Below are 144,179 nucleotides of genomic sequence, written 5' to 3'. Positions count from 1 at the left end.
CCTTGCAGGACAAGTGGATAGGACCCTTCAAGATTGTGGGAAAACCTGGAGAGGTGAACTATCTGGTGGACTTAGGCAATCCTAAGGAGGCTGCCAGAGTCTTTCACATCAACCGTCTAAAAGCTTATGTCTCAAGGCCAGGACTGGGAACTTTGCTTATAGCTTCAGCTCAAGAGGAGGAGGAGCGTGAACCTCTGCCTGACCTTCTCAGAGGCAAACCTTTAGATGAGCAGATAGAAGGAGTCCATCTCTCTTCTAACCTGACTTTTAAACAATAGGAGGAGTGCACAGTTTTGTTAAATCAATTTGCCCCTTGTTTTCACTTTCACCAGGCTTAACCCCTTGGGGCAAGCAAGACATAAACACTGGTGATTGTTTACCTGTCAAAAGCAGGGGCTACAGGATGTCAGAAAATGTAAGAACTCACATCAAAGGAGAGGACAACAAGATGATTGATCTCGGGGTAATAGAACCCTCTACTAGTCCATGGTCTAGCCCAGTTGTGTTAGTGCCAAAGGCCGGATCCAAGGAATTGAGATTCTGTGTGGACTATAGAGCTCTAAATGCAGTCACTAAGACTGAGGCCCACCCTTTGCCAAGGAAAGATGAGCTGGTGGATAGACTTGGTCCAGCCAAGTTCCTCAGCACATTTGATCTCACATCAGGCTATTGGCAAATAGCCCTGACAGACCATGCCAAGGAGAAAACTGCATTCTCCACCCCAGTTGGCTTATACCAGTGTAAGGTTATGCCTTTTGGCTTAAAAAATGCACCTGCTACATTCCAATGGATGGTTAACCAGGTTCTGAATGGGATGGAGGACTTCTGCATGGCATACTTGGATGACATTGCAGTGTTCAGCCCTACTTGGAAAGAACATGTTGACCACCTAGGCTATGTTTTGCAGGCTCTTGAGCAGGCCCAGCTGACCATAAAGGCAAGCAAATGTCTACCTTGGACATGAGGTAGGGGGTAGTGAAATAAAGCCTTTGCTCAGCAAGATAGAAGCTGTGCAAAATTGGATAACACCTACTACTCAAACCCAGATGAGAGCCTTCTTAGGTCTCACTGAGTATTACAGGAATTACATTGATAACTATGGGACCATAGCTTCTCCTCTGAATGTGATCTCATCTCCTAAGTTCCCTAAAAAGGTAAAATGGAATGAAGAGTGCCATCAGGCCTAAAAAGAGCCCTTTGTCAAGCTCCAGTTCTAAGAGCTCCTGACTACCACCAACCCTTCCTTGTGCAAACAGATGCTTCCAATACAGGCATAGGTGCAGTCCTTAGTCAACTGGATGAGAAAGGTAGGGAGCACCCCATTTGCTTCATGAGTAGGAAACTGATGGAACCTGAGACAAGGTGGGCAACTATTGAGAGAGAATGTTTTGCCATTGTGTGGTCTCTGAAGAAGTTTAGGTCATACTTGTATGGTTCTACTTTCACCATTCAGACTGACCACCCACCCTTGAGATGGTTGAGGCAAATGAAAGGGGAAAATCCAAAACTATTGAGATGGTCAATCTGCCTCCAAGGGTTTGATTTTACTTTTGAGCACAGACCAAAATGCTGATGGTCTCTCTAGGATGTTTTTAACTGACTAGAGGTAAGAGACTAATCCAGGAGTGGATTAGATCCTCCTGTCCCTTACTCTGGGGGGGCGAGTGTTAGGGATAATTCTCTTAAAAGGCTAATGTCCCTTACCTATAGAGTCCTCCAGCAGCTTTGCTGGATTTGAGGGGTTTATTTTTTTCTCCTGCTAAGAGTGAGACCTTTCTTTCTCATTCTTAGACAGATTGCTAGTGTGTGTTTTAGGCTATTTTAGGTGTTTATGGGCTATGGGGTTTTCTCACCCTCATGGGAATCATCTTTTTAACATGTGTGGTACACAGCACCCTCCGTGCCGTACCACAGGGGTGTCATAGTAACTGTCAGAAAACGCTTCAGGTCTCGTGGTACCCCCCCAGTTACTCTGTCCTCCCGTAGACAGAAGCGTCTTTTACGATCGAAGGACGGACAGGGGGCGGAGTCGGGTTCTCCACGTATTGCTCGGTGCAGTCGTGTTCGTCGGAAACTGCGTTTCCGACGCTTTGCGTGGAAGATGCCTTGGAGGTTACGTCAGTGGGTGCGTAGTCTTCCACCTGATAGCGCACGTACTGGGTCATGTGATCGTCTTGTTGCCGGTAGTCTGGGTACTTAACTATCCGGCGCCAGTTACTCGCTGCTTCTGATCGTTTCTTGACAGTGGCTTTTCTCTTGCTTGGATTTTGGTGTTTGTTTTTTGACCCTGGATTACGTCTTTTGGATACGCTTTCGGATTGCCCTTACTTGTCTCGGATTATTTGACCTCGGATTGTTCTATGGATATTCTTGCCTAGTGATTTTGATTAAGTAGACTTTGGACCTGGGGGTTGGGAGACCTCCTGCCTTTTCCCCTATTGTTCCTTCCTTTCCCCTTTCCTCTGTTTTCCTGTCCTCCCTTCCTGGGTAGTCTTAGGCGTCATAGGCGTCCTCGTGCCGGCGGGAATAGGCTTGGTGCTGGACTAGAGACTTCCTGAGCACCCCATAGGCGTCCTCGTGCCGGCGGGAATAGGCTGGGTGATGGATTAAAGACTGCCTCTAAACCTTCGTGCCGTCTGGACCAGTGGAGGATAAACTTCACACGTATGCAGCGGAAGACTGGAAGGGGATACATCGGAAACGACAACCTCTAGAGAACCAGGGTAAGATACCTTACCTTCCTTACCATTCTCTGTTTCTCGCTATCTGGTATTGATTGCATATTTTCTTTCTTATGGTCTCCAGAATCCAACAGTCTAGAGGATAGTCTTGTGTGAAACGCTTCTGGGTCAAGCCCGTCTCATGCAAGTTGTTGGAAGGTAATTTACCTGTTGGGGGTTGAGCATTTTTGTCCTTATCAGAGAGAGGGTATATGTGGTTGTTAATCAGTTGTCGTCTTCTGCAGTTGTTGGAAGGTTACTGGATGTCTCTTCTGTCGTGAAGCCTGAGGTCCGCACAACTCTCCCGATACCAACGACTCTACATCATCATCTTCCGATCAATTAGTCTCTCAGTCTGTCCTTTTGTACCCCTGAGAGGCACATTGATAGGAAGAAATATTTTCTTCACAACGGGTCAACAAGGAGCCGTGCTTAAGGAAATCTGACAGAATCAGAAGCCCTTATCATGGATGTCGCTAATGACCCGTTGGCCGTTATGGTGCAATTAGTGGCCGACCTACGTGCCGATATGTCGGCAGCTCAGGCTGATACCCATCGGCGCATTGATGAAATGCAGGCTGGTATCAGGGAAGTTGTTACAGGATCACCGTCGTTGGCCTCCGCTTCTGCTCCAGGTCAGGCAGGGTCTTCAGCCAGACCAGATTCTACGCATGTTTATATGGCCGCTCAGTTCCCGCTTGCTCCCCCGCAAAGGTTTACTGGAGATCCTAAATCTTTTCGGACCTTTATTAACCAATGTAGGTTACATTTTTTGTGTCGGCCTACCTCGTTTCCCGATGCAACTACAAAAGCGGCCTTTGTGTTATCGAATCTGGGCGGTATGGCCGCTGTTTGGGCGAACCCTTTGTTGGAGCAGGGCAGTCCATTATTGTTTGATTGTGATGCATTGATTAGTGCTATGACAAGGGTATTTGATACTCGTTATAAAACTCAGGCCACTGATCTGGAATTGTTAAATCTCCGTCAGGGGGATGCTTCTTTATTGTCTTACTTGGCTAAATTTAACCAGTTGGTTGCTGAAACCGGTTGGCCGGAAGATAAGAAGGCAGCCTTATTCTATAAAGGTTTGTCTGACTCATTGAAGGATACCGTAGCCACGGTTCCGGTGGTTCCTACGTCCTTTCCCGATTTCTTGGACTTAGTGCTCCAGATTGATGCCCGACGGGCTGAAAGAAAAGGGGAGAGGAGAGTAAACCCTGTTAATCCTGCCGTTTCCTCAGTTCCTGCTTCTGGTGTAGATGAGCCTATGCAGATCGGGGCAGTTAGGGGCCCGTTATCTGCTGAGGAAAGAGAAAATCGCAGACGGAACAATTTGTGCTTTTATTGCGGTTCCGCGAATCATCTACTTAGTTCTTGTCCAAAAAGACCCCACAAGTCGGGAAACGCCAAAGCTCGGCAGTAGAAGGAACCCCTACTCCGAGCTCTCCCATGCAGGGTTCCTTGTTGTCTATGCCCTTTTATGTAGACATTACTCTCAGTTATGATCAGGTCGCGCCCTGGAGTGCTGAAGCGGTCCTAGACTCAGGGGCTACAGGTAACTACATTGATGCCCAATATGTTCAGAAGTGGGGTATTCCCCTCTTGCCAAAGGATGTTCCAGAGGTGGTGAATGCCGTTGATGGTTCTACCCTTCTGTCTGGGCTTGTTACAGAGCATACTATACCTTTGCAGTTAACTATTGGGATTGAGCATACAGAAACCATCACGTTTGACGTCATTATGGCACCCCAATACAAACTTATTCTGGGTTTACCGTGGCTTAAGCTCCACAATCCGCTCATTAACTGGGGGACCGGGGCTATTACCTTCAACTCTCAGCAATGTCTTCAGTCATGCAATCCAGTGGGGTCTATGTCTGCAGCTCCTAGTCGGGCTTTGTTGGATTCTGTGGTCACTATAGGAGCGGTTGCTAGCATCGTATTGCCTGTCGAGTACATAAGTTATACGGACGTTTTTGATAAAGGGAAAGCTGAAAATCTGCCACCACATCGGCCATACGATTGTCCAATCAATCTCATACCAAATGCCAAGGTACCATCAGGACGCATTTATTCCCTTACCCAAAAAGAAGACGTCGTTCTTAAAGAATATCTGGATAAAGCCTTAGAGTTGGGTTTTATTCGACCATCCCATTCTCCATTTGCTTCTCCGTTATTCTTTGTACCCAAGAAGGAGGGTGAATTAAGACCCTGTATTGACTACCGAGAGCTAAATGCAGGTACTATCAGAAATCAGTACCCGATTCCCTTAATCTCGGTCTTACTAGATCAGTTAGGGTCTTCAGAATTCTTTACTAAATTGGACCTTAGGGGAGCCTACAATTTAGTCAGGATTCGTCGTGGGGATGAATGGAAAACCGCCTTCAAGACCAGATATGGTTTGTTCGAGTATTTGGTAATGCCGTTCGGGCTATGTAATGCTCCGGCTACTTTTCAGAATTTCATCAATGATGTTCTCCGAGACATGATCGACAGGTTCGTTATCGTTTACCTGGATGACATACTCGTCTACTCCCCATCTATGGAATACCATGTGCGCCATGTTTCGGAAGTTTTACAACGCTTGCGTGATCATCATCTCTTTGTCAAGTTGGAAAAGTGTGTGTTCCATACAACTCATGTCGAGTTCTTGGGATACGACATCACTAATAAGGGAGTGCAGATGAGTAGCAGTAAGGTGAAAGCCGTTTTGAACTGGCCGATACCTACTACCAGGAAGGAGTTGCAGTCGTTTTTGGGGTTTTCCAACTTCTATCGGCGGTTCATTAGACAGTTCTCCACTATTTCTGCACCTCTCACCGAATTGACCAGCAGCAAGAAACCATATTTGTGGAATGATAGCGCTCAAACTGCGTTTGATTTCTTAAAGGCTGCGTTCACTACTGCCCCTGTCTTGTTGCATCCTAATGCCGAATATCCTTTCTTTGTCGAAGCAGATGCCTCTGATGTTGCGGTAGGAGCTATTTTGTCTCAGTCTTGTGCTGATACTGGGGAGTTACATCCAGTCGCTTATCATTCACGTAAGTTAACGCCCTATGAGCAGAATTATACTGTTACTGAACGAGAATTGTTGGCTGTTAGGGACGCATTTACGGTCTGGCGACATCATCTACTTGGTACTAAAGTATCAGTCCAGGTATATACTGATCACAGAAACTTGTTGGCCTTACAGTCCTTGACTTGCACTACTGCGAGACATGCCCGCTGGCATGAGTTCTTTTCTATGTACAACTTTACGTTGACTTATCGGCCGGGTGTTCTACATTCCAAAGCTGACGCTCTGTCCAGAAGTTTTGGGGATTGTGTTTCACGTCCACAGGAGGGGTCGTTGTTGTTACCAACACAAGTGGTTTGTAGTTGTGTTTTACAGCCTCCTTTGAAGTCGACGCTCAAAACCTGGGTTGATAAAGGTCCTGCGGAATTGGCAGAATACAACATGGATGTTGTGCATGGTTTACCGTATGTCCAAGGTCGTGTTTTTATGCCTGATCAGGAGACCCGGTGTGCAGCTATTGCCTTGTGTCATGATGCTGCTATTGCCGCTCATCCGGGTTCGCAGAAAACTCTCGAACTACTCCAACGTTGGTGCTGGTGGCCTTCTATGCGAAGGGATGTCTCGCAATATATATCGACTTGCGCCATTTGTGCCCAATGTAAATCCCATTCTGGGAAACCTATGGGGTTGCTTCAGCCATTGCCAGTACCGGCGAGACCATGGGCTATGATTACGATGGATTTTGTAGTGGAGTTACCTTTGGTCGATGGTTTTGATACCGTATGGGTGGTGGTGGACAGTTTTTCGAAAATGGCTTTATTTATCCCTTGCCAAGGTCTGCCTTCCGCTTCCAAGCTGGCTGAATTGTTCTTACGACACGTCTTTCGGGTCTTTGGGTTGCCGGAAATCGTGGTTTCTGACAGGGGGTCCCAGTTTACGTCACGGTTTTGGAGGCATCTCATGTTCGCATTGGGTGTTGATGAACGTTGCTCCACAGCGTTCCATCCGCAGACGGATGGTCAAACTGAGCGGGTTAACGCGACGATGGAGCAGTACCTCAGGTGTCTTATCCTTCAATATCAAGAATCCTGGTTAGCCGTTCTTCCATTAGCGGAATTTGCATATAATAATTCCAGCCATTCGTCTACGGGAACATCTCCGTTTTTTGCCCTATATGGGCAACATCCACGTACTCTCCCTCTTGATTGGAAACTTCCTGAAGATTGCCCGGCAGTGCAATCTTGCATTAAAGATCTGTCTTTAGTCCATGCCAGGGTTTCAGAACATCTAGTACAAGCCCAAGAGCAGGCCAAAAAATATGCTGATCGGAATCGCCGTCCTTCACCCATTTACGTTCCAGGTTCGCGGGTATGGCTTTCCACCAAGAATTTACGTATTCCAGGGCGTCGGTGTCTAATACCACGTTTTGTCGGTCCTTATATTGTCAAGGATGTCTTGAGTCCATTGGTTGTCAGGTTAGATTTACCGTCTTCTTGGAAGATACATCCTGTTTTTCATGTATCCATGATTAAACCTTGTGTCGATTGTACCAGGATAGTTGCTCCTCCGTCCCCAGTCTTGGTTCAAGGGGTGGAAGAATATGAAGTCAATGCTATTCTTGATTCTAAAGTTTCTCGTGGTACCAGATATTTTCTGGTGGACTGGAAAGGATACGGTCCGGAAGATCGGACATGGGAACCAGAGAGAAATGTGCATGCTCCGTTGTTGGTCTCCCGGTTTCTGGCCGCTCGGGGGCATGGGGGTCCTTTGGGGGAGGATACTGTCAGAAAACGCTTCAGGTCTCGTGGTACCCCCCCAGTTACTCTGTCCTCCCGTAGACAGAAGCGTCTTTTACGATCGAAGGACGGACAGGGGGCGGAGTCGGGTTCTCCACATATTGCTCGGTGCAGTCGTGTTCGTCGGAAACTGCGTTTCCGACGCTTTGCGTGGAAGATGCCTTGGAGGTTACGTCAGTGGGTGCGTAGTCTTCCACCTGATAGCGCACGTACTGGGTCATGTGATCGTCTTGTTGCCGGTAGTCTGGGTACTTAACTATCCGGCGCCAGTTACTCGCTGCTTCTGATCGTTTCTTGACAGTGGCTTTTCTCTTGCTTGGATTTTGGTGTTTGTTTTTTGACCCTGGATTACGTCTTTTGGATACGCTTTCGGATTGCCCTTACTTGTCTCGGATTATTTGACCTCGGATTGTTCTATGGATATTCTTGCCTAGTGATTTTGATTAAGTAGACTTTGGACCTGGGGGTTGGGAGACCTCCTGCCTTTTCCCCTATTGTTCCTTCCTTTCCCCTTTCCTCTGTTTTCCTGTCCTCCCTTCCTGGGTAGTCTTAGGCGTCATAGGCGTCCTCGTGCCGGCGGGAATAGGCTTGGTGCTGGACTAGAGACTTCCTGAGCACCCCATAGGCGTCCTCGTGCCGGCGGGAATAGGCTGGGTGATGGATTAAAGACTGCCTCTAAACCTTCGTGCCGTCTGGACCAGTGGAGGATAAACTTCACACGTATGCAGCGGAAGACTGGAAGGGGATACATCGGAAACGACAACCTCTAGAGAACCAGGGTAAGATACCTTACCTTCCTTACCATTCTCTGTTTCTCGCTATCTGGTATTGATTGCATATTTTCTTTCTTATGGTCTCCAGAATCCAACAGTCTAGAGGATAGTCTTGTGTGAAACGCTTCTGGGTCAAGCCCGTCTCATGCAAGTTGTTGGAAGGTAATTTACCTGTTGGGGGTTGAGCATTTTTGTCCTTATCAGAGAGAGGGTATATGTGGTTGTTAATCAGTTGTCGTCTTCTGCAGTTGTTGGAAGGTTACTGGATGTCTCTTCTGTCGTGAAGCCTGAGGTCCGCACAACTCTCCCGATACCAACGACTCTACATCATCATCTTCCGATCAATTAGTCTCTCAGTCTGTCCTTTTGTACCCCTGAGAGGCACATTGATAGGAAGAAATATTTTCTTCACAACGGGTCAACAAGGAGCCGTGCTTAAGGAAATCTGACAGTAACCCCCAGACATAGACTCCATACTCTGGGACTGACTACTGTCTCCCAGGGCATGTAAAGTTACCATTTACTTTACTAGTCAATAGTTATGAACAAAACCTGTACAACCCATCTTACTATGGAGGTACTGGGAAGGGTTAATAGTTTTTCCCTAGTGTTCATTTTCGAGGGGGTACCGTACAGTTCCTCTCTCAAACGTTTCTGGCTGGTGGCAGTGGTTACTACCATAAATATTCGACCACAAATATTTCCCTATGGGATTTTCCCGTTGTTCAATGCTACCACTTTTACTGACAGCCTCTAACATACCACTGATTTATTTTTATATTAACTTTACTCTGTAGATTTTTATTGCCAGAACTTAAATAATATTTCTTTCTCGTGTCTTTCTCTGTAACCCTAACCGAGGTTGCGGATCCTTTGTCCGTCCTTTTGGCAGGCTTCTGTACAGAAGCCCCCTCTCGGCACCACTGAGTCTGGGGTAGATAGGATGTGTGGGAGGGGGAATAGGTACCCTGGACTGGGTTGCCTACGCAACCCAAGTCGTACTCTGCCCTGTTAGGCTGGGGGGTTATCCCACCAGGAGAGCCACCCCACTGTGTGAGTGACAACTAGGCTGTATGAATGGGGGTCTTGCTGCATAAAAGCAGGGTCCTGAGGAGTGGAGGACAAGACGTCGCCACTGAAACTAAGAAAGCAAAGAGGAGAGAAGCTGAAGACATCTGCAACGACTGAACCACCGGTGAAGCCCTGCTGCAGATCCTCACCACTTTTCTCCAACGACTTGAGAAGATCTTCTGCTGTAAGAGTCTTCTTCCCTTGAGCTGGTGGGGACAACCAGTTCGCCAATTGCCTTCCAGGACCTACCTTGGTCGAATCACCAGTGCCCTGCACTCAGAGACAGGATAGCCAGGCACCCGTCCACCAGGACCGCGATTTAAAGGAGCGTACCTTTTATTCATTTTGGCAGTACTGCGGCTGGTTTCATCCCTGGGCAGTGCAGTAACTGGAACCTTCCTCCATGACGAGAGTCTCTCTTCCTCTGCTGGATCTCCCAAACTGCCAGGAACAACCGCCACCGCAGGAGCCTCTTCTACTTTTAAGGTACATTGTTCCACCAGGCCTCCCGTTTCGATGGGTATCGCTAAAGGTGTTTTAAATCCTTTACTTACCTACTGGGTTGGCAGCCCCTACCATCTAACATTGTCTTTCACCTTCTGCAACCGCCTTTTCGAATCGTTAAACAAAGACTTGACTGCAGGTACTAGAACATTTTACACCTGGGCACTTTGCCTCGTACCATTGACACTGGCACAGTCCTATTGACTCTGGCTAAATCTGTTACAACTGCCTTCTCCAGATTGCTTCTCACCTAGAAATGTGTCAGTGCACCTAACTCTTATAACCACCTTTTTCTTCCCTCTTTTTAAACTTGTGAAGTGCCATTTTGCTCGGTTCTCACCTCAGTATTGCATATGCTAAAGTACAGCCTTGCCTAACTTGTTCATAATTTACTTGGGAAGTGTTGCTGGTGTGTTAAAGAGTCTAACCTTGTATAACTTGTCCTTTCCCTCCGTTTTGAGAAATTGTTAGAGTGCCATTTCTGCTCAGTTTTCACTCTTGCTCAAACTTGTCTAGAATTTAAATAGGGAGTTGTGTATACTTTTCCAGACTGTTTTAACTTACTTTAAGAATAGTGATTTGTGTGTGAACATCAGAGTGTGTAAAATAAATATATATTCTTTTTGATACAAAGCTTTGGTCAGTGTTTCCTTGTTCCATAGTATTGTAGTCCTATTGTGTAAACCCGGAATACTGCTCATCTCCCTCTTGAGATAAGTCTGACTGCTTAGCCACAGCTACCAACTAATTCTTTGTGGTACAGACTGATATCAAAGGGGATTTATTGCACATACCTGTAGTCTTAATCTTCTGTAGTGCTCCCTAAGGGAACTGCACAGGATTCTGCCTAACACATATGTTAACTCGACTGAGGGATGCCTGCAAATTAAAGTTGGTCTGACCCAGACGGAGGGGGGCTAAAAGTGAAAGAACGATCTGAGCCTGGCTGAGGGGGAGCCCGAGCGAAGAGTAAATCGTCCCACTTGAATATATGGAAAGGAACTTTTCTTTGTTGTTCTGGTACATCAGGCCCTCGGAAGCAAGATACTTTGAATGAAAGAGACGTGGGCACAGAAGGCCCTGATGTTGGTAAAAGGAACTGTGACTTTGTGCCGAAGAGGCCCAAGAGTGTGCTGTGCTTCAGTGTCCCGCCTTTTCCTGTGCTAAAAACATAGGGAAGGGAGGCCAATGGTCTAAACATCCTGACTTATCATTTTGTGAACACTTCTTTCTTTTTGTGAACATTATCCCACACTATTTTGTAGCATAGCGGCAAGGATTGGCAATAGTCTTTTTTTTAGTATAGGCCTTTTTTATTTGACGAGACTCCACTAGGACTGTATTATTACTATTTGATGGTCATAGCTTGCTCCCATCTTAGATTTAGGGTTAGATAGGCATTTTTCACACCTCTGATAAAGTTCAATGAACACCCTTGAACTGTGATCACTTGTCTGTCTTGCTTTGATACCATGCCTTCCTTATACCAGCAACAGGGGAAGAGCTCAATACAATGCAGCAACCATGGCGGCCATGCTGTAAGGCCTCGACGGGGCTCAGTAATGGCTGGGGCTCCACACTTCTGTGGGAAGGGGTTCAGGAAAAAGAAGGCCCCCAACAAATCACGGCTCCTTAAGAGGGCCTTGGAAGGGGCCCGGCATTCACCTGCCGTCTCCCGGACCTTCTGTGATTTGATGAGCAGCCCAGCCACTGACCACATTTCCCCGGCAACAGGGGAAGTGCTCATTACAATGCAGCAACCACGGCAGCCATGCTGGACATTCTATTACTGGCCTCTCTATGAACAATTTTATACTTAAATGCCATAGCTTCCTTCCAATGAAAATAAAAGTTATTCAGTTAAACTACACCACCCCTGATTTTGCAGGACATGTTTTCAAATTCAGGCCTCCAAATAGAAGCTATAATTCAGGGTTCCAAAAACAAAAAAAACAAAGTTAGGCATGAAAAAGGTACACTCTAGAGATGTGAACACTTACCTAAAGCTCTTGCTCCTTGACCTGGGTTCTTGGGGGGGGCTGGGGATCCTTTCCGGAACACCACAGTGACCTGTCTCATGGAGCAGACATTGGCACACGACCACCCCACGTCATCCCCTATAGACCCCAACAGCAAGGCAGTAGACATTCTTACATAATATAATTAATTTAGAACAATATTTAAATAGACACACATTTTACCAGATCAAGTTCAAAATGGATGACAATGATCACAATAGGGAACAAGCGTGAGTGCGGAAAGGTTTGGCACAGAAGAAAATGTGCATAACCCTAAAACTACAACTCAGCGACCCAAATATGCTCTCACTAGACCTCAGGAGACTAAAAATATGACCACCATAACTGGAGCACTCATTAATGCTAGATCTCTAGTGGCACATGCCACTGAAATAGCAGACCTACCACCCCTAGATGACCTTGATATCCTAGCTGTAACTGAATCATGGCTGCATGACGCCGCAGGCCCAGCCCTACGCTAGAAATACCTGACAAATACCAAATACTCAGAGCGGACAGAACCAACACCAGAGGAGGAGGCCTAGCCATCATAGCCAAAGCTAACCTCGCCATAAGACTCCTGCCTCCACCTCCACTTAAATCCTGCAAAATGCTTATTGCCAAAATGCCGATCTCTAACTGCCGCACCTTAACCATCTACCTGCTATACAGACCTCCAGGGCCCATCGGTACCTTTGAGGAGGACATATCCAGCCTTCTTGCCAACAATACTAAAGACTCCTCGCAAATATTAATACTGGGTGACTTTAACCTTGGATTTAATGATCCAGAGGACAAACACGCTCAGGCACGAGCGTCCATCCTCTCAGAACCAGGACTGACCCAAAAAAGTCTATGTACCGACCCATGTCAAAGGTAGGACCTTAGACTGGATTGCCAACCTAAACTGCAAAACCTCCATTACTAAAATAACCCCGCAATCATGGACTGACCACCACCTGATTGAGTTTTCTATAGCAATAAACAATTAAATAACCAAAAACAAACTCATGGCACCACCCCTCCCAACTAGGAGCAAAATAAATATCACATCAAATAAGCTACTACCACATATCCTGCCATCCCTCAACTCCTTACCAAGCGACTCCGATCCCAACCTCCTTGTCGAGATATTCAATTATACCATGTCTAAGGCTTAAGACATTATTGCACCAGTCAAACTGCGTAAAAGTAAACAGCGCGCACAACTTAATGCCTGGTTCACTCCCCACCTCAAAGATCTCAGACTTCAAAAAAGAAAACTTGAATCCCTAGGGCGCCATACCCCCTCAGACGAAAACAAGCTGCATCTTACTCTCTGTGCAAATAATTACAAAAAGGAAGTCATTCTCACGAAAAAACACTGTCCCTAGCAATCTAAAAGCATCATGGATCTTACCCCTGCTAAAAAAACAGACCCCTGATCCCTCCATCCCAAAAAATTACAGGCCCATTACCACGGTTCCTTTCCTACTCAAAATCATCAAAAGAGTAGCGTACTTGCAAATTCAGAACTACCTCTAAGTCAACCACCTCCTAGGCTCTTGCCAATTCTTTGGTGGTAGCATTTTTTGGAATTTTTGTACGGTCAGATCTTTTTGTTTCGGTCCGATTGTACAATACCGGGAAACGGCCTTGCTGCTCCTCCTTGACTTGTCTGCAGCCTTGGAGGTGTGTTCTGTGCAAACACCGCGCCTTGGCAGGCCACGTCTCGAGGGACGCAAAATAGCATGGGTCCAGTCTTTCCTAAACAACAGGACAATGAGAGTTTTCTCCCCATCAGCATCGGCTGACCCTATCCAGATTACATGTGGCGTTCCACAAGGTTCTTGTGTATCGCCAACTATGTACAATATATTTACCAAGCCTCTTTTTGATAAATTGGACAGACTGGGTGTCACATACACAAATTACGTGGACGACAGCCAGATCTTTATCCCCTTTTCGGGCAATTGTGACAAGGATACGGCATTGGTAAATAAAATATACCTCCTCATTCAGGCATGGATGGTCTCCCATGGCCTCTGCCTGAATGACGATAAAACAGAGATCCTGATCCTTGGATCTGCAGCTAACCTAAAAAAAACTGAACTCAAACTACTCTGTCTCTAACATAGATGGAAACACAATCAAGGTAGTCAAAGAAGAGAAAACCTTAGGCTTTTACCTTGACTCCACCTTAACCCTAAGCAAACAGGTAAACTCCTTGGCATCGTCCACTGCCTACATGTGCAAGCTCATCAGGGCCTGCAGGACATTCTTATCTAAAGCGAGTTGCATTGTCCTCGCTAATGCCTTAATACTGTCAAAATTGGATTACTGCAGCGCCCTTTACCTAGGGGCGAACAAATACATCCTAGATAAAATCCAAATTTTACAGAATAATGCCCCGACGGCCCTGAATATACCCAACAGAGACCATGTCTCAACAATCAGAAGAGAAAACGACTGGCTAAAAACAAATGATAGGATCCTACTTAAAACAGTCTTGCTGACATTCAAATGCCTCAACAACTCAGTACCCCCATACCTAACAGAAAGAATCGTCTGAAGAACATCCATCCGCCCTTCCAGAGTGGCTAACTCCTTCTGGCTGGAGATTCCTAGATACAAGTTAAAAACATCAGGAGGAATTAGCTTCCCTGTGAAAGCTGCCCAGACCCGGAACGCACTACCCCTACCCTTAGAGCGGACCAATCCTACCTAGGCTTTAGGCGTAATACTCTGTTTTGGTTGCGAGCTAACGACTTGTGATCCCCTGGGCCGAACTCCAATGTAGATAATTTGTATCTGTTATATGTTACTCACTGTACCTGTTGCTCTATTTCTCTGTATAATATTGTTTCTTCCATCATTATGTAACCTAAGCTTTAAGTATCCTTGTATTGTGTTGCGCCCAGTTACCTACGGGTTTGGTGCACACTACAAATCAATAAACAAACAAGGTAACTTGTTTTAGATGAAAGTAATGTGGTGGATTAGTGGGCAGTGCTAGCGCAAGTAGGGCAGGGTCACATTTGGTTGGTCAAGTGTAATTGTATATATACATTAGCAGCTTCCTACCTCCTATGTGCCAATCAGACTAAATTTGAATATTTGAGTTTATAACGCGCTATAAACAGAACAAACTGCATTTAAGCGCAGGTGGTTAATTAGTGAAGGAGCATTCAAATCCATTAAGCTCAACCGGGCTCTATCAAGTGGTAAAAGCCCTAATAAAATACCAGTTAATTAAACAAGTGTGTTTTTAGTGCCTTCCAAAAGTTGGAAAGCACTGAAATGCTATGAATGTCCAATGGCAGTGAGATCCATAGTCTGGCACTGGAATAACGAAAGATGCCTGTTGCCCCTAAAGATACATCTAGAGGATGGAATCCCTAAGAGACATTTTTCAAAGGAATGTAAAAGGCGAATGGGCTCATAGCGAGTCAATCTCTCGGAGAGGCATTGAGGGACAAGATTGTATACACATTTGAAAACCAAAGAATCTTAAATTTTATCTTCTGTTTTATTAGCAGTGTGGATAATCTGAGGGCGTCCTATATTCTTTTCCCAGGATATCCTTCTCCCAGGTGGCCAGGGAAAGGCTGTCACTACCAGATTCATACCCTGGTGGTGGAGGGAGGGAGGACTGTTAGGCAGAATTGCATGCCGTACCCTCTGGGACCACCACATACAATTAGGAATACAGGTGTAAGCAAAACCAACCTTTTGTATAAGTCTGTACTACACAGTTTTGTGGTAGCGAGCTGAGCAGCCAGGTTCATCTCAAGAGGCAATGCGAGTAGTACAAGAGGTTACACAGAGGTCTTATAATCACAGTGGTTCAAGTAGACTGTTACTCTCAGGGTTTCTTGGTAAACACTTATTAACCTATTACACAATCATTTAGAAAACATTTACTAGAAGGAGGAAATGTAATGTTATACACAAAGACACTTCAATAGGAAACCAATACGTTTCTGAACAAATTAGGCTCCCCTGAAATAGAAGCAAAATGGCACTTCAGTTACTTTCAATAAGAGTAAAAAGGCACAAGTTAGCAGAATATATCACACATTTCTTTGGCAGTACACTTTCTTAGGCAGTGCAAATAGTTTTAGTTCACTAGAGGACTCGATTCAGTTCAATAGGCCTAGGCCAAAGTCAATGGGCTAGTGTCTTGGATAGGAAAGAGCAGTTTTGAAGTAAATGGTAAAGTCTTTGCCAAAGTTCTCAGAAGTAGTTTGTACAAACTAGAATCATTTGTTGGGTCACAAGCTGATTAGGCCTGCAAATTGGGAAAGTTCCACAAACTTCCTTTTTTTTTTTATTTATCGTGATATAACCACATTTGGGTTTTTTTACACATTCCAATTCAATAAAAAGAAAAGAATATATATGTACATACAATATTACATTACAAACTGTATCAAATTAAATATTCTTTCATATATCATTTAAAACCAAGTTCGTCACAGTCTTATAAATTTGACATAATTAGGATGAGAATCATCACATAAGTATCTAAAACATTCTCTATACAACAGTTTTACTCCTTAATTCAACAATTAATTAGCAATGTTCTGACAATATAAAACCTGTAAGATACAAAACCCTTAAAATGTTTAAAGTTAGTTTAGTTTCATGGCCCGCAATCATTCTTTCCCAAAATGCATCAGAGGGGAGATGATCTAATGACCCAACTAAATTCCCTAAATATTCCACCCTGATTTCCCAAGTACCTTTACAGAATCTTAAAAGATGCTCTAAGGTTTGCTTACTCAGGTCTAAGCATTCCGTGCATAAACTCCGGGTCCCTTCAGTGATTCCCCATTTAGTTAATACCGAACCGGTTTTAATCAAATTCAGCTGTACCCTCAAAAAGTTTTGCCTTCCTTTTAAATCTGGAAACTTCATCAGATACCTTGGCACGATGCTTCCCATACTTGAAAAACCCCTTCTGGTATGGAGGATGCTCTCACCATATCCCCTGTAGAAATCCAATCTCTCTCAGAGAGGGATTTCTTAACTTTCAACGGGTTTGAACTCAGCGTTAATTTATCTAATTCACAATAAATCAGCAAGTTTTCTGTTGTCTTTCTGAGTTCTCTCAGAGTCATTGAGGAATCAAGATTCATATTCTCTAAGAGATTTTCAAATAATGTATTGGTCATCGGCTCAATAATAGATCTATACAGGGAGAGTAATTTCCAATCGACTGCATACTTTAAGAATCTTAATCCTAACTCATATCTAAGAGTCGCCGTATGCAGCCCTTTAGGCAAGCCTAGTACCTGCTTCCAGATATAACCTTCTATTTTTTTCCAGTTTATTGACCACAAAAAAGGTTTTGCCTCGATTCCGTACAATAGTACAGGAATCGCTTTTGCAACATAGAAGTTTATCACTGGCATGATGGAAAATTTCCCATAAAGGCTAGCAATCTTTTTCATTTGGGCTACTAATTGCGTCCCTTTGGCCAAGATTTTCCCATACTGTGTCTCAACTGTAGGGGTCGCATGCACAATAACATCCAGGTATATTACTTCTTTTGTCACCAGTATCGTGTTACTGCCAATTGACCACCGATATTTAATTTCTTTGAGACCTTTTCGCTCAAAGATTACAACCTTTGATTTTTCAGGATTTACCACCAGGTCGTTTAATTTCATGTACGAATTGAGGGCACTCAATAGTGTTTGCAGGCCGACAGGAGTCCTATCTAAAAGGACTATGTCGTCTGCATACATAAGCCATCTTACAGCCAACGTCCCCACCTTTGGACTTATTAGTGATGAGGATTCTAAAGCGGCTCCAAAATCTCCCAGGTAAAAATTAAAGAGAAATGGGGCCACCATACAACTTTGTCTTACCCCCCTATTTATACTTATATATTCTGACAAATATCCAGCAGTATCTAGTCTTACCCTGGCTGTGTTCCCTTCGTGTAATTTTACTAGTATGTTAATTAGGGTTTTCGTTGCCCCTTTCTGTTCCAATTTACTCCAAAGTTTGTCTCGATTTACCATATCGAAAGCACTTGACAGATCGACAAATGCTCCATAAAGTCTTCCTTTATTATTTTTATCTTTTGGGTTTGTTAATGAGGCAAGTATTATCCCATTCAGAGAGGTTGAATGACCTCTTCTGAATCCAGTCTGCTGTTTGGGGATTATATTGTTTTTTCCCGCCCATACTTCAAGTTCTCTTAATATCAAACTAGTGAATATCTTACTCTCCACATCGAGCAATGTAATTGGTCTATAACTATTAGGGTTTTTACGATCCCCCCTTTTAAAAATTGGGATTATAATCACGGTCTTCCAAGAGGATGGAATCATTCTATTTACAATCACTCTCCTATACAGAGTGTACAGAATTTCAGTCCACAATGACCCATTTCCTTTAAAGACTTGGTAAGTTAGACCATTTGGGCCCGCAGATCTTGACGCCGAGGATTTTATGATCAAATTCAAGATATCCTCTTTGTCAAATTTTAAACCCCAATTTCCATTGTCTCCTTTGTATTTTTGTCTTCCCGCTGGCTCCTGGTATTTTACGCCAAAGTAAGTTAACCAGCTTACTTCTGATACATTGTTCGTTTGGACAATTGCTTGATGTATTAGGGGAGCATTTACTAATGACCAAAAGTTTCGTGAGGAATTATTTTGCAGTGCACGCAACATCTCTTCCCCGTCCTTCTGCCACAGCTCTTCTCTATGATTTCTGGACCAACTCTTAAAATTATTCTTAATTTTTTTTGATTCTATCTCAAGTTCTAATGGGCTTTTAGCCCATTTCTTAACGAGTCTTAACTGTCTTTGTATCTCACGTTTTTTTGCCCAAACTGCTTCGTCAAAAGAATGTTTATGCACTCGCTGTTGGCCCCTCTGGAGACTCAATGGAGGATCAATTGACCACAGGAATTCATGGAACCGTGTTGGACCACAATGCTGGTGCAGGATATTTAAGTCACCCCGCATAAGTAGATTCAAAAAATGGGCTCTGGTTATGGACCTATTCTACCCAGGAGGGTTACTTTAAGACAAAAATTACAATTGAATAGGTACAAAGAAGAGTGCTCTAATGAAAACACACTGTTTCACCCCTTATTACCCTCTGCATTAAAGGAGAAAAAGAAAGAAACTCACTTTTTTTGTTGTTTGGAGAAAATAATAGTTTGTTTATCTATGCAGTTGTAAAAATCAACCTAGAGTGAACAGTTCTCCAAACAACATAACATCACACGGTTTAATGAAACCAACCGTACAGGCTTATAGGATATATTTACAAACACATGGGGTCACATAGTTTGACACAACAGTCGTGTAAGTAATACAAACTCAATCAAAATACATAGTTTGTTATGGTGATTCATATACTTCAGTATAAAACAACACAATTAGACAAAGTAAGCAACAACAGACAAAAAAAGGGGTTCGGGAATTGACAATTGGTAGTGGACAGTGACAATGCACTGTTGTTCGGGGTGCGTCTACACCAAGGTGTTTCGGCCGTTTAGGTGGACCAATTATGTCCCAGCATATGTACGGCCTTCATCAGGACGTAGTGCTGCACGGGGTGGAATAGGTGCTGCAGGGGAAAGGGAAAAACTCGTCAGGGGAGTGTGTTCGAGCGTGTATCATTTAAACAAAGGAATAAATCCAATACTGTGAGGCCACAGCTTACCTGTGGATAATTATTTCCACTGGCACGAATTTCTAGTATTACGCCAGGCGTGGGAAGGATCTTAGTGTAATCCTATTAAAAAGCAAAAAAGGGCACTCAATAGTAATCTGGTGTCTTACAGATACTTAAATAACAAATGAGTTATAGGTCAACCAATCTTACCTCACTTGTGAGGATCTTGGAGTGGGATGGACTCTGATTTAAATATGCGGTCCTCGCGCGGGAACCTGAACACATAAATGAATAAGGGGCATATTAGTGGGGGTTCCACTCAGGGAACAAAATGCCTGACCTAATGGTGGTGTGTCTACAAAGATCTTACCTTTGTGCATGAATCACGAATAGCGGGCCAGTGGAGAGCGCTGTAGGGATGTGCTGACTCACTCCGGGGCTCGAAAGGGGCCTGGCGGCATAGCGTTAGTAACGCTGTTGCTAGGAGCCTTTTCTATTTATACGGCGGCCATTTTGGATCGAGTGCGTCCAAAAATGACAGATAACTCAACCATTAGGGCTCGGACTGGAAAAATACACTATTATCAGTCTTGGCCATGGTATGGCCAATCTAAAAACGTAATTTAGAATGTAAATTTGAAAAATGATATCTACGTCGGCCATGTTGGATCGAGTGCGTCCGAAAAAGACAGATAACTCCACCATTAGAGTTCGGACTGGAAAAATACACTAATATCAGTCTTGGCCATGGTGTGGCCAATCTAAAAACGTAATTTAGAATGTAAATTTGAAAAATGATATCTATGTCGGCCATGTTGGATCGAGTGCGTCCGAAAAAGACAGATAACTCCACCATTAATGCTCGGATTGAAAAAATAAACATTTATCAGTCTTAGCCATGGTGTGGCCTGTCTAAAAAAGTAATTTAGAAGTGTAAACTTGAAAAATGGTTTCCATGGTAACCTCAGAAGCCTTGTTGAAGAACAGGGCGTATTAGTGAAACTAAAGGGAAATTAAAATAAAATAAAACACTGAAAGCGCTCCTTGTGCTTGAAATGACTGGCAGGGTAGTGACATGACGTGATGTTGACATGCTTGTAGTAATGGAAAACAAATCCACATAGTAACATAGCACAATTTGTACACATGTTCGACAAAGGACAATTTGTACACATGGTTCGAGTGGCCCAGTCAATTCAGTGTTATGCATGCCATTCGACATTGTTGGAAATCTTTACAGCTGATAGACACTGATAGGCATCTTAATTCATTCATAGCCCTTTGGTAGAGATTTCATATTACATTTCTTGACCGCAGGTCATAGGCATTTTACAGGTGCATATACATGATGACGCTGCCAATGTTTGGGATCTACAGAAAAGATTTCCATTCTACCGCAATATTCAAACCTGCGTGCACAGTGTTTAGTTTGTGGACCCAACGCTGTTCTAATTGCGTCAGTGTTTTATTTAAGTCTCCCCCCCGCTTTGCAGGTGTTACTTTTTGTAGAATGAACCATCGTAGATCTGTATCTTTGTGGTTTTTGTTGGTAAAATGTTCTACTAGTGGCTTGTCGGCAACTTTGTTCCTGATACAGGACCGATGTTCCGATATTCGCATCTTGATGGCCCGTATGGTTTTGCCTACGTATATCAGGTTGCAAGGGCATTGTATCACGTAGATCACTCCCTTCGTGTTGCAGTTAGTGAAATCATTCATGGTCCATTTTACTCCGTGATGTTCAAAAGTTTTTTTCTGTAGAGTTAAAGGGCATGCTACACAGTGGCCACACTTGTGGTGGCCCACTAAGGGAGGCATATCCCATAATGTGGCTTGTATTGCTCGTGGTGGTTCTATGAACGTGTGAACCAATGCGTCTCTAAAGTTTCTGTTCTTTTTGAATGCAAAACATGGGACCTTGTCCAGTGTCCCCGGATGTTTGATCAAATGCCAATTCTTTTTTATGGTTTTCTGAATCAATGGACTTAGTGGTCCAAAGGTTGTGACACATACCATCCTGTTCAACTCTATCTTGGGTTTATTTTCCAGACAGATATCTCTTGGTGTGTTTTTGGCTCTTTTTCGGGCCTGACTGATGGCCTTTCGTGGGTAACCCCTGTTGATTGGTCTTTTTCCTAAATCCTCTGCATGCAGTTGAAATTTTTCCATGTCTGTGCAAAAATGTATTCTGTGAAGAGAACCCTTTCCTAGGAAACATCTCCTACATATCTACAAAACAGGCGACCGGCTCAAGACAAATATAAGTCGCACTGCAGCGTTCTGTGCTCTCTGAATGTCAGGGGTGGACAGGGTAAAGGGCAAAGGAAACGGACAAAACAACCAAAACTAGTAAAAGGCAAAGGAACTGCAGGAGCTTTGAGTCATGTATTTGTCAAAGACACTACAAAGGTCTTTAAACCTTCATTGAGGGGCATACTGCCTTACAGGAGACTGCTTTGTCCTCTCTGCTTTGTCCTCTCTGTAGGCTCAAGGCACGCCGAATCTACACAGCCCAGCATGCTTTGGGTGTTCAGCGGCCAATCAGGAAGCAGACTGGGTGGGGCACGCTACATGCATGTGCGAGGCACGGGGCTTGTGCTTGAGAATCCAAGGGGAAAGGACGCACGCACGAGCAGCTCCAGCGAAAAAACATATGCGAGGGGCCCAGCCCCACCAGACCAGCAACCCGGCCCCTCGCTCCCTTCAGATAAGTGCTGCAGCTACGCAGAGGGATGCTGGGGAAGCACAGGGGCCAGGTTTGCCCGTTCATAGCCCCTGCGCCTGCATGCAAAGCTAAGTAGCCATGCTTTGGTGCAGTATCAGTTGTTCATTGCTTGGTTTATACTTCTGCATTACAGCTGAAAATCTTCTAAGATGCTCGTAGACACGTGTGTTTTCGGTCTTGTGCAAACAAAGCCCCAAGGGCACCAAACACGAGACAGCAGAAACACATGCAGCAAGCCACGTGCGGCGACGCTTGTGCAGATACAGTTTGGCAGCGATTGAGCCAGCATTGGTCGAGAGACAACGGCCCGCACAGCAAAACCCTAAACTGGGGGAAAATAGAGCCACGTGTGTCAGCGAACAATAGTAGCAACCCCAAAAGAGTGCCTGTGTGTATGAGTGTGGCATGAAGGGAAAATGATCACGAACTCTATGAGCACACAGTAACTCTGTATTCTCTTTTGTAGTTTGGACCTTGCTCATAACAAAAAGGACGTGGCACAAGACTGACAGCCCCCGACTGGAGACGCAAGGACCACACAGCAGGACTGGGTCTTTCGAAAAGAGCTAAGTGTGCATGCATATTATGAGTCACGCCAGTGGAGTGTTAACTGGCGCTAAATGCATTTTACCCAGCTTTCAGTTGTTATAGCGTTTGTGAACCAATCATGTTTTGTTACAATTCCGTGAACAGTGTAGCACTGCATAAGGTGTATTAGTACCACCATGGTTAACAGGTGTCAAACGAGTGCGCAAGAATTAAACCCTCTCCTAAAATTCCCCAGTCCTATCCATTACCTCTACCTATTCCCTCGTTCCAGTTACCCTAACTTCCCCATACCCATCCAACCAACGACATCCTAACCCTCCTTCCCTGCTCTGGTCAGGGATGCCTGCGTAAACTCTGACTTGCAGGCACCAAGACCACTGCGGTGATGGATGGTTAAATCCGCTCCTGCACCAGGGACCTGTGTGACCATTACACTGAAGCTGACTCAGTTGTCACTCTGGAATACCTGCAAGCAGGCTATTACTGTTATCCAATCTGGAGTTGATCAGAGCTACCAACACCTGCGCGTGATCTGTCTGGGGGATAAAACAAAGAACCAGATGTAGTGGCCTAAGAGAGTAGAATACTGATTGCACCTTGGCTCCCACTTGACATTTGCTGCAAAGATTGGACTGCCAAACCCAACCAGATTCTTAACTTGTGACACGAAAGCCAAGGATACAAGGAGGTGGTGGAAATTTGGCTTGATCCACCAAAAGGTGTTTAGGACCGAATAGTACCACTTCTGTTTTGGTAGGGTTCAATTGAAGCCAGTTAAGCGACATGCACTAGGCCACTTCTTCAAGATGAAGTGCTACTTTATACAGTAATTCAACAGATTTGTTAACATATATCTGAGTATCATCTATATAGAACTACAGGGAACAGTGCTGATTGCAGGGAACAATGGCTGAATCTTCCAGTACTAGTCTCTGTTTTCAGTTCTGGTGTGTTCCTATCTCTTACCCTCCAGGAGTAAGGCGGTCCTTGTAGGCAGGATGACACACTCTTGCCCGGGTTCTTAGTACAATAAACAGTTCCAAAACATGGATCGAGGCCCGCCTGGCCTTCCACGTTAAAGTCCCTTGTTCAGACCTCCAAATAATGTTTCAACACAAAGTTCATGTAGGTCTCCCTCTGTTGGGCTCAGACCTCTTCACACACAAAGTTCAACAAAACTTGCCAAGGGGCTCCCTTCCCCAAGCTTATTACACTTCGGGTCTCCCTCTGCCGGGATCAGACCACTTTGGGGTGTTGAATATGCGTGGCTTTCTTTGCAGACCTCCGCAGGACCAGTCTGACTTATAGTTCAAGATTTAACTTCCACTCTCCCCTTCTCTAGAAGATAATTCTCCTTACTTTGCTTCTGCACTTCATTCGCTTTATCGTTACAAACAATGCTCATTTCACTAAGACTTTATAGTGGGCTACCTCCTTTCGTCGGACCACTTGTACTCGGTATCGCCGATTACACAGCTGTCTGTTTACTTCAAAATTCATTCACAGGTCTGCCTCTCTCCGAGTCTCATACACACACGTGCAGCCTTCACTTGCGATATTATGTTGCCACTTCAAACATTCTATAACACACACCGGTCTCGTAAGTGACTTGCCAACTCACCGGCTGTGTGCTTGTCTTTCTTGGATCTATTTTATCCAATTCACGAGTCAAGGTTAGTCCAACAGGCCTGACCTTGCCTCCCCAACTCGGCCGTTCACCCGGGAGGGTCGCTCGCTGCCTTGAACACAATGCAGTCTTCCCTTGAGGGATCTGACCTTCTCCACTTGTCTTTCGTGGCCTGTCGGTGGTAACAACCTAAAGTAGGGTACTATTGACGTTTTTGACCATCTGCTCTCGTCCCATGGTCCGTTGCTATGCTCCAGTAGGTTTGCCTTTGCCCCCCAAATCCTGCTCGTACTCGTGTTCCACCTTGCTCAGAGTGTGTCTTTTGGGTTTGCCTTTTATCCGTGTGAGGAGAGCTAATTGGTATCAGAGGAATGCACTTGAAGTCAAGTGCCTGACTTTGCCTGACCTGATTAACAGGACATGTCCAGTACGATGTATGAGGGCTAGCCTTGTTCCTCTCAGTCACCTTCTTCCTCAGGCAATTGTTTGTGTAAAAGGGGAGGGGAGTTGGAACCTCAGAGAATACAAAAAATTGGATGGGCTAGATGAACCAAAAAGGGGGGAATACCGTGTCTCACCATCGGCTGCGTCACCCCAACTCCCCAAAAACGCCTCATCCTGGTGATTCTCCCACAATGGTCCACGCCCAGGGACTGGACCCAAAAGCGATGGCCATGTCCTGGCCACCTGGATGACAAGTCCCCAAGGACTAGCGGGTGAGACACCCTTTGGTTTCTCACAGTTCACAGCATTCACTCTTTATAAATACCTGACACATCCAAAGTTATAATCTGCCCGTCTCAGAGACAAGCTCCAAGCTCTTTTTTTCCTCCATTCTTTCTGCGATATCCTTTCTAACACAAATTAGGTTAGTGCAGGTCCCCACTTAACCATGGCTCCCAGCATTATTATATAAGTATGATATTAATAATATTGATTTAGATGCCTATTGTATGGAACACAAACTTATCTGAATTTGTTAAATAATATAGAATGTGCTGCAGTTACAATTACTCCTATTGTGTAGTGTTAGAGTTGTGTAAACGCATGGCAAAATTAGAGAAATAAACATATTAAGACATTTTCAAACATTGACAATCACATTCATTCTAACATCACGGGTCGGGAGGATAGCTCAGGGGTAGCCTGTTGGTCTTGGAAGCAAGATAATGTAGAGTAACACAGGTTTGAAACCCGTTCCGTTCTTAGAGACTGGTCTCTGGAGTTAAGCACATAATAAAATATGAATTAATAAAACTGGAAGCGAGATGGTCACCCCACTAATTAAAGGAAATGATATGGCTCTGTTCCAGTAAGCAGCTTACACCAAAGCAAACCCAGAAAAAGCTAGAAATAACACACAAATTGAGGTAGTACTGTGAATTTAATTTTTATGTTAAAACATAGTAACACATTGGCTGAAGTTCAATATTCATGTAATCAGCATTTCATTCAGTTTATCAAAAAAGTGGGTAAGGTTTAAGTTAGACAAGTCAGCGTAAGCAGGAGCAATTCTAGTTAGTAAACATTTTTGTGCACTATTCCTTCGTAGTCAAATAGAACTACGATATTTACACTTGCAACACTTCACTTTAGCCAGGAAGGCACCATTTAATTCTCTAATATGCACAAGTTATACTGCCTCATAGCATTAGAGTCACAACATGTCACTTGTTTAACTACATTTCCATATCATTTCATGGAACACTTTTTACATCTTCTCCATGCCCTTCACAGCAAACCCATTTCTTATAAATAGTGGTTGAAAAGTTGGCATGCACCCTGCCCTGTTTCATTTACCTCTCTATGCCAATCCTAGGCGAGGGAACACACCTTAAGTGCGCCAGTAAGGATTGGCAATAGTGTTGGACAATTGCAGGGATCCAGAGGAGACTGTAGAGTTGTTGGATGTTCTGCAAAAGAGGAAACATTGAAGGCTTCAGCCCTGAGGGTGTTCCAGAGGAGGCCGGCGTTCCTGGGAAAGGCGGACTTCTGGAGCATGTTGCAGGTTTATGATTCCATTTTCCACATTTGTTTCCCTTGATGAACATTATCTTTTCCCGATGTTTTGAGCCAACCTCAGTCTAATTAGCCATGTGAGAATACAACTTTCTACGACTGTATTAAGGAGGATTTGAATTTAGAAAATGCACTCTCTATCTCTCGAAGTTGAAAGACAAATTCGGGGTGTAAACACGCGATGTCCGTGATTTATTCAAAAATATTTTACCTAATGGAGAAGTGATCGAATTTATTTCACAGAAAAACGAAATTAACTTTTTACTTTTTCAACTTTTTTGTTTTAGAATGCGAGACCCCCCCTACCCCCTCCCTACATTAACTCATAACCTTACCCCACACCCCACCTATTATGCACTACACATATAGCACTTTACCTACCATTTCCTCTGAAATGAATTCGGTCACTTCTCCTTGGGTAAAATCGCATTCAAACAAAGAACAGAAACGGTAAAAACATAATCCTCATTCCCAAGGGAGGAATTTGTATACATATAAAACAAGCAGTGATAGCTGAAGAGCACCTGCCAGCGGCATGGCTGATATCACTGAGCTGGCATAACGAAGGAAGTGGGTGGGTGAAAGCCATGGGGGTGGGTGGAGGGAAGCGCTACTTTTTTGTTTGGAGTATTTGCGTGTTCCTGTGGAGTAACATCCATCCGTACACCACTTATCTGGAGGGCTGGTAATAAGAGCTGCCTTCTTAAAAAATAAAAAAAAAGATTCTATGGCACTTGCTCACTCATGAAGACATAGAGAATCTGGTAGAATTAAGGAATGGCAAACAAGTATAGAGGGGTCTTCAGAAAGCCTAGGAAGGTCACATGGTCCGTTGTGGAATTCAACATCAGACAGGGGCCCTTCCAGATATGTGGAGCTAAACCCAAAAAGGTTACACCACCTGGCTACACTTTGAAACAGGACATCTTCACCTTGAAGGAGGGCTACATTTAAAGGTACAGAATGAACAAGGCTGAAGTATGAACTGCAGAAAGGGGAGGAGGGGGCACACAATGAGCTAGAGAAAGTACCCTGGACCCAATCTGCACTGGTAATGAACGCATGAAAGAAGGCAGGTTAGCACTTTCTGTACCACCTGAAGTTTAGTTGCATAAGACAGACAAGTAAAGAAAATGTCATTGTCATCGTGAAGTACTGAACAAATTAGGGATATAATAACTGACGGCAGAAAATGAAGGCAGTGAAAAGGTGGGCTATTTGAAACAACTTTAGGTGGGAACTTCCACCAACCACAGGGTTTCAGGAACAAGTGAGTGCTCACAGTTAATTGTGACACCCAAATGGTTGGCGTGACCACTGAGTTTAGAAGGAGGATAGAAAGAAGCACGGCAAGTACCCAGTGCAACCATAAGAAGCAACAGATCCGTTTTGTCAGATTTCAGGTTTAGCAGGTGGAGCACATTCACATGTTCATGTTTAGCAGGCAGCTCTGAAAGCTAAGTGATGCCTTTGCAGAGCTCCCAAATAAGCACAAGCGGATAGGAGTGCTGTGACAGTAGAATCTGAAGGAACGGATTAGCCAGATCAGGCGTGCAACACAAAAGGATAAGATGAAGGATAGGAGATGAGGCCCTGGGTCATGCCACATCCTGTCACCAGGGACGTTGCTATCAAATGAGGTGTCATAGCTATGTATGTTTTATTACACTAAAAGGATTGTAAAAAGGAGTAGGCTGAGTGACTGATGCCGGCATTCCTTTGGCTAATTAGGATCCATGTCAATGGTGCCAAAGGCTACAGAGGATACTATTCTTGCATCCATTGCTCTGATATGCTCTCCTGCACCATATTATTCATTTAGTGCTCAGCAGCCTCCTGGTACTGAAGTGGTTTGATGGTTTCCCAGAACACCCAAAGAGGGCTTATAGTTATTTATTCCACCACTGTGTCTTGATAATGTCCCAAAAGTCCAAAAGGCAAAGTGTTCTATAGAATGGGGACCTTAGAACAGAGGGTTCAGTCATCCTTTAGAATATTCCAAAAGAGATTGATTTCAAACCGCAGTGGTTCCACCAATAGGTGTCAGCTAGCATTTGTGTGCCAAAAAACCCTGGGAAACACTGTGAAGATCTTGTCTTCAGAGACTTGGTCAATATCCATGCCAGACTCATTCTCATTGAAAAAGCACTCCCTCCTTTCTAAAGCGTCATTATCGGTACAGTCTTCTCCACCTGCATGTCCTCTCTCACAGAATATAAGAACATCCTGCATTCAGAAGTGTTCGCCATATTCACTACTTTGAAATGGTTCCTCACATTTACTTTGAGGAAGTAGCTTGCCTAAAGCGCGCAAAGAATCAAGAGATTAACTCCTTGAAAAAGAGAGTTGTGTCAGTACAGGAATTCCTGTATAGGAATGCTGTTAAGATATATAGACATAAAGCACATCTAGCTGGTAATCAGGCAGTGATTAAGCGTGTCTGTAAGTGCGACACATAAAGCATATGGCTCATGTTTAATGAGATATAGTCGACATCGGTAGATAGTATTTCCTCCTCTATTTCCGCAGAGAGGTGGTGGGAATTTATATCGCTAGCGTACCATCTTCCACAAACATTTACCCACGTTAGATTTAAGTTGATTAAGTTAAAGTCTTTCTCACATATTTCTTGGACTATTGAGCAGATTGCGTGGGCAATTGGGAAGTTGAACCACTCAAAGGCATCTGGTCCAGATGGGATACCTGCTTGCATATTAAAGATTGATCCATTATTTTGGGCTGGTATTCTTAAATTGAAATTAGAAAACAACTTGTATACCAGTCATATCCCAAAGTCCTGGCAAACGTCATTGATTGTTCCAATTTTATAAAAGGGAATCCATCAGAGCCAGCAAACTATCGCCCTATAGCTCTGTTAGATGCCTCCTATAAAGTCTTCGCAATCCTCATACTTAAGGTGATTGAAAACTTCATACAGGAAAATAGCCGTTATGTATACACCAAACTGGCTTCAGGAAATGGATGGGCACGGCCTTGAATGCCACAGTGCTTGCACATGTGTTGGCAAGAGTGGAGAAATGTCTGATGGTCCAGTATTTATGGCCGCGCTGGACATTAGCTCTGCCTTTGATTGTATCATTCGGAACTTGCTACGGGCTAAAATGGCTAAACTGGGGTTCTTGGAATTTGTGATCCTATTTATTGCCTTACTTCATCACAACACATGTTACAGAGTGAGCATCAATCAACAAGGGGCGCTTACTGTGGAGACTACCACATATACAGGAGTAAAACAAGGGTGTAACCTCGCTGACACCCTCTTCAATTTATACTTTACTGATATAGACGATATCTGGCAGCAAATAATGACTTTTCCGGTAAAAAATTGACATATGAGGGTTAATTGGCTTGCTTACTCCAACAACATTCTGTTTTTTGACAGAACGCTGTTCGGCCTTTCCGAACACACTACAAGCCTTTGCCAACTATGCCTCAGCTAATAATCTACGAGCTAATGTTGCAAAATCAAAGATCTTGGTTTTTGCAGGTAGAAAGAAAATTGCCCGATATACTTGGAATTTAAACAGGGCCGCTATTGAGCGAGTACCTGTAATTAAATATCTGGGATATCAGGTTGCTGATCATTTGTCCATTGGCAATTGGCAAACTACTATCAAGATTAAGGCGTGTCCTTTGATTTCACAATTAAAATTATTTGCAAGAAATTCTGCACATTTTATCTTGACCCAGCCTTGATCTTTGTCTTTATGATATTACTGCGTGTTTGAATTCAGTACAAGGATCGATCTGGAAGCATGTATTGGGGTTGGCTTAATCAATTCCCAATGCCTGTATTCGGATTGAACTGGGATTACCTAGCCTAGCGGCACGATTCCAGCGGAGGCAACTCCTATGTAAAAATGGTAAATCCTCCTCAAAATTCCCTATATCAGGAGTTTGCTTCTAGGATCAGCAAGTTCAACCCTCGGTCGGTGGTTATATTTCAAAAAAGAATGAAGGAGATCCTGTCTAACATAGGTATTACCAAAGAATATCTCTGTCTACGTCCAGCATATTAAAAAAAGAAACAGTAAGAATATGATTGGTGTTTATCCATGGATGATATTGGTACTCACCGGTTATATAGGGAATTTGTGAGTTATACTCATAAAAGACTCCCCAGACTGAGATACATTCTCTGCTTTCCGTGTGACAAAATCTGTGATCTATATATGCGGTTTAGAATGAACCAGCTTCACATGCTTGAACGTATTCGGCACTGGACTAAAAGTGCGTCAGTCACTTGTAGTTTCTGCTTAAGTGAACATCAGCTGGAAACCTTAACACATTTGGTAATATATTGCCCATTCTTTGAAGAAACAAGGATAGCATATTTGGGAGCTACCACTGTTAGATTTACGTCTTTAGCAAGAGAGTCCTTATGGTTAAAGTGCATGATGAATCGAAACAATTATTTTATGTTTAAACGTTGTGGCCTTATTGCAATAGTTGAATTACAGTTGTGGAAGCTATTGGCTCCAGATATAGTTCAGGTTGATTATGGCGCTGAAGAGAATGGCTAATTAAATGGGTCCTGATAAGGACATAGATATCTATGTAGCCTTGCTTAGTTGGAGGTAGATCACTGAAAAGTACTGGCAAACTAGGAATGTTATTTTTGGGATTCCACTTATAATGAGTATAGGTATCTTTTTTTTGTTTCTAGAAATTGCTGACTGTATCAAAATTATTATGTAAATTGTTGATATTATTGAAATGCTCTTGTTGGGAAGGGACGAGAGATTGTTCATTTCATGCATGTTTTATCTGAAATGTTTTTATGTGTTTTTCGTAATAGAAAAAAAATCATGATCTCTGTATATATGATAGAGGCTTATGTTTTATGAAAACAAACTTTTGTTTTACAATTTCATTTATGGATATTTATGATATGAATTAATGTTGATGGAATGTAATTGCTATGATTGTGTAAACAGTTTTTTTTTAAACAAAAATACACAATATTAATCTTAAAAAAATGGTTCCTCAGTTGTAGGTTTTATCTGGCGCCTTATAAGGTTAATGTGATCACTGAGCAAGACGTGAAGTGAGTGGGCACCACTGGTAGTAAATCCACGTGTCTCTAGTATTCACAATTAGTGCACGAAAAAAACTTTCCAAACAATATGTGTCAAAACCCTTGAAAAGGAGCTTGGCTGTGACAGGTTTGGAGACACCCAAACTCAAAATACATGTGGAGCAAGAGACCAAGTAGAATACCTAGTCACACAGCCGCTCTCTACGTTACCCAACCTGGGTTGTGGTTTTTCAAAATTACTAACAGTTCAGCTTTAGAGTAAAAAAATATATGCTTCAAATTCCAAAAAGATAAACGAGAAGTTCTGTTGTTTTTCAAAATAGTTTTTATCAAAAAAATGATCTAAAAAAATGAGAGGTCACTAATATTTTCTTAGTGAGGAAGAGTTTGCCACAATTAATTAATCAATCAGACCGAATTTGCCAATGTATTTCGGAAATAAATTTCCTTCATCAGGGCCAGTCTAAAGATAATACATACATATTCATGAACAAAGAAAACAGTTCAAAACGGTGCATCATTGCATATTGGTGTCATACATCTTCGTGGTAAAGTTAAAAACATACCATTCAGTTGAGGTTGCAGTAGTAGATGAGTAAGAAAGAGCAGAAAAAAGAAAAAATGGAAAAGGCCAATGAGTCACTATTGTATATAGGTCACTATCATTTGAATGAAAAAGCAAAAGAGCCAGTTACCTGTGACAGGTAGGTAGAATGTTGAGTGTGACGAACTATAGTGTAGCGGCCATGTGGTGACCGAATCGAACTGCCTGACAGGAATCAGCACAGTAAAGTAGCTTGCAATGTGATTGCTGGATACAGAAGAAACCCGTTGTTGAAAGCGGTTCTCATCCGTAGTCATGATTATTTAAAAGGTGAGGGAAGCCTTACCGTACTGAGGGCGGGAGCGGAGCAGTTCTCCCGTAGCTGACATGAAGCAGACTGCCGTTGTCGCATCGAAGCGTTGCCGAGGCAACGCTTTCTAAATACGACACGTGACCACATCGCGGCCCGAAGGGCGCGCAGGCGATAACAGATATTGCAATCGAGCCAATGGGCTTGAAATAAATGAATCTAGACATTTATCAGACCTCACAGTTTCTCACCTGTATGCATTCTCTGGTGTTAAATACTTCTGAGCTAACCCTTCCCCACATTCAGTGCACTGATGAGGTTTATCACCTGTATGTGTTCTGTGCTCTCCCTTCTGAATTAACTGTTTCCCACATTCTGTGCACTAATGAGGTTGGTCAATATTTATGCCAGACTCATTCTCATTGAAGAAGCACTCCCTCCTTTCTAAAGCATCATCATATGTAGAGGTTCCTCCAGCTGCATGTCCTCTCTCACGGCAGATGAAAGCATCCTGTGTACTGAAGTATTTGCCATTTTCACTACCCTGAAATGGTGCCTGGCTTGTATTTTTTGTCTGATGCCTAACAAGGTTAATGTTATCACTGAAGCTTGTTCCACAATCATTGCACTGGTAAGGTTTCTCACCTGTATGCATCCTCTGGTGTCGAATAAGAACTCCCTTCTGAATGAACCGTTTCCCACATTCAGTGCACTGATGAGGTTTCTCACCTGTATGTGTTCTCTGGTGGCGTATAAGAACGCCTGTCCTAGCAAACCCTTTTCCACATTCAGTGCAAAAAACCTCTCAAACATCAGTTACTCAATTGCAAATAGTGGCCCTACCATCAAATCAAACAATCAACTTGACTGGATTATTACAAATAACGTAGACCTTACAGTAACAAGCACACAGCCCTGTATTTGAAGCGACCACTATAAAATTGAAGCCACACTATCGTTAGCATTCAAAATAACTCACTTTGACAATTTTCCCAAAATAATTCAAAGCAGAAACCTAAAGAGAATCACACCAGACATCCTTTTACAGGGGATCGCACACAGCATGGATAAAACCAGAGATGACGATCCCTGTGACCTTATCATAAATACCTATAGCAATCACTTTCAAGAGCTTCTGGATGAGAAGGCTTCACTCAAAAACAAACAAGCTCGCCTCAACCCTAACCATCAAAGTTGGTACACTACAGAACTAGGCACCCTTAAAACAGCCAAAAGGAAACTTGAAAGACTAGTGGCTTAAAATCCCTACAGAATCCAACAAAGAAAATTGGAAGAAATCTGACGCTTTGTACAGAACCAAACTAATAGAAATAAAGAAAAACTACTGCAACAAGCAAATCACCGGCGCATCAAACTCCACTGGAAAACTGTTCCAAATCTTAAGACCCAGTGAGAAGCTGCACACTCTCACCCTGCATTTACAGCCAACCATGGTGGACTGTGAAAAAGTTCAAACTGCTTTCTCACAAAAGATTCTAAAAGCTAGAGACACCATTTTAAATTGTAAAGTTATAGACTTTCCACCTACCCACAACATGGTTGACCCAGAAATCAAAGTACCCAAATTTCAGTTTACACCAATTTCACTAGAAAACATGCTAAATACCCTCTGCTCTAAAAACTGTACTTCATGCGCTGAAAACATACTACCTCCCACATTCATACTAGATAACGCAGGAATCTTTGCACCATGCATATGTCGCATGACAAACTCTTCATTTAGAGACCAGAAAGTACCTACTGGTATAAAAACAGTTACAGTCACACCATTGGTGAAAAAGCCTGGTCTAGACCAGCAGAATCCGGCTAATCTAAGGCCTATCACGAATTGCAATTTCTTGTTGAAGATTCTCGAGAAATTAGCTACACACCAACCCCAAGAGTGCGTTGACAAGCATGACTTACTACACTCCCAGCAATCAGGTTTTAGAAGTGCACACAGCACCGACTCGGTGCTACTCGATCTTCAAACTAAAATGCTGAGTATCCTTGACAAAGGAAAGGCAGGCCTGCTCATCCTCTTAGATCTCTCTGCAGCGTTCGACTTATTAGATCATGGGAAGCTCCGAGAGGCCCTAAAACAAGCAGGAAACTGCTCAGAGGAAGCCATCGAATGGATATCCTCCTTTTTGGAGGACAGAAATTCCAAAATCACATGGGGCGGATATTCCACTAGCTCTAATCCTGTGAATTGTGGCGTCCCTCAGGGAGCTAGTTTCTCCCCCCTCCTTTTTGACTTATACATTCGCTGTCTCTGCACCCTCCTCTCTCAGTTGGGGATTTACTTCACTACCTTCGCAGATGACACACAATTGATTTTAGAACTATGTGGAGACCATATTGCAGACAAAAACAGACTTTCAACCATCTACAACACCATAGAGAGTTGGATGAAAGCTCACTGGATGTGTTTAAATGGTTCCAAAACAGAATTTATGACATTTGGATCCACAAAAGCCTTATTAAATCTAGGCCCAGCCTATTCCACATTCAACATAAAAGACTCCAACATCACACTCACAAACAAGGTTAAAACACTAGGCATATACCTGCAATCCTCATTGGGAGCAGAGGTACAGGTCTCGTACCTAAAAATAAACTGCCAGTACTATCAGAGATTACTATGCCGCATTAGGCCATTCCTTAACGCCAAAAATAGCGCCACCATCGCTAGAGCCACCATCCTGTCACGACTCGATTATGGTAATGCATTCATGGTAGGGTCTAGCAACAGTTGCATTAAACAATGCCAAATAATCCAAAATAATGCAAATAGATCCATCACTGGGAAACCCAAGCGCGACGACATTACTCAAGACAGAATTGGCCTTCATTGGCTCGCCATAGAGGAGCGCATCAAATTCAAATCTTTGACGTTGGTCCACCGGTGTCTATACGGCGCGGCCCCAACATACCTTAAAAAGGAATTCAAATGGTATGAACCAAGCCAAAGTTTAAGATCAGCTAAACAAGGGCTACTCAAATCCGCCCATGTCAGAGTAAAAGCCACTGGCCTAGGGAGGGCTTTTTACACCAAAGCAATTGCTCTCTGGAATGACCTTCCAGGCAATCTTAGGCTGGAAAGTAATTTCCTTTCCCTTAGAAAGCAGCTGAAAACATTACTCTTTCGGTAATCTGTCACATACTCAGCTCCGGACTCATACTGAGTCCATCTTTTCTCTGTTTTATTTAGTCCAGTGATTCCTCAATTTTTGTGTTTTTGTCACGCCCTGATGCTTGCGAGCTGCGGCGCATTATACATATATAAATAAAATATATAAATAAATAAATTGATGAGGTTTTTCACCTGTATGTGTTCTCTGGTCGGACATAAGAGCTCCCTTCTGAGCAAACCCTTTCCCACATTCAGTGCACTGATGAGGTTTCTCTCTTGTATGTGTTCTCTGGTGTATATCAAGATCTCCCTTCTGAATGAACCGTTTCCCACATTCAGTGCACTCATGAGGTTTCTAACCTGTATGTGCTATCTGGTGGTTAATAAGATTTCCCTTCAGAGCAAATCTTTTCCCACATTCTGTGCACTCATGAGGTTTCTCACCTGTATGTGTTCTCTGGTGTATAGTAAGATCTCCCTTCTGAATGAACCGTTTCCCACATTCAGTGCACAAATGAGGTTTCACACCTGTATGTGTTCTCTGGTGGTGAATAAGAACACCTGTCCTAGCAAACCCTTTTCCACATTCAGTGCACTGATGAGGTTTTTCACCTGTATGTGTTCTCTGGTGGTTAATAAGATTTCCCTTCTGAGCAAACCCTTTCCCACATTCAGTACACTCATGAGGTTTCTCACCTGTATGTGTTCTCTGGTGTATAGTAAGATCTCTCTTCTGGGCAAACCATTTCCCACATTCAGTGCACTCATGAGGTTTCTCATCTGTATGTGTTCTCTGGTGGCGAATAAGATGTCCCTTCTGAGCAAACCCTTTCCCACATTCAGTGCACTCATGAGGTTTCTCACCAGTATGATTTTTTTGGTGACAAATAAGATTTCCCTTCTGAGCAAACCCTTTTCCACACTCAGTGCACTGATGAGGTTTCTCACCTGTATGTGTTGCCTGGTGCAGAACAAGGGCTCCCTTATGAGTAAACCCTCTTCCACATTCAGTGCACTGATGCGGTTTCTCACCTGTATGTGTTCTCTGGTGGCGAATAAGATGCCCCTTCTCAACAAACCCTTTCCCACATTCAGTGCACTGATGAGGTTTTTCACCTGTATGTACTCTCAGATGGTATATAAGACCTCCTTTCTGAGCAAACCCTTTTCCACATTGGGTACACCGATACGGTTTTTCACCTGTGTGTGTTCTCTGATGGTTACTAAGAGGTCCCTTATGATCAAAACCTTTCCCACATTCAGTGCACTGATGACGTTTCTCACCAGTATGGGTTTTTTGGTGACAAATAAGATTTCCCTTCTCAGCAAACCCTTTCCCACATTCAGTACACCAATAAGGTTTCTCACCTGTATGTGTTCTCTGATGGTTAATAAGAGGTCCCTTATGATCAAAACCTTTCCCGCATTCAGTGCACTGATGAGGTTTCTCACCTGTATGTGTTCTCTGGTGGCAAATAAGATGTCCCTTCTCAGCAAACCCTTTCGCACATTCAGTGCACTCAGGAGGTTTTGCGCCTGTATGTATTCTCAGGTGGTATACAAGACCTCCTTTCTGAGCAAACCCTTTTCCACATTCAGTGCACTGATGAGGTTTCTCACCTGTATGTGTTGTCTGGTGTAGAACAAGGGCTCCTTTATGAATAAACCCTCTTCCACATTCAGTGCACTGATGAGGTTTCTCACCGGTATGTGTTCGCTGGTGTAGAATGAGGTGTCCCTTTTGAACAAAGCCCTTTCCACATTCAGTGCACTGATGAGGTTTCTCACCTGTATGTATTCTATGGTGGATAGTAAGATCTCCCTTCTGAGCAAATCCTTTCCCACATTCAGTGCACACATGAGGTTTTTCACCTGTATGTGTTCTCTGATGGCAAATAAGGCCCCCCTTCTGAGTGAACCCTTTCTCACATTCACTGCACTGATACAGTTTCTCACCACTATGTGTTTTATGGTAGGAGATAGGTGTATCAAGCAATTGGACACTCATCCCATCTTCTATACACTGATACGGTTTTTCACCTGTGTTTTCACGTTGACAATTAATATGTTCCTCATATGGCAACCTTTCACACATTCTCAGCAATGCTCAGGTTTCCTACTAGATTATATTGTAAGATGCTTAATTAGACCACCCTTTCCACTGAACCTTTCCAAAATTCAGAGTAATTATGAGCTATATTGTGTGTCGGTTGTATCTGGGATCAAACAGGATGTTTCTTCTTACTGAAGCTTATAATATATTCAGTTAATGGATAGTGCTTGTCTAGTCATAGTTCATTTTGTTTTAACAAATCCTTTAAACAAACTCCCTCACATGTGTTCTATCAGAATAATGCTTACTATATATCAAGCAGTGGTGCTTTCATTAGTCTATAATGCTAGTTATTCACTGTAGTTCTGTGTTGCTGGATGCTGCCTTGAACTTGGTGCATGGATGAACACCATCATGTCTCAACAGGCTTTCTGATCCCAGTTCCCGAATACTCGGAAAAGACAACAGAGCCCCAACTTGTATCATCCTCATATAGTGGGAAATCGCATATTCCATCAATGGAGCTTTGCACTGCATTGGACCCGAGAAGTGAACAGTCACTTTTGCATTTGTTGGGGCTTCAATCACCTATTGGAATGAAAACAGAAGCACATTATTAGTTTCAAAATGCTCACAATCACAGGCATCCCAAGTACCAGGCAGTAGTAGTTATGTGCATTAGTGACTTACTTATGTAGTAACTCATCATTATAATCATGTTTATTTCGCAGATGTGCAAAACATTCGATAAAAACAGTACGCAAGAGAAAATACATATCAGTGCAATAGTCAAGAATAAAATGTAAAAAACCATACAAATGACCATATCATAAAATATAGTAACTAATAAGACTTTGGGCCTCATCGTGAGTTGGGCCTTAGCCCTTAAATGCGGCGGTAATATTACCTGTTGTTTAACATGTATGTCAATCCACATCATGGTCGTCGGGTCAACCACGGAGTTACTTTCAAGAACTATGCAGATGATACCCAAATCATTTTTAATCTGAAGGGTAGTTTTGTTGATAATGCTGTCTTTATTCAATCTACCTTTCTCGAAATTAAATAAATGGATGTTGTCCAGTGGTTAGGCTTAAACCAAGCCAAAACCAAACAGTGGCGAGGCTCTTCGCCTGCACAAGATGAGAGAGCTACAGAAGTTCGAAGCCCTCTCTGGGCCCTACTAGCTCTAGATCAGGTAACCTCTTCAGGTGTTATTTTTGATTCCTCATTTTCTATGGCATTGCACACCAGTAGCCTGATTATTGCCACACATGTCTTATGGTCTAAAAAGAACTCAGACTACTATTCTGATCACTATGCTTTCTCTTTAGTAAAACAGCCATGACTCGGCAGTCACATAACTTCTAGTAAACAGGCTTGTGTTTTTCAAAATCTCCTTGTGAATTCCTGAGGTGGGGCTTTAAAGTGCTCCAAGTCGGAGTTTACATGTACAGTCAGTAAAATTTTCAAAATACTAAAATCAAAAGCAATAGAACTTTAAATGGTTTCTTTTTTTCATTTATGTTTGCATTTACATATGACTTTACCACTGGAAAGAAAGGAACATATTTTAAAATCACATATCTATTTTCTGTGCACACAACACTAGAAAAATAACATGCAGGGACATCATGAGATTATTAATTTAGGTTTCATAGCTGCAAAATAAGTATCGTTGGACATTGAGTCTTTTGCTGGTAATCACATTCCAGAAGCCTGGGCTTTGGGAATCGTTACATGTAGCAATGTACTGATTTCAACATGGATAGATCAGCATGTCCTGTATACAATGGGCCTCATTACAAGTTAGCTGGTCTGGATTTAACGGTGCTGGTAAAACCGTACCAGCACCGTGTTCCGGACCGGCTAACTTCAAGTTCTGTGGCTGTGTGGCGTTACACCCAACAGTTCTGACCTGGCAGGCGTAACGCCACCCGGCCGCGAACAGACGCTAAAACACCGGCACCATTACCGCATGGTGCTGGTGTTACCGCTGTCCCCATGGGAATGGTTAGTAACGGAATGCCGGCACCGGAATTACGGGACCACCGGGGCTGTAATGCCCCGGTAATTCTGGCAAGGCCGGCACCGTTAATTCCCCACGGGTCCGGCGGCAGCCCGCCGGTTTTACCGGTACAGCTACCACCAGACACGTAATGAGGCCCAATGTACCTTAAGGCCCTAAACATGGCTATAATTCAGTGGTTTCTGTTACTCATTGAAAAATTACTCTTGGTTGTGCAGGTGATTATCTGCATCTCGCAGGTGCACCCTTTTATCACTGTAGCGTGTAAGAGGCAGAAATCTGTGTGCAACTCTTCTCTCCCTTCAGTCTTCATGATTCCAGTTAATTTAGGAAAATAGTTTGGGCTCCAAGTTTTGTCACACTATGCCTCTTTGCTCAGTGCAGTATGGGGTCACTTTGAAAACATTTGCCATGGCTACTTCTAGTTCCTGGTCCACCCCTGGGCAAGAGGGGAGGAAAAAGAGTAAAGAAAAGGGGGCATTTGATAGGAGGGGCATGTGCGCGCAGAACAGGAGACAAGCAAACTCAGAAGCAAAGAACAACATTTGCAGAGCCATACATAGAACACAGAACGAGTTATTTACCTTTTGTAGCCTGTGCTTCTTACATGTTGCTGAACACAATGACACACCAAAACTGTGTACAGTTCTACAGAAAGCAAACATGATATGATCAATTCATATATAATTCTTATTGTTTCAATTAAATTCTTGAAGCAATTACAAGACATCCAGAGAAGATATATAATCAAAACGTCCAAAGAGGGAAATGCATATTTAGCCCTTCTCCCCATAACCCACCCTGCATTACATATGCATGCAAAAGGACTGACTGAAGGTTTATAAAGGAAAAGGAGGGACAATTCAATATTTAATCTAAAAAGAATCCCTTTTCACTACAAGAGTGTGGAATATCCTCTTGCCAACATACAGAAAATGTGAGGCGGTAATTACTGCATGATAGCTTGCATTGCATTTTCCATTTAAAAAATAGGCATTTGAGGTGTAAATGAGGAAGAGATCAGAGAGGAGGTACCATAGACAAATAAAGGCAACACATTCACCACTGATAACGTTGCAGAGCGGTTGAAGATGTCAAAGCTATTACCAGAATATATAAACTAAGGGTGCCTGGTAGGCCTTGATCTTCCAGGCTATCAACAACATATACAAAGCAAAATGATCAAGGCCATTGTGCCACACGAAAACTGTTTCAATCTATTTCAACTGAAGAAGCTTAAGATTGTTTATCCAAAAATATATTTTTTCATATATCATAAAGTTGAAAAAAAATTCTCATATACACATTTTACAGACCACATTTATACATTTAGACATATTTCTGTGACAAACATTGCAGGGTAATTCATAGAATCCAGCGCACAAGTAGCGGACGCGGCTGGCGCACAGCGTGCGCCTGCGATAGTCTGCGCCAGGCACGTGCGCTAAAACTGATTTCCGCGCACAGCGTATTCATGGATTTCATGCTCCCAAACCAGCCGTGGCGCAGAGAATCGCAGCGAGCCTGCAGCAGCGCCAGTAACGCCCCCAAGAACGCCCTCGCGCAAGGAAAAGCCATCAAAATCGCTAAATCATCGCTAAGGGCTGCGCTAACCCTGGACCACTTCACAGGGCAGGCAAACAAGGAAAGCAAAGCGGGCAATCTTCAAATCAGGAGTACGCGGGAAGTTCTACACGCGACTAGGCAGGGAACGTGAATTACAGGGGTACGCGGGAATTATCACACGCGAACAGCCAGGGAACGCGTATTACAGGGGTACGCGTGAAGTAGAACACGCGATAGGCCAGGGAACGTGTATTACAGGGGTACGCGTGAAGTAGAACACGCGATAGGCCAGGGAACGTGTATTACAGGGGTAAGCGGGAATTATCACACGCGAACAGCCAGGGTGCGTGTATTACAGGGGTAGCGGGAAGTTCAACACGCGATTGGCCAGGGTACGTGTATTACAGGGGTACGCGTGAAGTAGAACACGCGATAGGCCAGGGAACGTGTATTACAGGGGTACGCGGGAATTATCACACGCGAACAGCCAGGGTGCGTGTATTACAGGGGTAGCAGGAAGTTCAACACGCGATTGGCCAGGGAACGTGTATTACAGGGGTACGCGTGAAGTAGAACACGCAATAGGCCAGGGAACGTGTATCACAGGGGTACGCGGGAATTATCACACGCGAACAGCCAGGGTGCGTGTATTACAGGGGTAGCGGGAAGTTCAACACGCGATTGGCCAGGGTACGTGTATTACAGGGGTGCGTGGGAATTATCACACGCGAATAGGCTGGGTGGGCCCTCACAGGTGTACCCTGTACACCCTCCACGGCCCCTGCAGGCAGCCCACAAAACAGGGGACTACCCTGCACACCTGATCATGTTCCCCTGCACCCCCATCCACCAGGGGCACCCTCCACCAGGCCCCCACCCATGTCTCCCACCACCCCCACCCCCCAGCAGTGCAGGGGCACCTGCCAGCAGGCCCCACCCATGTCTCCCACCACCATGGGCCAAGCACGTACACGCCGTAAGTGACGCTGTACGTGTGGGCCTGTATATAAGGTAGTGTAGAACACCATTTCCTTGTACGTGCTTTTCGTGGAGAGCGAGTGGGTGAATTCTGTACTTCTTGTCGTTTCACACGCGATTTACTTCACGGCGTTTCCAGTTCGTACTCCCTGTTACCTCTGACAGCTTTTTTTCTTTTTCCTCTTGTACTGGTTTACCTGGGCCTGTTCCCTCAAACAGTGTCCCCTTCTACTGTTGTCCTGTCTCCTCAGACAGCGTACACATCTTCTTTTGGCGGGGGTGTTGCCAACCAAACGCGCTCATTTTTCACGCTCTTTTACCTGGCAGACGGTGAGTCACGCACGTATCTAACTTCTGTGCTTGCCCCGTGTGTAGCCTACCCCTTCAGAGGTCATTCTAGGCTGCGTGTGACAAGCATACGTTCATTGTGTTACTGGATGCCACAGCGTAGTGCAGGGTTTTCCATCAGCACACGTGGTCTAGGAGGGGTATTGTGCACGTTCCTTAACTTTTCTGGGGTGCCTGTGCGTTGCGTGACCCGTCATCTTTCCCCAGGGGTGTCATATAGCCTTGCCACTGCACTAGGGTACGAATACCATCTGGTACCCAACCCCTTTGACACCCAATTGCCCAGGACAATTGTGCACACCGACTCCCATACGCACAATAACATCAGTGCCATGGTTGGGAGGCGTGCAAGCCGTAAGGGTGGCAAAGGTGGCCAAGCCACACGTGGTGGCCGTGGAGGATCCACTAGGGGACGTGGTTGTGACTTGCAGGGTGCCCCTGTCCCCCCCAGTCTGGAGGACCAGTCAGGGACACCCATGCCCCCCCCCCCAGTTGAGGGTCATGTGGCTGATACCAACCCTGATCAGCCCTTGTCGGACCAGCCCATTGTGGCACCAGACCTGTCCGAGGGTGATCCCATCGCTGACATCCAGGTCAGCAGGTCCACTGCACGTGCACCGGTGCACATTGGTGTCATCAGGGCACGCGCATCTATGCCAGATAGGTCATCTGCTGGCCCCCGTAGCCAGGGTGTGGCTCCATCCACCCCACCTCTCATACACCCTGCCAAGACTGTGTCGGTCCTAGTTCATGCACCTCAGATCAGGCCTGACCCCATCCCACTACCCCCAATGCCTGCACCTACTCCCATGCTGAGTGTGCAATCCCACACACCCAGTACTGAGTCCACCACGGCTCCTGCCCCTAGTGTCCACAGCGGCGTAGGACACTCTGGATCCCCACCCCCTTCCAAGCGCAAGAGGAAGAGTGCACGTCCGGCACAGGCTGATGCCCCAGGCACGGCTGCACAGTCCGGCCCATCAAGGAAGCCAAGCTTCACAGACGCCGAACTGAATGCACTTGTTCAGTATGTGTCAGATCATGATAGGGAAATGGTCATCGTTGCAGGGTCCAAGACCACACATGCCAGACGCCAGGCACACTGGCAGACCATTGCTGACAGAATAAGTGCCCTTGGAGTAGTGAGGCGCACAGCTAGTGATTGCCAGAAGCGCTGGAATGACCTTAAGCGCAGGGCAAAGGATAAGCTGGCCTCAAGTCATGCCGCAACCTTGGTGACTGGAGGTGGGTCCCCAGCACAGGAAATAGAACTCACACCACACGAGTCCGTAGCTGGATCCTACGTCACCGAGGGACAACTCCAAGGTGTGGGAGATCTCCCTGATTACGAGGCATCATCCGGTGAGTGCACATGCATGTGTGTATTATCCATGTGCATGGTGTGTGTGTGAAGCATTCATGTTGGGTGCCTGTCAAGGGGGTGTGTGGCAGAGTTGATAGTGGCACCCATGTGCCTCATCCAGTATGTTCAGTGCAACACCATCTGCCCACAGCACTATCCCAACTGGCAACAGTGCACATATGGCCCTACACCATGGAAGTTGCCCTTGAATTGTCATTTTGTCACTACATTGTTGCTCATACTCCCCTGTCTATTCATCTGATGTCTTACATACCATTCCTATACTTTCCCCCAGCCAATCAAGTTTCATCTTCACATGCCTGACATGCAATGATACCACATGCTAATGCGTCCTCTGTATATAAATGCCAACCAACATGCTGTCATACTGTGGATGTTGCCTTGACATCCACCTCCTACCTGTGTGCTTTGGTACCGTCTGGTTTCGAGCCCCATTCCCTCACACTCCATGCTGCTCTTCATGGTCTATCTTCCCTGGCTTCTACAGTTCAGACCATCGTGCCCTACTCACGACACCTGCTTGCTAACAGTCAAATGAGGGCACCCTGCCCTCCAATACGACCCACCCTATTGCTGACAAGTGCATCTGAGCCTACTCAAAGCCAACTCTCACTGACATCTGCTCATACATGCCTTTGCCTGTCCCATAGACCCTTCACATGGTCCCTGTCCTCTCTCCTTGCTCCTCTTCCACCATCAATGGTGGGACCCGTTGGGGTGTACTCCTGGCCTCCTTCCAATCCTCAGAGGCCACAATTGATGTGCATGGTAATGGGAGCATCTCAGTCCAAGGCCCTTAGGCCAACCTCATTCTCCTTGAGAAATGCTACCCACATCTCATCAACTTCCTTTCCTCTCCTGCTGTCCCCCCTCCTCTCTCCTCATCAATCCTGCACTGCCTCCCTGCACCCTCCCATGATCCTTCTCCGCCTCCCACTCCAACTCCTACACATGCTGCACCTCTGATCTCTAGCACTCCCCGTAAGTCCTCCAAGGCTGTCAACCTCCTCCACAATTACACTCCTTTCACTGCGGCTGCATCAGGCATTCCTCCGATATCTGTCACTTACATGAGGTTATGCACCTTGACATCCTTGGTCTCATGGAAACATGTCTGACGGCCAGCTCTGTCTGCATCCTTCACACACTCCTACCTGATGTTCAGGAGACCCTCTCCTTGGCCCGCCACTACTGTGCAGGGGGGGTGTGCCCTTGGCTTCCCTGAGGGTATTCCTGCCACTGTCACTCCTACTTAGACCTACTCCACTCTGGAATGGCTTGTGTGACGTCTCTCTCTACCACACCTTGACATTCACAAACTGTGCGTACTGTGTCTGGGAAAACTGGTCAAATGTACTACTTCCTTTCTGAGTGTCCTCACCTCTCCTCCTCACTCATGTCCCCAGACACAGAAATCCTCTTCCTTGGTGCTGTACGCATCCACCTGCATGCTTGTTGACCCCCCCACGTGACCTTTCTGTGACCTCAGCAACTCCCTCTCACCCTCTAGACTCCCGTCTGTCCCTACTCATTCTGCAGGGCACACTCTTGATGCTCTGATCTCATCTGACTTTCCCCTCTCCGTCCATCTCTGCACTCCTCTCTCCTGGAGTGATCACATTCTCCTCTCCTCCCAGCTCACCCTCACCACCCCACAGGCAAAGCCACCCTCACCACTGTCACACACCTTCTTGGTATTCCAACCCATGAAGTGTGTGTCAGTCGAGGCTCATGCTGCCAAAATCTCCCCCCCATCCAGCTCCCCCTTAGGCTCACTCCCATCCTGACAGGGCCCACTCCATGCTCCACTCTATGTCAGGTACACTGGATGTCTTTGCCACGGTCATGACCACCTGTCTGAAGCCCCATGCCAATGCAGAGTCCTGGCATGACTCGGATCTTGTGAACCCAGACCACAGGTGCCGGGTGGCAGAGAGGGAATGTCCTGCATCATGCTCATCCTCTGGCAAACTGGCCTGCCACATGCTCCAAAGGCAATAGCGCCTCACCCTTTTCACCAAGATGAGATCCCCAATCCAAGGGCACATATCTGCGGCATGTGACAACTCTGCAGGACACATAGAAATCTGCAAGGACCTTGCCGAGCCAGATGCAGTGTGTACCTCCCCTGTCCCCTCCGAGCCCACAGCACTGCATGATTGTCTCTGTACCCCTATAGGCCACCCCCCCAGCACTTGTCTGCGCCTAACACCATCTGCCCTTGACGTTAAGTCCTACTTACCTTGTACAGCACTTCCAGCCGCCACTTCCCCTTGCACTTCATTGTGCCACCCACCCCTGCACTTGCGTGACATGAATGACACCAGCACCAGTAGGATTGTTGACTGGCATCCCCTACTGCCCCACCACCCCTCAGTGCTCCGCTGTACCTTCATACATTTCTGGACCGGTGCTTCACGAATGCTATATGATTCCTTTACAGGTGATGGGGAGGTGGAATCTCATTGTTTACTGCATTTTGTTGATGTAGACAAGGCACTGTGCATCGTGGCCAATTTGGACTAGCAGATCCATGTACAACATGTTAACTTATTGATGTGATGATGCAATGTCAGGACCAGAGTGGTTGAAATCCAAAAAAGTTGCCCTCCTCTCCCTCTTCACTTGGTGGCTATGTCACATGCCATGTGTGTGATGGCATGTGCCTTTGACATGGCAATCACCGGCCAATGTGTGATGGCAGTGCTAGGCAGCATGGTGAGCAGGCGTTGCTCTCCAATCTGTACATTGTATGCCCTGAGCCTCCCCTACAGACCCAGTGATGGTGAATGCATAGGAGGTCTCCCAGTCATGTGGGACATGTGTCGTAGAACTACTGCCTCTGTTGTTCATCAGCCCTTGTTGCATGCCATGGTGCTAATGCCTGTTTCCATTTTTCTCTTTCATGTCTTTGCAGGGGACGAAGCACTTGTTGATGCTGGGGATGTGGTGGTTGAGCCGTCCCAGGAGGGCAACCCGGGCCGACCTTCCACAAGTGAGGGACGTGGTGTGTTTGTGGGTGAAAACCCACAAGTGCTGCAGGTCGTGCTGTCGAGGGGTGTCTCTGGGGGTTCCTCCCCCGAGCAGTATTCAGGTGTAGACTCGGAGGATGACACCTATGTGCAGTCGCAGGTGAGTGTTCTTGGGAGAGAATCTCCTCTGTCCGACCCACCTGCAGCCGGGCCATTGCCCTCAATGGGGATGTCAGTGTCGGCAGCTCAGCCTCCGGTGGTTACGGATGCAGGGCCACACCACACAATCTCTGATCCTGTTCCTGGGGCTGCAGATCAGAGAGGGAATGCAGTCCTGCAGCCTGAGGCCTTGCCGGCACAGCAAGGCGCAGTCCGCCTTGCCCCAGGCAGGTGTGGTGCCCGTCAACGTGGTGGCCGTATGCCACCTGGCAATACCGCTTGGGAGCAATCCATCTACGGTATGGCCAACCAACAGGCAGCATCATCCGAGATGATTGCACAGGCCATGGATAGGGTGGCCACTTCCATTGTCCCCCCAGAAAGGCTGATGGAGCGACTGGAGCAGGCTACAGAGTCCATCTGCCAGGCACACAGGGAGGATATGTTGGCGTCCAACAAGGACAGGCGGGCGGCACTGGCGACTCTGCGGGAATCACTTTCCATGGAGTCCCAGCGCCACAGGGAAGGCCTGAGGGAAGAATTCCATCACCTCAGGTCGACCCTGTTAGAGCTTGAGGCTTCATCCCATAGTAGGACAGAGGAGCAGCTGGAGCGTCTGACACGGACGCTCTCGGCCGAGATGCAGGCAACTCGTGCGGAGGTCAGGTCATCCCGGAAGTTACTGCATGGGGACCTCCGCATGATTATAACCCAGAACCAGAACTACCAGACCCGCCTGCTTGCAGCCATGGAGGAGCAAACTCGTGCTTTGCGTGGGCTGCCTCCCATTGTCACACCATCTTCTGAGGCAGCTCCCCCACCTCCTGAGTCAGCTGCAGGGTCTGGCCAGAGCGATAGCGACTCATCTCCCACAACAGAGTAGGCGTGTGGGCCACGAGCCTATGGGGTGTTTTAGTTTCCCATGATCCACACAGGTGGATTGTGGCGTGCATCCTGTCCTCGGACCTCATAGGTGGCCCCCCCCCCCGCCGGCCCTTTCATGGCCATTTTTTCTCAATTTTTTTTTTCTTTTCCAAGAGTGTTGCCTTGTGTGGGTACCTGGGCATACACTGTATTGTGGCTGGGCACATGCAGGCTTGTCCTGAGTTTGGTTTCGATGCTTGGGTACCAGACATCCACACCCCTCCTGCTTCCGTTTCCATGGGCTTGCAAAGGGTGTGCCCAAGTGACAGCAAATTACACGGTGACATTGGACTCCCATGAGCTGTTGGCCAGTCCATAGTCAATACTGTGTAGACATTCATAGTGTACATTGTTGTTGCACCTAACTATGCATGATGGTTTGATATGTGCCTCTACTTACATATGTTGCTCATGTTTTGCAGGTATTTCACACAGTTCTTCACACGGGCATACTCTCTGGAGTCAGACTACATGTCGGTAGATGTGCACTGACACTTTTGCGTGGCGCCATCACTGTACATCTGGACGGTGAGGACATACCAGCAGAATCAGGTAATGAGACTACCATTGATTACATGCATTGTGTCTTGTTTGGGTGGGCTTCAGGGTGGGTTGGTGTGTAATTTGATTGAAATTACTCTTACACAGGTGTGTAGTAGTGCCTCCAGCGTGGTTAGCTGTTCAAGTGCGGCTATGTTCCATTTGGGGCACTGCTATTTGTGACACCGGTGTCATGTTGTGATGGCCAGTTTGTTTGCTCTCACATACCATGACATGGTGTCCTCAGTGGCGGGACTGCGAAGGGAATGGGTGACATGGCAATGTTGTCATGTAGTGAATCGCCTGTGGCAATGCATATTTGATTGATGGAGTTGTGTCTTTTCGTTGTGATGCATTGCTGGTGTATGTGTAGGTAGGGGTGCACACATAGTGACACTTCCATGTTAACAATCTCAGGCTGATGTGTATCTGACAGTTTATTGTCAAGTAATTTTGTGACATTGTCAGGTAGTGTCATCATTGATTGTCAGATGGTATGTGCCAGAGCAGTGTGCACTAGCCAGCACTGTGATTCCTAGGTGAAGAAGTTGGCCACCAGTTGCGTACGGGCTGCCACCCCCCGTGCCCTTTCCCCTCCCATGCGCAGCGGGCGTGCATGTGGTTGTGGATGTGGGGGCACCACCATGTCCACGGGCAGGCCCCGGCGTGTTGCAACGTTGTGCAGGACACATGCTGCCACTATGATCCTGCACACTATTCGGGGAGCATATAACAGCTGCCCGCCAGAACGGTCAAGGGAGCGAAAGCGTGACTTCAGCACTCCGAATGTGCGCTCCACTATGCCCCGTGTTGCAATGTGGGCTGTGTTGTACCTTACCTCGGGTGGCGTGGTGGGGTTCCGGATTGGGGTCATCATGTGGGGGCTGATAGGGTAGGCACTGTCCCCTGCGGAGGTGGTGATGGGTATCATTAGTGGTGTTGTGTCATGACCCAGTATCTGACATGCATGCATGTGCAGTGGCATTCATGCTCACCAAGCAGCCATGTATCTCCATGCTGGCCAGCCTCTAGGTCCCGGCATAGGGTAGACATTCTGTAGATGAAGCTGTCGTGGGTGGACCCGGGATAGTTGGCATATACTGATGTGATTATTCCCTTGGCATTGCATACAACTTGCACGTTGATGGAATGCCAGTGCTTGCGGTTTCTATAGATGTGCTCTGTTGCCCTGGGTGGACGTAGAGCCACATGTGTGCAGTCAATTGCACCAAGCACTTTGGGGAATTGAGCCACACCATAGAATTCCTGGATGCACGTCCGCCTTTCTGCATGAGTCCTGGGGAGATATATGTGCCTGCGGACTGATGGCCGTGCAGTGATGATGTTCAAGACCTGGTGTAGGCAGCGTGACTGCGTGGCCTGTGACACACCACCCACTATGGCACTTGTCCGCTGAAAGGATCCAGTGGCCAAGAAGTGCAGTACATTCAGGACCTTCTGCAGGGGGCTGAGTGCTTGGGAGCACAGGGTGGGTGATGTGAGGTCATCCTCCCACTCACTGACCAGGTCCAGTATGATGTGTGCTGGAAACCTGTACCTCCCATACACCTGGTCATCAGGCATCCCGAATAGGCTGGTTCTGGGTGTGAATATTCTGGCCCTGACTCTCCTCCTCCTCCTCCTTTGGTAGCCCACTGCCACTGCTGCTAGGAACGGTATGTTCATCCTGGCATCTGGCTTGTTTATTGAAAAGTGCGCAAATTAATGCCTTGCGCGTGTTCTAGGCGAGCGTGTGACCCTCGCAACCCTGGAATCTAGTTCCCACTCCAATAGCGTGTGGAAATTCCCACGCAGCAGGCATACAGGTGCGCTGACGTACTTGCGTGTGTAAGTGGCCGCGCACCCCTGAAATACACGTACATAGGCCAATGGCGTGTACGCGCACTTTTGGCCAATTACACGCGATGAAATACACGTACATAGGCCAATGGCGTGGACGCGCACTTTTGGCCAATTACACGCGATGACACTCTGACGTGCAGTATTTCCACGTGTGCTCCGTCATCACGTGCTGAGTGGGGAACGCCCGTGCGGATCACGTCAGACGCGCTTACGCGGTGAGGGACTCTGGTCCAATAGAATCGCGTATGCGTGCTGACGCACTTACGCGCTAAGGGCCTTTCCTCGGATTTCACGCTGACGTGCAGGAATTTCACGTGCCAAATCACTCCGTATCAAGCTGGCCACCCGAAAACACACGGAACACCACGCTCCTGCCCAGAAGGCCGAGTTACTGCCCCCCCAGTGCCCTGAGCAGCCTCCCACGTGCTATCTGCTGCTGCCTGCCTGCCTGCCTGCCTGCTGCCACCGTGCCCTGCCATTTGGTGCCTGCACATCAGCCATCTGCAGGGGTCCAGTTGCTGTGTCCACCCCTGCTGGAACTGAAGACTCCCAACTGGGATTACATCGCTCCACAGCCCAGCCCCAGGACCCAGTTGCCCACCCACACCTGCCTCTGGGGTTGCCATGTCGGGCACTTCCACATCTGGCACCAGTGGCAACCCCAGGCCAGAGGGGCAGAGGGGCACCAGCTTCACTGCCACCGAAGTTGGTGTCCTGGTGGAGCATGTCCTGGGGCAGTATGATGCCCTCTTTGGATCGTCCCGCGCCAGCAAGGAAGGACGGGAGAGGATCTGGCCCAACTGTGTGGTTGCCATCAACGCGGAGGGGGTGGCAACCCGCAACGTCCAGAAGATCAAGAAGCGCTGGGAGGACTTGAGGTCCAGGACCCTTGTGAAGGCCCGGCGCCTCGTGGAGGGGGGCCGGGGCCGCATGAGTTCCATCCAGAAGAGGGTCCTGGAACGCGTACGCCCAGCGCTCCACGCCCAGGTCCTTGAGAGGGAGGCCCGTCTGGAGTTGAGCGGTAAGTGTGCAAGCATTACTGTGTGAGACAGGGCATGTTGCGGTGTGCTGGTTCTATGATACTTGCCTGTATGTGTGCCATGGGCCATGTATGCATGTATGTGTGCAGGGACATCATGGTAATGCATGTGCGACCAGTGATGTGTGACCCACATGGTTGTTGCATGTGTTGAAATGCGGCATGGGGAGCCCTATGCAGATTTAGGACATGAGAGCATGCCAGTCTCTGTACCTGGACATGGATGGGGGTGAAGGATGGGTGCTGATGCCAGGTACATATATGGTAGCCATGTCTGTGTGCCTGACCTGCGTGTCTGTGACTTGTGCATGCCATGGATGCATGACACATGTGTGTGACAATGCACAGATTCAGTGACGCACCCAACTTACCCTTGTTTCGCCTGTGTTCGTTGTGTTTGGGGCCAGATGGATGTGACTGAGGTGAAGTGTGTGCATGTGATATGCATGAGCCATGATGCATGTGAGTTACATATCATTGAATGTTTCAAGAGTCAATTGGACATGCATGGAAATGTGCATGGCATGCACCATGCCTGTTACTGTGTGTGTTTTGCCTGGACTGACCCATGTGTTGTGGAGGGACATGATGGAAGTGTACTTTGACAGGGGTGCTCATCTGCTATTGCTTCCTGTCTAGGGGACCATTGTACAGTAGCCTGATGCTTGTGTCCTTTGTCTCCCTCTACGCAGCGGCTAGTGAAGAAGAGGGCGGAGACGGCGCTGTGGAGCAAGGCGGCGGGGATGCCCCCACGGCTGCAGCGGAAGGGGTGGGTGAGCCCCCACAGGGGCCTGCTACGGCGGGAGACGGTGAGGAGCCATCCAGGTTGGTGGTTTGCACAGAGGAGGAGGAGGCCGACACTGGTGCACACATGGGGCCTGGTGGGAGCATCCCTGCTGGTGCAAGTGGTGCAGTCCAGGGCCAGGGGCAGGAGGCAGCACAGGTCACCGTGGAGGTGCCTGTGCATGTCGCTGTCCCTGACCCTGTGAGTGCACCACCATGCACCAGCAGGGATGCCCCGTCCCAGGCCCGTCCGCAGGTAGAGGGGATGTCCATGTCAACTGACTCCCCTCCACCTGCGGCCGTGGGAACCCCTGGCCGCGTGGAGCAGGTCCTGATTGGGGTCGCGATGCGCACGGCTGTGATTCGTGATGACGTGCGTGCTTCCCGGGAGGAGCACGCATGTCATCACGAAGTGCACCGTGCCGACGTGGCCCAATTGGGATCGGCCATGTTCGGGGGGTTCCTGCATGTGTTGGCCAATCTGACGGCCCTCTCCTCCTCTGTGCAGGCTATCCACCGGTCGTTCTCCTTGCCATCTTCCGGCCCAGATGCCACCATGGCCCCCTGTGGACCTGCCCCGACCAATGCAGCCAGCTCGGTGGGGATCCCATCCCTGCCACAGTTGGGAGTCGGAGGTCCAGCAGGGGTGGACAACACAGCAAGTGGACCCCAGCAGATGGAAGATGTGCCGGCATCATCGGGCAGGGCACGTGCACAACGGCGTCGGTGGTTACCATCAGCCTGGATGCCGTCGTGCTGGCAGAGGCAGTGGCGTCGGAGGCAGCAGCGGGCTCGACGTGGGAGGCATCATGGCTCAGGGCCATCAAGATCAGAGGGGCAGGCATCGGCCGGAGGGCAGGGCAACCCTGGCATGGCGGTGTGTTCTGTGTGGGAGGAGTTTGGCCAGCGGATAGGTGCGGAGCGGCAGCGGGCGGAAGAGGAGCGGCTCGCCATGGCCAGGGCGGAGATCTCCATGCGTCGGGCATTGAGGCGGGCTGAGTGCCTCGAGGAGGCTCGCAGGGATTTTGGTGAGCACATGGGGTTGTCCCTGCGAGACCTCGGGGCCAGGACTGAGTCCCGCCTCCAGGACATTGACATGGAGTTCGAGGATGCCCTGGCCAGCATCACCAAGTGAGCCGCAGGACTAGCCCGCTGCCTTTGTATATAGTTTTTTAGTTAGTTAGTGCTAGGTTTCCTTTATTTATTTTTATTATTTTGGACCGCTCAGACAATGGCCACTTTTTTGTACATATTTTTTTAATTAGTTAGTATTAGGTTTCATTTATGGTGTTGGGCTCATGGACCCTGGAACATTCCTGTATATATTGTTATTTTTTGGGAGATACATTTTTTTATTTTCTTATTGTTTACACCATGACGTAATGGTTTTTCTTTGATTTCCTACTACATGGTTTTGGTTAGGACAAATTCTATTGATTTTTTAATCCTTTGTTTTTTGGTTTATCATTTTTGTTCTCGGACATGGACCTTTTATTTACTTTGCCACATAGTTGTATGTTTTATTAGTTTACTTATTTTTTGTTTTTAATACATTTTTATATTATCTTACACTTGTGTCATTTTCTCTTTGGTTTCTTACATGTCATGATATGGGTTTTGACATTCACTTGCACCCATTGTGTATGTGTGTGTGACGGACATGTGTTCTTTTGCATACTTGCCTTTGGGGTTGTGTCATGTGATTGCATTCACTATGTGGGTGCATGCAATCCTTGCCTGGGTGTTTGTGCTGGGTATGCTGGCCATTACTGCCATGATTGTGTATCGTCAGGACCTGGGGCCAGGGGGACATGGGTGGGGGCCTGGTGGAGGGTGTCCCTGGTGGATGGGGGGTGGGGGTGGTGGGAGACATGGGTTGGACATGGGTGGGGGCCTGCTGGCAGGTTCCCCACAGTGCTGGGGGTGGGGGTGGTGGGAGACATGGGTGGGGGCCTGGTGGAGGGTGTCCCTGGTGGATGGGGGGTGGGGGTGGTGGGAGACATGGGTTGGACATGGGTGGGGGCCTGCTGGCAGGTTCCCCACAGTGCTGGGGGTGGGGGTGGTGGGAGACATGGGTGGGGGCCTGGTGGAGGGTGTCCCTGGTGGATGGGGGGTGGGGGTGGTGGGAGACATGGGTGGGGGCCTGGTGGAGGGTGCCCCTGGTGGATGGGGGGTGGGGGTGGTGGGAGACATGGGTGGGGGCCTGGTGGAGGGTGTCCCTGGTGGATGGGGGGTGGGGGTGGTGGGAGACATGGGTGGGGGCCTGGTGGAGGGTGCCCCTGGGGGGTGGGGGGTGGGGGTGGTGGGAGACATGGGTGGGGGCCTGCTGGCAGGTTCCCCACAGTGCTGGGGGTGGGGGTGGTGGGAGACATGGGTGGGGGCCTGGTGGAGGGTGTCCCTGGTGGATGGGGGGTGGGGGTGGTGGGAGACATGGGTGGGGGCCTGGTGGAGGGTGCCCCTGGTGGATGGGGGGTGGGGGTGGTGGGAGACATGGGTGGGGGCCTGGTGGAGGGTGTCCCTGGTGGATGGGGGGTGGGGGTGGTGGGAGACATGGGTTGGACATGGGTGGGGGCCTGCTGGCAGGTTCCCCACAGTGCTGGGGGTGGGGGGGGTGGGAGACATGGGTGGGGGCCTGGTGGAGGGTGTCCCTGGTGGATGGGGGGTGGGGGTGGTGGGAGACATGAGCAGGTGTGCAGGGTAGTTCCCTGTGGTGTGTGCTGCCTGCAGGGGCCGTGGAGGGTGTACAGGTAATGCCTGGGAGCACACAGCCAATTCGCGTGTGGAACTTCCCGCGCACCCCTGAAATCCACGTACCCGGCCATATCGCGTGTGGAACTTCCCGCGCACCCATGAAATCCACGTACCCTGACTATTCGCGTGTGGAACTTCCCGCGCCCCCCTGAAATCCACGTACCCGGCCATATCGCGTGTGGAACTTCCCGCGCACCCATGAAATCAACGTACCCTGACTATTCGCGTGTGGAACTTCCCGCGCACCCCTGAAATCCACGTACCCGGCCATATCGCGTGTGGAACTTCCCACGCACCCCTGAAATCCACGTACCCGGCCATATCGCGTGTGCAACTTCCCGCGCACCCCTGCAATCCACGTACCCTGACTAATCGCGTGTGGAACTTCCCGCGCACCCCTGAAATCCACGTACCCGGCCATATTGCGTGTGGAACTTCCGGCGCACCCCTGCAATCCACGTACCCTGACTAATCGCGTGTGGAACTTCCCGCGCCCCCCTGAAATCCACGTACCCGGCCATATCGCGTGTGCAACTTCCCGCGCACCCCTGTAATCCACGTACCCTGACTAATCGCGTGTGGAACTTCCCGCGCCCCCCTGAAATCCACGTACCCGGCCATATCGCGTGTGCAACTTCCCGCGCACCCCTGCAATCCACGTACCCTGACTAATCGCGTGTGGAACTTCCCGCGCACCCCTGAAATCCACGTACCCGGCCATATCGCGTGTGCAACTTCCCGCGCACCCCTGCAATCCACGTACCCTGACTAATCGCGTGTGGAACTTCCCGCGCCCCCCTGAAATCCACGTACCCGGCCATATCGCGTGTGCAACTTCCCGCGCACCCCTGCAATCCACGTACCCTGACTAATCGCGTGTGGAACTTCCCGCGCACCCCTGAAATCCACGTACCCGGCCATATCGCGTGTGCAACTTCCCGCGCACCCCTGCAATCCACGTACCCTGATTAATCGCGTGTGGAACTTCCCGCGCACCCCTGAAATCCACGTACCCGGCCATATCGCGTGTGCAACTTCCCGCGCACCCCGGTATACACGCACACGTTTAGTTTTTCTCTCAGCGCGTGTCTGTGTTTGTGGGTACCCCTTTGTACGTCATTTGTCCTGGAGGGCCACAGTATTGGACATTGATCATGTCTGTATATAGGTGCTATTTGTTGGCGCACCTTTTAGCGCACATTTCTTGCAGGCGCAGAGACGCTACCGCCTGCTTTCTTGTGGCGGTCGTGTTTGTGCCTGTTTGTGCCTGTGCGCTGCTTTGAGCGTGCGCTTTTTTGCCCTATTCTATTCCATGAATACGTGTTGTATGCGAGCGTGTGGGCGTTCCGCGCACTTGCCTCCTAAACTTTCCCCGTGCCGCCCACATTCTTCCCCATTCCGAGTGTTGTGCCCCATTTTATTCCCCATTCCGAGTGTCCCGCCCTGTGTTCCGCCTACTTTAGAGCTGTGCGCTGCGCTCGGAGTGATAGCGCAGTGGCCGTGGCGCACGACGTTGGTTGACCTGTGCGCCGGCCTGCGCCGCGCGCTTTTTCAGCGCACGTCCTCTGCTTTTCTTGCGCACGGACTTCCATGAATCGACGTGCGCTGGTTTCCCTGCGCTTTTCGCTAATTTTCGGCGCAGCGCACGTATTGGCCCCTCTGCGCCGGGATTTTCGGCGCACATTTATTCCATGAATCGGCCTGCTAATTTGGTTTTCCGACACAAATACCAATGCTTACAACATGAGACCTATATTCAGCATAGATCCAACATATATATGTGAATTGTGAACAGAAAACCTGCTTTATTAAAGAGACCTTTCCAACCTGGTTTTTACTTTTTCCTATATATATATATGTGACCTGCATGTTGTTTACAGCGTTGCTATAGTTGCATAGAAAGTCGACACAGTGGGTCTCATTATGAGCCAGACCAGACGTTCATACCGGCACCCGCGAGCTGACCAGGATGCTAACAACGGACATGTAATTAACGGTCTGTTGTTAGCATCCTCTCCATTCCCATTGAGCCATATGGGGGCTCGAATGGGAATGGAGATGTACCGGGTCCAGGTCCCGAGAAAAGGGAATTGTCTTTTTTCGGGACCCGGACACTAGTTTGGAGACAGCCATGCGGCTAAGAACGGCATGGCTACTCGTAATGAGGCCCAGTGTGTTTCGCCCATCTCTTGAACCTTAACTGACGCTCCTATCAGTCACAGCCTTCATCAGGATGTGACCCATTTTCAATACAACCAAATGTATTCAATGTCTACAACAAAGGGAACAGATATGTATTTACATGTTAAAAAAGGGAACAAACTTGTGTCATATAATTTCCAATAGGCCAAATCAATATGTCTACGTCTATTTAGCTGTTTTTATAAGATTGTGAAGTACTCCCCACCTTGAGTAGTAGCCAGACCACAAGTTGGGATCTAAATAGCCCACTTGATTAAATTCAGTATGGAGCAGTAGATCACCCAAGCCTATAGATAAATAAAGGATGTGCATCAGGTATTAAAGACTCTTCAATATTACAAATCTCTCAGTCCACAGGTTTATCCCGGATGGCTTACCTGCTCTGTGGAGGCTGATCTCACTGGACGCTGACCTCTACTTCTCTTAGATGTAGGTGCTCCTAAGAGTGCTGTGGAGCTGTAGAATGCGCAACATCTTATTTGTATAATGAAAGAAAGCTCCAATTAGCATATTCTGAAGGATTTTATTCCTAAAAAGCGCAGGTGTGCAGATAGGTTGTGTGTTCTCTCCTCGCAACCTTGTCTCAGAATGGAGTGGTCGGTCCCAACCCCTGTATACAAATTACTATTCCACTCTCCAACCATGGGGACCAGTTTCCTCTGAGCCTTCGTGGAACCAGTCCCTGCAGGGAGAGGACTCTACTGCCTATCATAGCGGGCACTGGACTGCCTGACCTCCTTCCTTACTGACCGCTCCACTCAATTCATCTTTGGCACCTTTTCCTCTCCTACTTCCTTCTCCTCTTGTTGTGTCCCCCAGGGCTCTATCATCTTGCCCTGGCTCTTTAACATCTACCTTTGTCAGCTGGCACTCCTTATATCCTCATTCTCCCCCAAATTCCATTGTTATTCAGGCGACACACAACTCTTCTTCAAACTTCCTGCTGACCCTCTTGCACCTTCCATCATCCCCGACTGCTTTTCTGCCATCCATGCCTGGTGCACTTCCAATGATCTCAAAACAGAGATCCTTCCAATTGAGAACCTTGCTCCTGACTTCTTCCCTTCACTCTGGCCTCCCTCCATGGGCTCTCCTCCTGCTCCCTCATCTGAAGCCACAAATCTTGGAGTTATCTTCGACTCTTCTCTCTCCTTCCTACCTCACAGTCAGGACATTGCCAAGAACTCCCACTTTCAGCTCTTCCTTCTCAAAGGAATTCTACCTTTTCTCACCTTCAGCCAGAAGCTCAATGTTACCTGAGCCCTGGTCCTCTCTAGACTTGATTAATACAATAGCCTCCTCCTTAATCTTCCTTCTTCCACTCTGCATCCTCTCCAGCTAATCCAGAATAGGGCAGCAAGACTTATCCTTGGCCTCAAGCCCAGGGACTGCATCTCTCCTGCCCTAAAATGTCTTCACTGGCTCCCGGTTGCTTCACAGATTAAATTCAAATCCCTCTGTATCATCCACAAGGATTTCTGGGCCCAGGGACAACACTATCTGCAACTCTATCTTATTAAATATTCCCCCTGTTGACCCCTGCGCTCCTCAGGCACCAACTCTTTATGTGTAAAACGTTTCGCTAAACAGAGGGCAGGAGGTCGATCTCTTTCCTCAGCTGGCTCCCTTCTTTGGAAAAACCTCCCCCTCCCTCTTTGTCTTGAGCAGGACTTTCTTAAATTCTGGAAGCTCATCAAGACTTTCCTCTTTACCTCCGCCTTTCCCCCATTCTCCTCTGCTAATCTCACAGTTGCTTGTTTGGTGTTCAGGGCCCTTATGCATCCACAGAGCCCTGACCTCCCACACCAAATACCCCCCAGCTTTTGTCTATCCTCAGCACTTGCCTCTGCTCACCCTCCACCCTGGAGGCTCACACTTACCTTACATTGCACTTCATTTGTTGCTCACGCATGTACACCACAGCACCTATCCCATTACCCCTCCCTTCTGCACTTGCACGTTCTAAACACTCACAAGGCATAGTAGCTCGTCTCCCCCTTCCTACCTCCCAATTTATTAATATTCATATGTTTTTCGATTATGATATGATATGGCATTTGTAACGCGCCTATACACAAGTGTTTCAAGGCGCGACGAGGCAGGGAGGGGGAACAAAGGGAAGACAGACAATGATCCTACTAGGCCCGGTGTCATTCAGATCGCGCAAGTGCATGGGTAGAGGGAAGGGAAAAGTGCAAGGGGAAAGGGAGGGGGGAAAGTGCAGTACGGGGCAAGTAGAATAATAATAAATAAAATGGCCAGCTAGTGGCAAGTGCAAGGTAAGTGCAGAACAAGTGCTGGGAAGGGGGCTGTAGGGATACAGAGAACAGTCCAGCAGTGTAGGGGTTGCCAGTGCAAGTGGAGAGTGACTGGGCCAAGGATCGAGATCGGTGAGAGTGGCCCAGTTGCAGATTCAGTGCAGTTTCAGTCAAGAATTAGCAGGGGAGAGGGGGAGAGAAAGCAGAAGCAAAGAGGAAGGTTTTGAGGTGCTTCCAGAACCGGAGATGGTTCTCCTCAAGTTTAAGGGGGGCAGGAAGGCTGTTCCAGAGGGAGGCCCCTGCCGCGGAGAGAGATCTACCCCCAACTCGTTGCTTGGAGAAGCGGCTGACCCTGAGGGAGTTGGAGGCGGATGAGCGAAGAGCTCGAGAAGGAAGATATTTAGGAAGAGAGAGTTGAAGGTATTTAGGCCCCAGGCCCCAGAAGGCCTTGTGGACAATGCAGAGGGTTTTAAACTTAATCCTCGCAGCCACTGGGAACCAGTGTAGGGATTTCAGTCCTGGAGAGATACGGTCCCTGGGCTTGAGGCCAAGGACAAATCTCGCAGTCCTGTTCTGGATAAGTTGCAGAGGGCGGAGTGTAGAGGCAGGCAGATTTAGATAGCGGCTGTTACAGTAGTCCAGCTTCGAGAGACCCAGGGCTCGGGAGACAGTGAGCTTCTGGGGGAAGGAGAGGAAAGGAAGAATACCTCTGAGGAGGTGCAGCTGGTAGTGTGACTTCTTAGAGACGTCAGATATGTGAGGAGAGAAGGAGAGGGTGGAGTCGAAGGTGGCCCCGAGGTTTTTTGCCTTGCAGGTAGGAGCAGGAAGAGGGCCAAGAGAGGCCAGCCAGAGAGCTGCAGGGAAGGAGGGAGTGGGTGTGCCGATGAGTAGAATCTCAGTCTTACTGGCATTAAGGCAGAGGTCATTGGCGGCACACCATTCCTGGATAGTAGACAGACAGTCAGAGATGAGGGACGGAGAGGAGGCGGCCGAGGGTAGCCTGAAAATGAGCTGGGTATCATCCGCATAGCACTGAAAGTTGGGGCAGAGAGCGGCGATGCGGTGGGCAAGGAGTGCCAGATACTGGTTGAACAGCCTGGGAGAGAGGTTAGATCCCCGGGGGACACCACAGGTAGAGAAAAAGATGTCAGAGAGGAAGGACCCCAGTTGGACCTGGGAGGGTTGATTGGAGAGGAAAGAGGTCAGCCACGCCAGAGCCTGACCAGTTGATTGTTTTTACATCCCCCATGTCCCCTCGCTGTAGCCCTGTGGGCATTTTGAAACAGTATTTACTTCCCCAGACATTCAAGTCCCACAGTGAGGCACTTGACTTTCTCTCTTCTACTGCTGCAACTCGGACCAGCTGATCTCGCGCTCCGCGTGCACTACCATTCTGTGTTTTTCTTCTCTTCAAAAGGTTTTGCTACAAGGTAAGCCGCGTTGCAGCATATCATCTTGCACAGGCCCCAGCACCAAATGTAGCAAATCCTTTATTTTTCAATGTATTGAAACATCCTGCACTTTTGGAATACAGTAATCGCAGCGAGAACTCACTAAAAGTACATGGTTTACAAATGACTGTGTGCTTCATGATGCCCTGCATGGTGTGATCTCTATGAATGCACCATATTTTTTGTGATGTTCTATGAGAAATATAATTGAAGGTCAATTTCAGTTTCCGACGGATACAGGCCTAGCTGATTCCCCTCTTTCTCAAGATGGCTGCACTTTTCTCCATCTTTGTCCAGACAGCCTGGGCCTGACCCCCCATTCCATTGGCTGCTGTGTATTTCTTCAGCTATTCTCTGGCTCCGGGAGACGGGAGCCGGCCCAGACATCCAAGGCCCACATCTAAGGCCCCTGTATGCTCCCTGTCTGCTGATAGTACACTCTCTGGGGACTGCTTGCACCCCCCCACCTGGAACACTCAAGATGCTGTTCCCACACTCGTCAGTGGAACATGGACTACCATACATTTTGCACTTCCATAACAATGGGTTAGTTCCCTCCAACTGGACATTTTCCTATCCCCTTTGACTTTTCCCTCCCCCTCTTCATCTCTCCTGTCTCCATGCTTTCAGCCTGCGATTGTACTGTGTTCCCATCCACGGTTCCAAATTGAATTTAGACCTACTAACAAACCAACTAACAAACTGCATCTACCAGTGTTAACGTAGTCACGGTAAAGCAATCATAAAAATGTATGTTACAAAACATTTTCCACTGTAGAGTACTTCACAATCTTATAAAAACAGCTAAAAAGTCATGATCTACCCTTAAAAATGACTGCAGGAGACTAATCCTCAAAGCTCTAATTGAGGCCTCCTCCAAACAGGTTGGTGCTTGCCCTCCTACAACCATCAAGGACAACATTGATTCTTTTGCTCCTGCCTTGGCTGGCCTCTGCAACCTCTCTTTCGCCACTGGAGTCTTCCCCACTTCTCTCAAGCACTCTCTTGTGCACCCTGTGCTCAAAAAACCCTATGTTGACCCTTCTATTCCGACAAACATCGCCCAATCTCTATCACTCCTTTCCTGGGCAAACTCCTGGAGAAACTAGCTATCTCTCAGCTTAACCTCTACACTGAATCTGTTGGTTGTCTCCATGACCATCAATCTGGATTTAGAGCATCCAGAGGCATGGAAACTGCTCTTCTGAACAACCGTGAAAACCTGCTCTTGAATCTTGACTCTAACTCTCCTTCTGTCCTCATTCTTCTCGATCTATCTTCTGCCTTTGACACCGTAAAGAAAAACATCCTGATATCATGTCTCCATGATACCCTGAGCATCACAGATCTGGCCCTGAAGTGGCTTGCCTCCTTTTTCTCTGACCGTCACTATCAAGTGGAACTTGGAAATGGTTGTTTCTCTCCTCTATCACTCTCTCTACTTGTGGCGTCCTCCAGGGATCTAACTTATCCCTGTGGTTCTTCAATGTCTACATGGCTCCTCTAGCGCACGGGATCTCTACCTTCACCTGTAACTTTCAGTGTTATGCGGATGACACACATCTCTACTTCCGGCTACGTTCTGCCTCTTCTTCCTCCTTGCTCATTCCTGACTGTCCGCAATTCAGTCTTGGTGTGTTGCTAACAAGCTCTGCCTCAATGCCAGTAAAACAGAGATCATCCTCATTGGAAACCCTGCCCCTGCTTTCCCAATTTCCCACTGCCCAGCATCCCTTGGCCCTGCGCCCTCACCTGCTAGTGAGGCAAAAAGTCTGGGGGGTAATTTTCAACTCTACTCTCCCCTTCTCTTCTCACATCTCGGACATCTCTAAAAAGTCCCACTACCACCTGTACCTCCTCAGAGTTATTCTACCTTTTCTCACCTTCTCCCAAAGGCTTACCATCTCCAGAGCCCTGGTTCTCTCTAGGCTGGAATACTGCAACAGCCTCTTTCTCAATCTTCCTACTCCTATACTCTGTCCGCTACAACTCATCCAGAACAGAACCGCAAGACTTATCCTTGGACTCAAGCCCAGGGAAAGCATCTCTCCGGCGCTGAAATCACTCCACTGGCTCCCCGTGGCTGCTAGGATCAAAATCAAGACCCTCTGCATAGTCCACAAAACTTTCTGGGGTAGTGGCCGGGGCCCACACTATCTGCAACGCTCTCTTCCTAAATACTCTCTTCCTAGCGCCTGCGGCTCGCCTCCTCCAACTCTGCGTGTGAGCAGTTTTTCCAAACTGAGATTTGGGGGTCGAATTTTAATCCTCTGCAGGTGCCTTCCTCTGGAACAGCCTTCGAGCCTCTCTCCGCCTTGAGCCGCAGCCCCTTATATTCCGGAAACTCCACAAGACCTTCTTGTTCTTCCTCTTTCTCTCTTCCTCTCCCCTGCTAACCTCCTCTCTCTTTCTCTTCAGTTTCACTCCTACATCTCTCCCCTAACTGTCGCCCAGCTCACCTCCAGAGCCTCACAGATGCCAGGCTCCTCGCTATTCTTTGGACTTGCCTCCATGCCTCTGCACTTTGCTCAGCACTACTGCACTTTCAGCATACACTGCATGAGAGGAGTTACATCTCGGCACATAACCCTGGCCCTACTGGACAGGGCGCACGTGTTCCCCCATCCTCCTCCCTTGCACCTCCGTCTGTACACTTGCATGACCTGAATTTACTAGGCATAGGGAGTTCTGCCTTGTCCCCCCTTTGTCTCCCCTCGCCTTATCTGATTTGCCTGATACACTTCATGCACTTGCATTAGGATAAATGCCGTCAGGCCTAGTACGCTAGTTACCTTTTTGTTAGATCATTTGGAAACTTCAAGGCCTAAGCGCATAAGCGCTGTACAAATAAACAATTACAATTTCAATAACAGTGCTTTTCTACTAAAGAGAAAATGGTTTATATTGATTTTAAACAGAATGAAACCACAAGCTAAATGAATCAAAATTACAAAAAGTGCTTCTACACACGGGCAGTGTGAATATAGAGACCTTTTCACACTTCTGTGATGGTGAATGGATTCACACAAGCAGCACAGAACCATATTTCAAGCAAGAAGCTCATAAACAAGAACAACCAAAAAAACAATTGCCATAGACAGTGATGCCGAGGGTATGAAATGGTGGAGCACACCATTATGGGAAAAGAAATGCATATTGGTGTGAAAAAAAAGTCCCCAACAAACTTTAAACCAAATTCTCCTTTCACCCAAACAAACCATCCAGTGTACACATTGACATGCAGCTCAAGGTGTAACATACACCAACAAGCTTTTAAATCTTTACGACAATTCCTCAATCACTATTTGAAACTAGAAGACAAAAGTAAAATGAAAACTTTACAAACCATGGACCACATCAAAATGTTAGCAACACACCATTCTGCTATAAAGAATCTTGTGCATATACTAAACTATGCAAAAAGTCCCACTCTAGAACTGCAACATTTAAATAACATTCTCCTACATGGAACAGCCAAACAACTGCTTCAAGAAATAGAGCACATCCAACGTAAATACTTTGGAACTGAAGGTAACTTCGAAAATTGTAAACCTTTAGAAAACATTACAAAAAACCTCAAACACTAAAGTCCTAATAAAGACATACACGAAAGAAATAGCTACGTTTCAAAACACATCTGCTGAAAATCCAGACCAGGCATGTGTCTGTTGTCGCAGACATTTTTCATAAAAAGAGCACAGAAATAGTAGATATATAGCCTACAAAATGGAAGACAATGAGAAATCCCAATGGTTCCAATTAGCTGTATATCTAACAGCAGAAACTAAATACATAATAACTGACCCCTCAAGAGTGTGCACGTACCGGAACACAAAGCTTGACATTAACCAAATGCCATCACGTGCTATCACTAATAACTAAATATTCCCACTTCTGAAAGCTGTCCAACAGCTTAACTTGTATGTGATGTAAGGTAGGCATGGTATTAAACAGTAAGACTTGACACAAGTGACCACAGTTCAAGGGTGTTTATTGAATTTCAATTGTGTTTGCAAAAACACCTATCTAATCCTAAATCTAAAGATGGGAGCAAGCCACGACAATCAAATAATAATAACACAGTCCTAATGGTGTCTTGTCAAAATAAAAGGGCCTATACTAATAAACCTATTGCCGATCCTTACTACTAATTACAAATAGTGTGGGAAACAATGTTATGCAAAAGAAAAGTGTTCAAGAAATGATATGTCAGGATATTTAAGCCGTTGGCCTCCCTTCTCCACGTTGTCAGCACGGGACAAGGTGGCACACTTAGCACAGTCTCTCGCTTCTATAGCACGAGGATGCAGCTCAAATCTTACTATCAGGGCCTTCTATGCCAAAGTCTCTTTGACATTCAAAGGGCCTCATTACGACCCAGGCGGTAAGTTACCGCCTGGGCCGTGACTTTACCACCATGGCGTAAACTACGTTTACGCCATGGTGGTTGGCGGATTTACCGCCCCATTCCGAGTTTGGCGGGGCGGTAAGTCCCCAATCCCCATTTACCCTTCCCCATTCCCATTTTTGCCCCATAGGGCATAATGGGAGTGGGGAAGGCGTTAATTACGCCACCGTAAATTACGGTGGCGCAATTAACTCCATGGTCCCTTTTCGCCATGGATTTTAACACCTGCTAAAAGCAGGTGTTAAATCCGCCATGGGGCTAAGAGACCTCGTACTCAGGCGGTAAGGGTCGGCGCTGTTTATGGCGCCGTAAACCCCTTACCGCCTGAGTTGTAATGAGGCCCAAAGTCTCTTACAGAGGTGCTGATGCGACAAACAAACATTCAAAAGTTCCTTTCTCCATAGGATTCTCATGTATACCTTCTGGGGTGATTTTTGATTCACACCCGGATCCCTCTCTGCCGGGTTCAGACCCACTTTAACATCAAGCTTTAAATTGATCTCCCTCTGCCGGGCTCGGACCAACCTGCTCTACTTTTTACAAACTTGTACGTGCAGGATTTTGCTCAACCCGCCACAGGACCACTTAGATTCACAATTATTTGCTCTTTTCTCGAAGTGCTCTCTTTCTTACTTTGACTTAGCCAATTCTCAGCCGGATACCTTACAGACACTTTCAATTGAGCACCCACATGGTGCTGGACCACTCTGTCAAAGGTATTGTATCTTGGTTTCAAAGTTCATTCACTCATCAGCAGTTTATCTTCACTTGCGTATCTTATCACACGCGTTTTAACAATGTTCGTTCCAGGGCTCGCCATACAATGTTGCTGCTTGCATCCTTACCTTCAACACAGACTGCTCTTGTATTGGTCTCCCCAACTCACCAACTCACCGGCTGTGTTGCTTTCAATGAAGCAGCTTTGTTCTTGGAGCCAAGGATAGTACCATGGTGGCTGAAGATTCTCCCCACCACCTTTACTGACGCGGGAGGGCTCTGGGAATCTCCGACACACAATACAGGATTCTTCAGCCTGGTTTCCTGCTCTTACGCTTTCTATCTTTGAGGCCTCTGGAAAGTAACGGTTCATTGTCGAAAGGGCCAAGGGAACTTCCCTCCTTGAGATACCCCTTCTGTTTTGCTGTCTTTCCTCTTGTGTTAAGCTGACATTTTGGAACTGCTGTTTCCTCGTGTGTTCTGCCTTGCTCTGAGTGTAATATTTTATCTATGTGGGGAAGTGTAGTGGAAGTCAGGTGTGTGATGATCAGTAATTGCCTGACCATTGTATTGGGACATGTCAGGTATACAGTTCGGGTGTTAGACCATTTTCTCTCATAGCGGGCTGTCCGTGAGAAAGGGTTTGTGTTGTAAAAGCGAGGGGGGTAAAGTTCCCACATATCTCTAAGGAACTCATGGTGGCAACAGTAAAGACAGACACAAGTGATCACAGTTCAAGGGTGTTTATTGAACAATGAATGCAGGGTGGAAAAACGCCCAACCTAAAACTAAATCTAAAATGGGAGCAAGAGTCGACCCTCAAATGAAAAATAAGGCAGCCCTAGTGGCGTTGTGTCAAATAAAAGGGCCAATACTAAAAATAACGATTGCCAAATCCTTACAACTAATTACAGAAAAGAGTGTGGGATATGATTTCAATAAAGAAAGAAGTGTTCCAAATAATATGTCAGGATGTAATTGCCAGTGGGTCTCCCTTCCCCATGTTTTCAGCACAGGTCACGGTAGGACCTTGGAGTACAGCACACACTCAATCCTTCTCAGCATGAGCCGACAGTTCTGCATCAGCTGTCTGGTTCCTCGAGGGCCAAGTCTCTTTTTACAGTTCAAAATCTCTTGCCATCGGGGCCTGATGAATCCAACAAACAAACACAAAGTTCTGCTTCACGTATACCTTGGGTGATAGTTTCACCCCTCGGTCCCCCTCTGCCGGGTGTAGACCCTTCACAAAATCATATTCAACAGTTACTTTTCAATGCACTTTGGGTAACAACTTTCCACCCCGGATCTTCCTCTTTCGGGCTCGGACGCCTTGTAGACATTTGCCTCCCTCCTTCGGGTTCACTGTGGCTTTCCTTACTTAAGGGGTCCTTACATAAGGGGTTGCTTTATTTGAATTACCAAACCCGTTACCCATTACCTCGGGGAGGTCTAGCAGAGGGCCAGCCGTGACTGAGTCAACTTTTAAAATGGGATTCGAACCCACACTCATTTTGACTCTCCCCCCCTCCACTTCCTCTTGAGGTCGGCCCTGGCATAATGGTCTGCTTCAAAGGGTCAACAGGAAAGGGACCCACAGTTATCAGTTGGATCCTCAAGCCATTACGCATAATGTTTGAACAGTGGTCACCTTCAAGAGTCCCAATTAACCCCCACCACCCGTGAATGTGGAGATGTCAATGGAGACAGTGGGCTTCATTACAAGTTTGCTGGTCCGGTAACAACGGTACCGGTAAGCTTACCGGTACTGTTGTTACTGGACCAAAGCTACGAGGTCTGCTTGGGGGGGCCTTTTCGCCTGCCAGGTCTGACCACTCGTGAGCAGACAATGTCGGATGCACCGGCACCATTCACGAATGTGCCGGTGCATCCGACTTCCCCATGGTGCTCAAATGGGAATGGGAACTAATATTTTCCAGTGCCTAGGAATGGGCAATTACCGGGTCCACTGCGCTTGCTAATGAGGCTTTGTCTTACCGCGTCCCTTGCTCCCACGGTATTCGTTGCTTCAACAGATTTCCAGCTGGGGAAACTGAAAGTGATACATCTTACATGCAGAAGAGGAGACACCAAAACAAGACAAACACTTCGTCGTCCTCCTCCTCCTCCTCCTCCTCCTCTTGCTCTTCGCCTCCTCTTCCTCGGTAATAGATATAGAAAGAGGGCTGTCTCCAGTTACAGCTCTCCTGCTTGTAATTATGAGGATTTTAAACTGAATTTCTTGCAGGTGGGTTATCGTCTTAGAAAATGGAAACTTTCCGTCTCTGCTTGTTCTTGGTTAGGGTGTGCACCGTGTCTGTGCTGGAAGCTCTGTCTGCCTGCCGGGAGCTGGGTGTAGTTGAAGTTTCCAAGGGGAGTTTAGCGATGGAGGGAGACACTACTACTCTACTATCTCTAATGCATCTAGTCTTACTCTTCATGGCCGCCACTACTACTTACTAGCTCGCCCTCTAACTGCTACTCCACTATGACTAAACTCACTTCCAACTACTACTACCTCCTCTGTATGGCTTCTGTATCAGTGGTTCACTCCCTCCTTACTCCCACACACGAATACTCCACAGAGCCCTCTTTCCAATAACCTCCACATTACTTTCACATTCCCCTCTTCTGGTCTCTCGCACATCCTCCACCATCTCCTGTCCTCACCCAATTAACCCACATCAAACCATTTACACACCTTCTTAAATACTCCACCCCTACAGGATTGGGGCGTACCCTAGACAATCGACTTACCTTACTCCTGGGTGTGTGTTAGGTGAATGGTCAAGGACGGCTGACAAAGGCTGGTAGGCCCCACGCCCTTCTTACTGTATTTCTCACAATGGCCAGAAGTAAAACTCGGTTCTCTTTTCCCTAGGCCTGGGGACAGGCCTATTTCTATTTCACAATTCCCTGGTGCGCTACTGCATTATGATGATAGAAGCCTTCCTTTGTTATTAAGTTCCTTGGTGGTGTAGTGTGTTCCTTTACTAAAAGGATTCCCTGGTGAGCTAGTGTTTTTTCTTGGAGCGCAGTATCCAGCACATCCAGTGTTCCAGTGGCTCCTGGGCCAGCATTGCAACATTCGCTGCATCCCGTGCCGCCCCATGGGTAGTTGGGACAGCTTGCACCCTGCTCTTCTGGTGCTCCTGCTTCACGCCCTCTTCCCGTGCTCCGAGGGACCATCGAGCACCGCTGACCTTCGCTGAAGCTCCCTGGAAGTCAGACCCTCGAAAGGCTGCCGACCAGAGACAGGACCGCTGAGGAGATCGAAGTGAAGCACCTGGACTTCAAGACTCAAGGGCTAGCAGACGGTTGGGAGAAGAATAACATTGGACGCAGTATAGGAGGACAGGTGAGTTTGTATATTCACAAATCTCAATGAGCCTTATTACGAGGTTGGAGGTAGCCTTGCCGGATAAACCGGCAAGGCTACCCCCAAACTCGCATCCGGGTCTGGCACCCGCGAATGGGCAATTACCGGGTCATGCGAGTTAGGCGCACCAGGAAATTGCCCATTTGCGGTTGCCAGTAATAAGGGACTCCGCATCCCCATTCGGCCCCATAGGGCTGAATTGGAATGGGGAGCTTGGATGCACCGGCACCGTTCAAAACGGTGCATCCACGAGATGTGCTCGCGGGTGCCGCATTGCCTGCCAGGTCTGATCTGTTGAACATTGCAACACATGAAACTCTCATAAGCAATAGCCAGCCAAGAGACGCACAATGGGTGTACAGACATGGCTAACACTGTCAGAACGGCCCATGGGCTTAGACTGAAACTTCTTACATGGAACGTCCGTGGTCTGAACAACCGAGCCAAGTTGAACAAGGTGGGAGCATATGTTACTCGTCATCAGCCCCAGATTGTCATGTTGCAAGAAACTCATGCACTCCAGAAGGTTAATACTGAGTTCTTGAAAGGGTGGGGTTAACACAGATACTGTACTGAATACTCCTCACAGGCACGAGGAATACTTGTCCTGATTCACCCATCCATTGGGTTCCAACTGGGGAAAAGTAAAATAGACCCACTGGGTCGCTACGTTATAGTGTGGGGAAGCATTGCGGGGGAAGAACTGATATTGATAAATACATATGGTCCAAATGTGGACGACCCTGATTTCTACACAAATGTGATGCAAGAGATTGGTATATGTGGAAACAAGCGAATATTGTGGGGGGGACATTTCAACACTATATTAGACACTGCCCTAGACCGCTCCACCTCCACACACAGAAACCCTACGAAAACAGCTAACACTGTACAACAAATCATGTCGCAACTGTTACTGGTGGATGCCTGGAGAATAATACATCCCCAAAAGAGACAGTACTCCTTTTACTCCTCGGTGCATAACACCGAATCCCGTATTGATTACTGGCTGGTGTCTGCGTCTCTTATGCATCAAATTAACAAGAGTGAAATATTTCCCCGCACCCTGTCAGATCACTCCCCTATTCTGTTAGACATAACACTAGACAACATTAGACCCCCGGTCAGGAGATGGAGGATGCCTCCTGACATCCTTAGGGACCCATCAGTGGCAGAGGAATTACATACCGAGGTTGAATTCTTTTTGAGACCAATAAAGACTCAGTAAATAGCTCCGCGATTTTAAGGGAGACATTTAAGGCATGGGTGAGGGGTATTCTGATCTCCAAATCCACGGGGCTATTGAAGGCGGTCAGGTGGGAACTGGCGGAGGTGGAGAAAAGGTTGGGGGAGCTAGAGCAACAATATACGTCCCTGCATGAAGCCAGCATCCTTGCGGACATTAATAGTAAATTACAAGAATTCAGTAAACTGGCTACCAGGGAATTGCTGTATATGGCTACTCTGGCCAGGGCACGCTGATATGGCGAGGGGAACAAGGCGGGGCGCACCCTGGCTAACCTACTGAAAGTTGAAAGGGGCCACACTCCGATTTCACCTTCTCATGTTGAGGATGTACATTCCCATTCCCTAGAAAGTAGCCGAGGTACTTCAGTCTGGCTTTAGAGCATCCAGAGGCACAGAAACTGCTCTTCTGAACACCCGTGAAGACCTGCTCTCAAATCTTGACACTAACACTCCCTCTGTCCTCATTCTTCTTGAACTCTCCTCTGCCTTTGACACAGTTAACCATAACATCTTGATCACATGTCTCCTTGACACCCTGGGACCCACAAGTCAGGCTCTGGCATGGTTAACCTCCTTCCTTTCCGAACGCCCATCCCAAGTGGAACTTGGGCCCTTTCTCTCTACCATCACTCTTTCAACCTGTGGCGATCCCCAGGTTTCTAACCGATCCCCCTGGTTCTTCATAGTCTACATGGCTGCCCTGGCACGTGTGATTGCCACCTTCATCTCTAACTTCCAGTGTTATGAGGATGACACGCAACTCTCCTTCAGGCTACCCTCAGCCACCTCCTCTTCCTCGCCTATCTGTCCGTCTGTCCACAATTCAGTCATGGTGTGCTGCAAACAACCTCTGCCTCAATGCCAGTAAGACCGAGATTGCTCGCATTGGGACTTCTGCTCCCGCTTTTCCACTCTCACTCTGGCCGACCTCCCTTGGCCCTGACCCCGCACCCTCCTGTGAGGCAAACAACCTTGGGGTCATCTTCGACTCCACTCTCTCCTTCTCCACTCACATTTCGGACATCTCGAAAAGGTCCAACTACCAGCTGCACCTCCTAAGAAGTAATCTTCCTTTTCTCATCTTCTCTCAGAGCCTCGCTGTCTCCAGAGTCCTGGTCCTCCCAAGGCTGGACTACTGCAACCGCCTCTTTCCAACCTCTCAACCTGCTTCTGCTCTGCACCCTCTGAAACTCATCCAGTACAGAACCGCAAGACTCATCCTTGGCTTCAAGCCCAGGGACTGCATTTCTCTGGTGCTGAAATCCCTCCACTGGCTCCCCGTGTTGGCAAGGATCAAGTTCAAGACCATCTGCATTGTCCACAAGGCATTCTGGGGCCAGGGACCTACATATCTGCAACAATGCCTACCATAATACTGTCCTTCCCAAGCCCTCCGCTCATCTACCTCTAACCTTCTGCGAGTGAGCCGGTTCTCCAAAGAAGAGATTTGGAGGGAGATCGTTATCCTCTGTAGGGGCCTCCCTCTGGAATAGCCTCCATGCCAGCCTCAGTCTTGAGCCGGATCGTCTTAAGTTCCAGAAACTTCTTAAGACATTCCTATTCTCATCTTCCTTCTCTCTCCCTCTACCCTGCTACCCTCTCTCTCCCTCTCTCCCTCTGTCATGCCTTCCTGAGATCGGTGGGGTCGCCATTAGGATGTTCCATTACATTTTAGACCGTTGCTGTATGCATGGTCTAGTTGTTCTTTCCAACATGGCCGCCACCAGGCATTTACTGCAACGCAGTCTGTTCGCCAGTGCGTTGCACCTCGGATCCTTCCGTGCATGATGCTCTCTCTCTCTTGTCCTCCTGATTTCGATCATTTTGCTTACGAATACTCTCTGTGCTTTTGAATCGCCTGTCTTATGGTTTCCGTTCTGTTTTGGAAACCATCTGCTGCCGCTCTCCCTGTGCTTATTTTTCTTTCTAAAATGTTGCGGTTCGCCGCTCCTTTCTCTTTTCTTGCCTGTCCTGTCTGCTAGTGTTTTTCTGGCACTTTTCTTCTGCCTCTACCTTTTTCTTACTTACCTTGCTGGGTACTCCTGGCGTCCTTCCGTCAGTTGCCTTTGCTATTTCCAGCCACAATCTGCTACGAAGATAGCCTCCTGTTTTCCGGACCATCCCATCTTCGTATATTTACTTCTTGATAAGTATCCATCCGTCACACGGATCTGAAGTCCATCGGAGGCCGTTCACTACGGAACCCCGGTCTTCTGGGAATCATAGACACTTCCTGATTGGCTATCCTCGCCATATTCCACTTCCTCTAATTCAACATCACCTGAGGATTGCAGGGTTTTTCAGCCCGGAGGCTTTTCCTTGCATTTTGCGCTTCCTCCGGGGGAGGCCACGCTGTTGGGTTGTTTTCCCTACCGACAGTGTGGCATCCCGGGGAGACAGACCTTACTTGCTGCAAAAGAAGGAAAGGAAGAAAGACATCAAATCAAAGAAGCCCAGAAGGAAGAGGGATACAGAAGAAGAAACAAGCCTCAGTGAAGAACCAGGTGAGGAGGAAGGGAGGGAGGTTGGTACGGAGTCTGAGACCCTCATTGTCCGCACAGCCTGCTGACTGACCACCTGCTGTACCTCAGAGCCTCACAGGTTCCTTGCACCCTCACCAGTCCTCTCGCACTTGCCCCCGGGCCCTTCACCTGCCTCATCGCTACTGCACTTGGTCAATGACCCATGAGAGTGGCATCTCTCAGCACTTACCCCAGTTTCTGACTGATTGGGCACATTTGGTACGCCCACCCCTGCATGTGTCCCCCCTCCCTTCTCCCACACCTGTCTGCGCACTTGCATGATCTGAATTTACCATGCCTTGAAGACCGTCTATCTGTTTTTCCCTTGTCTCCCCACCTTTCATGGTTGCGCCTTGGAACACTTGTGTATAGCTGTATTACAAATGAACAATAAATAAATAAAAATAAGCCTTCTCCTTCCGGAATAGCTTGTAGAAAGACCTCAGCGAGAGCTGGATCATTTTTCTGGGCGAAGGTTAGGTCGGGATAGATGGTAGGCTCTTCTCCCTTCCTTTCTTCGATGTTAAAAGATTTATAAGCTTCCCCAAAGCCTAAGTTACCTCTTGTTCTATCTGGTTCAGTTTCTTTAAACTGAGGAAATAGAGCCCTTTCAAACATTCCTTGGGTAATTTGATCCTCACAAAATACTTCAAAAGGGATCTCACCGTGATTCTGTAAGAGAACCTTTGCATCTGCCCGGAAGTCGGGATCGATGATGCCTGCTAAGACGTCTATCCCGAACTTCCACGCTAAGCCAGATTTTGGGGCCAATCTTATATAGCACTCCAGAGGGGGTATCAAAACTAAGTCTGTAGGAATCATTCCTCTTTTCCCTGGGGGATAATAGCTTCCCTACTGCTACAGATATCAAAACCTATCGATTCCTTGGTGGCAACAGAAAGGGTTAGAAGCTCTCTGACTACGTTTCTGAAATTGTAGGGTTCCCCAATTAGTTTCAATTGAGTCACATCCCACCCCTGACACCATATGTATGGAACTCATGGTGGCAACAGTAAAGACAGACACAAGTGATCACAGTTCAAGGGTGTTTATTAAACTGTATGAATGGGTGAGAAAAACGCCTAATCTAAACCTAAATCTAAGATGGGAGCAGGCTACGACCATCAAATAATAATAAGGCAGTCCTAGTGGTGTATTCTCAAATAAAAAGCGCCTCCTTACCTCTAAGTTTTCAAAAGAGTGTGGGATAATAACAAGAAAAGAAAGAAGTGTTCACAAATAATATTTCAGGATGTTATAGCCAAGGTCTTCCTTCCCAGCACATTCCTCGGCATCTCCGGCACAAGGTTACAGTTCCTTTCAGTGATATCAGGACCTTCAGTGGTTAAGTTCCTTTCTACAAAAATCTCTTGCCTCCGAGGGCCTAATGTATCCATAGTTAATTTCTATATGCACATGGGGTGATGACTCTTTACCGTGGGATCCACCGCGGGAACATTGCAGAAGGCTCAGATCCTTCTGCAATGTTAGCCTCCCTTCGCCAGGTTCACTACAGCCTTTTCTCACACTCTTTCAGTTGTCGTATTCACAAGTTTTAATGTCTTTTAAACAATGTTTCATTGCAGACATCCCTCTGACGGTTTCACTGTTGTCACCACAATGTTAACGGGGTAATTGTACCTCACCCCGTTCAGCAGGCATCCCTCAGCCGTGTTCACAAATGCCACAAATACAGTTCGCCTTGCTTTACACAATGCAGGATTTGTTCCCTAAACTCTCAAACCGAAATGATTATCCTTTTCCATGCATATTTTAGGGGTGCTATGGTTTGTTTTCCACAAAGCAAATGTAACTCGGGCCCGATGCTGATCCTCCGCCTCTGGTTGTAAATCTATTTAATTGCCAGCAATTATTCCTCTAGTTCCTGAAACATTCAGGGACATTCTTATGGCCCAATCTCCCCATCGCTTGATGGGCACTTCCTCGATCCCCCCTTCTATGTAAATAGCAAAACCCAGTTCTTTAAGGTTTGTTGCTTCCGCCAGAACTAATTCTTTAACCACTCTAGAAATAAAGCATTGATGGCAGCAATTAGTATCTGCTCGATTTGGGTAAGTTACACATGCTAGATCAGTAGATGAGATTAATTTTAATTTTGCAGTTTCAGCAAAAATTGTCAGTACGCAACCTGTTTAAACATACCTGGGTCGCAGACCCCAAAATGCTGGACATACAAACTGTATGTCGCGCCTTCAAATGCCCCTCGTCCCACTCCTTAACTCCTTCCCTTGTCTTTAAACCCTGACATATCCTTGAAATCCAAGCTTTTCCCTTCACCGTCACCATCCTTTGCCTTTCTAAGGATACTATACACTTTTCGCCCCGATACCCGCAACGTCTTTACATCCTGAGTTTGGGGTACACATTTATATAGTTTATCCAAAAATTGTCCACCACCAGAATGCAACCTTGGATATAAAGTCTGTGGTTAGTTTTGAGAACACAGTTCTTTTTGTTTCCTCCACTCCTCCCAATTCATATAGTTGGCCCCCAAGCATGGCAATTGGCCGCCCTCTCCTACGTTGGTAGTGCGCAAACTAATGGGGACAGGTACGTTAGTCCTCTGGTCCTGAGTACACTCTCTTTCTTGTAAGTCCTCCCCGCACCTCTTATTAGTTAGCTCCAGGAGATTAAAAAGGTAACACCTTTACTTTCCTCTACCTGTCGAGGTTTCCTAGAGTCAATATTAGTCCATTCTCCTATTAGTACCGACTAGCTACAAGTAGTACACTCAGGACAAGAGGCAGAGCCTCTCAACTCAGGCTTAACTAAGAGTCTGTTAGCTTTCCCCAAGCCGTTGCCTACAGTCGAGCCCACATTTGGGTTAAGCGCCTCCCCACGTGGAGGCGCTTTACTTGTGTGATTTATAAACATCCCAGTCACGTCAGGAACATGATTTACCCCCTAACATACAGGACTATCCCCCTGAAATACAGGCTTGAGGGGGAAAGGTGGGACACTTTTAGACTTGCCCAACCCATTACAAACCTCCTCGTGACTCTGGATGGTGTCCGGATAGATCTTAATTTTCTTTTACCACACTGGGTGGGCCTCAGCAAATCAATGCTTAGGTTTCGTTTGCCACACATAAGTGCTCCTGAGTTGTTTTACTTTTGTTCCTTATATTTGGGCGGTTTTGTCACTTTAAATATGATTGTCCCCTTAGAGTCTCCGCAAATGAACCCACCTCTAAAGGTTCACAGAATGGGGGGACCACCACCTACTCCGCTTTTTGATCTTTTGGTTTTAGTATACCTTCTATTGGTACACCTTTAGGTAAACTTCTATCAGGGGCAACAATGGTACTACAGTTATAAGAGTCATCACTAATAACTATTGGATCCAGATTCACCAGACTCTTTGGAGCAATCAGCCATTCCTCCCACAAAATTAGCGGAGGCTCCTCCCGATATGTATGTAACGGAGTGGAGCCCATCAACGCAGGTGGCTCAACTGTTTATAACTTTATTCTGGTCAGATTTTCAATCTTTTCACCCAACTTTACCAACAATCAAACTATGCTCTTTCAACTCAAGCCAAATATTATTGTAGAGATTAACAAATGAGTTTAATACCATGTTCAGGGCTGACACGGTTGGATGGGTTAGAGGAATACACTCGTCAACCTCACTCAAAGTATGGTGCAATTTACCCTCCGCCAATGGTTCCGAGACATCTGGCCTAGTTGACGACTCACATTTTCCACAATAACCTCTTCTTCCCCAATCAAGTTCGTCGTCAGAGGGGTGGGGGAATTAGGCATAGATGTGTCGCAGGTCTGTTGAATCACACTCATAAGCATTCCGCCGGACCCACCTCCCACCATTCCCTCCATCTCGAGGTCAGCAAACTCAATAATGTTAAGGTAATACATTTCTCCAAAATCGGCCTTGACATTGAGGGTATTCATTAATGAATGATCAATAAAAGCCATGGCTTTAGTTGGGGCAATTGTTTTAATTTCAGTACGCGTTCCCAACTTTTTACCAAAATAAGTGTCAATTATTCATTGACACGCAATAGGGGATTGCATGAAAATGTGGCTTCATGGAATTCCCTTTCGATTACAAGGCTGATTAGGAGTTTTCATGCCCATTAGGTCCTCACTTGACCTCATAAAGGGTTGGTTTTTAATAAAGATCCCCACATCCTGAGCTATGAATTCCTGATTACCAAACTCGTTAGCCATTACCTCGGGGAGGTCTAGAAGAGGGCCAGCTGTGACTGAGCCAACTTTTAAAATGGTATCTCACCCACACTCATTTTGATTCTCTCCCTCTACTCCCTCTTGAGGCTGGCACTGGCATACTGGTCGACTTCAAGGGGTCAACAGGAAAGGGACCCACAGTTGTCAGTTGGCTCCTCAAGCCGTTACGCCTAATGTTCGATCAGTGGTCACCTTTGAGAGTCCCAATTAACCCCCACCACCCGTGAATGCAGGGATGTCAATGGAGACAGTACCTCTAATGTCAGCAAAAGGTCCCCCCAGGTGCGAGGTCACAAATTCTACTTCCACAGGGGATTATAAACACGTCCCTAACCTAAATGAGTTAACTAGAAGCACTAATATACAATTTCCAATGTGGGCAGTGGACCCTTGGGCAAATATGCAAATATACAAATGTGCACAGTGACTGCGTGCAAAAATACAAGCTAAATATACAGATAGTGGCAATAACGAAATTTGCAAATAAGCAAATGTACAAATACGCAAGATTGCAACCCCACTGTGTGCAACTATGCAAGATACAAAGTTACGGCGATGAGTAAATATTTAAAATGATTTAGTAATAAAAGTCCATGCAAAAATGAACATTCTAATAAACGGGTAAAAGGGTATGTCCAAAAAAAATGATATGGCAACTTACACCTTCCTAACAGAAAACTAACTACTGGCACGGGCTAATATTGGCAATAAAGCAGTGTGCAAATGAGCAAATGAACAAACATGCAAAATTACACCCATGCTGTGTGCAAAAATGCAAGATAAATATATGCACCGATGAATAAATATTTCTAATCACAAATACTTCAAAAATCGTAAATGTAGATAAAAGGGTGATTAATTAGATGATAAAACAGGTAAGTTATTTAAAAATTACTAAAAGAAAAGTGTTTTCTGGTGTGATGAGTACCTACACAGTGTGCCAACCATTAAACAGAGAGAAAACATTGTTTTTAAAGAAAATCAGTCATACTTGTTACTTAATGCCCTCAATATGATGTATTTGACCATGAGATTTCTCATCAAAAGAGGTTCAACCCAAAATTCTGCAGCTAAAAAAAACAAAAACTAAAATAAACAATTGTACACCAAAATATTTCCAAAGCCACAACATTAGCCACAAATGATTACAAAACACAGTCAAAGGAACAAAATGAATATGGTTGAAACACAATCGGGCTAGCTTGATATAGTTGTTGTCAGGAGACCTTTAACAATTCTATTGAGGTTACAGATTTCTGATACAAGTCGACGTTAGATTACAAAACAAGCCCACTGGGCATACCTGCCTACACTTGGCATAGGAAAACCCAGAGGATGATGCCATTGGATGCCCGCCACCTTTTCCATGATACACAGCCCAAATGTTTGCAAGATGGAGACTGATAATCTCGTTTTTTAATAAATTAGGCAGAATCTGCAAGGCTAATTGAAATGGTTGTGGAGTTAAGACTAAGCAACTGAGGAAGCTGTAAACAGGAAATATTGTTTTTTGGAAGTAAAATAGGTGCATTTTTCTTTTGATTGTGAGGTCTTTATTATTCTGCAGAGCCGTTCTCCCATTTGCCGCTAACACCCTTTTGAGAGCCCAATTCCAATAGGGAGCCGGCACCACCCTGAGAGCTGGGGGTGTCTTCATTAGTTTTTGGAATTAAATTGTAATCTGGTAGAATTTTGCATAATGGCCCAGGTACTTGCATGAATGGTGTGCCCACTGTGCTGCCCCTTAAGGCGTACGAGTAGAAGGTGTTCTATTGTTTTTGATAATGTTTGGCGCAGTGGGGGGGGGGTGATTAATAACTATGTTCCCCATTAGCCAGTCTGGAAATGGACCAGAAAGCTGCATCTTTCCTTTCGGTCACGACAGAAGTGCCTTGTGGTGGGCTGTCTTTAGTCTCCCGAAAACCTGGAGACTCTGCGATGTTCCCCGGAGACCTGGAGAAGAGTGTAAAAACCGTGTCTGGGTTAACCCCAGGAACTAGGCAGGTATGCAGTGGGGGCTATGTAGTCAAGTCTCTAGTCTTGCATCCAGTTTAAACAGTCCAAGAAACACAAAGAAATACCAATATGCTGGCTATGTGGCCAATCCAACCTCTACGGTGGCACACTCCCGCTTCAATACGCTTGGATTGTGATTTTGATGTCCTTTAAGCAAGCCACATTAGTGGAGAGAGAAACTCCTCCCTGCAGGCTGTGATACCACACTCTCAAGCATGATGCAGTGTAAAGTAGTTTATATAGAGTTCCACTAGCCGGGGATATTTCAATTGGCCGAGGGACCCATTTGCTGGCTAATGAGGCTTTGTCTTACCCGGGTTCCTTGTTCCCACGGTACCCATTGCTTCAAAAGATTTCCAGCCGGGAAACTGAAAGTGATCCGTCTTACATGCAGAAGAAGAGACACCCCCTCACACCCTACTTAACCTTGTGAGCCTGGGGTGTTAAGTAGGACTTCTAAGTAGGGCTTCCTCCTCCTCCTCTTCTTCCTCTTCCTCCTCTACCTCCTCTACCTCCTTCTCCTCCTCTTCCTCTTCTTCCTCTTCTTCCTCTTACTCCTCTTCTTCCTCTTCTTCCTCTTACTCCTCCTCCTCTACCTCCTCCTCCTCCTCCTCCTCCTCTTCCTCTTCCTCTTCTTCCTCTTACTCCCCTCCTCCTCCTCCTCTTCCTCCTCTACTGCCTTCTCCTCCCCTCCTCCTCCTCCTCCTCTTCCTCCTCTACTGCCTTCTCCTCCCCTCCTCCTCCTCCTCCTCTTCCTCTTCTTCCTCTTACTCCTCCTCCTCCTCTTCCTCTTCCTCCTCTATCGCCTTCTCCTCCCCGGTAATAGAAATTGAAAGAGGACTGTCTCCAGTTACGGCTTCTCACCTCGACACCTTCAAATGTAATGAAAGACAAACAATCCCAAACACCGGGCAGCAACTGCACCCGAGCAATGCGCATGCGCTGATGATTAGTTTCTCGTGTAAAAGCTCGTTCGGTAAATGAATGTCTCCGTTCTGCGCTTGGTTTTTCGTGGTGTCTGAACTCTGCGCATGCGCAGCCGACACGTGCTTGAGCGTTACGGGGCCCTGCTGACCTCTGTCTGAGCGTTGTTACTGTGACCGGACATTGCGTAAACCCTGATTAGTATCAGAGGTCTGCGCATGTGCAGCAGAACCTGCGCATCATACGAGCCCTGTCGTTACGTATCTGAACTCTGCGCATGAGCATGAGCAGCCGCCCCGTGCCTAATAGTACGCAGGCCCGGCCGATCAGTATCTGAGCTCTACGCATGTGCAGCCGGGTGGTGCTTGCGCATCACGCAGGCTCCGCAGATCGGTGTCTGAGCTTGACGCATGCGCAGCTCGGCGGGTCCTGCGCGTCACGCAGGCCCCGTTGATAGTGCCTGAGCTTGACGCATGCGCAGATCACCTCTCATCCTCGGGCGGGCAGAGGGAGCTGTTCCGGGCACTGCCTCCGGGGTCCTCCCGGTCTCTGGGCCTTCCCGTGTCGGCCCCTTTACAGTGTGAGCGCTACGGGTTGACATGGAAGTTACACAGCCAATTGCGCAGGAATAATTGCAGCATCTTTTGGAATTGGTGAGTAATATTCTGATACTCCTCACACTAGTAGAGCGCTCACTGTGACTTCTGTGCAGAACCAGCTGACGCAGGTTCGAATCCCGGCGGGGCCAAACTCAGCCTTTCATCCTTCCGAGGTCGATAAATGAGCACCACACACCGTGGGTAATAATAAGCAGCGCTCAGATACCTGAGGGTTCGTAGCGCTATATAAATGCCTAATTATTATTTGTTTTCCTGCATAAATAGCGACTTCATGGGCCTCATTACGAGGCTGGCAGTAGCCGTACCTGTAACACAGGCACGGCTTCTGCCGGTATCCATTTTTTACCAGCACCCGCGAATGGCTAATTTCCGGGTCATGCCGAGTTTGGCATAACCAGTAATTGCCTATTCGCGGGTGCCGGTAATAAGGGATTCCCAATCCCCATTCAGCGGTAAGCTAGCAACGGTGCCAATAGCACTACTGGCACCGCTGCCTTACCGCCATACTTGTAATCAGGCCTCATGTGTTTTAAGGCAGATAATTGGGGGGGCTCGACACATTCCACATTAATTATCCATAATAATAATAACGTTCATTTGAATTGAGCCCGTGGCGTTTGCTTTTTCAGATCTGAATGCACTATTGCTGAGTCATCGAAAGAAAACGAAGCGCAGGCTGCAGAAGGTAAATAGTTGCTGCAATGCCTTCATTTCTGTGCTTTTGAGGTTGCTTGTCTCCCCCCTGCCCTCGCCACCTTCCCCCCCTTTCCCTCCTCTTCTGTCTCTTCCTGGGGGCATGGGGGGGTGTTGCTAAATCTGGAAAAGATCTGGGGCTTTGCTAATGTCGGGACTGTCAGGACTCAGGGCTAGCTATATCCTTTTGGGTGTAGCCCCTGAGCTTTTATCCGGGGCTACAACCAAAAGACCTGGGGCTTCATCCTCCCTCCCCCAGCCCCGCGCTAGCAATGCCTCTGCTTCATGGAAGTGATACCTATGACGCGCGGATCCCTGCTTCAGGGGAGCAGTCTCTGGCTCAGTTGACTAATGCATCTGCTACAGCAGAGATCTGCCAGCTGTAGCTGAACAGATGTTTTGGACTATTTATTTTATTCATTTTTGCATTCATTACAGCACTCAAAACACATAAGTATCTATCTAGGCGCTAGTTACAGAAGTGTGTGGTACATTAGTCAAGTGCAAGACATATCGTATGGTTTCAGTTGTACAGATTTGTTTGTCTGAGCAGCATGGCCAAACCTCACCTCATGGTGCAGGGGACTACATCCGGCAGCGTAAGAAGTTCAAGTGGTATGATGATACAGACAGGCAAAGCCTCCCCTCATGATGCGGGGGAGGGGGCTACATCCGGCAGTATAAAAGTCAAAATGGTATGATGATACAGACAGGCAAAGCCTCACCTCAGGATGCTGCAGCATAAAAGTCAAATTGCATTACGCAGATCCCAAAAGGAGGATACAGTTGTGATGTATACAGTAGATGTGACTTTCCATACTCATGAAAATACGAGCAGTTTTACCAACGGAATTTAGCGTGCCAAGATAGGAATATTGAGCAAATATGATGATGCAAGCCAGACAAAGGCAGCAGAACATGGAGCCCCACGGTAGGTGCAAAGGGGATGGGCAGGTGGGCAGCGAAGAACAAGGTTCTGAGCAGTAATATAGGATATAAATATTCGGGAACAGAAAGTTCATCCGGCATTGGAAGTTCTGTCAGAACGATAAGCTTGTGAGTATTAGTGATTCAGAGCTGGCAGAATGCTTACGGGGGAGGGGCACGAACAAGGCAGGCGATACAGGCAGGAGGATAGTGAGGTTGATGGATAGCAGGGAATCGGGGAGGAGAAGTGATTCATGCCCAGAAAGTAAAGGTCGGAATACAGGGCTTGCAAGAGGCTTACTACCACAGCCAGCGTTGGATGATCTGGAGACGATTGCCGTTAGACTTCCATATCCCTGTCTGTTTATATGATATGACTTCATTTATAACGTGCCTGTACACAAGTATATTACGTATACTGGAATGGGCTGATGACAGTTGTAGTCCAAAACATCTGAAAATCCAAAGTGTTCAGACCCCTGCTCCACCAGAACATATTCTTGACCTCGTGTTCACCAGATCAAATCCCTGCAGGTCCATTCAGTCCTTCACCCTTCCTAGATGGACACAATGGGCCTCATTACGAATGTGGCGATAAGGCAACAACGGCACCAGAAGTGCTACCAGCGCCATTGTTACTGTACCGCCACATTACGAGCTCTGCTTGCGGGTGCCGCTCTGCACCCCTGGTCAGACCAGGCGTGCAGAGCGGCACCAGCAAGCAGAACTCGTGATTGCACCGGCACTGTTATAAACGGTACCGGTGCACCCATGCTCCCCACCCCCATTCTGCCCTGTGGGGCAGAATGCGGATGGGGTGCCCGCCCACACCGGCACCCGCAAATGGGCAATTACCGGCCCATTTATCTCGTAATGGGCCGGTAATGGCCCATTCGTGGGTGCTGGTAGCGAGTTTGGCGGTAGCCGTGCCCTTAATAAGGACTAATAAGGGCACGGCTACCGCCCAATGGGCCTCATTACAAGCATGGAGGTAGCCATGCTGCTTTTAGCGGCATGGCTACCCCCATACCGGGTCCGGGTTCCAGGAATAGGGAATTACCAGGCCATTCCGACCTTGGAGGGCCCGGTAATTCCCTTTCCTGGGACCCAGACCCGGTACATCCCCATTCCCATTTGAGCCCCCATAGGGCTCAATGGGAATGGGGAGGATGCTAACAACTGGCCCGCTAATGATGGGCCCGTTGTTAGCATCCTGGTCTGCTAGCGGATCCCGCTAAGGACGCCTGATCTGGCCAGGCGTCCTCAGCGGGACCTGCTGCAGACCTCGTAATGAGGCGGCCCGGAATAAACGGTGCCGGTTCCTTATGGCACCGTTCATTCAGTGGCCGCCTTCCTCGTAATGACACCCAATGGGCCTCATTACGAGTTTGGAGCATGGCTACCCTCAAACTCGGGTACGGCACCGGGTCCCACGAAAGGGGAATTACCGGGCCTGTCATGTCTCCTGTCACGAGACCCCAATCCCCCTCTATATCCTGTTTACCTCCACATACCCGACGGCAGCCGTTTGGTGATCAGATCCGGCACACCCGGAAGAGGAGAGGCTTGAACGGTCACCCGAGATCCTTGCGACCGTTCCTCCACTGGCAAATACCATGGTGTTATTCAACGGTGTGCCGTGGACATCGGCACTACCTGGTTTCACATCGGCCTCCGCGTCACGTGATCAGGAAGAAGCGAGTACCTGATATCAACACTGAACACGTGACATGGAGCACGCGTCATGTGACTCGGGTCACATGACTCATCAGTGCAGTTAAAAGGACCAAGTAAGCGCTCAAACAACGCTTCACAGCTGCTTTCCTACGAGTACTGTTTGGCGCTTTGTTCCTTTGATACCTACAGCTACTTTGACTACGGACAGCTTCACGGATTCCTTTGTCTCTCCCTTGAACTGTCATACTGTTTTGTCTTTCCTGGAACTTCCGACTCTTGGCTTTGTTACCTGGTTTTGATCTGGATTCCCCTGGACTTGTCACACTGAGCATTAGTCCTCGCTGCCGGCTCAGGTGTTAATTCTCCATCCAGAGTGCTACTGAAGACTTACCCGCCTTCTGCTGCCGCCGGTTATCTGCAGGCTCCTGCCCCCATTTTCCCACCCGGGGTATGGTAGGCATCCTTTCCCCTCCATTTAGGTAAGCCTTATTTTGGTGCTTCTCTGGTGTTCTGATTACATACTGCATTGCCATTGTCTTACATGTACTCATTGCTTGCCTTGTAGTGGTCAGGGGTCCTTCCGGCGTTCCTGGTTCCAGTCTGACGGCACTCAACACCTGTGGCCTCAAAGACTGAACGGGCAGTTGTCTTACTATCTTCCCGTGTGGTACTTGGGGACGGAGATTCTAATAATCTACACGACCATCAAGACAAAACAGGGCCATTCCGACCTTTAAAGGCTCTGTAATTTACCTTACACGGGACCCGGTGCCGGTATATCCCCATCCCCATTTGAGCCCCCATAGGGCTTGGTAGCAGCAGTACCGTTCATAACGGTACCGTTGCTACCATCCTGTTCTGCTCGTGGGTGCTGCTCTGCACACCTAGTCTGACCAGGCGTGCAGAGCGGCACCCGCGAGCAGAACTTGTAATTTGGCAGCAAGGTAACAGTGGCGCCAGTAGCACTACCGGCGCCGTTGTTGCCTTACCACCACAGTTATAATGAGGCCCATTGGCCTCATTATGAGGTTGGAGGTAGCCATGCCCTTAATAAGGATATGGCTACCGCCAAACTCGGGTCAGGTTCCGGGTCCCGCGAAAGGGGAATTACCGGGCCATTCCGAACTTGGAAAGCCCAGTAATTTCACTTTCGCGGGATCCGGAGCCGTTACGTCCCCATTCCCATTTGAGCCACCATAGGGCTCAATGGGAATGGGGAGGATAGTAGCAGCGGTACCGTTCATAACGGTACCGCTGCTACCATCCTGTTCTGCTCGCGGGTGCCGCTCGGCACCCGGGAGCAGAACTCGTAATGTGGTGGCATGGTAACAATGGCACCGGTAGCACTACCAGCGCCGTTGTTTCCTTACCGCCACAGACGTAATGAGGCCCAATAGGCCTCATTACGAGCATGGGGGTAGACATGCCTGTATGGCAGGCACGGCTACCGCCATGCTCGCTACCGCCACCAGGTGTGTTTACCTTGTCCCACGAGGGGACCTCGTAATGTGGCTGAATGGGTTTAACGGGTCCGCATCCTTTTGCAGCACCCGTTAACCCATTCCGCCAGGGTCATAATGAGGCCCCATATATGGAACTTCCACCCAACAGCCAGTCAGGGGGAAGGGACAGAATCGGGGCTTCCCAGGACTTTAGGACTTTGGGAAAATAAGATAACAGGCAATAGAAAGCAAGAGGCCACAGTGGCCATCTTGTTTCCTATCAGGAATCAAATGATTCCAAAGGCAGGGCCTGGGTATCCCAAAATGGAGGGGGGGGCTTCTTGTACATGTTAGGGTCTGGGGTGAGGTTGAAGTCTCCTCCGATTAGCAGGCGCCCTTTTGTGAAGGAGGTGAGCGTGGGGAGGATGTTGCTGAGAAAGCGATCTTGTGCGGTGTTCGGGGCATAATCCCTGAACCTTTTAAGGTATTAGGTAGGTGCCTAGTGGGACGGGAGGAGGATGGTTTGAGGATGGTTTCTGATAGATAGGACGGGGCGGAGAGGGAGAGGTATTTGTGAGTGAGTGTGAGGATTTTGAGAGAGATCCGCTCTTTGACCGGGAGCCAGTGGGCAGACTTGTAGTCTGTTTAGGTTTTTGGCTGATGTGCCTGCTAGGAGTGCATTACAATAGTCCAGTTTGGCTCCAATGGTGGCTCTAGCTATGGAGAGGCAGTTGGGTTTGGAAAGGTAAGGCTTGATGGCGTTTAGGAGTTTGGTGGTGTGCGCAGATGCGGAAGTGATTGCGTTAACTTGTCTGGTCATTGATAGAGAAGAGTCCAGGTATACTCCCAGTGTCTTTACGGCTGTGGATACGGGGATGATGGAGTTGTCAGTGGAGAAGTTAGCGTACAGTTTGTCAAGTTTGTCTAGAGTGTTTTGTTGACCTAATATCATGATTTCAGTTTTGTCTCCATTGAGGCAGAGACCATTAAGTGCCATCCATGCCTTGATGATGGAGTAGATTGTATGGAGTGCCTTAGCGTCTTTGTTGTATGAACCTGAGAGGGGAAGAAGTACTTGTGTGTCGTCCGCCTAGTTTCGTGTATGTGATGCCATATGAGTCGAGTTTGTCAAAGAGGGGCTTGGTGAACAAGTTGTATAGTGTGGGTGCAGTGCATGATCCTTGGGGGACCCCGCAGTGGATAGTCGTTGGAGAGGCGTTGGCGATGTCCGAGAAGACTTTCATGGCTCTTCCCTCTAGGAAGGAGTTGATCCAGAGAGCTGATTCTTTAGAGAAGTTGGCTGAGTGTGTGAGGTGTGATGTGAGAGTCTTATGATCAACTAGATCGAAGGCGGCTGAGAGATCTAGAAGGAGCAGAAGAGCAGGCTTGCCTTTGTCCATGATTTGGGTGATCTGACTCTTCAGATCCACTGCGATGTCCTTTCCGGAAGCCTGACTGCCTGGTCCCGAGGATGGAGTGAGTTTCCAGAAAATGCTGGATTTGGCAATGTGCGGCTTTGTCCAGTAATTTCAAGAGGAATGGCACTGTTGTTATTGGTCTGTAGGTTGTTAGGTTGTAAGGGTTCAAGAGTAGGTTTCTTTAGGAGGGGCCGGACCCAAGCCTCTTTGAGGTTGGCTGGGATGATGCCTGTTTTAAAGGACGCATTGATGAATGCCGTAAAGAGCGGCGCAAAGCAGTCTGCGCAGTCTCTGACGAGTTTAGGTGGGCATATATCGCCTTTACAGGGGGAGGGTTTGAGATTTTTTAGTAGGTCCATAACTTCTGATTCAGTGACGTCTCTGAAGGAGAAGTCAGGTATGGTGGGCTTGGATGTGGTGGGCGGGGTGTTAGTGGGTTTGGTTCCTCTCTGTTGAGGAAGTGTTTTGCAGTGGTCTTTGATTTTCTTTTGGAGAAGGTCAATTTTGTTTAGCATGGCACCTTGAATGCTGGTACATCAGGCTTCATCTTTGATGATTTCGTCCGGAGTAATGGGGGGGAGATGAGCTCATTGAAGATGGCAAAGATTTCTTTAGAGTGTGATTTGGCATTGGAGATTCGTGTGTTGAAAGCATTGGCTTTGGCATCGGTGATAGCTATCTTGTATTGGAGTGAGATTGAATTGAATTTGTTTTTAGTACTGGTGCAGGGGTCAGATTGCCAGTTCTTTAGTGCTGCTCTTTTGTGGGATCGCATTGAGTGCAGTTCTTCAGTAAACCATGAGTTGGCATGCAGGGATTTCTTCTCTTTTTTCCATTCGAGTGGGGCTATTTCGTTAATGGCTTTAGTGATGACATCATTGTAGATGTCTGCTAGGATATTGGGGTCATTAGCGAATGGGGGAGCTAGCTTGGTGGTATTGAGGTATGGGCGCAGGTTGTCCTCTGTTAGTTTTTTTTTTTTTTGCTTCTGACTTGTGCAGTGCCAGCAGTGGTTAGGGTTTTGTGGTTTTTGGTGATAGGAATAGAGAACTCGATGCAGTTGTGGTCAGTCCGGGGTAGAGAGGAGTTAGAGGTGATAGTGGAGAGGCAGTTATGGTCTGCAATCCAGTCAAGAATGCGGCCTTTGGCGTGGGTAGGACTTTCTACTTTTTGGGTGAAGCCCAGGTCATTAAGTTCCTTGGTGAGAGTAGTTGCGGATTTGTCCTTAGTATCATTGAATCCGAGATTGAAGTCTCCTAGTAGAATGGTTTTGGTGGAGCTTTTGATATTATTGCTAAGGATGTGGATGATGTTGTCCTGGGAGTCTAGGGTGTTGCCTAGGGGGCGGTAAAGAAGGTGAATGTTAATGGTGCTGTTGGGTGACAGAGTGAGTTTGGCCGATAAGAGGTCAGAGTTGTTGATCGAGTGGTGACTGACAGGTCGGAGCTGGAGGCTCTCCTTATAGATGAGGGCCACTCCGCCTCCTGTACGATCTGGCCTGTCTTGTCTGAGTATGGTGAAGCCAGGTGGTAGTGCAAGTGCAACGGAAGGGCCTGAAGCTTCATGTAACCATGTTTCAGTGATTGCTAGAAGGTCAATGTTGTTGTTGGTTATGAGTTCATGAATATCAGATGCATGAGCTGGGAGAGATCGGACATTGAGGAGGGCACATTTGATGTGATGTGTGTGGTTTGTTGGTGCATTTGGTGTGCGGTGTGTGTGTTTTGTTTGGGGACGTGCGAGTGGTGGTCTCCGGTATGTTATGTGAGGTGGTATCGTGGGATGTGGCATGGTTGGTGAGTGGTGGGCAGGGGGAGAGTGGGTGTCCCAGGCTGGGGCACTGAAAGGAAGTGGTGCGGGAACTCAGTCTATAGTTTCTGTATTTTGTGGGAGAGGGAAGTGTGTTAAATTCTGTGGTCTGTGTGCAAGCTCTAAGTCTTTCTAGCCTATGCATGATTACGATACAAGGTGTGCGTGGTGGCATGGAGTGTGTGGTAGCAGTGGTATCGAGATGCTTGGGGGGGTAGAGGAGTGGGCTCGGTGGTGTGGGTAAGAGGGGATGGATAGGAGAAAAGAGTTGGAGAACAGTGAGTGTTGCGAGGAGAGTGAGCAGCGTGATGGTGGCAGCGGTGAGCTTGCAGGACGTTATAGGCATGATAGTATGCTGGGTGGGACTGTTTGTGGAGGGTGACACAGTCAGGTTGGGTGGACTTAGCCTGCGGTAGGCAGGGGTGGATAGGTTCAGTGACCATAAGGCACAACACGATTCAAATGTGTTCTGAAAGCGACCATAAGGCATAACACAGTTCAAATGTGGTCTGGAGGCGACCATAAGACACAACACAGTTCAAATGTGGTCTGAAGGCGACCATAAGGCACAACACAGTTCAAAGTCTCCACTCTAGTTTTCTCTAGCTGGATTCTCTGACATTCAGTGTCCTTGGGCCTCGTTATAACATTGGCGGAAAGGGTTAACGGGTGCCGCTATTGGATGCAGACCCGTTAAACCCATTCTGCCTCATTACGAGGTCCCTTCGCGGGACCCGATGTGGACGTCTGGTTTTACCAGACGTCCTTACCGGATCCCACGAGGGGACCAGGGAGCTAACAACGGGCCGGTCGTAATCGGCCTGTTGTTATCTCCTTGCATCCATTCCCATTGAGCCCTATGGGGGCTCAAATGGGAATGGGGAAGGTCCGGGCCCGGGTTCCCTGTAGGGGGAATTACTGGGCCCTCCAAACTCGGAATGGCCCGGTAATTCACCATTCAGGGAACCCGGACCCCGTTTTGGTGGCAGCCATGTCCTTATTAAGGGCATGGCTACCGCCAAAGCAGTAATGAGGCCCCTTGTCTTTGAGTTCAAGATCCCTATTCTTGACTTCCACTTGCTGTGCCAGCTCCGCTTTCTTAAGCTCAGCTTCTATTTCCAACTTGCGGTATTCAAAGGTCAATTTCATGAAATCAAGTTCCACAGCATTCCCTGAAGAAACATTGCTGGAGGCCGGAACAGAGGCAGCAGGAATGGTGGCATTCCCAGAAACAGATTCAGCAACAACCCCAGGGGCAGAGTCCTCATTGGTTGCATCCCCCCCCCTTCAAGAGTTTCACCATCAGTCTGGTAGTCCACCAGGGCAGCTATCAGCTCAGCCCTAGGCTTATCCACAAAGTGTAACTCTTTGGCTTCACAAGCACTCTGGAGAGCCTCTAAGCTCATCCCAGTCAATTTACCATTTGCAATAGACTCCATTGCTTGTAATGCAGATATCTGGTACACAACTAAACCTCAATTTAACAAAGTGCAGATATTTTGTAAGTGGCACGGTTATACACTGATTCTTAAAACCATAAGCATCCCACCATGGCCACCAGTGTAAAGACTGGAGGGGGGTGTCTGTGCTCCTGCTCTCTATATGGCAGAGGAGGGAGAGGCACAGAGGACCCCAGCCAAGATTCTCTATTGTTGGTAGCAATGGATAAGCAATCAGGGCCTAGCTTCTCAGGAGGTGCAGGCTGGTTCTTAAGTACAGTGTGGTCCCCAAGCCCCCACAAAGGAATGTCCACACACTGTATTAGTTAAAACACAGTCTTTATATAATTAAGTTCAAGGTTTTGTACACAATCACAATAACTCACTTAGTGCTCACTGAATCTATAATGGCAAATATATACAGTTCTAAGTGGTACCACAGTTATTATTAGATTCCTTTAAAGTGCATCAACTGTACTCTGGTTAAATGTCACACAAATCAATTAATAGAGGTAACGAACAATAGACATAGGAGGAAAGCAGTTGGTTAGAACAATTGGCAGAATACTGGCCCTGTTACCTAGACACAGTTCTGTGTGGAGATCCCCCCCCCCACCTGGGAAACCTGTAAATAAAGATATCATACAAGCCCAGTCCATATATTGTTCACAAGAGTCTTATTTCCTTCTAAAATTGTTCTGCTACCCCAATGTACCTGGAATAGCAGAGTTCGTCGTTGGATCCTTCTTGAGCGGCTCCCTTTAAGGCAGGAGCCACGGATCGTCGAGATCCCACGAGGAAAAGGGTTGAATGACGACAGTGAGGTGGCAGCTTTGTTCCTAGCGGTGCACGTCGAAGACGGAGCCTTGGCATCCTGCAAGGAAGTGGAGTGCGGGGCACCTCGGTGATGATAGTTCAGGACCGCAAAGAGTTTGAAGAACTGTGGCCCAGCAAGGGTGTTGAGTCGTCGGCGTCTCTGTGGTCTTTAGGTGGCAGGAAACCCAACGACGGATGCTCGTCGGCAGCCTCGGCTTTCTCCAGCTGGACAAAGCGGTCGACGGTGCAGGCGAGAGCGTCCTTGGATCAAATATTACTTAGGCAAAGGGAGCACGGTGGCTCCGGTCGGCGATGGTAAGGTAGCAGCAACTTTCATACCGGGCCACCACATTACGAGTTTGCTTGCGGGTGGCGGTATGCATGTCTGGTCTGGCCAGACATGTATACCGGACCCACGAGCAGACCAGGATGCTAACAACGGACCTGTCGTTAACGGGTCCGTTGTTAGCATCCTCCCCATTCCCATTGAGCCCTATGGGGGCTCAAATGGGAATGGGGAAGTACCAGGCCCGGGTCCAGAAAATGGGAATTACCGGGCCCGCAAAAGTCAGAATGGCCCGGTAATTCCCTTTTTTCGGGACCAGGACACGTGTTTGGAGGTAGCCATGCCGGTAATGACGGCATGGCTACCTCCAAACTCGTAATGATGCCCAATGGATGCAACCTATTGGTTTTGGGGCAATTTGGGCACCTTATCCAAGAATAGAACTTTCCCCATGTGACCTACGGCCACCTTAATACCTTTCTTGTCACCCAGACTGGCAGCTCTACCGGCCCTGTTAAACCCCTACCGCCAGGGTTGTAATGTCCCCCAATGACTTAGAGATGAATTCAAACAAAACTAAAGTGATGAGCTTCGAGAAAACAGCAAGACAAAAAGATAAAGTTTCCTGGGTCCTAGTGAAAGAACGCCTAGAAAAAGTAAAAACCTTCACATATTTAGGGGTCACCATCAGCAACAACGTACAAGAAATACTGATGCAAGAAAAGTCTGACAAACCAGACAAAATTGCTGGACAAAATATTTGGTCGCTTCTCTTTAAAAGCGGCACTAACCCTCTACAAATCATGGAGCCGAAGCAATGCTGGCAATTCCTCCGGGCATTTGGAACAAACTGGAAGTTGTGATTTGGAGGAAATTGCTTGGTCTTCCACCATCCACACCGGTCCATTCAAAGAGAATTGAGTCTAACATCACTGAAAGGCACAGTGGGTCTTAACGGATTAATGCTGTTTAGGAAAATACAATTGTCTACGCAAAAAGTCCACTCACTGATTCACGAAGAAATGAACAAAGGAACAAACAAAATGTTAGCAAACTGGACCATCAATAATTTTGCGCTCCTGGAAGATATCGGGAGCTTGGAGGAAGAACTACAGAAAAATCAGACTAAAACCGCAAAACAATTTAAAGAAACAGACGGGTGCGATACGCTGAAGACTGCTGCAAGCTATAAACTCACAAGCCACTTACCTAGCAGCGCCCAAAAATTGAACGAACCAATAAACTACCTGGTCAAATTTGCTAGCAAAAAGATAAGTTCAACCTTAATGAGAGTGAGGCTAAACGTACTGAAAACGAATTAAATTCTGGCCATCAGGAATAAAACTAAGGAAATCATGTGCAGATTCTGCGCTCGGCTAAATGTAGTTGAAACTGTAACATTGCGATGTGGACCCTCGTCTTATTCAGCCAGGCGTAAACTCTCAGCCTCTTAACATTTAATCCCCTGACGTTCCAAGTGACTACATTCAATGCTTCCTGGCCCATGTATATATTGAGTCCAGTGGCCCGCTCATTCCCATGGGCCCATGTGTTGGTGTTTGTCTGGCATTTGGCGCCTCTGGGCTAGCCCTTCCTTTGTCCAGTTCGTGGGGGTGCTGTTGGCTCCTCTGGGCTCTTTCGGTCCCCCCCCCCCCCGTTCCTGTTCTGGGCATATTTCCGTCCCTGGTGTGCTTCGCTGGATCCCTATGTTTGGATGTAGCTTTGAACACTCCTCCTCTGGGCCTTCCCGTGTCGGCTCCTTAACAGCGTGAGCGCTACGGGTTGACATGGAAGTTACACAGCCAATTGCGCAGGAATAATTGCAGCATCTTTTGGAATTGGTGAGTAATATTCTGATACTCCTCACACTAGTAGAGCGCTCGCTGTGACATCTGTGCAGAGCCTGATGATGCATGTTTGAATCCTGGCAGTGCCAAACTCAGCCTTTCATCCTTCCGAGGTCGATAAATGAGCACCACACACCGTGGGTAATAATAAGCAGCGCTCAGATACCTGAGGGTTCGTAGCGCTATATAAATGCCTAATTATTATTTGTTTTCCTGCATAAATAGCGACTTCATGGGCCTCATTACGAGGCTGGCAGTAGCCGTACCTGTAACACAGGCACGGCTTCTGCCGGTATCCATTTTTTACCAGCACCCGCGAATGGCTAATTTCCGGGTCATGCCGAGTTTGGCATAACCAGTAATTGCCTATTCGCGGGTGCCGGTAATAAGGGATTCCCAATCCCCATTCAGCGGTAAGCTAGCAACGGTGCCAATAGCACTACTGGCACCGTTGCCTTACCGCCATACTTGTAATCAGGCCTCATGTGTTTTAAGGCAGATAATTGGGGGGGCTCGACACATTTCACATTAATTATCCATAATAATAATAACGTTCATTTGAATTGAGCCCGTGGCGTTTGCTTTTTCAGATCTGAATGCACTATTGCTGAGTCATCGAAAGAAAACGAAGCGCAGGCTGCAGAAGGTAAATAGTTGCTGCAATGCCTTCATTTCTGTGCTTTTGAGGTTGCTTGTCTCCCCCCTGCCCTCGCCACCTTCCCCCCCTTTCCCTCCTCTTCTGTCTCTTCCTGGGGGCATGGGGGGGTGTTGCTAAATCTGGAAAAGATCTGGGGCTTTGCTAATGTCGGGACTGTCAGGACTCAGGGCTAGCTATATCCTTTTGGGTGTAGCCCCTGAGCTTTTATCCGGGGCTACAACCAAAAGACCTGGGGCTTCATCCTCCCTCCCCCAGCCCCGCGCTAGCAATGCCTCTGCTTCATGGAAGTGATACCTATGTCCCGCGGATCCCTGCTTCAGGGGAGCAGTCTCTGGCTCAGTTGACTAATGCATCTGCTACAGCAGAGATCTGCCAGCTGTAGCTGAACAGATGTTTTGGACTATTTATTTATTTTATTCATTTTTGCATTCATTACATCGCTCAAAACACAGAAGTATCTATCTAGGCGCTAGTTACAGAAGTGTGTGGTACATTAGTCAAGTGCAAGACATATCGTATGGTTTCAGTTGTACAGATTTGTTTGTCTGAGCAGCGTGGCCAAACCTCACCTCATGGTGCAGGGGACTACATCCGGCAGCGTAAGAAGTTCAAGTGGTATGATGATACAGACAGGCAAAGCCTCCCCTCATGATGCGGGGGAGGGGGCTACATCCGGCAGTATAAAAGTCAAAATGGTATGATGATACAGACAGGCAAAGCCTCACCTCAGGATGCTGCAGCATAAAAGTCAAATTGCATTACGCAGATCCCAAAAGGAGGATACAGTTGTGATGTATACAGTAGATGTGACTTTCCATACTCATGAAAATACGAGCAGTTTTACCAACGGAATTTAGCGTGCCAAGATAGGAATATTGAGCAAATATGATGATGCAAGCCAGACAAAGGCAGCAGAACATGGAGCCCCAAGGTAGGTGCAAAGGGGATGGGCAGGTGGGCAGCGAAGAACAAGGTTCTGAGCAGTAATATAGGATATAAATATTCGGGAACAGAAAGTTCATCCGGCATTGGAAGTTCTGTCAGAACGATAAGCTTGTGAGTATTAGTGATTCAGAGCTGGCAGAATGCTTACGGGGGAGGGGCACGAACAAGGCAGGCGATACAGGCAGGAGGATAGTGAGGTTGATGGATAGCAGGGAATCGGGGAGGAGAAGTGATTCATGCCCAGAAAGTAAAGGTCGGAATACAGGGCTTGCAAGAGGCTTACTACCACAGCCAGCGTTGGATGATCTGGAGACGATTGCCGTTAGACTTCCATATCCCTGTCTGTTTATATGATATGACTTCATTTATAACGTGCCTGTACACAAGTATATTACGTATACTGGAATGGGCTGATGACAGTTGTAGTCCAAAACATCTGAAAATCCAAAGTGTTCAGACCCCTGCTCCACCGGAACGTATTCTTGACCTCGTGTTCACCAGATCAAATCCCTGCAGGTCCATTCAGTCCTTCACCCTTCCTAGATGGACACAATGGGCCTCATTACGAATGTGGCGATAAGGCAACAACGGCACCAGAAGTGCTACCAGCGCCATTGTTACTGTACCGCCACATTACGAGCTCTGCTTGCGGGTGCCGCTCTGCACCCCTGGTCAGACCAGGCGTGCAGAGCGGCACCAGCAAGCAGAACTCGTGATTGCACCGGCACTGTTATAAACGGTACCGGTGCAACCATGCTCCCCACCCCCATTCTGCCCTGTGGGGCAGAATGCGGATGGGGTGCCCGCCCACACCGGCACCCGCAAATGGGCAATTACCGGCCCATTTATCTCGTAATGGGCCGGTAATGGCCCATTCGTGGGTGCTGGTAGCGAGTTTGGCGGTAGCCGTGCCCTTAATAAGGACTAATAAGGGCACGGCTACCGCCCAATGGGCCTCATTACAAGCATGGAGGTAGCCATGCTGCTTTTAGCGGCATGGCTACCCCCATACCGGGTACCGGGTCCGGGTTCCAGGAATAGGGAATTACCAGGCCATTCCGACCTTGGAGGGCCCGGTAATTCCCTTTCCTGGGACCCAGACCCGGTACATCCCCATTCCCATTTGAGCCCCCATAGGGCTCAATGGGAATGGGGAGGATGCTAACAACTGGCCCGCTAATGATGGGCCCGTTGTTAGCATCCTGGTCTGCTAGCGGATCCCGCTAAGGACGCCTGATCTGGCCAGGCGTCCTCAGCGGGACCTGCTGCAGACCTCGTAATGAGGCGGCCCGGAATAAACGGTGCCGGTTCCTTATGGCACCGTTCATTCAGTGGCCGCCTTCCTCGTAATGACACCCAATGGGCCTCATTACGAGTTTGGAGCATGGCTACCCTCAAACTCGGGTACGGCACCGGGTCCCACGAAAGGGGAATTACCGGGCCTGTCATGTCTCCTGTCACGAGACCCCAATCCCCCTCTATATCCTGTTTACCTCCACATACCTGACGGCAGCCGTTTGGTTCTCAGATCCAGCACACCCGGAAGAGGAGAGGCTTGAACGGTCACCCGAGATCCTTGCGACCGTTCCTCCACTGGCAAATACCATGGTGTTATTCAACGGTGTGCCGTGGACATCGGCACTACCTGGTTTCACATCGGCCTCCGTGTCACGTGATCAGGAAGAAGCGAGTACCTGATATCAACACTGAACACGTGACATGGAGCACGTGTCATGTGACTCGGGTCACATGACTCATCAGTGCAGTTAAAAGGACCAAGTAAGCGCTCAAACAACGCTTCACAGCTGCTTTCCTACGAGTACTGTTTGGCGCTTTGTTCCTTTGATACCTACGGCTACTTTGACTACGGACAGCTTCACGGATTCCTTTGTCTCTCCCTTGAACTGTCATACTGTTTTGTCTTTCCTGGAACTTCCGACTCTTGGCTTTGTTACCTGGTTTTGATCTGGATTCCCCTGGACTTGTCACACTGAGCATTAGTCCTCGCTGCCGGCTCAGGTGTTAATTCTCCATCCAGAGTGCTACTGAAGACTTACCCGCCTTCTGCTGCCGCCGGTTATCTGCAGGCTCCTGCCCCCATTTTCCCACCCGGGGTATGGTAGGCATCCTTTCCCCTCCATTTAGGTAAGCCTTATTTTGGTGCTTCTCTGGTGTTCTGATTACATACTGCATTGCCATTGTCTTACATGTACTCATTGCTTGCCTTGTAGTGGTCAGGGGTCCTTCCGGCGTTCCTGGTTCCAGTCTGACGGCACTCAACACCTGTGGCCTCAAAGACTGAACGGGCAGTTGTCTTACTATCTTCCCGTGTGGTACTTGGGGACGGAGATTCTAATAATCTACACGACCATCAAGACAAAACAGGGCCATTCCGACCTTTGAAGGCTCTGTAATTTACCTTGCACGGGATCCGGTGCCGGTATATCCCCATCCCCATTTGAGCCCCCATAGGGCTTGGTAGCAGCAGTACCGTTCATAACGGTACCGTTGCTACCATCCTGTTCTGCTCGTGGGTGCTGCTCTGCACACCTAGACTGACCAGGCGTGCAGAGCGGCACCCGCGAGCAGAACTTGTAATTTGGCAGCAAGGTAACAGTGGCACCAGTAGCACTACCGGCGCCGTTGTTGCCTTACCACCACAGTTATAATGAGGCCCATTGGCCTCATTATGAGGTTGGAGGTAGCCATGCCCTTAATAAGGATATGGCTACCCCCAAACTCGGGTCAGGTTCCGGGTCCCGCGAAAGGGGAATTACCGGGCCATTCCGAACTTGGAAAGCCCAGTAATTTCACTTTCGCGGGATCCGGAGCCGTTACGTCCCCATTCCCATTTGAGCCACCATAGGGCTCAATGGGAATGGGGAGGATAGTAGCAGCGGTACCGTTCATAACGGTACCATTGCTACCATCCTGTTCTGCTCGCGGGTGCCGCTCGGCACCCGGGAGCAGAACTCGTAATGTGGTGGCATGGTAACAATGGCACCGGTAGCACTACCAGCGCCGTTGTTTCCTTACCGCCACAGACGTAATGAGGCCCAATAGGCCTCATTACGAGCATGGGGGTAGACATGCCTGTATGGCAGGCACGGCTACCGCCACCAGGCGTGCTTACCGTGTCCCACAAGGGGACCTCGTAATGTGGCTGAATGGGTTTAACGGGTCCGCATCCTTTTGCAGCACCCGTTAACCCATTCCGCCAGGGTCGTAATGAGGCCCCATATATGGAACTTCCACCCAACAGCCAGTCAGGGGGAAGGGACAGAATCGGGGCTTCCCAGGACTTTAGGACTTTGGGAAAATAAGATAACAGGCAATAGAAAGCAAGAGGCCACAGTGGCCATCTTGTTTCCTATCAGGAATCAACTGATTCCAAAGTCAGGGCCTGGGTATCCCAAAATGGAGAATACTCAGGGCACCTGTCAAATTCAGTATGGAGCTGCCACCAGCCCATACCCTGCTCTGTGGGCCACACACAGGTGCCCAAAAACCTACACTAGGGGCACAGGGTTGTACCACCACCCATGGGTGCCATAAGGGTATACCATGGGTCTGTACACCAAACCAAAAGAGAGAGCTGCACCACCAGGAATTCCACATGAACTCCTGCGTGGACAACACAACAGAACAAACGATAAAAAAAGTAAAGGACAAGGATACGGAGGCCCTGTCCCTCCGATGCATTTTCAGCATCACAGTTGCCCCCCCCCCCCCCTCAGACTGAGGTTAGGGTGCCTAATCTCCCACGAGATAGACACCCTCACCCAGACGGTCAACATACCTTCTGGAAAGGCCATCTGCATTATCGTGACTCTTCCCTGGTCTATGCTCTATGGTAAAGTCTAGCCCTTGCAGGCTAATGGACCACCTGAGCAGTTTCGGGTTTTCACCCTTCATCTGCATAAACCACTTCAGGGGCTTATGATCTGTTTGGACGTTGAAGGTAGACCCCGTAAGGTAGGGCCTAAAACGCCTAAGGCTCCAAACTATGCTGAAACATTCCTTTTCAACAGTAGCCCACCTGAGTTCTCTACCCTTGAGTTGTCTACTGATGAATATGCTCAGGTGTTCCCTCCCTTTGTCATCTAACTGGGACTAGACAGCACCAATGCAGGTGTTGCAGGCATCTGTCTGGATGATAAAGGGTTTGCTGTAGGCAGGCACACACAACACAGGTGCCCTACACAGACTTTCTTTCAAGCCATTAAAGGCACTCTGACAGTTTTCAGTCCAATTAACCTTACTAGGCTGTTTGGGTGAAGTCAGAGCTGTCAGTGGTGCAGCTATGGTTCCATAGTCCGGCATGAAATTGCGATAGTATCCAGTGAGGCCCAAAAAGGCTCTCACCTGGGTTTGAGTAGTGGGAGTCTCCTAGTCATGTACATCCTGTACTTTACTGGGGAGAGGTTGGATTTGACCCCCTCCTACCTCATGACCAAGATAAGTGACTTTCCCCTGAGCTATCTGGCACTTGGTGGCCTTGATAGTGAGGTTAGCCCTTTTCAAGGCATGCAGATGTGTCAAATGCTCTTCCCAGGTGGAACTGTAGACAGCAATGCTGTCTAAGTAGGCGACACAAAAGGCCTCTAGCCCACTGAGCGCATGATTGACCAATCTCTGGAAGGTGTCTTCAACCCAAAAGGCATGACCCTAAACTGGTAGAGTCCCTCTGGTGTTGAGAACGCCATCTTTTCCTTGGCATGGTCCGTCAGAGCTATTTCCAATAGCCTGAGGTAAGGTCAAAGCTGCTCACAAATTTGGCAGCACCTATGGTGTCCACGAGCTCATCAGCCCTGGGCAATGGGTGCGTGTCAGTTTTGGTGACGCCATTGACTCATCGGTAGTCCACACAGAATCTCCAATCCTTGGTACCTGCTAGGGAACTTGCCTTGGGGACAAGGGGCCTCATTACGACCCAGGCGGTAAGGGATTACCAGTACCGGTAAGGGCACTGGTGCCGGTAACCCCTTACCGTCCAATTACGAGGTCCCTTTGCGGGTCCCTACCATAACGGCCGGTTTCACCAGCCGTTAAGGAAGGGACCCACAAAGGGACCTTGGAAGTAATTACGGTAACGCAATGCAGGGGTAGAGTTCGCTTGACATCAGCAGGAGATCAATCCTTGAGTAGACTCTGTGTACATGGGAGTAGAATGTGTAGTCTCGTTCTCCCTGGTGAGCCAGTCTCCAGGTGTCAACGGTGCCTGTGTTCCTCAGAAATTCTGCCATTCCCAGTGCCCGCGAGAAGTCCTCCCTGGAGGGGGGGGGGCGTCTTGTACATGTTAGGGTGTGGGGTGAGGTTGAAGTCTCCTCCGATTAGCAGGCGCCCTTTTGTGAAGGAGGTGAGCGTGGGGAGGATGTTGCTGAGAAAGCGATCTTGTGCGGTGTTCGGGGCATAATCCCTGAACCTTTTAAGGTATTAGGTAGGTGCCTAGTGGGACGGGAGGAGGATGGTTTGAGGATGGTTTGAGGATGGTTTCTGATAGATAGGACGGGGCGGAGAGGGAGAGGCATTTGTGAGTGAGTGTGAGGATTTTGAGAGAGATCCGCTCTTTGACCGGGAGCCAGTGGGCAGACTTGTAGTCTGTTTAGGTTTTTGGCTGATGTGCCTGCTAGGAGTGCATTACAATAGTCCAGTTTGGCTCCAATGGTGGCTCTAGCTATGGAGAGGCAGTTGGGTTTGGAAAGGTAAGGCTTGATGGCGTTTAGGAGTTTGGTGGTGTGCGCAGATGCGGAAGTGATTGCGTTAACTTGTCTGGTCATTGATAGAGAAGAGTCAAGGTATACTCCCAGTGTCTTTACGGCTGTGGATACGGGGATGATGGAGTTGTCAGTGGAGAAGTTAGCGTACAGTTTGTCAAGTTTGTCTAGAGTGTTTTGTTGACCTAATATCATGATTTCAGTTTTGTTTCCATTGAGGCAGAGACCATTAAGTGCCATCCATGCCTTGATGATGGAGTAGATTGTATGGAGTGCCTTAGCGTCTTTGTTGTATGAACCTGAGAGGGGAAGAAGTACTTGTGTGTCGTCCGCCTAGTTCGTGTATGTGTATGTGATGCCATATGAGTCGAGTTTGTCAAAGAGGGGCTTGGTGAACAAGTTGTATAGTGTGGGTGCAGTGCATGATCCTTGGGGGACCCCGCAGTGGATAGTCGTTGGAGAGGCTTGGCGATGTCCGAGAAGACTTTCATGGCTCTTCCCTCTAGGAAGGAGTTGATCCAGAGAGCTGATTCTTTAGAGAAGTTGGCTGAGTGTGTGAGGTGTGATGTGAGAGTCTTATGATCAACTAGATCGAAGGCGGCTGAGAGATCTAGAAGGAGCAGAAGAGCAGGCTTGCCTTTGTCCATGATTTGGGTGATCTGACTCTTCAGATCCACTGCAATGTCCTTTCCGGAAGCCTGACTGCCTGGTCCCGAGGATGGAGTGAGTTTCCAGAAAATGCTGGATTTGGCAATGTGCGGCTTTGTCCAGTAATTTCAAGAGGAATGGCACTGTTGATATTGGTCTGTAGGTTGTTAGGTTGTAAGGGTTCAAGAGTAGGTTTCTTTAGGAGGGGCCGGACCCAAGCCTCTTTGAGGTTGGCTGGGATGATGCCTGTTTTAAAGGACGCATTGATGAATGCCGTAAAGAGCGGCGCAAAGCAGTCTGCACAGTCTCTGACGAGTTTAGGTGGACATATATCGCCTTTACAGGGGGAGGGTTTGAGATTCTTTAGTAGGTTGATAACTTCTGATTCAGTGACGTCTCTGAAGGAGAAGTCAGGTATGGTGGGCTTGGATGTGGTGGGCGGGGTGTTAGTGGGTTTGGTTCCTCTCTGTTGAGGAAGTGTTTTGCAGTGGTCTTTGATTTTCTTTTGGAGAAGGTCAATTTTGTTTAGCATGGCAGCTTGAATGCTGGTACATCAGGCTTCATCTTTGATGATTTCGTCCGGAGTAATGGGGGGGAGATGAGCTCATTGAAGATGGCGAAGATTTCTTTAGAGTGTGATTTGGCATTGGAGATTCGTGTGTTGAAAGCATTGGCTTTGGCATCGGTGATAGCTATCTTGTATTGGAGGGAGATTGAATTGAATTTGTTTTTAGTACTGGTACAGGGGTCAGATTGCCAGTTCTTTAGTGCTGCTCTTTTGTGGGATCGCATTGAGTGCAGTTCTTCAGTAAACCATGAGTTGGCATGCAGGGATTTCTTCTCTTTTTTCCATTCGAGTGGGGCTATTTCGTTAATGGCTTTAGTGATGACATCATTGTAGATGTCTGCTAGGATATTGGGGTCATTAGCGAATGGGGGAGCTAGCTTGGTGGTATTGAGGTATGGGCGCAGGTTGTCCTCTGTTAGTTTTTTTTTTTTTTTGCTTCTGACTTGTGCAGTGCCAGCAGGGGTTAGGGTTTTGTGGTTTTTGGTGATAGGAATAGAGAACTCGATGCAGTTGTGGTCAGTCCAGGGTAGAGAGGAGTTAAAGGTGATAGTGGAGAGGCAGTTATGGCCTGCAATCCAGTCAAGAATGCGGCCTTTGGCGTGGGTAGGACTTTTTACTTTTTGGGTGAAGCCCAGGTCATTAAGTTCCTTGGTGAGAGTAGTTGCGGATTTGTCCTTGGTATCATTGAATCCGAGATATAAGTCTCCTAGTAGAATGGTTTTGGTGGAGCTTTTGATATTATTGCTAAGGATGTGGATGATGTTGTCCTGGGAGTCTAGGGTGTTGCCTGGGGGGCGGTAAAGAAGGTGAATGTTAATGGTGCTGTTGGGTGACAGAGTGAGTTTGGCCGATAAGAGGTCAGAGTTGTTGATCGAGTGGTGACTGACAGGTCGGAGCTGGAGGCTCTCCTTATAGATGAGGGCCACTCCGCCTCCTGTACGATCTGGCCTGTCTTGTCTGAGTATGGTGAAGCCAGGTGGTAGTGCAAGTGCAACGGAAGGGCCTGAAGCTTCATGTAACCATGTTTCAGTGATTGCTAGAAGGTCAATGTTGTTGTTGGTTATGAGTTCATGAATATCAGATGCATGAGCTGGGAGAGATCGGACATTGAGGAGGGCACATTTGATGTGATGTGTGTGGTTTGTCGGTGCATTTGGTGTGCGGTGTGTGTGTTATGTTTGGGGACGTGCGAGTGGTGGTCTCCGGTATGTTATGTGAGGTGGTATCGTGGGATGTGGCATGGTTGGTGAATGGTGGGCAGGGGGAGAGTGGGTGTCCCAGGCGGGGGCACTGAAAGGAAGTGGTGCGGGAACTCAGTCTATAGTTTCTGTATTCTGTGGGAGAGGGAAGTGTGTTAAATTCTGTGGTCTGTGTGCGAGCTCTAAGTCTTTCTAGCCTATGCATGATTACGATACAAGGTGTGCGTGGTGACATGGAGTGTGTGGTAGCAGTGGTATCGAGATGCTTGGTGGGGTAGAGGAGTGGGCTCGGTGGTGTGGGTAAGAGGGGATGGATAGGAGAAAAGAGTTGGAGAACAGTGAGTGTTGCGAGGAGAGTGAGCAGCGTGATGGTGGCAGCGGTGAGCTTGCAGGACGTTATAGGCATGATAGTATGCTGGGTGGGACTGTTTGTGGAGGGTGACACAGTCAGGTTGGGTGGACTTAGCCTGCGGTAGGCAGGGGTGGATAGGTTCAGTGACCATAAGGCACAACACGATTCAAATGTGGTCTGAAAGCGACCATAGGCACAACACAGTTCAAATGTGGTCTGAAAGCGACCATAAGGCACAACACAGTTCAAATGTGCTCTGAAGGCGACCATAAGGCACAACACAGTTCAAATGTGGTCTGAAGGCGACCATAAGGCACAACACAGTTCAAAGTCTCCACTCTAGTTTTCTCTAGCTGGATTCTCTGACATTCAGTGTCCTTGGGCCTCGTTATAACATTGGCGGAAAGGGTTAACGGGTGCCGCTAATGGATGCAGACCCGTTAAACCCATTCTGCCTCATTACGAGGTCCCTTCGCGGGACCCGATGTGGACGTCTGGTTTTACCAGACGTCCTTACCGGATCCCACGAGGGGACCAGGGAGCTAACAACGGGCCGGTCGTAATCGGCCTGTTGTTATCTCCTTGCATCCATTCCCATTGAGCCATATGGGGGCTCAAATGGGAATGGGGAAGGACCGGGCCTGGGTTCCCTGTAGGGGGAATTACTGGGCCCTCCAAACTCGGAATGGCCCTCTAATTCACCATTCAGGGAACCCGGACCCCGTTTTGGTGGCAGCCATGTCCTTATTAAGGGCATGGCTACCGCCAAAGCAGTAATGAGGCCCCTTGTCTTTGAGTTCAAGATCCCTATTCTTGACTTCCACTTGCTGTGCCAGCTCTGCTTTCTTAAACTCAGCTTCTATTTCCAACTTGCGGTATTCAAAGGTCAATTTCATCAACTCAAGTTCCACGGCATTCCCTGAAGAAACATTGCTGGAGGCCGGAACAGAGGCAGCAGGAATGGTGGCATTCCCAGAAACAGATTCAGCAACAACCCCAGGGGCAGAGTCCTCATTGGTTGCATCCCCCCCTTCAAGAGTTTCACCATCAGTCTGGTAGTCCACCAGGGCAGCTATCAGCTCAGCCCTAGGCTTATCCACAAAGTCTAACTCTTTGGCTTCATAAGCACTCTGGAGAGCCTCTAAGCTCATCCCAGTCAATTTACCATTTGCAATAGACTCCATTGCTTGTAATGCAGATATCTGGTACACAACTAAACCTCAATTTAACAAAGTGCAGATATTTTGTAAGTGGCACGGTTATACACTGATTCTTAAAACCATAAGCATCCCACCATGGCCACCAGTGTAAAGACTGGAGGGGGGTGTCTGTGTTCCTGCTCTCTATATGGCAGAGGAGAGGCACAGAGGACCCCAGCCAAGATTCTCTATTGTTGGTAGCAATGGATGAGCAATCAGGGCCTAGCTTCTCAGGAGGTGCAGGCTGGTTCTTAAGTACAGTGTGGTCCCCAAGCTCCCACACAGGAATGTCCACACACTGTATTAGTTAAACACAGTCTTTATATAATTAAGTTCAAGGTTTTGTACACAATCACAATAACTCACTTAGTGCTCACTGAATCTATAATGGCAAATATATACAGTTCTAAGTGGTACCACAGTTATTATTAGATTCCTTTAAAGTGCATCAACTGTACTCTGGTTAAATGTCACACAAATCAATTAATAGAGGTAACGAACAATAGACATAGGAGGAAAGCAGTTGGTTAGAACAATTGGCAGAATACTGGCCCTGTTACCTAGACACAGTTCTGTGTGGAGACCCCCCCCCCACCTGGGAAACCTGTAAATAAAGATATCATACAAGCCCAGTCCATATATTGTTCACAAGAGTCTTATTTCCTTCTAAAATTGTTCTGCTACCCCAATGTACCTGGAATAGCAGAGTTCGTCGTTGGATCCTTCTTGAGCGGCTCCCTTTAAGGCAGGAGCCACGGATCGTCGAGATCCCACGAGGAAAAGGGTTGAATGACGACAGTGAGGTGGCAGCTTTGTTCCTAGCGGTGCACGTCGACGACGGAGCCTTGGCATCCTGCAAGGAAGTGGAGTGCGGGGCACCTCGGTGATGATAGTTCAGGACCGCAAAGAGTTTGAAGAACTGTGGCCCAGCAAGGGTGTTGAGTCGTTGGCATCTCTGTGGTCTTTAGGTGGCAGGAAACCCAACAACGGATGCTCGTCGGCGGCCTCGGCTTTCTCCAGCTGGACAAAGCGGTCGACGGTGCAGGCGAGAGCGTCCTTGGATCAAATATTACTTAGGCAAAGGGAGCACGGTGGCTCCGGTCGGCGATGGTAAGGTAGCAGCAACTTTCATACCGGGCCACCACATTACGAGTTTGCTTGCGGGTGGCGGTATGCATGTCTGGTCTGGCCAGACATGTATACCGGACCCACGAGCAGACCAGGATGCTAACAACGGACCTGTCGTTAACGGGTCCGTTGTTAGCATCCTCCCCATTCCCATTGAGCCCTATGGGGGCTCAAATGGGAATGGGGAAGTACCAGGCCCTGGTCCAGAAAATGGGAATTACCGGGCCCGCAAAAGTCAGAATGGCCCGGTAATTCCCTTTTTTCGGGACCAGGACACGTGTTTGGAGGTAGCCATGCCGGTAATGACGGCATGGCTACCTCCAAACTCGTAATGATGCCCAATGGATGCAACCTATTGGTTTTGGGGCAATTTGGGCACCTTATCCAAGAATAGAACTTTCCCCATGTGACCTACGGCCACCTTAATACCTTTCTTGTCACCCAGACTGGCAGCTCTACCGGCCCTGTTAAACCCCTACCGCCAGGGTCGTAATGTCCCCCAATGACTTAGAGATGAATTCAAACAAAACTAAAGTGATGAGCTTCGAGAAAACAGCAAGACAAAAAGATAAAGTTTCCTGGGTCCTAGTGAAAGAACGCGTAGAAAAAGTAAAAACCTTCAGATATTTAGGGGTCACCATCAGCAACGACGTACAAGAAATACTGATGCAAGAAAAGTCTGACAAACCAGACAAAATTGCTGGACAAAATATTTGGTCGCTTCTCTTTAAAAGCGGCACTAACCCTCTACAAATCACAGAGCCGAAGCAATGCTGGCAATTCCTCCGGGCATTTGGAACAAACTGGAAGTTGTGATTTGGAGGAAATTGCTTGGTCTTCCACCATCCACACCGGTCCATTCAAAGAGAATTGAGTCTAACATCACTGAAAGGCACAGTGGGTCTTAACGGATTAATGCTGTTTAGGAAAATACAATTGTCTACGCAAAAAGTCCACTCACTGATTCACGAAGAAATGAACAAAGGAACAAACAAAATGTTAGCAAACTGGACCATCAATAATTTTGCGCTCCTGGAAGATATCGGGAGCTTGGAGGAAGAACTCCAGAAAAATCAGACTAAAACCGCAAAACAATTTAAAGAAATAGACGGGTGCGATACGCTGAAGACTGCTGCAAGCTATAAACTCACAAGCCACTTACCTAGCAGCGCCCAAAAATTGAACGAACCGATATACTACCTGGTCAAATTTGCTAGCAAAAAGATAAGTTCAACCTTTATGAGAGTGAGGCTAAACGTACTGAAAACGAATTAAATTTTGGCCATCAGGAATAAAACTAAGGAAATCATGTGCAGATTCTGCGCTCGGCTAAATGTAGTTGAAACTGTAACATTGCGATGTGGACCCTCGTCTTATTCAGCCAGGCGTAAACTCTCAGCCTCTTAACATTTAATCCCCTGACGTTCCAAGTGACTACATTCAATGCTTCCTGGCCCATGTATATATTGAGTTCAGTGGCCCGCTCATTCCCATGGGCCCATGTGTTGGTGTTTGTCTGGCATTTGGCGCCTCTGGGCTCGCCCTTTCTTTGTCCAGTTCGTGGGGGTGCTGTTGGCTCCTCTGGGCTCTTTTGGTCCCCCCCTGTTCCTGTTCTGGGCATATTTCCGTCCCTGGTGTGCTTCGCTGGATCCCTATGTTCGGATGTAGCTTTGAACACTCCTCCTTTTTGCCCTCGCTGTGTCCTCGTCGCTCAATGTTTCTTCTCCACTCATGCCTTCACCCAACAAACCTAACCACACAACTACTATAACTAGAAACAAACGCCCAACAACCCTCCCGCAGCTCGGGCTCAGCCGTTTTCCAGGTGCTGCCCTCCATTTCGTGGGTGCACACATTGTGGCGTGGTGCCTTGAAACTGGCATCACAAGTCCTATCGTTCTGCAGGGTTACCTCTGTGGGTCTTGGCGGCCTGCTCTCGGTAACTTCCAGCTCCCACGTTTCTTACTGCCGGCTCAGGTCTTTGTACTTAAACTCGTCTGTGTATTCCACTTCTTCATGTTTCATCTGGGTACTCCCCAAGATTTCAGGTTCCATTGCATTGTGGGGTTTTCTTTAGCTTTCGCCGGCTTGCCCAAAGTTGTATAGTCTCTTGTCTGTCTAACTGCAGGTCCATGCATACTGTAGGTGTCTTGTTATCCTACTCCTCCCTCTGTGCTTCACAGAGGTGCATGTCTGTTCCTCTCGTTTCCCCCTCCCAGTTGTGGGATCCCCTGCTGGTCCATCCACTCTTGGGCCTCAGCTGTGGTCTCAAAGATGTGCGACCTATCGTTGTGCAGCACCTTTAGTTTGGCAGGATATAGTAACCTGAATCTCTTACCCGCAGCTTGAAGGCGTTCCTTGGTCGGCCAAAACTGTGCTTGTTGCTTTTGCACTAGTGCCGTATAGCCTGGGTAAATGGTTATCCTTGCACCATTCCTCGTTATCACCCCACACTCCCTTGAGAATGTCAGGATCTTCTCCTGGTCTTTGAAGTTCATAATCTTTTTTACTGGCCTCGGGGTCTCCTGGTCAGAGTCCTGTGTGCCCGCTCCACAACGAAACCTTGAGACAGGTTCCCTGCCCACACTTCCTGGAGCAGTAAGCTTTCTATGTAGTTTGTGGGGTCTCTGCCTTCCCCCCCTCCGGCAGCCCAACTATGCGCACATTGTTGCAGTGGACTCTCCCCTCTGCATCCTCCGCTCTGCGTTCCAGCGTGCGCATGCGTTCCAGTACCTCTGCCATTTGGGATTGGGTGTTCACCCCATTCGCGTGTTTCTCTGCTCCTGCTGTTCCACTGTTGTCACTCTTTCCGCTAAGTTCCTTGTGTCCTGCCTGAGGAGCCCCACATCTATGATCACCGCATCCAGCTTGCCTTCTATCGATGCTTTAAGGGCCTCTATGGCTTCCAATATGCTGCCTTCCACCTGTCTGATCTCCCCCTGCGTGGGGTTGGATGCGGTCATGCTGGTCTCATGTGTCTCGGGCTGCGTCTCCTAGTTCTTCCGAGGGAACGACTCCATGATGGTTTGCCTCGCTTTACTTCCCTTCTGCTTGTCCGGCATGTTTGCACTCATGGCCTTTGTGCTTCTGCGTCGGGGCCACAGCTTCTCCAGTCTTTATTGGGGATGAACTGTCTCTTAACTGCTTCCCTTGTTCGGCTGTCCACTCTCTTCCAAGTGGATTATTTCTGGCCCAGCGCCATCTGCTGTATGACCCTACAGCTTCCACTTCAGGTCGCTGCCCTTCTGCTGATCCAGCGTTTGTGGGGTCTGGGCCGTACCCCGCAGTATTCGCCTTGTGGCTAGTTGATGGGTTGTGGCGTCCCACATATGGCTGACATAGGCTCCATTCAGCCCTTTCACCCGCTGCACCTAGGTGTGGATTTCAATGCGACGCCCTTCAGGCCAATGCCGATGTTCTTGGAGGGGGTGTCCGCATCCACGCACCTCCTATGCCTGAGAGGGCCGTTCTTAGCCCCTCACCTGCGCCGTCGTCATGTTCTCCGGCTCTGGATCCCTTTGCCCCCTACGTGACTTTCTTCTTGTGGGTGCACTCAGGGTGTTCATGCCCGCTGCAAGCCCCCTTTCCTGTGTGCAGCTGTCACTGCTGGTGACGGCACTTAGGGCTCCCAGGCCTTACTGTGTTTTTGCGTTGGTACCACTGACCTTTTCTGGTCGTTCTATCCAGCCTCTGGGGTTCTCGATGTGCAAGACAGCCTGCCATCTGTAATCGAGTGGGCCGTGTCCTCCCACATGTCCAATGACTTTGTTTGTGGTCCCTTTGTATGTGGTCCCTCGGGAAGCTACGCTGTGCCGTTGTGCCCATTGATGCGAGGTAGGCCCCCGTTCCCCGCTGCTTGTCTCTCTGCCCCAGCCGGCCTCTCCCTCCAGCTGGGTGGGAGCGGTAAGCTGCATTCGACCCGTCCCGTATTCTGGGCGTTGTGCTTTTGATGCCCGGCCCACCGTCTTCCTGCTAGCAGACACAGGATTGTGGGCTAATGGACTGTGTCCTCCCATGTAGTATGTATTTTGCCTCGCAACGCTGATTCCCCTTCAAGGACCTATGTTATTGTGTCCTGTGGAGCTTGGCTCCTCTCATGTTCGGGTGCCTCCCCTCTCCCCAGTGGTCTCTACCAGCCCTTATACGCCAGGGGTCCGTTAGGTCTCTTGGGTCCAGGCCCCCTTCCATATGGCAGGTTAATGCTTGATTGTGAGCCGGTGGAGCCGGTGGACCGCGGCCACCCACGTTATGTGGCTTGACTTGCCGTGCTATGCTGGTCTTGTCTGCAGAGCTTGCTTGTGGCCCTTTGGCGTGTTTTGTCTCTCAGGAGGTTGCACTGTGCCAGTATATCCAACTGTGGGAGATGCGCTCCCGCGCCACGGAACATCTGCTGCCCAGGCTACTTGTGCTGTTGCCGAGTTATGCGCTCTCGTATCGTCTTTAGGCAGGTCCTCCTGTCATTCCCCAGTTTAACATGCCAGTGCAAAGACTGTAATGGTTCTGGGCGTGCTTAGGCTATGGCCTTATGTTGCTTAGGTCTCCACCGGCACGTTCCTCTGTCACTGCTAGCTTCCCATGCTTTCCCAGAGGTGGGCTTGTAAACCTTGTAGGTGGATGGGTTGCGCCCTCCCACGAATCAAGTATTATTTGTTCATGAACTTTCCTCGCACCATCCCTCGGGAAGTTGCTCTGTGCTGTGAGGCCCTCTGGTATGCAGATACGCCTTCCCCCTTGATCTGGCCCCTTCCACTGTCCTCATCCTCGCTGTCCTGGGCCTGCCGGCTGGGCAGCCCATCTCACTAATGGCAGACCTTCCGGTATAGGTCTGCTGGTTCCACTTACTTTATTTCTGGCTTAATTTCTGGCTATCCGGTGCTCCCAATGGTCCTGTAGCCCTCCTCGTGCATTGGCGGCGGCTGATGGTGGGCCCGCCTTATAGTTGTTTAATTGCTCTTATCTGGATGCTTCCTTGCTGGCAGGGTTCCGATGCAGGCCGTTCAGGGCTCGCCCGGCACCAGATTTGCTCTTGTGAGGCTATGAACCTCGTCTCCTCCGCATTTATGTCCACTATTTGGTGGCGCTCCGGTTCCCGTGGCTGCCTCCAGCAATACTAAGCGCCAGCAGGACACGCGGGATGCATGGACTGTTGCTCTCCGCAGCCCTTTGTTCTGGCTGCCCTCGTACCTGGGTGTCCTCTTCGGAATAGCCAGGGGTGGTTCCCCTGACATCCCGACACGGCTTCTCTTTGCTTCTCCTAGTGGGCTGGTCGCCCAGAGATGCAGGCACTCTCCCCTCCACCCTCGCAGACATCTCTCGCGCTCTCACCAGATGCAGCACTGGTCCGGTTTCCTCGTGCTGGAGTTCCCAGCGCCTTGTTGTTCTCTCTGTGTGCCGCCTCTCACCCTTGGCGTCCCCTGCAGCAGCAGTTGGTTCTCCTGCGTGGTGTCTGCTCTTCCTCCCTTTGTTCGCTCCTGTCCACTCCATGTGGTGCCCGGGTCACTTGTTGCAACCCCAAGATGTTGTCGAGCTCCCCGATTGCCACCTGCGCAGAACGCCTGATGGTTGCTTCCCACTCGTGTGCCCTCCACTCTTATCGTCCCTGTGGAGCTCCTCCACCGGCTCAGGCAGACGTGCCCACCATTTTGTGGATCGCCTCGGCGATCGCCTTGATGCTCGTCCTGATCGCTACCTGGTCCGATTCTCGTCAGGGTTTCTGTCGGCTGTCCCCCGGACACCTCACTGCCTCTCTCACTGCCTCTTTTCCTGTGCTTCTGCCACGGTTTCTACCAGCTATCAGGATCTGTCGGCGGATCTTGGGGGAACTCCCCCATTGCACTCCTCAAAGCACTGCTGCCAAGCCACGCTCCTAGTCTAGACATCCTTATCCCCAAGTTAGTGCTACTGATTGTTACACCCTCAGTATGCTAAGATCTTAATTTGCTTTGTTGTCTTGCCTACAGGTGCAGGGCCTTATCTTACCTTATCTAGCTGAACTTCCTCAGGGACTTCCTGACTTTCCCTACATAGCCCTGCTTATTTTGCTATGGAATGCTGGGAATAGTGTCTTGCACTTCATTGTTTGTATCTGCCTAAGGCAAAACATGCTCACCCTCACCACAGCCCCAACTTCTCTACCTCCTTCTACTTCTTAGCTCCTCCCTCCACTCTTCTGTCTGTTAGATGTTCACTCCGCCTCTTTTCTACCTCCACCCTTTGATGTTATTACCTCTTTCACCCTCTTTCTACCCTTCTCACATTACTACTTGTGGTAAGTGAGAATCAGAAGACGGACACGCTATCATTTTCTTAAGGATTCTGTGAAGAGCCAGGAATGAGACGTAGACACAGAGGACTCATAGTGGTTGCTATAAGCTTTTATTCAAAGAATCAAAGGGTTGGAAAATGCCTTGCTGTCCCCATTCTAGGAGTTATTTCCCTACCTTAACAAAACACTAATGGTCTGTCCTGTGTCAAGATGTCCAAAGCAAGTTATCCTGTGTCTGATATCCTATCCTAGCCCTCACATTCGAAAAGTAAGTCTAAATTGCAAAGGGTATTGTCTTTAGCCTTGAAAGCTCAAAAGAAAAGTAACTTCAACAAAAGTTCCAAATGAATAATATTCACAGTTCCAGGAAATTACTCCCTTCCCCATGTTTCTTCACAGCAGAACAAAAAGTTCAAAGAAACAACTTCTTAGTATCCCAAAGGAATAACTTCCTCCTCTTGGCGTATCAATTCCCTCCAGGAGAAATGACTCCCTTCCCCTGGCTTTTTTTTCACATTCAGTATTACTCAAATCCTAAAAGCATGGATCGTCTTTGGGATTTTCCTTTCAAAAACAAATCAATTTAAGTGTGGGTCCCAGACTTGCAGAATACCTGGTATACTACCCAGCCAGGTTGTTTTCCACATTCAATGTAATTCAAAGTCCTAAGGGCATGGGTCCTTAGGATTCTCCCTTCATTCACTTCACTTCACAAACTTGGCTTTGCCTGGTATACTCTCCTGCCACAACTTTCTGTAGTTTACTTTACAAGCTTGCCTTCAGCTGGTATACTCTCCTGCCAGGCCTTACTCTCTTTCATCTTTCTTTCAACCACAAAAGACATTTGTCCAGTATTTATTTATGGCCTTTGGTTTGCAATGTTCAGTTCACTATTTGCTTGACTTTCTTCCACCTGGTCCGTGAAGCAGCATACACCTTCAAATAACCCAGTATCCCATCTGCTTTCCGTGGGTTTACCGGGTAATTTCAGTATCTAGTTGCCTGTGCCTTCTACAAGCTGCTGCCCTGATGAGCGTCTTGCCCATCACTTCCCCCTCGCTTTGTCCTTTTCTGCTGTGCACAGTTCCCACAGACTGAGACTGTCAAGCAACGAGTCTCCATCCTTGCACTGGCTGGCGGGGAGTTCTGTCGGTTCTCGCCCCCTCCTTTGCCCTGCATGGCTCCATCTGCCACCGGCTACAAAGCTACAGTCTCTACCTCAGTTCAGCAGTATGCCATAAGACTTTGGGGGCTAACGGGAGGTATAGAATGTTGTAGAATATCCAACATATACCATGTCTCATCTGATGATTTCTGTCTTCCCCCATGAGGGTCACCTCCCCTCATGTGATCCTCCCTCGCATAGGAACCCCCAGGGTCAGGGTCAGGATCAGGTAGCGACTGCTGTTCCCTGACCACATGAGGAGGGGCTACTTCCAAGAAAGAAGTGATGACATCATCAGAATCATCACAATTCTTTATTTTTAAGTGATTTAAATCCTATTCTGTCCCTGATGTGCCTGGTGTGTAGAGCCTAGTCACAGGTACACAGGCTCCTGGCCCTTCTCAGAGTTGAAGCTACTATGAGTCTCTCCTTGCCTTTTATATTCCGTCCTGGGTTTGGGTTGCTCTCATCCTGTCTTGTTGTCTGATCTCTCCTAGCCCGTCCTTTGGTACCATCGTTCTCATTACTCACTTGGGTCTGGGATCTGGCGCACCCTCTTGGGCTTCGGTTTCATGGAGCCCAGCTTGGGCTGTTGTTTCTCTTGTCTTGGGGTATATTTGTTCTCAACCCGCACTGGGATATGCTTTCTGGCAATCCACTCTGGTTTATATTTTCTTGTGCCCCACCTTGGACTATTAATTCTCTTGCCCCGCCCTATCATTAATTAATTATAATTGTTCTTTTATAATGTGCTTAATACCGGAGACAAGTTAGTAAAATGAGAGGCCGGGATTCGAACCTGTGATACCATGCGTTGTCTTGCTTTGCCCCTGAGCTATCCTCCCTGTGCTAAAGGGTAGGCTATGTTTGCTGGCACCCTGCCTTGGGGGTATTGCTGGCCCCCCTCCCCTGTCTCCCAGAGCCACCTTGTACCTGGTTCTCTGAGGTCCACCTTGTGCAGATGTGGAGCTTTGTGACTATTATTGTCAGTTCTGCAGCTTCTCTTGTCTTGGCCATGGTTAGCATTGGGCCCACTCTCTCACATGACCCTCGCATTTTGCTGGTTCTTGTTCCTTGTGCCACCATCAGTCTCTTGATTGTGGACCCTTTTTGTGTCCTCGGCTTCTTCCTCTGTAGGTATCTTGGTCAAACGCCACACTGGGCATTGGTCTGCCTCCTCCGGACATACCTCCCAGGAAGAGGTCTTACCGGCTCGGCTACTCTGTAGGCAACTCTCTTTCCTCTCAGTGTGGATCGTATATTTTTGTTCCACCTCAAAAAGGGTGCCGGGGGGTTCTCTTTATTCTCAATTCAGGCACAGGTGATGTCTGAAAGCGGTTAGAAGACAAGTCAACCACTCATGTATGACGTTGTGAGTCCTTGCACCATTCAATTCCCATGTAACCAACACATTTATTATCTTTTTAGGCTAAGAGAGGATCACAAATATCCTTACCTTAGGATTGCCTGTCCTCTAACGGGGGGTCACCCCCAGTGAGTTCCTGCTTGCCCTGTCCCCTAGGGGATGTTGGGTGAAGCAGGCTCATCTCCTGAGTCCCAAAGAGGGTGGTTTCACATTGGGGGGGAGGCAGGGTCAGGGGGGCAGGGTGATGAATTATCTGGATTTGTCACATAGTCCTACTTCCACAAAAGCTTACCTCTTCCCTGGGCTGCCACGTCTCCCGCTGGTACCACCCCCTCCTACTACTACCACTCCTCCTCCTCCTACTGCTACTATTTCTCCCACTCCCCCCTCCTATTACTACCACTCACCCTACTGGTACCACTCCTACTACTATCACTCAAACCTCTCTCCTTTTACCATGTACCAACTGTCCCACACTCACTTTCTACTTACCTGTATCACACCCAAGCACTCACACTGCAGTACTACCAATGTTAATGTTAAAGGTTTTTATATCTCGCACTTTTACCACCTGCGTGTGGTCTCTTGGCATATTGGTGGATCTGTAAAGCAAGCAAGGAGTGAGGGTAGTGTGGTTAGTAGGATGTAGCGGGAAAAAGAGCAAGTGAGCTGTGATGTTCTGTTGGCAGCTTCAGTTCGGAGACACTGTTCGCTGAGCATGGGTGCGATATTCGGAGGGTGGCCGTCATTTGGAGTTGTGCGAGATTGTGTGTGTTCTGTGTTGTGGTTGTGAAGTACGTGCAGTTTGGGGTGCTGTAGAGGTGTGGTTGTCTTTAGTGCAGAGGGTGAGAGGTGTATGCGGAAGGGTGCATTTTAGTACGGTTTGTTAGTATTCCTGCATCCACTGTACCACTGATTTGTTGTACCTTGCCTCCCTCCATTTGCCCTTTTCACATTTCAATAATTGTCTCCTTCGGGAGGAATGGGTTCCTATGCGTCGTGCTGTGGGCTTTCAGATCTCTTAAATTCATGCCCTATTCTAGCTAGGTGACGTATTTCCGACCAGAAGGTGGCTCAGTAGGGGAAGGAAAATCACCCCCCTTCTTTTCCCTTGGGCCTTTTTCTATTATCTAGTTGATTCTGCCCTTGCGCTTATTTCTGTTCTCCTGTTGGCCCTCTCTTGGGGGTGCCCCTTAGCTGGGGGCCTCCCTACCATGATTTCCCTCCCCATGTTTCCCGTAGGTCTCTTTTTATGGTCCGATCGTGTCGGGTCCAGCACTTGTACCTCAGTTGGCTTTCTCTACAAAAGGGGGCGGGGAGCGTGGGGGTCTCCACTAAGAGCTTCTCCTCCCAGTCTTCTTCCTCATTCCTGCGTTGCCTTTGGGCTACTTCATCCATCATCCTGTATTGAGTTGCTTACGAGGTGTGCAGCTGCTGTTCAGCCGGTTTCATTAGGCCTCATTATGACCTGGGCGGTAGGGGGTTAACAGCACCGGTAGAGCTTCCGGTGCCGTTAACCCCCTACCGCCTGATTACGAGGTCCCACGAACAAACCAGGATGCTATCGGGCCCGTCATTAACGGGCCCATTGTTAGCATCCTTCCCATTCCCATTTGAGCCCTATGAGGGCTCAAATGGGAATGGGGATGTACCGGGTCTGGGTTCCCTGAATGGGGAAATACCAGGCCCTCCAAGTTCGGAATGGCCCGGTATTTCCCCATTCAGGGAACCCGGACCCGGTACCCATTATGGGGGTAGCCATGCCACTAAGAGCGGCATGGCTACCTACATAATCGGAATGAGGCCCATTGTGTTTGAAGCTGAAGAGCCAGGTTTTAAGACATTCCCTGAATTTTGTATGATCCTCCATAGTTCGTATTTCCCTGGGAAGGGAGTTCTATAGTTTCACGGCTAGGCGGGAGAATGCTGATCCACCCAGTTTTTTCTTTGTGTATGGTGTGATGCAATTTCATCTGTTGAGTTTGAGGAGTAGTCTGGTTGCCGTGTTTTTTATTTTTTGCAGTTTCCTTGGTAGGTAGTGTGGCATTCCAAGATACATGCTGTTAGCATAATCTATCCTGGACATTATGAGGGATATGATGGCCAGTGGTTTGTGCGTGAACGAGAGGAATGGGAGAATCTTTTTAATCGTGCGTAGGTGGAAGAAGCATATCTGGATACCGATTTACTTGTGTTTCAAGTGTTAACTCGTCCATGAGGATTCCAAGGTTTTTGACAGCTTTGGATGGTGTTGGTGGCTTTTCCAGTTTGTGGGCCATGGGACGTACTGGTTATTTCCTTGGTTGTTGGGGGTAATCATGATTTCCATTTTGTCTGTTTTGATATTGAGGTCGTTGGCATTCATCCACTGGTAGAGTTCCACTCTATTCAGGTTGTGTTCTCCTCTTGTATGTCTCTGTATTTGAAGATGATTTGTTTTTTCATCTGCGTAGGACTATCATGTTAGTCAGTGGGCCTCAGAATGGCAATTACTGGCCCATTCATCTTGTAATGGGCCGGTAATGGCCTATTCGCGGGTGCCAAGGCTGGTAGCGAGTTTTCGTAATGAGGCCCAATGTCTTTTGATGAGGTTGATTAGCACTGTCATGTAAATGTTGAAGAGTAGCGGGTATAGCGAAGAGCCTTCTGCAGGTGGTGTCCCGTGCTGTGGATTTGAATGGCTTTAACCATACTGTTTCAGTTTATTCCCCAAAGGAAAGACTTGATCCAGAGCAGCGCTGTGTCAGTGCGTCCTATTTCTTCCAGTCTGTTAATTAGGATAGTGTGGTTCACTGCGTCGAAGGCTGCTGAAAAATCGAGTAGTATCAGTGCTGATTTGGTGTTGCGGTCTGCGCTCATCTTTAGGTTGTCCCTTGTTGAGACTAGTGTCGTTTATGTTCCTCTCATGGGTCTGAAGCCTACTTGCGCCTGTTCCAATAGTTGGTTATTTTCAGCGTTGTCCAGTAAGTGTTTGTAGGCATAGGTCTCTAATAACTTTGCCGGGTATGGAATGTTTGAGATTGGTCTATAGTTTGAGAGGTCTTCCACCTTCCACGTTGTATCCTTGAGGAACGGTTTGATGTAGACCGTTTTGAATACTCTTGGTACTCTCCCTGTAGAAAGTGATCAATTAAAGAGGTTTAGGTAGTATTCCGATGGTGAGCCCTGTGTGAGGATAGAATTATAGAAGTCTGTAGGGCAGGGTTCCATTGGGGAGCCTAAGAAAAGCAAAAGCATACGTTTCCGTACAGTAACTCTCATATGCACTCCTAACAGGCTCAGACCGAACCCAAATGTATTAAGGTAGTCTGTAAGTGGGAGTACAGCAAAAAAATTACTGGATCCCCAAGACCGACTACAACATGCATTCAAATCAGAATTCATATTCATGCACAATACCATAGACATAGGCATGACAATTCAGGTGTTTTCCTGGCAAGGGATTCAAATTCAAATAAAGAGCAAGTTTAATAAAACAGCGCTTATTTTAATGTCAACCATTAAATTCTAATCTCACTGAACATATAAATCACCTGTTCACACAATCTAAATTATAACAACTCCTATACATAAAAGTAATTTGTTTACATAATCAAAACAAATTGTCAAGAAGAAGTGCCCAATGTTCACAGTGTTAATAAAGCAAAAATCTCAATAGGTTTGTAATGTTCCTCATAAAGGATAAATGTCCAAAACAGCTCCTTCGATACTAATGTATAGCCAACGCGCTTCGGATTTAAATATTATCCATCTTCAGAGCAAGGAAAGCCTATTTTGTTCAGATTGGTGTTTACAAAATATAAGTGTACCTAAAAGGGGGTAAATAAACATGTCAGTGAGCCCAGTTTCTCATTCCCAAAGTACATGTAACGTAATTCCAAAATCAAAATGCACTAACCTTCAATTTTCAAAACCACGAACTCAAACGAGTGGAGAACCCCTATTCAAAAACAACAAAACGTGTATCAGCAACAACTGATGGTTCAAATCCTACACATACTCGGTGTAAACCCCTAAATGTAAACAACTAGTCCAAGGCACGTAATACAGGTACATAGGGGGTCATTATGAGGTAGGTGGTAAGGGATTACCGGCACCGGTAAGGACACCGGTGCCGGTAATCCCACACGACCCTATTCCGAGGTCCCGTAGCGGGTCCCTTCCTTATTGATTGATATTTTATTTCTATCGCGCACGTACACAAGTGTTTTACCAGGCGTTATGGAAGGGACCTGTTAGGGACTTCAGAGCTAATAACGGTACCGCAAATTGCGGTACCGTTATTAGCTCCATCCCCATTCCCATTGAGCCCTATGGGGGTTCGAATGAGAATGGGGAATGGTTCCCGGAATGGGCACTTACCGGGTCCTCCATGGTTGGAATGACCCGGTAAGTCCCTTTTTCGGGAACCCGGACCCGGAATGCGTTAAGGGGGTAGCCATGGTGCTAATAGCACCATGGCTACCTCCTACCTCGTAATGACCCCCATAGCCTACAAGAATTCAGTGGCCCCATATGTCCAAACAAGTCATATGACATCAGAATTCAAGGCCTGGCATGTGTCAGATAATAATATACTCACCCCAGAAAGGGGGAAAGCCAGATCTCCACTGTAACGCGGAGCGAGGAAGGGTCAAGTGGTGCCCACCAACGGTGGGAGGAAAAAACTGGAAACTGAAGCTCAGCCGAACTGTGTCATAAGGGTCTCGATTAGATTCTGAGCGGATACCTCTGTGGAAACAATCTACGATATACGGATTATATCAGGAACCAAAATGACGTCCCACATACCCTGCACATCTACCTATATAAATTGCAAACTCATAGAAGAGTTATATTGAAGTTTTGGCTTACCCCAAATGCAACTGGAAGAAGTTAGCATGCAGAACGACCAGACGACACAATGGGCCTCATTATGAGGCTTGCGCTCACGGAATGAAGGGGCCTGTACGGGACCGGCACTCTTCATTCCGTCAGGGCTGATCAGGAGGTTCACTTTGTGGGACCCGGATCGGACGCCTGGTAAAACCAGGCGTCCTTTCCGGGTCCCGCGAGGGGAAGAGGGAGGTAATAACGGGCCATATGTAATCTGCCCGTTATTACCTCCCTCCCCATTCCCATTGATTCCTATGGGGGCTCAAATGGGAATGGGGATGGGTTCCTGCATGGAGGACTTACCGGGTCCTCCTATGTCGGAGTAACCCGGTAAGTCCCCATTGCAGGAACCCGGTAAAGGAGGCCGGTTTGGAACTAATAGCTCCATGGCCACCTCCAAACTCGTAATGAGGTCCGATGTGTTAACGGGCTGTCGTCAGACAACTAAAAGGGTTGCTGTGGTGACCCCGCGCATGCGCATCAAGTCGCAAGTCCGCCCGGGTGCCATCTTAGTGTGGGAAAGACCCACTGCACCAAATATACGTGCCAACGCCATCTTGGACCAGTAAAGCCTGTGAAGACCCCGCTGGCCTCATAAGCTATACCAACGCTACCTAGGCGTATACAAACAGAAACTAACAAGACAGAATGGGCCTCATTATAAGGCTGGCGCTCCCGGGATGAAGGGGGCCGGTACGGGACCGGCCCCCTTCATTCCGGGAGCGCCGATTACGAGCTTTCCATCACGGGACCCGGATCGCACGCCTGGTAAAACCAGGCATGCTTTCCGAGTCCCGCGAGGGGAAGAGGGAGGCAATAACGGGCCAGATGTAATCTGCCTGTTATTACCTCCCTCCCCATTCCCATTGAGCCCTATGGGGATGGGTTCCTGCAAGGATAACTTACCAGGTCCTCCTATGTCGGAGTAACCCGGTAAGTCCCCATTGCATGAACCCGGTAATGGAGCCCAGAACAGAGGCAGCCATGGAGCTAATAGCTCCATGGCTATCTCCATAAGGCTGGTGCTCCCAGAATGAAGGGGGCCGGTCTGGCTGGCGCTCCCGGAATTCCAGGAGCGCCGATAACGAGCTTCCCATGGCGGGACCCGGATCGCATGCCTGGTAAAACCAGGCGTGCTTTCCGGGTCCCGTGAGGGAAAGAGGGAGGCAATAACGGGCCAGATGTAATCTGCCCGTTATCACCTCCCTCCCCATTCCCATTGAGCCCTATGGGGGCTTGTTTTTTTTTTTTCAAGCTTTGTAGTTTTCCTCTTGTCATTTGTGGGAAGTACCTAATTCAGTTTGGTGATCCTGGTGTTGATGGGGGGATGGTACAGTGTCTGGTCGATTGGTCTGCTTTGTATGACTGTATATGTTGATGATTTTGTTCTTGAAGTGATTTGCGAGATCACCATCGAGTTGTTGAATAGGCGGGGGGGTTTCTGATCTCGCTGACGATGTTGAATAGTTCTCTTTTGGTGTTATTTATTTATGTATTGGACATTTTTATGGTGCCTATACACATGTGTTTCCAGGTGCCACAGGAAAAGATGGGGTGGTGGGGGAGACATGGGAATCAAAACCGTAGAACAACGGTCATATTGGCCTTGTGACAATCCTTCTGTGCAAGTGCGTGACAAGGTGCTAAGTGCAAGGGGGAGGGGATAGTGGGGGAAGTGCAAGAGTGAGAAGCCCCCTAGGGTAGGAGCGGGCAAGTGCCTGGTGGCAAGTGACAGGGGGAAGGGTAGGGAGTATAAGTGCGGTGTATAGGGAGGATCAACTTGCACTAGTCTGGGGAATCGAGCCCGAGGGTAAGTGCTGGCAAAGGATGCTGGGGGGGGCTGGTAGGGGTTGATCTGGCCCACGTATGACTCTGAAGGGACCAGACCCCAGTCACAGCAGCAGTTGGAGCGTTAGCAAGGGAGGGGAGACAGAAGGAGGAGGAGAAAAGGACAGTCTTGAAAAGTTTCCGGTACTTAACAAGATACGGCTTGAGTCTGAGGGGTGGGGGGGAAATGCAGTACCAGAATGATGAGGAGCCAGACAACTAAAAGGATCTACCTCCCACTCTTTGCTTGGAGAAGCGTTTGACATGTAGAGCTAGAACTAAAAGACCAAAGCACTCTGACCGTGAGGTATTTAGGTTTAGGGAGGGAAAGCTGGATGTAAAGAGGTCCCAGGCCCAAGACCTCCTTATGGATGATGCAAAGGGTCTTGAATTTGATCTTTGCGTTGACCGGGAGCCAGTGGAGAGATTTTAGGGCTGGAGAGATGCAGTCCCTGGGCTTGAGGCCAAGGACAAGTCTTGCAGCCCTATTCTGGATTAGCTGGAGGGCGCAAAGGGAGAAACCATACAGCCACCGTTTTCTTTCTTGATGGGGTGAAGCGTTTTTCTGGAGAGATGGTGTCAATTGCTTCTCCGATCCATTTCTGGATTAGGGTTGATTGTCGTTTGTGTCTGTTGTGTCCCATAATATGGTCGCTGGTTTTGAGGTTTCTAGTTCTTCTAAGTTTGGTGGGTATTTATATTTTTAGATGCAATTGATGGTATTTGGATCACAAAAGGAACAATGAGGTGGTCACTCCATAATATTTGGATGGGCCGTGCTGTTGTGATCACATTTTTATTGGTGCAGATTGCGTCCAGAGTGTGTCCTGGGGTGTGTGTCGCTTCTTTTACCATTTGTTGAAGGCCATGGTCTCAAGCTGCTTGATTAAGGATTTCTGAGAGTTAGCGTTCTCTTCTTTGAACCATATGTTGAAATCCCCATTAATGATCAAATGATCCTGTTTGATGGCTAGGGTCGTGACTGCTTCTATGAAGGTGTTGGTGAAAGTTGTGTCATAGGTTGGTGGCCTATAGATGAGTATAAATGTGAGGTTTGATTGTGGGTCCGTGGCAAGGTGGAGGACTAGAGATTCACAGTTCTGGATGTTTAGAGGGTCGCCTGTTTTTATTTTTAGGTATTCCTTGCAGGCTACTGCAATTCCTCCTCCTCCTCCTCTTCTCCCTTTTTTCTTCGCCTGTTTGCATCTTGAAGGCATCCGTTAGGCAGCTGTGTAGAATGACTTTATAGTTTTCGTTTAGCCAGGTTTCTGTGTTGAATAGGATGTCAATTCCCCCGGGAGCAAGCGTCGACCATCAAACGAAAAATAAGGCAGTCCTAGGGGTGTTGTGTTAAATAAAAGGGCCTATGCTAAGAAAACCCTATTGTAAAGTCCTTACAACTAATTGCAGAAAGAGTGTGGGATAGGGTTTCAATAAAGGAAGAAGTATTCTCAAGTCGTAAGGCAGGGTATGATTGCCAGGGGTCTCCCTTCCCCACATTTTGAGCACGGGACAACGTGGATCTCCTAAGCACAGCACATGCTCGGGCTTTCCCAGCACGAGCTGACAGTTCTGTGTCAGCTATCAGCTTCTTCGATGGCCAAGTCTCTTTCCAATAAAAAGTCTCTTGCCTTCAAGGCCTGGTGTATCCATCAAACAAACAGTTCAGTTCCACGTATACTTTTGGTGATGGCTTCACCCCTGGGTCTCCCTCTTCTGGGTGTAGACCCTTCACAAAATCATATGCAACAAATCGACTAAACAGTACTTTTTTCAATGAACTTTGGGTGGTAACTTTCCACCCCTCTATCTCCCTCGACCGGGCTCGGACCCACTCGACATGGGGGGAAATTCACTTCCCCTAGTCTTCCAATACTTCTTATGTTCCTGAGTTTAAGGGCCTCATTACACGGTAGACGGAGGACCAAGGTGCTATTAGCACCTTGGTCCATGCCGGTAAAATACCGGCACCGCCTTGGAGGAAAGGGGAATTACCGCCCTATTCCAAGGTGGCGAGGCAGTAATTCCCCCTTCCCCCATTGCCCTTCCCCATTCCCATTTTTGCCCCATAGGGCTCTATGGGAATGGGGAAGGCGCAAATTACGGTGCCGCAAATTGCGGTACCGTAATTAGCACCCTGGTCCCTTTGCGGGTTGGTTTTTAACGCCTGCTAAACAGCAGTCTTTAAAGTTCCAACCCGCAAAGGGACCTCGTAGTAAGGCGGTAAGGGTTTACCGGTACCGGTGCCCTTACCGCCGTCCGTGTAATGAAGCCCTAATGTCCTTTTAAACAGTTCTTCAGGCTTCGCCCCTGGGTCTCCCTCTTCCGGCCATAGAACTTTCACAAATCGTATTCAATAACTCGAGTGAAAAGTTTCCTTTTCAATCACCTTAGGGTGGTAACTTTCCACCCCTGGATCTTCCTCCTTCGGGCTTGGACCCCTTTCAGATGTCAGCCTCCTTCCTCCGGGACAGCCCTCTGCCAGGTTCACTCCTGTCAACGCACTGTTCATAGGGACTTCAGGCTTCACCCCTTTCCGTCAGCATTCCTCTGCCAGGTTCACTCTTGCCAGCTTTTACAGAGCGTTCACGGTACTTTGGCGCTTTGGACTTCGCTCCTTTTTGTTAGCATCCCTCCGCCGGGTTCACTCTTGCTAACATTCATAAAACACAGTTCACATACTGATTTCACTATGCAGAATTAATTTCACTTCGCTTCACAATCATCTGTCAGTCAAAGACTTTTGACGGTACAGAGGATTTTACAAGACCCCTGTATGACCACTTTGACCTCTTCCCACCTCTTCCAAAGGCTTCTGGTTATGGTAATCTTTCTACCAGCGGGTAATCGCCCAGAGTTTCCTACTTGAGCACCCACGTGGTGCCAAGCTCCTCTGTTCCTGGCTTTCCCCTTCTTTCACCAATCTTTATGGTTCTCAAAAGTTCAAATTAGCCATTGGCTATTTATCGCTCAACACAGATCGGTTTTCTTATCGGCTCTTCCCTCAACTCACCAGCTGTGATGAACTGCTTGGCTTTCTTCTTATTCGAGTAAAGATTGGTACCATAGAGACCCGCGCCTTTCCCTGGCTTGGTTATCAGCGGAGTAGAGTCTCATGTACCATTGACATCTGCTGGAACACACGCTGGCTAATGTTCGCAGACTTATAATTCCCTCTGCGGAGGTTTCACGGGCCTTGGTCGGAAAGGGCAAGGTTGCTTCTCTCCTTGTCTCCCTCTCAGTCTGCACCATCTTTCTCCTCCTCTTGAACTGCCATGCTGAGCTAGCTCTCACGTCGTGCGGTCTGCCTTGCTCGTCTTGTGCTCTTGTGCTCCACCTTTTATACCTGTGGGCAAAGGAAAGCGTTGTTAGGTGTGTGAGGTTTCGGTCAATTGCCTGACTTTGCCTGATCCTTGGGTTGGGACATGTCAGGTAAACAGTCTTCGAAACAGTCTGTTGTTTTGCACTGTATTGGAAGATGTTTGTGTTGGAAAAGGAAGGTGGTAGAGTTTGTGTATCCTACAGGATATAAAGAGGAAGAGGTGTTGTATGGTATTATAACCCTCGTGCTAGAGGGGCTTGTGGTAATCTCGAAAGGGTTGTTTTTGTAGGGTTTATGAAACAAACAGGGATAGCCGGGATTGTGAATTGGACAGAGGGTATTATGGGAATGGTAGCGTTTGGTGATGGTAGATTGAGTGTTTGGGAATGAATTGGCAGAGGGGCGTGAAGAAGAATGATTGGGAATATCTGTGTAGAAGACAGGAGAGCAGGGATTCTGGGAGTGTGGTTTATGATGGGTTTACCAGATGCAAAGGGATTGTTGGATTCTAGTAAGGGAGAATGATTGGGCAGAAGGGAGGTAGATGTAGAGCAGCCTGTAAAAGCTACGGGGACTTTGTCCTCCTCACCCTTTCCCCCGGTATAATACTGTGTCTCACCTTGGATATTCCCCAAAGCATAACCCTGGACTCCCCTATCCAGGTGATCGTCCCTCGCTTATCCATCCTCAGGGTTGGCATCTGAGAGCGCCAGCCCATCCCTGGCCACCTGAATAAGGGATTCCCAAGGTCTACTACTGAGAATACCCTCAGGTTTTCTACAGGATTTGGTGATATATGGAGTGAGGGTGTAGTTTCCCATGTTTCTAGTTTCAGCCTTTTTCCTTTGGGTTCCTGATATCCTGCTTATGTGTTTGGGCATTTGTTCTCGTGATTTGTTTATTGCGAGGTAGGGTGTAAGGTATTTTGATTTTGGTCTTGTTTTCGGGCAGTTTTTATTCCTGTGCTGGATGTGGGTGTGCGTTCTGTTGATGTGCTGGGTTTTGGAGAGGGTAGGTCTGTTGTGGTTCCATTATGGTTATCCTTCCTTGTTGTGTCCTCTTGCGCCGTCTGAGTCTTTGCCTTGGCAAAGTTCATGATTTTGGGATTTTTCAGGCTATCTCACATTGCAAATGCCTTCCTGTGATTCCAGACTTGTATAGTTTATTTTATTATTATATTTTATTTTAATTAATGGGTGGTCTTGTCAGTTCTCCAGCACACAGGAGGTCCTGGCTGGCATTGTTGTAGTTTTCATTCTTTTCGGTCCTCAGGGTGGGCTTTGAGGCGTCTGCTGTTGTGTTTGAGTTATTTGGGTTACAGGGGCATTATCCCTCCTGTGTTGTTGGTCCGTATATTTTTGTTTGCCTTCTTGTTTTTGTTGGTTTTGAGTTGGGTTCTTTTTAATGGTGTTTTCCTCTGTGGGTTATATTTTAATGGGTGGTGTTGGAGGTATTGAGTGTGGCTCAGTTTGTGTCGGCGGCTGGCGGTGGTCTCTGGATACGGGGGCCTAGCAGCCATGTGGAGGGACGGGAGGACGGGTCCTGTTTTATTTCCTTAAAGTTGTCACACCAGCTGGGCTAATTGTGGGTTCAGTTTTTCTTGGGTCGCTTGGAGTGTTGGGGGGTTGGCGGATTACCTACCTTTCCTCTCTTTCTTGTATATAGTAGTCATGCCTTGAGTCGGAAGCCGCTAGTATTCGGAGAAGGAGCCTGTCTATTGGCGGCTACTGGCGAGCGAGAAAGAGCACCTAGATTAGGGATATGGTAGCTGAGGAAGAATATCTAGATGTGATCCACAGCAGTAGTGGAGGAGCCTTTGAATAGGCATATAGTAGCAGTGGTTGGGGCAGTGTGGGTGCAAGATGCGTCTAACAGTTGTGGTAAATGCCAGATATGGCTAACCAACACAATTGGCCTAAATGCCAGAAATGGCTACCATACAACCATGGTCTACATGCATCAGACTACAAGCTATTAGTTAATAAGAGTGGTGGGACATGTAAAAGAGGTGCAGTAATGGCTGTGCCCTCTGCCAGGACCACGTTTACCTTGCTAGTCGCTGCTGGTTGAAGGCTGCACTGCAGGCTTCCCAGGCGATCATGGGCAAACACGGCCTCAAGCTGCTTCTTCGGGAGCTGCCCTTTTGCCTCGAGAGCCCTTCACTGACAGGGCTGCATGGGCAGGGGCTCCCCCTTGATATAAGGGGCTGGCAGGCCCAATCACGGGCCGCAGGGCAAGATGGGAGGTGGGAGCAATGTTGCAGAGGAAGTGGGCATGGTTGGGGTTGGGTGGGGAGAAATGTGGTGCATTGGGGAAAAAACCTAAATAAAACGAATTTCTTTTTAGATTTAAATGAAAGTGAGGTCGCTCACACGGTAGCAAAGCAAACTTTACCCCAAAACTGCAGCAGGTAGGTGGCTCTGCCCATGAGCATTGGGCCCTGGACCCTCACAGGTCTTCTGATGAGTGGGTAGGCCCAATCACTAGGCTAGCTGGCATGCCCAATCATGGGCCGCAAGGCGGGATGGGAGGTGGGAGCAATGACGCAGAGAAAGCAGGCATTGGGGTGGGGTCGGGTGGGTTAGACTGGCTGGCAGGCCCAATCTAGTGTATGTGCACGTTGAAGCTTTTAAAAGGGGCTTAAGCATTGCTTACTGGCTGCGCAGCAGTTCACTGCGAAATCATGTAACACAGAGTTCAATTAAATTGTTTGTGTTTTCAATGTCCATTTCAGTGACAGTGTTGGTAAGTCCCTGGTGGTTCAATGGTTTAGTCCCATTGAGTGGTCCAGTGGGACAGCTTTGTTGTCGGTCTTGCCATGTATGCCTGCAACAATCTATTTTGACTCCCTTTCTTGCTTTGGGCGGCACTGTGTAGACTCCCTTTCCGAGGAGGTTGCTTAGCATTTCCAGAGTTTCTCAAAGGTGGGCTATGCATTTTTTTATGTTTTTCTTCAGGTTTTTCATACAGGTCACAGTGATCATTTTTCTTAACACACTTTGGGCCTCATTACGACCCTGGCGCTAATGGGTTAACGGTGCCGCAAAAGGCTGCGGTGCCGTTAACCCATTAGCGCCTAATTACGAGGTCCCTTTGCGGGACCCGACCTTAACGGCTGGTCCACACCAGCTGTTAAAGTAGGGACTCGCAAAGGGACCTTGGTGCTAAGTACGGTACCGCAATTTGCGGTACCGTACTTAGCGCCTTCCCCATTCCCATTGAGCCCTATGGGGCAAGAATGGGAAAGGGCCATGGAGGAAGGGGGAATTACCGCCCGCCAACCTTGTAATGGGGTGGTAATTCCCCCTTTCTCCATGGTGGAGTCGGTAAGTTACCGGCATGGACCATGGTGCTATTAGCACCATGGTTTTCCGCCTGGGTCATAATGAGGCCCTTTATCTGGAACAATGACAGAAATGCGGCTGAACAATAGATTTTAGAGGTATGGTAGATAATAAGGGTCTGCATTCAAGCATTCTGGAACAAGTAGGAACATTCAGGAATTTTGGCCAACGTTGTACTGACATTGGGTCTCCCTGTGCCCACAGTGACAGTCTTTGACTTGTCATAATATACCTTACCTTTGTTCAACAGAACCAAGAGCCTTATGCTTCTCTGTGTGGTTAGTCTCCCCAGCTGCCTTTGCTTCTGCTGAATCTGGGAATAATATTGTGGTTGGAAGTGCTCTCTGGGTCTAGCATATATTATTTTATGTAGCCTAAAGATGCCTTTGAGTGTTTAAATACCTTCTTTAAAGTGCTTGTTGGGGTTGTTGCTCTGTCGAATTTTGGCCTTTTCTTTCATTCATGTTTATCAAAGATGAAGATCTTATAAATTGTGAAGTTGTGGGGATATTTGCTAGTGCCAGATACAGAATCCTGTAAATAGAATACAGGAAACTGCTCTCCTGAACTTCTGTTGTTTCATTGCGTGCCTTTGCAAAGCATAATTTGAGCTCATTCAATTTGAGAAATGCTGTTTATTTATAAATGTGTGTTGCAAAATGTACCAATCAATTTGAACAAAATAGCCTAACACTGGTTGCATTGCAGGAATCTTATTTGGATAGAGGGTGCGATGGCAGACAAGAGTCTGAATTCATCTTTATATACAGATACACACAATATACACTTTGGAGCTGCTAGAAGAGGAAGGCAAAACGCTGAATTAATTGTGGCAAGTCATCTCCAACTGTCGTTTGACCCCAGGCTGGAATGATCAAAGGTTCTTGCATATACGACTGTGAAGGCTGCCTCCACTGGACACACATCCACATTCAATAACCTAGAGGAGAATTCTGTCATGGAGCTAAGATGGATGCCAGTACAAGATAGAACCTTCAAACAGAAATCCAGTCAAGACCCAAGATGTGTTTTGACGACAAATATTGATAAGAATGATGAACTGCATGAGGCACACCCATGGGCCAGGCGAAGGAATGCAGACTCTGTCTCGTCTGGTCCTGAGAAATCTAGGCCACCTTTGTGTGAGGTGACCCAAAAAGCCCTCTCGAAGTTGCCCTCTACGTCTAATGAGGCACAGGTGTCCACCCTTGATCCTGAAAAGATAGCAACTGAGAAAAAGAGCCAAGAAAGCTCTAAAGATGAGCCAAAAGTTGAGCCTGTTGTTCAGCCAGAAGTGGTTGAAATAGAAGACAATCAAGCAAACGACAAGGATTCCACAAATGCTATATCAGCAAGTGGTAAAAGAACGAAAAAAAAACAAAAAACATGACGAAATGTAAGAATGCAAATGCTAGAAATGCCGGCAAGACTTTGCGAAACCTGAAAGCCCTGAATGTGATGATTCAAACTAAGGTTGAGAAATCGAAAGAAAAGCAAGAGCCGGCCACAAAGAATGTAAAGGAAAAATCTCTGACTCCCTTCAAATCTTCCATTAGCTCGTGATGAAATGGATGACGCCGCTACTATGGATAACCTACTAAATATGTCTGCATATGACATTACGGATGAAGAAGATGAAGTCGCCTTGCGAGATGTGAGTTCAAACCATCGACCTATTTTACCACCTGATGCTGAGGTGGCGGTGGAAATAAAAGCAAAGCCAGCAGACAGTACTCATCCAGAACAAGAATGGAGAAGGGTGGTATACGAACCATCACCCATCAAAGGAGGGTCTGAAGCATGAAGGCAGAATACTCCCGCAAATGATCTATATGACTTTAAAACAATGAAGGACCGAAGGAAGATGGAAGCATACAAAGCACTAGGTTTAAAATCAGCAGGCACGGCTAAAAAGATGACCGACGACTAAAAGAATTGAATAAGGAAAAGATCCAGCAAAACGGATGGAGCAGCAACCTGGCAGTATTAATACTATTTGAAAGAAACTAACTAGTCAATGATGGATTGACCGTAAAGAGATATAACGTGTTGCAATTGCTTCGCCACCTGCCAGCTATGAAATTAATTTCGACCGCTGACATAAAAACTGTGGAATTCATTGAAGACTCTTCACTGGACAGAGTAGTGCTACACATTCATTCGAAAATTGTCGGCGACCTTACACTGGACAATGCCTAGGACATTTGGGATTTAGGGTTCAATGTGAATGAGATTACAACAAAGAAAGCTGATGACAGTGAACTGGATGAGTTGCCTGTTAGAAGAGGACATGTTTCCTTTACGTCAGCGGCTCACATAGCATTGCCGGTGAGGCAAAGGTGCCCAGTGAAAATAACCAGCTTGAAATTGATGAACAAGCGGTGGCCCATAAGGAATTCAAGGAATTTAATAAATTTAAAAAAACGTTCAAAATCACAATTGAAACCCAGCCTCAAGGGAAAGACTCAGCTAGGAATAGGAAGACAGCAAAAACTAAAGACAAGGCTGAGGAAAACTGGAGTTGTATTGTTGGCTCTCTAAATGCCAAGAATGAGAATTAACATGCAGAGTCAAAGAAAGATGAAGTCAAATTATTGGGTTGTTGGAACACGTGAGGCTTTGGGCATTTGATATTGAGATCTCGAAAGCACCTACTACCGCTTGACATCATATGCCTACAGGAGACATGGATGAAAGACCTGCCCATTGTTGAAGGGTACGAAGTAGCCTTTAACCCTGTGATAACTCAAACCAAAGGACGACCTATGGCCGGATTGATCACTTTGATCAAACGGCAAAGTGGATTTGTAATCCTGAAGTCAAGTAATCCATCTTCTTACATACAAGTGAGCACAAATGGTTTGAGAGATCATGTAGAGAAAGATAAGCCAACAATTAACATCATAAATGCCAGTTGGCAACATAAAGCAACAGGCAAGACAGATTTTATTGAACAGATATGTGAATTGCTTGACAATATAACATCTGGGGAAGCAAATGCACGTATTATTCTTTGTGGTGATCTTAATATGGATCTTATATCTGAACGAAATGGACAAAAAGGAAAGAAACAGAATTAGAAGTTACGAACATCTGTTCTCGAAGAGTTAGATGCTAGATGTATGGATATACTTAATGGAAACATGGTGGGTGATATAACTCCGAAAGTGACGTGGGAATGTGATGATCAAAGTTCTATTCTAGATTATATGATCACTACAAAAAATGACATCCAAGATCTGCGATCTGAAAGTTATTAAAACAGCACAAAGCGATGACAATCTGTTAATAACCTTGTTTGAAAATGAAAGAGATATATCAAGAGCTATTCCCGGTGGGAACAGACATTAGAAATTGAACCTAGAGGGAACCTCTTAAGATTAAATAGCCAGAGAATTATCAGCTTGACTGAAGCATTGGTGGAGCAACACACGCAAGAAGAATACGTCTTACTAGAATTATATAAAACTCATAATTCTGGAAACCAAAAAAGCTGTTGTGAGGAAACACGTGTATGACCCAAACGTAGTGAAAGATGTTGAGAGAGATAGAGCAATGTCTCCTGAGTAGAAACGAAAAGATCATTGGAAAAAAGAAGGTGAAAATGAAATATGAAAACTGGCTGAAATGGCATAGAATGGCCATGGAACAAAAAGATGCTGAACGAATGATGAGCTGTCTTGCGCAAAGAAATTCTAGAGATTTCTGGGCAACAATAAATGAAATAGAAAGTCCTCAGAACTCTTATCATCTGCAATGTGGTGACCGAAGAAAAATGTATTACACATTATAGCAAGCTATTCCAAAAACAATATCCCCACGACAATCAAGAGGATCAAACAGTAGAACCTTGGAATATTGTCATCACCAGAGAAGAGATTTATAATAACATCAAGAAGCTCAGTGCATGTCGAGTACCAGGGCCAGATGGCCTGACGAACGTCATACTAAAAAAAAATCCAGAAGAATGGGGGAACTTTTGCTACAAACTCTTCAAGTTGATAATAAACAATGGGAAAGTCCCAAAAACATGGAAATGTGCCATAATCGTCCCTATTTTCAAAAAGGGCTCAAGGCTACAGCCAAAGAACTACAGGCAAATAGCGCTACTTGATGTAGTGGGGAAAATGCAGACGATATTGTGCTCCTTGACACATCGATTGGCCTCCAAAGAAAAATCAACCCCTTGAGAAATTATATTGATAAAAAATAGTCTCGAGATAAATGTGAAGAAATCAGAGATATCGGTGCTTACAAATCTTCAAGGAACAAAAAAGAACATGAGGACGAAAAACTTTATTTGGACGCTGGGAAAGGAGACCCTAAGCGTTGTCAAGGAAGCAAAATATTTGGGAATTACAATAAACTCAAACATTAACGATGAGCCGATGGTGAAGAAAATTGCATCTAAATGCAACCAGCTGGCTGCACAAGCGGACAAGCTGCATATAAAATGTGGAAAGTTCTTGCTGCTTCCAGTAATCCACTTCTATAGGAACAAAATCATCCCAGTTTTGACCTATGGAGTTGAGATGTTGCTTGGCTGCAATTATGAGATCTGGACAAGATGCGAACACGTGATCTGGAGGAGGATTTTAAACCTACCAAAAGGTTTCCCAACAGCCTGCATAAGATATGAGGTCAGCCTACCTTCTATATCTGCTGTATTTATGTGGAATGCACTGGTTCTATATCGAAAGGCGATAGGAGGCGACAATATCCTGCAATTCAAAATACTGAACAATGATACATATACTGAGGTTGATAGCCTCCTAAATCAATGGAAAATTGCTTGCGAAAATATTTTGGAGCAGCTGAATACTGATAAGGAATGGCTAATCTGTAAACCAAATGCAGTTTAAAAAAAAACTATACGAGCAACAATGGATTGAAACAAACGAAAAAAGAATCCAACATACAAGAATGAGAAACGCTCCAGCTGAAGCAAAAAACGTGAACGTCATTGCAGAATATATGGTGAAGTTTCCTTGCAAGAAGACAAGAACAAATTTCCTAAAGTTTAGATTGAACAATCTAGACACACAAGATGTTTGTTATGGCATGAAGGATGTGGAGAAATAAACTTATCATATATGTAGACTCTGTAATTTACAAGAAGAATCCCTGAAACATCTAGTTCTGTTCTGCCCCAAGATGAGAGAGGAAAGAACGAGATATATGGGCACTGAACTGGAAAAATATCCAGCCCGATGTGCAGAGGATTGGTGGCTGATATTGCATGAAGGCAACAATAACAAGGTGACATTTGCATTGTCATTTTTTCTGGATAAGATGAAACAAAGTCTACTGAGAGCCAATGAACAAGAGACATGAATGATAGCCTGAAATGGTGTTCTTAATTCTTTACACTATTTGTTGTCTTTTTCAGTTTATTTAGCTGTTTTGCATTTGATAAGATCAATTATGAATATGTATATAACATCCTAAACAGTTTGTAAAAAATAATTTTGTAAACATTTGTAATAAACTAAAAAAAAAAAAAAAAAGAAATAACCTAGATCTGGCTGACTGACTGACTGACTGACTGACTGACTGACTAACTGATGGGGCAAGTATATCAGCAGGAATACTATGTGCAATCAGTTAATGGGGACCGCTATTGGTGATTCCATTGATATTAACAATTATGGGGATGCATCCTCACTGGTTACTTGGAATGTGATGAAAGCAGTCAAGTCGTTCTTAGTACATGGCAGAGGATACAGGGGCTTGCTGAGGTTGAACCTTTGATCCAAATGTTGGAGTTATTCTACAAAAAAGTTTCAGGATCTTGTTATGGTAAACTGGCAAGTAACAGGACCATTTACACGCACTCCTTAACAATGCAACAAAGTGTCCCCTCTCCTCAAAACTATCCAGTGATATATGGAACAGGACAATACAAGTGGCACCCCTTTGGCCAGTCAACATGTCAATGGGACATTTGTATGAAGAGTTAGGAAGGGAAATGGACGATTAGAAGTGCCTCGTTACCAACAATGTCATCCTATCGGGCTCTGGCACACGCTTGCTATTTTTGTCCATACAGGGGGAGGGACGAGGATGTGTTTGTGGCGTATCTGGGTTTAAATTCAATGTAGTACCAGAATGGCCTTTGACATTCTTACGGTGGGAAGAGACTAGTGCTTTTTCTTTCAATTTCAATTGGGTCATTGCGTCTCCAACAGTGCTGTTATACATTTGTGTTTGGGGCAATATAATTAGCTCTAAGGAAATGAATGAATCGCTGATAACATAAGCTGGTCAGATGTGGCATACGATTGGTGACAACCTGCTGAGCGACTGTGAAACACATTCTTTTATAGTTTGTATATGGAATTAGGGAATTTCTATGCACTAGTTTACTCTTTTCTGAAGAAATAAAATGATAGAAAATTAAAATTAAATAATTAAAATGCCCACTTAAAATGTTTTCTTTATACAGTCTGTCTAATTTCTTTTACTCATGCCCCCGGATACTGAAAGGTTCTAAATGAAAATGGATAACACTGTCCTTGCTTCATATCACCTCTGTCACGTTCTATTTTGTCATTGGTGTGCCCCTGCTCTGCCACCTATTAGGTTGACTGTCTCCAATAGATGGCCCTTTGAAGTCTTTGAGTTACTACATGAGTAATTAAGTAATGAACATCACTACTACTGAGAACTGATCTATCGCATGTGATGACTGTGATCTTGAACATGTTGAAACTAATAATGTGTTATTCCTTTTATTTCAATAGGTGATTAATGCCCCAACGATGCAACAACAGTGATAGTTAAATTCTGTGGACTAATGCATTACAAATCTTCATTGATAGAATATGCAATTTCCTAACTATTCAGAAAACTGCACATCTGAGGGCTATTTGCCTTGTCCTAGTATTCTGGAACTAGGATTGAGCAGCCTGTTGATTCCATGATAGTTTTCATCCATGCAAAACCTACATTGCAGCATCCAGCAACACAGAGCTGCAATATGTTTCTAGCATGATAGACTAACGAAAGCAACTTTGTTTGATGCCATTTTGTTTTCCTGTTATTCCCAGATGAACACATATGGGTGCTATTTTATACACATTGTGAATTTAAGGGTAGCATGTTTAAAGAATGATGTCAAATTCCAGTTAATAGAACTAGATAAACAGCATACGTGCCCTGAACATTTGTAAAGGCTTCCGTCAGTACATAGATCGTGTGCGTCACCGGAAACCACCTATAGACAAAAAATCTCCTCTGCACTTTGGATTTTGGAAAGGTTCAGTGTGAATAGTCCTCTTATTAGGTACCTTACAATATATACTTGTGAGAAATCATACACGTCCACAAAATGTGGAGAAACATGCCTTCTCAAAATTGCATTTACTGTCCATGCGAGAACATAGGGGGAAAACCTAATCAGTGCCTTCAACATGGACATAGCTTTCATTTGCATGATACACTTATTTGCCACCAGAGATCCCACACGGGTGAGAAATGCTATGACTGCACTGAATGTGGGAAAGGGTTTGCAAAGAAGGGGCACCTTGCTCGCCACCAGAGAATACATACAGGTGAGAAACCTTACCAGTGCACAGAATGTGGGGAAAGATTCATTCATAAGACAAGCCTTATTTACCATCAGTCAACACATTCAGGTGAGAAATCTCATCATTGTTCAGAATGTGGAAAAAGCTTTATTTTGAAGGGAGATCTTATCCGCCACCAGAGAACACACACAGGTGAGAAACCTCATTTATGCAGTGAATGTGGGAAAAGGTTCAATCAGAAGGCACAACTTATAAACCATCAGAGAACACATACAGGTGAGAAACCTCATGAGTGCACTGAATGTGGGAAAGGCTTTGCTCACCAGGGAAATCTTACTATCCACCAGAGAACACACACAGGTGAGAAACCTCATGTATGCAGTGAATGTGGGAAAAGGTTCAGTGATAAGGGACATCTTAGACACCATCAGAGAACACATACAGGTGAGAAACCTCATGAGTGCACTAAATGTGGGAAAGGGTTTGCAAAGAAGGGAAACCTTGCTCGCCACCAGAGAACACATGCAGGTGAGAAACCTCATCATTGCTCAGAATGTGGGAAAAGCTTTGGTTTGAAGGGACTTCTTATTTGCCACCAGAGAATACATACAGGTGGGAAACCTCATGTATGCAGTGAATGTGGGAAAAGGTTCAGTCGTAAGGGACATCTTATACACCATCAGAGAACACATACAGGTGAGAAACCTCACGAGTGCACTAAATGTGGGAAAGGGTTTGCAAAGAAGGGAAACCTTGCTCGCCACCAGAGAATACATACAGGTGAGAAAAACTTATCAGTGCACAGAATGTGGGGAAAGATTCAATCATAAAACAGGGCTTATTTACCATCAGTCAATAAAGAAAAGCTTTATTTTGAAGGGAGAGCTTATTCGCCACCAGAGAACACACACAGGTGAGAAACCTCATTTATGCAGTGAATGTGGGAGAAGGTTCAGTAAGAAGGGACACCTTATACACCATCAGAGAACACATACAGGAGAGAAACTATCTGAGTGCACTGAATGTGGAAAAGGGTTTGCTCAGAAGAGAGATCTTACTAGGCACCAGAGAACACATACAGGTGAGAACCCCCATATGTGTAATGAATGTGGGAAAGGGTTCGCTCACAAGGGAGATCTTAATATCCACCAGAGAACACACACAGGTGAGAAACCTCATGTATGTAGTGAATGTGGGAGAAGGTTCAGTAAGAAGGGACACCTTATACACCATCAGAGAACACATACAGGTGAGAAACTACATGAGTGCACTGAATGTGGGAAAGGGTTTGCAAAGAAGGGACACCTTGCTCGCCACCAGAGAACACATACAGGTGGGAAACCTCTGAGTGCACTGAATGTGGAAAAGGGTTTGCAAAGAAGGGACACCTTGCTCGCTACCAGATAACACACACACACACACACACACACACGAGAAATCATATGAGTTCAGTGAATGTGGGAAAGGGTTTGCTTAAAAGGGGAGGTCTAACACTCCACCATAGAACACATACAGGTGAGAAACCTCATCAGTGTACTGAATGTGGGAAATGAATCTTTTTAAAGGGTTTTTTTTATTCACCACCAGAGAATGCACACAGGTGAGAAACCTCATCGGTGCACTGAATGTGGAAAAAGCTTCAGTGTGAACAGTAACCGTATTACGTACCAAATAAAACATATTAGTGGGGAACCATTTCAGTGTAGGGAATGTGGGATATACTTCACTACACCGGATGCTCTTTTCTGCCATGAGTGAGGACATTCAGGTGTGGAAATCTCATCTGCAGTTCAAGACGCTTAATAGAGGAGGGAGTGCTTCTTCAATGGATATTGACCAAAACTCTGAAGACAAGATTTCCAAAGATGTTCAGAGTTTCCTTTGGTACACACATAGTGGCTGATTACAGTTGGATGAATCACTGCTGCAACCCTTCTGGGATATATTGTAAAAGGAGACAGTGCTTCTCTGTTACGTTGCGCATCATATAGAACACTAAGGATCTTAGGCAAATTAATGGACATCAGTATGTTTCCAACAGCCTAAAGACACAGTGCTTGAATTAATAACTATAATCCTCATTGGATATTCATTGAAACTATCCTTCCAATTCCATACCAAGAGGCCGCCTAGCACAAAATGAGTCATGATTTGTGTAGCTGCTGCCAGAGAATGTATACAGACGAGAAACCACATCTGTGCATTGAATGTGGGAAGACCTTCGTATCCATTTGGACCTCTTGGTTACCACTAGCAACCAGTAGATCCTACTTAGTTAAGGGGTTGGCTGCATCACGACTTCTATGGGGATGTGTACAACCCTTTCAGGCTAATAGAACATAAGCAGCTATGATGCCTCCTTCAATTTCAAAGGCCCTGCTTACAGGTTGTAGCATGTCCCAGGGCTACGCCTTGCCCCCATCCTTAATATCTTATGCTCTTCTCTTGGCCAGGCTAATTTACTCATACAGCTTCAGATTCTACTCCTACAATACTTAGATCCTCCTATGCTTAGTTGAGAGCTCAGCAAAGGGTTTACGAAATATCCAGAGCTATCTGCTAACCATGAACGAGTGAATAGTTTCTCACTGAATAAAGCTAAACTCTGACAAAACCGGTTATTGGTTGTTGGGGTTGCACGGACACTTGGCATGCTTCCCTGGCCTCCCTCTGAGCTTGGTACTAACGCCATCTTCCTGGGTGTCAAAATTAACTGGCAGCAGTTTATTTCCACCAGAAGTTGTGGCAGAATAACTCCACTTTTTGTAACCTCATACACTTCAGTCACCATACCCCTAATTCTTTCAATGTTTTTTAAGCGCTGTTTGGTGGATGTGGCATAATGTAGGTGGCACAGAAACTACGACAAACCTTCCTTCTTTCCTTCATTTGTATGTTTGACCATACCACGCTAGTTAATTACACTCTGCACTGGCTTTATGTGATCTCTCAGATTGAGTTTAACGTGCTGTGTCCTGCCCATCATGCCTTTTATGGCGTAGGGCTCCTATTTCTGTAGCTCATCTTTCCATCTGTATCCTCCCTGTACCTTTAGCTATAGACCTCCCTCCAGATGAGGATTCCCTATTTCAGAATGTAGCCAGGTGGGTAGCCTTCTTTGTTTTTAGCTCCATATATCTGCCTTCTTTCTGAGAACGCACATCATCACATCACAGTCCAGCTGGTGTTCAGACACTTACTGAAGACCCAGTGTTTATCAGACTGCACACCATCACAGTCCAGGTGGACTTCAGACACTTGCTGAAGACTCATCTTTTCTCGGATTGCACACCATCACAGTCCAGGTGGACTTCAGACACTTGCTGAAGACTCATCTTTTCTCGGATTGCACACCATCACAGTCCAGGTGGACTTCAGACACTTGCTGAAGACTCATCTTTTCTCGGATTGCACACCATCACAGTCCAGGTGGACTTCAGACACTAACGCAAGACCCATCTTTTCTTGTTTGCCTTTCCTTAATGTTGCAGAGTTTGCTTTTTGTTCAATGTCCAAGTGCTATTAGAACCAATACACCTCTGGGTGAACAAAAGCCATGAAAAAGAAGGCAGCTCTTGATACTAGACATGCATATAAGCAGTGTACTGGCCACATTTACTCCCAAAGAAATGGCAAATATTCCGAACAAAAAAAGTAACAATATCCCAAACTGTAAAACTGCAAACGATGGACACATGGGGTCCCGGCCTGCCTGCTCTCTCCCACTCTGCTCCATGGATCTCTTCAGCCCAGTGATGCCAGCCATGTAGGATGCCAGCCAGGCAGTGCCACTGGAGGGTGTTCCACACGTATAACTGCCCAGTGATGCCAGCCAAGCAGTACCACTGGAAGGTGTTCCACACGTAGTACTGCCCAGCGATACCAGCCATGCAGGGCCACAGGGAGGTGTTCCACACGTATTACTGCCCAGTGATGCCAGCCAGGAAGTGCCACTGGAAGGTGTTCCACACGTATTACTGCCCATTGATGCCAGCCATGCAGTGCCACTGGAAGGTGTTCCCCATGTATTACTGCCCAGTGATGCCAGCCATGCAGTGCCACTGGCAGGTGTTCCACATGTACTACTGCCCAGTGTGCCAGCCAGGCAGTGCCACTGGAAGGTATTCCACACATATTACTGCCTGATATGGTAACATGCAATGGACACATAGGTGCTGCCTTCCTGTGTTCCCCCCTCAGCTCCATTGATAACTTCAGCCCAGTGATGCCAGCCATGCAGGGCCACAGGGAGGTTGTTCCACACATATTACTGCCCAGTGATGCCTGTATTAATGCCCAGTGATACCAGCCATGCAGTGCCACTGGAAGCAATGGACACCTAGGTGCCGGCCTTCCTGCTCTCTCCCCTCAGCTCCATGGATATGCTCAGCCCAGTGATGCCAGCCAGGCAGTGCCACTGGAAGCAATGGACACCTAGGTGCCGACCTTCCTGCTCTGTCCCCTCAGCTCCATGGATATGCTCAGCCCAGTGATGCCAGCCATGCAGTGCCACTGGAAGGTGTTATACAGGTATTACTGCCTGATCTGTAGAGAAACTGTACAGTGAAAATGCATATTTTACTTTGCATTAATTATCAGGGTCAAAGACGTGTGAATTACAAAGAGAGCTTATAGTTACGTTATTTGTTTCACTTAAATTTACAAAAGTCTGAGAATTCAATTTTTACACCCTCCAAAAATAATTTGACTTTTAACTTCAAAACAGAAGGAGTAACATGTTCAAAATTCTAATGATGTGGCACCCTTCGTAATACTATTGGAGAAAGTTGTATTTTGATATGGCTAATTAGACTATGCTTGGCTCACCACATGTGAAAAGGCAATGTTCATCGAGGGAAGAACAGTGACTATAAACCTGCAATCTCCAATATTGCTCCAGAAATCGAAATTTCCAAGAAAAGCTTATGTTGCCTGGGAGGTGCTTCAAGATGAACCCTGCAGTGTTTACCTTTTGCAGCAAATTCTACAACATTGCAGTCTCAGCATTCCCAAAAGTGTCAAACACTTTGGCACACTTAAGATTAGTAGATAGTTCCCTGACCTAGGACCAGCTGCAGAGGGACCATTGCAGAAGGCCGGTGTTCCATGACCTAGGACCGGCTGCAGAGGGGCCATAGCAGAAGGCAAGTGTTCCCTGACCTAGGACCGGCATGCAGAGGGACCATTGCAGAAGGCAGCTGTTCCCTGACCTAGGACCGGTATGCAGAGGGACCATTGCAGAAGGCAGGTGTTCCCTGACCTAGGACCGGCATGGAGAAGGGACCATTGCAGAAGGCAGGTGTTCCCTGACCTAGGACCGGCATGAAGAGGGACCATTGCAGAAGGCGGGTGTTCCCTGACCTAGGACCGGCTGCAGAGGGACCATTGCAGAAGGCCGGTGTTCCCTGACCTAGGACCGGCTGCAGAGGGACCGTTGCAGAAGGCCAGTGTTCACTGACCTAGGACTGGCATGCAGAGGGACCGTTGCAGAAGGCTGGTGTTCACTGACCCACGACCGGCATGCAGAGGGACCGTTGCAGAAGGCAGGGGTTCCCTGACCTAGGACCGGCTGCAGAGGGACCATTGCAGAAGGCGGGTGTTCCCTGACCTAGGACCGGCTGCAGAGGGACCATTGCAGAAGGCAGCTGTTACCTGACCTAGGACCGGCATGCAGAGGGACCATTGCAGAAGGCAGCTGTTCCCTGACATAGGACCGGTATGCAGAGGGACCATTGCAGAAGGCAGGTGTTCCCTGACCTAGGACCGGTATGCAGAGGGACCATTGCAGAAGGCAGGTGTTCCCTGACCTAGGACCGGCTGCAGAGGGACCATTGCAGAAGGCAGGTGTTCCCTGACCTAGGACCGGCTGCAGAGAGACCATTGCAGAAGGCAGGTGTTCCCTGACCTAGGACCGGCATGCAGAGGGACCATTGCAGAAGGCAGCTGTTCCCTGACCTAGGACCGGCTGCAGAGGGACCATTGCAGAAGGCCGGTGTTCCCTGACCTAGGACCGGCATGCAGAGAGACCATTGCAGAAGGCAGGTGTTCCCTGACCTAGGACCGGCATGCAGAGGGACCATTGCAGAAGGCAGCTGTTCCCTGACCTAGGACCGGCTGCAGAGGGACCATTGCAGAAGGCGGGTGTTCCCTGACCTAGGACCGGCTGCAGAGGGACCATTGCAGAAGGCGGGTGTTCCCTGACCTAGGACCGGCATGCAGAGGGACCATTGCAGAAGGCCGGTGTTCACTGACCTAGGACCGGCATGCAGAGGGACCATTGCAGAAGGCAGCTGTTCCCTGACCTAGGACCGGTATGCAGAGGGACCGTTGCAGAAGGCGGGTGTTCCCTGACCTAGGACCGGCTGCAGAGGGACCGTTGCAGAAGGCCGGTGTTCACTGACCTAGGACCGGCATGCAGAGAGACCATTGCAGAAGGCAGGTGTTCCCTGACCTAGGACCGGCATGCAGAGGGACCATTGCAGAAGGCAGGTGTTCCCTGACCTAGGACCGGCTGCAGAGGGACCATTGCAGAAGGCCGGTGTTCCCTGACCTAGGACCGGCATGCAGAGAGACCATTGCAGAAGGCAGGTGTTCCCTGACCTAGGACCGGCATGCAGAGGGACCATTGCAGAAGGCAGGCTGCATGTCCATTGTTAAAGTCGTACTTGTGTAACAAATCGGTTTGGCGTGGAGTTAGAAGAGAAAATTAAATAAAATTAGTCACTGAGTTGTGCAAATGTTTAAATGAAATTGTGCCTTTCTAGCTAAATGAACGTTTTCTGGTCATATTGATATCATAGGTTCTCTCCCTGATTTCCAAGAAGGAATAGTGAACAAAAATTTTTAGCAAATGAAATTGATCCTGGTTGAGCTGATATGTCAAATGTAAACCTTACCCATGTGAGTTCATTAACTGAATGAATTGCTGATTAAAATAATGTTGCTCTTCAGCCAATCTGATACTATGTGTTAAAATTAAAATACTTTTCTAGTAGTACCTCCATTTGTATGTTAAATCTCTTTATATTTTCTGGCTCTGCTTTGGTGTGAACTGCTTCCTGGAACAGAAGCATGCCATTTGTCTTAATTTGTGGGGTGACCTTCTCGATTTCAGTTTTATGTAGGCTTAGTTTTTATGATTGTCAAGTTTTTATACTTTATCATTATACTTGTATTACTTGAATTTTCCTGATGTTACACAATTCTGACCACATCAAGATTAATTGTAAATCCTATTTTATTTAATGAATTCAAACATAGGTTTTAAACAGCATTTATTTATTCATTTTTTGGAACGTGCATAAGCCTTAGGCGTCTAGGCGCTGGTTACAAGAGATGAAAAACATAGGTTGCGGTGCAAGTTAGAGGATAAACAATATATGTGATGGCAGAGTCGTGGCCGAGTGCAACCAACATAAAACCAATCCTTCCATACTTGCATGTAAATGTTGGGCACGTTGAGCCTCTATGGCAGGTACAGCACGTGTTTGGCACTTTCAGCCTCTATGGCACTTAACATTTAGGAAAATCCTGAAAACGTTTCAGTTTAAGTGAACTCCGGCCATTAGGATCGACCACCCTCATCCCATGAACCAGCATGGGGAGACATCCCGCAGTGTAGGACTTCTATCTGTCTGTTGAATTGTTTTGTTTCGTGTAAAGCGCCCTGATGCCTTCGGGCTGCCGGCGCCATAGAAGCAGACACATAACATAACATAACATGGCACCTAGCATTACTTCCATACTTAGTTATCAGACCCTCGAGGTGGAGGGATGGTAATCTTCATGCACTTATAAACAGTGAGCCCTCTGAACCTACAGGGGAGGATAATGCTGTGAGAACTCCCAGGGGCCATCGCACCCCATCTCCACATATTAAAGCACACCACTCCTCGTAGGGATGACCGAGAGCATAATGACTGGTTTGAAGTGGCTGCGGTGAGAGGAAATGACACAAGATAGAACAAACCAGAGCATGGATCAGAGGCTAATACTGGCAGATTCTGCCTTTGGTCTCTGCAATCTGATTGGCTGCTAGGAGACAGCAAACTGGCAATGTGAACATCAAGCTAAACTTAAGCACATTCGATCCAGTGCTATTCGCATCGGCGCTGGCCACTAACCCATCCAGGTGGAAAGCGTGACCCAACAGAAACTCCAGTTCTGGCAGCAAAAATGGAAATTCTGTTACATCAAGGTTCTAATAGCAAGAACTTAATCTTATGACAGTGTCTTAGCCCCAAATGTCTTAGAACCTATAAAATATACAAACACTAAAAAGTAGCTGGTCGAGTGTAAGTCAAGAGGTGGGTGCATTCCAATTATGTCAAGCTGGCACTCAGTTGGAAACACTAAAACAGCTAAGTGTGTACTGTATCTTCTTTGAGGTGCACAGAATTGCCATTTTTGGCAACGAAAATCAGGGCACCTCTCTTTGTGGTAGAGAATGGCTCTGGACCTGCTGTATGTGGGGGACAAGTACAACACTGTTATTATCACTAACACAATTCTTAGAGATAATTAACAAGGAGAGTCAGACTAAAAGAGAATAAAAATCAAACAGTAGTCCCTGCAGTATTACCGATAACATCTGCCTTTCCAGCTGTTGTTATAATGATAAAGCTTGTGTGGACAAAGTGAACTAAAGGGATTGAATACTCGCTTATACTAATGTATAGTTTTGGTCTCTGAATAGTATTGCTCTACCAGTAATGAAAGCATGATACCCGGTGTAAATTGGAAAGGACCTTTATTGGGTTCTGCACATGATGTGGTACTGAGCAGGCCTATAGCACCACTGGGCACGCTCTCTCAGTGAAGGAAATACTGCACTTGAATAAAAAAGGAACGTGTCTCCAAAAAGAAACTTT

At 47.4% G+C, this 144,179-nt stretch overlaps 1 protein-coding gene and 1 pseudogene across 1 annotated transcript; one reads left to right on the top strand and one right to left on the bottom strand.

Annotated features, from left to right (window-relative positions):
* Nucleotides 1–31,801: 31,801 nt before the first annotated feature.
* Nucleotides 31,802–79,948, bottom strand: LOC138570306 (zinc finger protein 84-like). Its single transcript, XM_069649083.1, has 3 exons — nucleotides 79,618–79,948; nucleotides 40,156–40,219; nucleotides 31,802–38,130 (listed from the first exon to the last, which is right to left on the bottom strand). Exon 3 carries the CDS (start codon nucleotides 37,582–37,584, stop codon nucleotides 35,845–35,847), a length of 1,740 nt encoding a protein of 579 aa, XP_069505184.1. The 5' UTR covers nucleotides 37,585–38,130; nucleotides 40,156–40,219; nucleotides 79,618–79,948; the 3' UTR covers nucleotides 31,802–35,844.
* A 779-nt stretch (nucleotides 79,949–80,727) lies between these two features.
* Nucleotides 80,728–143,088, top strand: LOC138570304 (zinc finger protein 268-like; annotated as a pseudogene).
* Nucleotides 143,089–144,179: the final 1,091 nt, after the last annotated feature.

This window comes from Ambystoma mexicanum, chromosome 2q (assembly GCF_040938575.1).
Source record: "Ambystoma mexicanum isolate Mex_15411 chromosome 2q, UKY_AmexF1_1, whole genome shotgun sequence".
Lineage (NCBI taxonomy): Eukaryota > Metazoa > Chordata > Amphibia > Caudata > Ambystomatidae > Ambystoma > Ambystoma mexicanum.
Note: the sequence above shows the minus strand (reverse complement) of the source record. Positions and strands in the feature narration are given on the sequence as shown.

Excerpts from the sequence above, each read along its gene's own strand:
- LOC138570306 (XM_069649083.1), bottom strand. The coding sequence starts at position 37,584 with ATGTGTGAAAGGTTGCCATATGAGGAACATATTAATTGTCAACGTGAA.